We start from the raw sequence: 142,975 nt of genomic DNA on the forward strand, positions 1-142,975 counted from the left end.
TCAGTCTGCGCCTCGCTCAGTATGAGTCTCGCTCAGTCTGCGTCTCCCTCAGTCTGCGCCTCGCTCAGTCTGCGTCTCCCTCAGTCTGCGACTCGCTCAGTCTGCGTCTCGCTCAGTCTGCGTCTCGCTCAGTCTGCGCCTCGCTCAGTCTGCGTCTCGCTCAGTCTGCGTCTCGCTCAGTCTGCGCCTCGCTCAGTCTGCGTCTCGCTCAGTCTGCGACTCGCTCAATCTGCGTCTCGCTCAGTCTTCGCCTCGCTCAGTCTGCGTCTCGCTCAGTCTGCGTCTCGCTCAGTCTTCGCCTCGCTCAGTCTGCGTCTCGCTCAGTCTGCGTCTCCCTCAGTCTGCGTATCGCTCAGTCTGCGACTCGCTCAGTCTGCGTCTCGCTCAGTCTTCGCCTCGCTCAGTCTGCGTCTCGCTCAGTCTGCGTCTCCCTCAGTCTGCGACTCGCTCAGTCTGCGTCTCGCTCAGTCTGCGCCTCGCTCAGTCTGCGTCTCGCTCAGTATGAGTCTCGCTCAGTCTGCGTCTCCCTCAGTCTGCGTCTTGCTCAGTCTGCGTCTCCCTCAGTATGAGTCTCGCTCAGTCTGCGTCTCGCTCAGTCTGCGTCTCGCTCAGTCTGCGTCTCGCTCAGTCTGCGACTCGCTCAGTCTGCGACTCGCTCAGTCTGCGTCTCGCTCAGTCTGCGTCTCGCTCAGTCTGCGTCTCGCTCAGTCTGCGTCTCCCTCAGTCTGCGTCTCGCTCAGTCTGCGACTCGCTCAGTCTGCGTCTCGCTCCGTCTGCGCCTCGCTCAGTCTGCGACTCGCTCAGTCTGCGTCTCCCTCAGTCTGCGCCTCGCTCAGTCTGCGTCTCCCTCAGTCTGCGTCTCGCTCAGTCTGCGACTCGCTCAGTCTGCGTCTCCCTCAGTCTGCGCCTCGCTCAGTCTGCGTCTCGCTCAGTCTGCGTCTCGCTCAGTCTGCGTCTCGCTCAGTCTGCGTCTCGCTTAGTCTGCGACTCGCTCAGTCTGCGACTCGCTCAGTTTGCGACTCGCTCAGTCTGCGTCTCGCTCAGTCTGCGTCTCGCTCAGTCTGCGTCTCGCTCAGTCTGCGTCTCCCTCAGTCTGCGTCTCGCTCAGTCTGCGACTCGCTCAGTCTGCGTCTCGCTCAGTCTGCGCCTCGCTCAGTATGAGTCTCGCTCAGTCTGCGTCTCCCTCAGTCTGCGCCTCGCTCAGTCTGCGTCTCCCTCAGTCTGCGACTCGCTCAGTCTGCGTCTCGCTCAGTCTGCGTCTCGCTCAGTCTGCGCCTCGCTCAGTCTGCGTCTCGCTCAGTCTGCGTCTCGCTCAGTCTGCGCCTCGCTCAGTCTGCGTCTCGCTCAGTCTGCGACTCGCTCAATCTGCGTCTCGCTCAGTCTTCGCCTCGCTCAGTCTGCGTCTCGCTCAGTCTGCGTCTCGCTCAGTCTTCGCCTCGCTCAGTCTGCGTCTCGCTCAGTCTGCGTCTCCCTCAGTCTGCGTCTCGCTCAGTCTGCGACTCGCTCAGTCTGCGTCTCGCTCAGTCTTCGCCTCGCTCAGTCTGCGTCTCGCTCAGTCTGCGTCTCCCTCAGTCTGCGACTCGCTCAGTCTGCGTCTCGCTCAGTCTGCGCCTCGCTCAGTCTGCGTCTCGCTCAGTATGAGTCTCGCTCAGTCTGCGTCTCCCTCAGTCTGCGTCTTGCTCAGTCTGCGTCTCCCTCAGTATGAGTCTCGCTCAGTCTGCGTCTCGCTCAGTCTGCGTCTCGCTCAGTCTGCGTCTCGCTCAGTCTGCGACTCGCTCAGTCTGCGACTTGCTCAGTCTGCGTCTCGCTCAGTCTGCGTCTCGCTCAGTCTGCGTCTCGCTCAGTCTGCGTCTCCCTCAGTCTGCGTCTCGCTCAGTCTGCGTCTCCCTCAGTCTGCGTCTTGCTCAGTCTGCGTCTCCCTCAGTATGAGTCTCGCTCAGTCTGCGTCTCGCTCAGTTTGCGTCTCGCTCAGTCTGCGACTCGCTCAGTCTGCGACTCGCTCAGTCTGCGTCTCGCTCAGTCTGCGTCTCGCTCAGTCTGCGTCTCGCTCAGTCTGCGTCTCCCTCAGTCTGCGTCTCGCTCAGTCTGCGACTCGCTCAGTCTGCGTCTCGCTCAGTCTGCGCCTCGCTCAGTCTGCGACTCGCTCAGTCTGCGTCTCCCTCAGTCTGCGCCTCGCTCAGTCTGCGTCTCCCTCAGTCTGCGACTCGCTCAGTCTGCGTCTCGCTCAGTCTGCGTCTCGCTCAGTCTGCACCTCGCTCAGTCTGCGTCTCGCTCAGTCTGCGTCTCGCTCAGTCTGCGCCTCGCTCAGTCTGCGTCTCGCTCAGTCTGCGACTCGCTCAGTCTGCGTCTCGCTCAGTCTTCGCCTCGCTCAGTCTGCGTCTCGCTCAGTCTGCGTCTCGCTCAGTCTTCGCCTCGCTCAGTCTGCGTCTCGCTCAGTCTGCGTCTCCCTCAGTCTGCGTCTCGCTCAGTCTGCGACTCGCTCAGTCTGCGTCTCGCTCAGTCTTCGCCTCGCTCAGTCTGCGTCTCGCTCAGTCTGCGTCTCCCTCAGTCTGCGACTCGCTCAGTCTGCGTCTCGCTCAGTCTGCGCCTCGCTCAGTCTGCGTCTCGCTCAGTCTGCGTCTCGCTCAGTCTGCGCCTCGCTCAGTCTGCGACTCGCTCAGTCTGCGCCTCGCTCAGTCTGCGTCTCGCTCAGTCTGCGACTCGCTCAGTCTGCGCCTCGCTCAGTCTGCGACTCGCTCAGTCTGCGTCTCGCTCAGTCTGCGCCTCGCTCAGTCTGCGTCTCCCTCAGTCTGCGTCTCGCTCAGTCTGTGACTCGCTCAGTCTGCGCCTCGCTCAGTCTGCGACTCGCTCAGTCTGCGACTCGCTCAGTCTGCGTCTCGCTCAGTCTGCGTCTCCCTCAGTCTGCGTCTCGCTCAGTCTGCGACTCGCTCAGTCTGCGACTCGCTCAGTCTGCGTCTCCCTCAGTCTGCGTCTCCCTCAGTCTGCGTCTCGCTCAGTCTGCGACTCGCTCAGTCTGCGACTCGCTCAGTCTGCGTCTCGCTCAGTCTGCGCCTCGCTCAGTCTGCGTGTCGCTCAGTCTGCATCTCCCTCAGTCTGCGTCTCGCTCAGTCTGCGTCTCGCTCAGTCTGCGCCTCGCTCAGTCTTCGTCTCGCTCAGTCTGCGCCTCGCTCAGTCTGCGTCTCGCTCAGTCTGCGTCTCGCTCAGTCTGCGTCTCGCTCAGTCTGCGTCTCGCTCAGTCTGCGACTCGCTCAGTATGAGTCTCGCTCAGTCTGCGTCTCGCTCAGTCTGCGACTCGCTCAGTCTGCGTCTCCCTCAGTCTGCGTCTCGCTCAGTCTGCGTCTCGCTCAGTCTGCGTCTCGCTCAGTCTGCGCCTCGCTCAGTCTGCGACTCGCTCAGTATGAGTCTCGCTCAGTCTGCGTCTCCCTCAGTCTGCGCCTCGCTCTGTCTGCGTCTCCCTCAGTCTGCGACTCGCTCAGTCTGCGCCTCGCTCAGTCTGCGTCTCGCTCAGTCTGTGCCTCGCTCAGTATGAGTCTCGCTCAGTCTGCGTCTCCCTCAGTCTGCGCCTCGCTCAGTCTGCGTCTCCCTCAGTCTGCGACTCGCTCAGTCTGCGTCTCGCTCAGTCTGCGCCTCGCTCAGTCTGCGTCTCCCTCAGTCTGCGTGTCGCTCAGTCTGCGTGTCGCTCAGTCTGCGTCTCGCTCAGTCTGCGCCTCGCTCAGTCTGCGTCTCGCTCAGTCTGCGACTCGCTCAGTCTGCGCCTCGCTCAGTCTGCGACTCGCTCAGTCTGCGTCTCGCTCAGTCTGCGCCTCGCTCAGTCTGCGTCTCCCTCAGTCTGCGTCTCGCTCAGTCTGCGACTCGCTCAGTCTGCGCCTCGCTCAGTCTGCGACTCGCTCAGTCTGCGACTCGCTCAGTCTGCGTCTCGCTCAGTCTGCGTCTCCCTCAGTCTGCGTCTCGCTCAGTCTGCGACTCGCTCAGTCTGCGACTCGCTCAGTCTGCGTCTCGCTCAGTCTGCGTCTCCCTCAGTCTGCGTCTCGCTCAGTCTGCGACTCGCTCAGTCTGCGACTCGCTCAGTCTGCGTCTCGCTCAGTCTGCGCCTCGCTCAGTCTGCGTGTCGCTCAGTCTGCGTGTCGCTCAGTCTGCATCTCCCTCAGTCTGCGTCTCGCTCAGTCTGCGTCTCGCTCAGTCTGCGCCTCGCTCAGTCTGCGTCTCGCTCAGTCTGCGCCTCGCTCAGTCTGCGTCTCGCTCAGTCTGCGTCTCGCTCAGTCTGCGTCTCGCTCAGTCTGCGTCTCGCTCAGTCTGCGACTCGCTCAGTATGAGTCTCGCTCAGTCTGCGTCTCGCTCAGTCTGCGACTCGCTCAGTCTGCGTCTCCCTCAGTCTGCGTCTCGCTCAGTCTGCGTCTCGCTCAGTCTGCGTCTCGCTCAGTCTGCGCCTCGCTCAGTCTGCGACTCGCTCAGTATGAGTCTCGCTCAGTCTGCGTCTCCCTCAGTCTGCGCCGCGCTCTGTCTGCGTCTCCCTCAGTCTGCGACTCGCTCAGTCTGCGCCTCGCTCAGTCTGCGTCTCGCTCAGTCTGTGCCTCGCTCAGTATGAGTCTCGCTCAGTCTGCGTCTCCCTCAGTCTGCGCCTCGCTCAGTCTGCGTCTCCCTCAGTCTGCGACTCGCTCAGTCTGCGTCTCGCTCAGTCTGCGCCTCGCTCAGTCTGCGTCTCCCTCAGTCTGCGTGTCGCTCAGTCTGCGTGTCGCTCAGTCTGCGTCTCGCTCAATCTGCGCCTCGCTCAGTCTGCGACTCGCTCAGTCTGCGTCTCCCTCAGTCTGCGTCTCCCTCAGTCTGCGCCTCGCTCAGTCTGCGTCTCGCTCAGTCTGCGCCTCGCTCAGTCTGCGCCTCGCTCAGTCTGCGCCTCGCTCAGTCTGCGTCTCGCTCAGTCTGCGTCTCGCTCAGTCTGCGTCTCCCTCAGTCTGCGTCTCGCTCAGTCTGCGCCTCGCTCAGTCTGCGTCTCCCTCAGTCTGCGTCTCGCTCAGTCTGCGTCTCGCTCAGTCTGCGTCTCCCTCAGTCTGCGTCTCCCTCAGTCTGCGCCTCGCTCAGTCTGCGTCTCGCTCAGTCTGCGTCTCGCTCAGTCTGCGTCTCGCTCAGTCTGCGACTCGCTCAGTCTGCGACTCGCTCAGTCTGCGTCTCCCTCAGTCTGCGTCTCGCTCAGTCTGCGTCTCGCTCAGTCTGCGTCTCGCTCAGTCTGCGTCTCGCTCAGTCTGCGACTCGCTCAGTCTGCGTCTCGCTCAGTCTGCGTCTCGCTCAGTCTGCGTCTCGCTCAGTCTGCGTCTCCCTCAGTCTGCGTCTCGCTCAGTCTGCGCCTCGCTCAGTCTGCGTCTCCCTCAGTCTGCGCCTCGCTCAGTCTGCGTCTCGCTCAGTCTGCGACTCGCTCAGTCTGCGACTCGCTCAGTCTGCGTCTCCCTCAGTCTGCGTCTCGCTCAGTCTGCGTCTCGCTCAGTCTGCGTCTCCCTCAGTCTGCGCCTCGCTCAGTCTGCGTCTCGCTCAGTCGGCGCCTCGCTCAGTCTGCGTCTCCCTCAGTCTGCGTCTCGCTCAGTCTGCGTCTCGCTCAGTCTGCGTCTCCCTCAGTCTGCGTCTCCCTCAGTCTGCGCCTCGCTCAGTCTGCGTCTCGCTCAGTCTGCGTCTCGCTCAGTCTGCGTCTCGCTCAGTCTGCGACTCGCTCAGTCTGCGACTCGCTCAGTCTGCGTCTCCCTCAGTCTGCGTCTCGCTCAGTCTGCGTCTCGCTCAGTCTGCGTCTCGCTCAGTCTGCGTCTCGCTCAGTCTGCGTCTCGCTCAGTCTGCGTCTCGCTCAGTCTGCGCCTCGCTCAGTCTGCGACTCCCTCAGTCTGCGTCTCCCTCAGTCTGCGTCTCGCTCAGTCTGCGACTCGCTCAGTCTGCGACTCCCTCAGTCTGCGTCTCGCTCAGTCTGCGCCTCGCTCAGTCTGCAACTCGCTCAGTCTGCGTCTCGCTCAGTCTGCGCCTCGCTCAGTCTGCAACTCGCTCAGTCTGCGTCTCGCTCAGTCTGCGCCTCGCTCAGTCTGCGCCTCGCTCAGTCTGCGTCTCCCTCAGTCTGCGTCTCGCTCAGTCTGCGCCTCGCTCAGTCTGCGACTCGCTCAGTCTGCGTCTCGCTCAGTCTGCGCCTCGCTCAGTCTGCGCCTCGCTCAGTCTGCGTCTCGCTCAGTCTGCGCCTCGCTCAGTCTGCGTCTCGCTCAGTCTGCGTCTCGCTCAGTCTGCGTCTCCCTCAGCCTGCGTCTCCCTCAGTCTGCGTCTCCCTCAGTCTGCGTTTCCCTCAGTCTGCGTCTCCCTCAGCCTGCGTCTCCCTCAGTCTGCGTTTCCCTCAGTCTGCGTTTCCCTCAGTCGGCGTCTCCCTCAGTCTGCGACTCGCTCAGTCTACACCTTGGCCAGCTGTAGACTCAATAATCACCTGCCCCTTTCTTGCACAAGATGTGCAGGTTAGGTGGGTTGCTGTGCTAAATTGCCCCTTCGTGTCCAAAGGTTGGGGGGATGGAGTGGGGGAGTTGGCATGGGTTAGGGAGCTCCTTCGGAGCATTAGTGCAGACTCAATGGGCCAAATGGCCTCCTTCTGCACTGAGGGATTCTCTGATAACAAGATATATTGTTTTTTGAATAAAAGTACAATACCTTACGATACATTTCCATCTGCTGATCTGAGTTAATCAAGTGTAGAGGGAGCTTTACTCTGTATCTAACCCCGTGCTGTACCTGTCCTGGGAGTGTTTGATGGGGACAGTGTAGAGGGAGATTTACTCTGTATCTAACCCCCGTGCTGTACCTGTCCTGGGAGTGTTTGATGGGGACAGTGTAGAGGGAGCTTTACTCTGTATCGAACCCTGTGCTGTACCTGTCCTGGGAGTGTTTGATGGGGAAAGTGTAGAGGGAGCTTTACTCTGTATCTAACCCCCGTGCTGTACCTGTCCTGGGAGTGTTTGATGGGGACAGTGTAGAGGGAGATTTACTCTGTATCTAACTCCGTGCTGTACCTGTCCTGGGAGTGTTTGATGGGGCAGTGTAGAGGGAGCTTCACTCTGTATCTAACCCTGTGCTGTACCTGTCCTGGGAGTGTTTGATGGGGCAGTGTAGAGGGAGCTTCACTCTGTATCTAACCCTGTGCTGTACCTGTCGTGGGAGTATTTGATGGGGACAGTGCAGAGGGAGCTTTACTCTGTATCTAACCCCGTGCTGTACCTGTCTTGGGAGTGTTTGATGGGAACAGTGTAGAGGGAGCTTTACTCTGTATCTAACCCCGTGCTGTACCAGTCCTGGGAGTGTTTGATGGGGACAGTGTAGAGGGAGCTTTACTCTGTATCTAACCCCGTGCTGTACCTGTCCTGGGAGTGTTTGATGGGGACAGTGTAGAGGGAGCTTTACTCTGTATCTAACCCCGTGCTGTACCTGTCCTGGGAGTGTTTGATGGGGACAGTGTAGAGGGAGCTTTACTCTGTATCTAACCCCGTGCTGTACCTGTCCTGGGAGTGTTTGATGGGGACAGTGTAGAGGGAGCTTTACTCTGTATCTAACCCCGTGCTGTACCTGTCCTGGGAGTGTTTGATGGGAACAGTGTAGAGGGAGCTTTACTCTGTATCTAACCCCATGCTGTACCTGTCCTGGGAGTGTTTGATGGGAACAGTGTAGAGGGAGCTTTACTCTATATCTAACCCCGTGCTGTACCTGTCCTGGGAGTGTTTGATGGGGACAGTGTAGAGGGAGCTTTACTCTGTATCTAACCCCGTGCTGTACCTGTCCTGGGAGTGTTTGATGGGAACAGTGTAGATAGAGCTTTACTCTGTATCTAACCCCATGCTGTACCTGTCCTGGGAGTGTTTGATGGGAACAGTGTAGAGGGAGCTTTACTCTGTATCTAACCCCATGCTGTACCTGTCCTGGGAGTGTTTGATGGGAACAGTGTGGAATATGTTATGGGACCGTTGCTGGATTTTTGAAATTCCCAGTTCCTACCCATGCTTTTGAATTTGATCAAAGGATTTTAAAAAAGCACATTTTCAAATTGTTTTTAATAATTCAAGGAATCAGCACAGTTACACGAACAAACCACATCACTGGTTACATTGAAACCTTCTCACAGAGAAGAATGGAACAACACCTTACAAATAATACACAAACACAATATTTACACTGCTGGACTCCTGTAGACTGTGACCCAAAGCACAGTTACTCTGAAGCAATACCCTGGGCAGCACACTCGCCACACTCCCCTGGGTAACACACTCGCCACACTCCCCTGGGTAACACACAGTCCAGACCACACACTCCCCTGGGTAACACACAGTCCAGACCACACACTCCCCTGGGCAACACACAGTCCAATCCCCACACTCCTCTGGGTAACACACAGTCTAATCCCGCACTCCCCCGGGTAACACACAGTCCAATCCCCACACTCCCCTGGGGAACACACAGTCCAATCCCGCACTCCCCCGGGTAACACACAGTCCAATCCCCACACTCCCCTGGGGAACACACAGTCCAATCCCCACACTCCCCTGGGAAACACACAGTCCAATCCCCACACTCCCCCGGGTAATACACAGTCCAATCCCGCACTCCCCCGGGTAACACACAGTCCAATCCCCACACTCCCCTGGGGAACACACAGTCCAATCCCCACACTCCCCTGGGGAACACACAGTCCAATCCCGCACTCCCCCGGGTAACACACAGTCCAATCCCCACACTCCCCTGGGGAACACACAGTCCAATCCCCACACTCCCCTGGGAAACACACAGTCCAATCCCCACACTCCCCTGGGTAACACACAGTCCAATCCCCACACTCCCCTGGGAAACACACAGTCCAATCCCCACACTCCTCTGGGTAACACACAGTCCAATCCCCACACTCCCCTGGGAAACACACAGTCCAATCCCGCACTCCCCCGGGTAACACACAGTCCAATCCCGCACTCCCCTGGGTAACACACAGTCCAATCCCGCACTCCCCTGGGAAACACACAGTCCAATCCCGCACTCCCCCGGGTAACACACAGTCCAATCCCGCACTCCCCTGGGTAACACACAGTCCAATCCCGCACTCCCCCGGGTAACACACAGTCCAATCCCGCACTCCCCTGGGTAACACACAGTCCAATCCCCACACTCCCCTGGGTAAGACACAGTTCCTTCTGTGCTACTGTGACAGGTTTAGATACATTTCTCAGCCACTCCAGTTTGCTCGTTGGTGAAAGTGACTCGTAAGGAGCTGTCAACATTTGTGTTGGCCACTGGCGTCTTTTCCTGTGTGGCGCCCCCTCCCTGCAAGAGCCCACCGTGCTGCTGGAGGCGGTGGCCGGATTGCGGCTGCTTCAGGCCCACGTGCGTTCCCAAAGGCCCCGGCAACACTTCCATCAGTTCTCGGTTACAGAGCAGAGTTTGTGAGGTGTCGCCCTCTGCCATCTCCTTGCAGATGAAGGAGGGAGATTGGCTGGAGGCGGCAGAGGAGCGACGGGGCCGGAGGCCGCTGCTGGTGTGAGGGGCACGTCCCCCCAGCTTACAGAACAGACACTTGATCTTCTCCAACAGTTTAATGAGGACTGCCTTGCGCAGCAAGATGTAGATCCAAGGATCCAGGATTGGATTAACCGCTGCAATGCGAATAGCCATTAGGTCAGGGTTTGAATAGTCCATTGTCACGTTTGGACGGTACAGCTGATTAACAAACACCCTCACCTTAAAGAGAGAGAAACACGTCAGCAAAGTCAAAACTAACCACACGGCCGATCCAGCCTGCTCTGCCTTTCAGTATGATCGTGGCCCACCTCGACTTCATCTCCATTCTTCTCCCCGCTCCCCTGAACCCTTAATTCCCCGAGAGACCACGAATCTATCAAACCCGGCCTTAAACATAATAATAATAATAATCGCTTATTGTCACAAGTAGGCTTCAATGAAGTTACCGTGAAAAGCCCCTGTGAAAAAACATATTGAATCCCCAACACTCTGGGATACAGAATTCTAAAGGTTCGGAACCCCTTGAGTCAAGGACTTTCTCATCATCCCGGTCCTAAACAATCGGCCTTGGTTTCAGGAAGCAATTAGATATCGCACTTGGGGGGGGGTGGGGAAAGGGATCAAGAGAAAACGGGATTGGGCTATTGAGTTGGATGATCAGCCATGGTCATGATGAATGGTGGAGCAGACTCGAAGGGCCGAATGGCCTCCGCCTTCTATGATTCAATGGCCCCTAATCCGGAGACTGCGCCCCGAGTTCTACATTCCCCACCCAGCGAGAACAATCTCACAGCGTCCATCCGGTCAAACCCCCTCACAATTCGGTTAGAATCAATGAGCTCCTCAAACTATGCTTGGGAAAGATCCTTCCAGCCTTGACTCACGCCACCTGGAGAGGTGTGTTGTCACGCCAGCATTATTAACTCAGCTTCCACAGTGTTAACGTTCATGCCTGGCAATGGTCCATACCATTCAGCAGCGAGGCAGGTGTTATTTGCTATCCCGCGCTCCCGTCCCACATTGCTACCTGTGGAGTGACCCAGTGGATCTCTGACAACATGTTCTTTCTACCAGATGTCAGCATCGACACTGTCCCCCGCCCTACTGACCACGACCACAAGACACTGGGTCAGATCATCTCTCCACACCCAGACCCTCGGACCGATGGTTATAGAATGAGAGCCATCGTTTACATCTTGGAGATCTGTAAATTTCCTGTCCTTCTGCCTCTCCACATAATGGCTGGTGGAATGTCATCATTCACTTCTCTCAGTGTTATAGAATCTTCGAATGGTCCAGCACAAAATGTGGCCGCCCTACAAGGGCAACACAGCTGGTCCCACACCCCAGCCTCCTCCCGAGAGCCATGCATTATATTGCTCCAGAAAATAGTCCACTTCCCTTTTGAAAAACTTGACTGAATCTGTCTCCACCACACTCTCAGACAGAACATTCCGGATCCTAACCACTCGCTGTGTGAATCTGTCTCTCTCACTCTCAGACAGAACATTCCGGATCCTAACCACTCGCTGTGTGAATCTGTCTCTCTCACTCTCAGACAGAACATTCCGGATCCTAACCACTCGCTGTGTGAATCTGTCTCTCTCTCAGACATGTCATGATATTCAAACACACACATCATGATGGACACACTAACAGGCAAATCAGAGTACACAACACCACAACCAATCACAGACAAGAACACCAACCACATAAAAAGCACGAGCACGACACCTGGAGGTCAGTAGGTCTGGGGAGAAGGAAGCATGAAAGAGCTGTTGAAACACCACAAGCAGGGAGCCCCCCACGTGCAGAGTGCAAAGACCAAGTTGTAAATAGTGAGTTTAAATAAACAAGTGTTGTACCATATGCAACTGTGTTGGCTCTTCTGTGTGTTAGAACACCCAACACCACATGGTACAGGAGTGGATCGATACCTGCCTACCAACCTGCCATTCTGGACATGGACCACACCGGCAAACCGCAGCCGATGCAAGTCACGGGGAACCTAGGCACCAACTGGAAGCTCTACAGGCAGCGATTTGACCTGTACATCCGTGCCACCGAAAAACAGAATGTCTCGGATGATTCGAAGATTGCAATGCTCCTCTTCTACGCAGGCCCCCACCCAAATGATGTCTTTAATTCACTGGTGTTCGAGGAAGGCGAAAACCAGGCCAAATATGACACGGTCATCCTCAAAATGGACCAGCACTTTCAAACTGAAGTAAACGAAACTTTCGAAAGATACATCTTTCAGCAACGCCTGCAAGGTAAGGAGGAGCTTTTTCAACCCTTTTTGACGCACCTCCGGATTCTAGCGCAGTCCTGCGGTTACGGCACCACCACAGAGTCCATGATCAGGGACCAGATTGTTTTTGGCGTTGCCTCCAGTGGCCTACGCCAGCAGCTTCTTAAAATAAAGAGCCTCACCTTAGCGTCTGCTGTGGAAGCCTGTGTCCTCCATGAAAATGCGACCTGCCGTTTTGCCCGATTTCAGGCGTCCGAGTTGGCACGGAGGGGGTCCCCAGCCGTCGAATCGGCAAGCCAGGCCGCCCACGACGTTGAACGCATCCAGGCCGTCGATTTCTTCCCGCCCCACGGCCCGGACGACAGCGGCCGCTTCCCGCGCTTTTCGCGGTCTCCCGCGCAGGTGCGCGCCAAGAATAACGGCCACAACGAGGGACGCACTGCGCAGGCGCGCCCACCGCAAGATCGCACTGCGCATGCGCAGTGGCGCAACGAACGCCGTGACGTCATGACGTGCAGCAAGTGTGGAGGTCTACACTTAAAAGGGCAATGTCCTGCAAAATACCAACAGTGCAACAGATGTGCCATGATAGGCCACTACGCAGCCCGCTGTCGTGCGGCTCAACCCATGGATCCGGCGCATCCTCGACAACCTCGCACACGAGTCAGGACCGTCCAGCCCACGCATCAAGACTTCCAGTTAAGTGATGCAGATGACCAGGATGACTTCAGAGTTGCCGTCATTGATGTCAACAAGGTCAATGCCATCAATCCAGACGATGAGTGGTGTGCCACCCTGACGGTCAACCGATCGCGCGTCGCCTTCCGTCTGGACACCGGCGCATCCGCCAACCTGATTGCTTACTCTGCAGTCCAGGCCATGAAGGTCAAACCACTCATCACACCATCCCGGCTTAAGATGGTTGACTATAACGGGAACGTTATCCCGTCCGTAGGATCTTGCCAGCTACAGGTGACTCACAAGAGGTACACGGCCACACTCCCCTTCGAAGTTGTGGGCTCATCAAAGGACTCGTTACTGGGCGCACAAGCGTGTAAGGTCCTTCACCTGGTACAGCGCATCATGTCTCTCTCTCCAGATGAGATATCCGACTTCCCGGATGCTGAGTTCCACGCGAATCTCCATTCCCTCCTCGCTCACAACCAGGAGGTTTTTGAAGGCATGGGGACATTGCCACACACGTACAAGATTCGACTCAGACCGGACGCCATCCCTGTCGTTCACGCACCTCGCAGGGTTCCTGCGCCTCTCAAAGACCGCCTCAAGGCACAACTGCAGATTCTTCAGGACCAAGGGGTCCTATCCAAGGTCACGGAGCCCACGCCATGGGTCAGCTCCATGGTCTGTGTAAAGAAGCCCTCTGGCGAGCTCCGTATATGTATAGATCCAAAAGATCTGAACAACAACATCATGCGGGAACACTATCCCATCCCAAAACGAGAAGACCTCACCAGCGAGATGGCGCGAGCCAACATATTCACTAAATTGGATGCGTCCAAAGGATTCTGGCAGATCCAACTGGACCCGGCCAGCCGAAGACTATGCACATTCAACACCCCTTTTGGCAGATTCTGCTACAACCGGATGCCATTCGGCATCATTTCGGCATCTGAAGTATTCCACCGCATTATGGAGCAGATGATGGAAGGCATCGAAGGGGTACGTGTATATGTGGACGATATCATCATTTGGTCCACCACTCCGCAGGAACACATGCATCGTCTTCGACGTGTCTTCACCCGCATACGGCAAAATGGCCTGCGTCTCAACCGTGCGAAGTGTGCTTTCGGCCAGACGGAGCTGAAATTCCTCGGGGACCACATCTCAAGGTCCGGGGTCCGTCCCGATGCAGACAAGGTTAGCGCCATCACAGCCATGCCACGACCGGCTGACAAGAAGGCTGTCTTAAGATTCCTGGGCATGGTCAACTTCCTTGGGAAGTTCATTCCCAACCTGGCTTCTCATACAACAAACATGCGCCATCTCGTAAAAAAATCGACGGAATTCAACTGGCACCAGTTGCATCAGCAGGAATGGGAGGAGCTCAAGCACAAACTGGTCACGGCACCAGTGCTGGCCTTCTTTGACGCGACTCGCCCTACAAAGATCTCAACAGACGCCAGCCAATCTGGTATTGGAGCGGTACTCCTGCAAAAAGACAGCACGTCATCATGGGCCCCGGTTGCGTATGCCTCACGAGCCATGACCCCTACCGAACAGCGCTACGCGCAAATCGAAAAAGAATGCCTGGGCTTGTTAACTGGACTGGACAAGTTCCACGACTATGTGTATGGCCTGCCACGATTCACGGTCGAAACTGACCACCGCCCCCTGGTCAACATCATTAACAAAGACCTGAACGACATGACTCCTCGCCTCCAGCGCATCTTACTCAAACTCAGGAGGTACGATTTTGAACTGATCTACACTCCGGGGAAGGAACTCATAGTGGCGGACACTCTTTCCCGAGCAGTGAGCACACCACCAGATGCGGAGGGGTTCGTGCGTCAAATTGAGGCACACGTGACTCTGACAGCAGCAAATATGCCAGCTGATGATCCTTGTCTGGCCCACATACGCGCAGAGACGGCGACTGACCCTCTGCTGCAGCGAGTGATGCGCCACATGACGGAAGGGTGGCTAAAAGGGCAGTGCCCCCAGTTTTACAATGTGCGAGATGATCTCACCAATATAGACGGGGTCCTTATGAAATCGCATAGGATCGTCATTCCACACAGTGTGCGCCAGATGATTCTTCGTCAACTACACGAAGGCCACTTGGGTGTCGAAAAATGCAGACGAAGGGCCCGGGCGGCGGTATATTGGCCGGGTATTAATGAAGACATAGCCAACATGGTGCTCAACTGCACAACCTGTCAGAGGTTTCAGCCGGCGCAACCTCCGGAAACACTTCTACCACACGAGATGGTGACGTCCCCCTGGGCGAAGGTGGGTGTTGACCTATTTCACGCGCTCGGCAGAGATTACATTGTTATTATAGACTACTTCTCAAACTACCCGGAAGTCATGCCTCTCCATGATCTGACGTCGTCCGCAGTCATTGGGGCCTGCAAGGAAACGTTTGCTCGCCATGGCATTCCAAGGACTGTCATGTCAGACAATGGACCTTGTTTTGCCAGCCGTGAATGGTCGTCCTTTGCCGCAGCATATGGTTTCACTCATGTGACATCCAGCCCTCTGCATCCACAATCGAACGGGAAGGCTGAAAAGGGTGTCCACATCGCAAAGCGGCTCCTGTGCAAGGCGGCTGATGCCGGATCGGACTTTAACCTTGCCTTGCTGGCCTATCGATCGGCCCCGTTATCCACGGGCCTCTCGCCAGCGCAGCTACTAATGGGTCGCTCCCTCAGGACGACGGTACCTTCCGTCCTGGCACCGACAACAGACCATGAGGCGGTTCTTCGGGACATGCAACTGCAGCGTGATCGCCAGAAAGGTCGGTACGACACACGAGCGACGGACCTGCCCCCCCTGTCCTCCGGAGACAAAGTACGCGTCCATCAACCGTATGGTGGCTGGTCAGCACCGGCCGAAGTCCTCCGACAAGTGGCTCCCCGCTCGTTCCTGGTTCGCATGCCGGATGGTTCCGTGCGTCGCCGCAATCGGCGCGCCCTTCGCCGACTTCCACATTCACAGCCACACAACACGCCAGATCCTCAACAGGCTTCCGAGGATGACTTTGTGGAGCTGCCGCACATCACGCCCTTTCCATCGCCACCCATGGCCATGCCTGCACAGCAGCCGGTGGTTCTTGATCCACCCTTAAGGCGGTCAACCCGAATTCGTCGCAAACCCATTAGAATGGACTTATAATACAGTTCATATGTTTAATAAGTTGGACAATTTTACATGATAACCTGTTGTTGTTTATCGTTCCAGATGTCGTCTGACTGGACAACTGTTCAAAATTTTTTTTCTTCTTCTCTCGTTCGCATTTCTGTTATGTTATGGTACAACTGGATTCATGTGACGCACTCGACATCGCCCCATGTACATAGTTCCGTCATAGACACATGCTGCACACGACACACACACACTCTTAGATGCACTCACGTCACGATCATATTTATTACCACGTAGGCACATATCTTTGTAAAAAGGGGGGATGTCATGATATTCAAACACACACATCATGATGGACACACTAACAGGCAAATCAGAGTACACAACACCACAACCAATCACAGACAAGAACACCAACCACATAAAAAGCACGAGCACGACACCTGGAGGTCAGTAGGTCTGGGGAGAAGGAAGCATGAAAGAGCTGTTGAAACACCACAAGCAGGGAGCCCCCCACGTGCAGAGTGCAAAGACCAAGTTGTAAATAGTGAGTTTAAATAAACAAGTGTTGTACCATATGCAACTGTGTTGGCTCTTCTGTGTGTTAGAACACCCAACACCACAAGACAGAACATTCCGGATCCTAACCACTCGCTGTGTGAATCTCTCTCACTCTCAGACAGAACATTCCGGATCCTAACCACTCGCTGTGTGAATCTGTCTCTCTCACTCTCAGACAGAACATTCCGGATCCTAACCACTCGCTGTGTGAATCTGTCTCTCTCACTCTCAGACAGAACATTCCGGATCCTAACCACTCGCTGTGTGAATCTGTCTCCACCACACTCTCAGACAGAACATTCCGGATCCTAACCACTCGCTGTGTGAATCTGTCTCTCTCACTCTCAGACAGAACATTCCGGATCCTAACCACTCGCTGTGTGAATCTGTCTCTCTCACTCTCAGGCGGAACATTCCGGATCCTAACCACTCGCTGTGTGAATCTGTCTCTCTCACTCTCAGACAGAACATTCCGGATCCTAACCACTCGCTGTGTGAATCTGTCTCTCTCACTCTCAGACAGAACATTCTGGATCCTAACCACTCGCTGTCTGAATCTGTCTCTCTCACTCTCAGACAGAACATTCCGGATCCTAACCACTCGCTGTGTGAATCTGTCTCTCTCACTCTCAGACAGAACATTCCGGATCCTAACCACTCGCTGTGTGAATCTGTCTCTCTCACTCTCAGACTGAACATTCCGGATCCTAACCACTCGCTGTGTGAATCTGTCTCACTCTCAGACAGAACATTCCGGATCCTAACCACTCGCTGTGTGAATCTGTCTCTCTCACTCTCAGACAGAACATTCCAGATCCTAACCACTCGCTGTGTGAATCTGTCTCTCTCACTCTCAGACAGAACATTCCGGATCCTAACCACTCGCTGTGTGAATCTGTCTCTCTCTCTCTCAGACAGAACATTCCGGATCCTAACCACTCGCTGTGTGAATCTGTCTCTCACTCTCAGACAGAACATTCCGGATCCTAACCACTCGCTGTGTGAATCTGTCTCTCTCACTCTCAAACAGAACATTCCGGATCCTAACCACTCGCTGTGTGAATCTGTCTCCACCACACTCTCAGACAGAACATTCCGGATCCTAACCACTCGCTGTGTGAATCTGTCTCACTCTCAGACAGAACATTCCGGATCCTAACCACTCGCTGTGTGAATCTGTCTCTCTCACTCTCAGATAGAACATTCCGGATCCTAACCACTCGCTGTGTGAATCTGTCTCTCTCACTCTCAGACAGAACATTCCGGATCCTAACCACTCGCTGTGTGAATCTGTCTCTCTCTCAGACAGAACATTCCGGATCCTAACCACTCGCTGTGTGAATCTGTCTCCACCACACTCTCAGACAGAACATTCCGGATCCTAACCACTCGCTGTGTGAATCTGTCTCTCTCACTCTCAGACAGAACATTCCGGATCCTAACCACTCGCTGTGTGAATCTGTCTCTCTCTCAGACAGAACATTCCGGATCCTAACCACTCGCTGTGTGAATCTGTCTCCACCACACACTCAGACAGAACATTCCGGATCCTAACCACTCGCTGTGTGAATCTGTCTCCACCACACTCTCAGACAGAACATTCCGGATCCTAACCACTCGCTGTGTGAATCTGTCTCCACCACACACTCAGACAGAACATTCCGGATCCTAACCACTCGCTGTGTGAATCTGTCTCCACCACACTCTCAGACAGAACATTCCGGATCCTAACCACTCGCTGTGTGAATCTGTCTCTCTCACTCTCAGACAGAACATTCCGGATCCTAACCACTCGCTGTGTGAATCTGTCTCTCTCTCAGACAGAACATTCCGATCCTAACCACTCGCTGTGTGAATCTGTCTCCACCACACACTCAGACAGAACATTCCGGATCCTAACCACTCGCTGTGTGAATCTGTCTCTCTCTCTCTCAGACAGAACATTCCGGATCCTAACCACTCGCTGTGTGAATCTGTCTCTCTCACTCTCAGACAGAACATTCCGGATCCTAACCCCTCGCTGTGTGAATCTGTCTCTCTCACTCTCGGACAGAACATTCCGGATCCTAACCACTCGCTGTGTGAATCTGTCTCTCTCACTCTCAGACAGAACATTCCGGATCCTAACCACTCGCTGTGTGAATCTGTCTCTCTCACTCTCAGACAGAACATTCCGGATCCTAACCACTCGCTGTGTGAATCTGTCTCTCTCACTCTCAGACAGAACATTCCGGATCCTAACCACTCGCTGTGTGAATCTGTCTCTCTCACTCTCAGACAGAACATTCCGGATCCTAACCACTCGCTGTGTGAATCTGTCTCTCTCACTCTCAGACAGAACATTCCGGATCCTAACCACTCGCTGTGTGAATCTGTCTCTCTCACTCTCAGACAGAACATTCCGGATCCGAACCACTCGCTGTGTGAATCTGTCTCTCTCACTCTCAGACAGAACATTCCGGATCCTAACCACTCGCTGTGTGAATCTGTCTCTCTCACTCTCAGACAGAACATTCCGGATCCTAACCACTCGCTGTGTGAATCTGTCTCTCTCACTCTCAGACAGAACATTCCGGATCCTAACCACTCGCTGTGTGAATCTGTCTCTCTCACTCTCAGACAGAACATTCCGGATCTTAACCACTCGCTGTGTGAATCTGTCTCTCTCACTCTCAGACAGAACATTCCGGATCCTAACCACTCGCTGTGTGAATCTGTCTCTCTCACTCTCAGACAGAACATTCCGGATCCTAACCACTCGCTGTGTGAATCTGTCTCTCTCACTCTCAGACAGAACATTCCGGATCCTAACCACTCGCTGTGTGAATCTGTCTCTCTCACTCTCAGACAGAACATTCCGGATCCTAACCACTCGCTGTGTGAATCTGTCGCTCTCGCTCTCAGACAGAACACTCCGGATCCTAACCACTCGCTGTGTGAATCTGTCTCTCTCAGACAGAACATTCCGGATCCTAACCACTCGCTGTGTGAATCTGTCTCTCTCACTCTCAGACAGAACATTCCGGATCCTAACCACTCGCTGTGTGAATCTGTCTCACTCTCAGACAGAACATTCCGGATCCTAACCACTCGCTGTGTGAATCTGTCTCTCTCTCAGACAGAACATTCCGGATCCTAACCACTCGCTGTGTGAATCTGTCTCTCTCACTCTCAGACAGAACATTCCAGATCCTAACCACTCGCTGTGTGAATCTGTCTCTCTCACTCTCGGACAGAACATTCCGGATCCTAACCACTCGCTGTGTGAATCTGTCTCTCTCACTCTCAGACAGAACATTCCGGATCCTAACCACTCGCTGTGTGAACCTGTCTCTCTCACTCTCAGACAGAACATTCCGGATCCTAACCACTCGCTGTGTGAATTGAGTGAGTTTGGAGTCTGAATCTGGGGCGGAATTCTCCCCCCTCCACCCACGCCGTCCCGACACCCGCGCACGATTCTCCTCCCCGCCCCACCCCCCCAAACCGGCATGGCGAGAATCACGGCCCGTTTGTAACGGGCAAGCGGCGATTCACCGGCCCGGATGGGCCGAGTGGCCTGCCCAATACGACGGGTTCCCGCCGTGCCGTCCATACCTGGTGGCTGCCGGCGGGAACAGCGCAGGAACGCTGAGGGGGGGTTCCTGCACGGAGGGGGCCTCAAAAGGGGTCTGGCCCGCGATCGGTGCCCATCGATCGGCGGGCCGTCTTCTCTGAAGAAGGACCTCCTTTCCTCCGCCGCCCCGCAAGATCCATCCGACATCTTCTTCCGGGGCGGCCTTGGGGAGGACGGCAACCGCGCATGCGCAGGTGACGTCATTTACGTGCTGCACAATTAACGCGGCACCGCTTTTACGCGGCACCAAGGTCTGGCGGGCGTAAATGATGCGACGCCGCCCCTAGCCCCCCGGGGCGGGAGAATAGGGGGCTGGGAGCGGCCTCCGACGCCGGAGTGAAACACTCCGGTTTTCACTGCGCCGTCGGGACTCGGGGAGCGATGAGGGAGAGAGGGGAGGTGGGAGGGGGGTGAGGGAGAGAGGTGAGGTGGGAGGGGGGTGAGGGAGGGAGTGGAGGTGGGAGAGGGAGAGAGGTGAGGTGGGAGGGGGGTGAGGGAGGGAGTGGAGGGGGGTGAGGGAGAGAGGTGAGGTGGGAGGGGGGTGAGGGAGGGAGTGGAGGTGGGAGAGGGGTGAGGGAGAGAGGGGAGGGGGCGAGGGAGGGAGTGGAGGTGGGAGGGGGGTGAGGGAGAGAGGTGAGGTGGGAGGGGGGTGAGGGAGGGAGTGGAGGGGGGTGAGGGAGAGAGGTGAGGTGGGAGGGGGGTGAGGGAGGGAGTGGAGGTGGGAGAGGGGTGAGGGAGAGAGGGGAGGTGGGAGGGGGCGAAGGAGGGAGTGGAGGTGGGAGAGGAGAGAGGGGAGGTGGGAGGGGGCGAGGGAGGGAGTGGAGGTGGGAGAGGGGTGAGGGAGAGAGGGGAGGTGGGAGGGGGTGATGGAGGGAGTGGAGGTGGGAGAGGAGTGAGGGAGAGAGGGAAGGTGGGAGGGGGCGAGGGAGGGAGTGGAGGTGGGAGGGGGGTGAGGGAGGGAGTGGAGGTGGGAGGGGGTGAGGGAGAGAGGGGAGGTGGGAGGGGGTGAGGGAGGGAGTGGAGGTGGGAGGGGGGTGAGGGAGGGAGTGGAGGTGGGAGGGGGGTGAGGGAGGGAGTGGAGGTGGGGGGGGGAGGGAGTGGAGCTGGGAGGGGGTGAGGGAGAGAGGGGAGCTGGGAGGGGGGTGACGGAGGGAGGGGAGGTGGGAGGGGGGTGAGGGAGGGAGTGGAGGTGGGAGGGGGAGTGAGGGAGGGAGTGGAGCTGGGAGGGGGGTGAGGGAGAGAGGGGAGGTGGGAGGGGGTGAGGGAGGGAGTGGTGGTGGGAGGGGGTGGAGGTGGGAGGGGGTGAGGGAGGGAGTGGAGGTGGGAGGGGGTGAGGGAGGGAGTGGAGGTGGGAGGGGGTGAGGGAGGGAGTGGAGGTGGGAGGGGGAGTGAGGGAGGGAGTGGAGCTGGGAGGGGGGTGAGGGAGATAGGGGAGTTGGGAGGGGGGTGAGGGAGGGAGTGGAGGTGGAAGCGGGGGTGAGGGAGGGAGTGGAGGTGGGAGGGGGGTGAGGGAGAGAGTGGAGGTGGGAGGGGGGATGAGGGAGGGAGTGGAGGTGGGAGGGGGTGAGGGAGAGTGGAGGTGGGAGGGGGGTGAGGGAGAGTGTAGATGGGAGGGGGGATGAGGGTAGGAATGGAGATGGAAGGGGGGATGAGGGAGGGAGTTGAGGTGGGAGAGGGTGAGGAGTGAAGGTGGGAGGGGGGCGAGGGAGGGAGTGGAGGGGTAGGGAGAGTGTGGAGGTGGGAGGGGGGCGAGGGAGGGAGTGGAGATGTTGGGGGGTGAGGAAGGGAGTGGAGATGGGAGGGGGGTGAGCGAGGGAGTGGAGTTGGGAGGGGGGTGAGGAAGGGAGTGGAGGTGGGGGGTGAGGGAGGGAGTGGAGGTGGGAGGGGGTGAGGGAGGGAGTGGAGGGGCTGAGGGAGGGAGTGGAGGTGGGAGCGGGTGAGGGAGGGAGTGGAGGTGTTGGGGGGTGAGGGAGGGAGTGGAGGTGGGAGGGGGTGAGGGAGGGAGTGGAGGTGGGAGGGGGTGAGGGAGTGGAGTTGGGAGGGGGGTGAGGGAGGAAGTGGAGGTGTTGGGGGGTGAGGGAGGGAGTGGAGGTGGGAGGGGGGTAAGGGAGGGAGTGGAGGTGGGGGGGTGAGGGAGGGAGTGGAGGTGGGAGGGGGGTGAGGGAGGGAGTGGAGGTGGGGAGGGTGAGGGAGGGAGAGGAGATGGGAGGGGGTGAGGGAGAGTGTGGAGGTGGGGGGATGAGGGAGGGAGTGGAGGTGTTGGGGGGTGAGGGAGTGAGTGGAGGTGGGAGGGGGGGGTGAGGGAAGGAGTGGAGGCGGGAGGGGGGGTGAGGGAAGGAGTGGAGGTGGGGGGCGAGGGAGGGAGTGGAGGTGTGAGGGGGGTGAGGGAGGGAGTGGAGGTGGGAGGGGGGTGAGGGAGGGAGTGGAGGTGGGAGGGAGGTGAGGGAGGGAGTGGAGGTGGGAGGGGGGTGAGGGAGAGAGGTGAGGTGGGAGGGGGCGAGAGAGGGAGTGAAGGTGGGAGCGGGGTGAGGGAGGGAGTGGAGGTGGGAGGGGGTGAGGGAGAGAGGGGAGGTGGGAGGGGGTGAGGGAGGGAGTGGAAGTGGGAGGGGGGTGAGGGAGGGAGTGGAGCTGGGAGGGGGTGAGGGAGAGAGGGGAGGGGGGTGAGCGAGAGAGGGGAGGCGGGAGGGGGGTGAGGGAGATAGGGGAGGTGGGAGGGGGGTGAGAGAGGGAGTGGAGGTGGGAGAGGGGTGAGGGAGAGAGAGGAGGTGGGAGGGGGTGAGGGAGGGAGTGGAGGTGGGAGGGGGGTGACGGAGAGAGGGGAGGTGGGAGGGTGTGAGGGAGGGAGTGGAGGTGGTAGGGGGGTGAGGGAGGGAGTGGAGGTGGGAGGGGGGTGAAGGAGGGAGTGGAGTTGGGAGGGGGGTGAGGGAGGGAGTCGAGCTGGGAGGGGGTGAGGGAGAGAGGGGAGGTGGGAGGGGGGTGACGGAGGGAGGGGAGGTGGGAGGGGAGGTGGGAGGGGGGTGAGGGAGGGAGTGGAGGTGGGAGGGGGTGATGGAGGGAGTGGAGGTGGGAGGGGGAGTGAGGGAGGGAGTGGAGCTGGGAGGGGGGTGAGGGAGAGAGGGGAGTTGGGAGGGGGGTGAGGGAGGGAGTGGAGGTGGAAGCGGGGGTGAGGGAGGGAGTGGAGGTGGGAGGGGGAGTGAGGGAGGGTGTGGAGGTGTTGGGGGGTGAGGGAGAGAGGGGAGGTGGGAGGGGGTGAGGGAGGGAGTGGAGGTGGGAGGGGGTGGAGGTGGGAAGGGGTGAGGGAGAGAGCGGAGGTGGGAGGGGGTGAGGGAGGGAGTGGAGGTGGGAGGCGGTGTAGGTGGGAGGGAGTGAGGGAGGGAGTGGAGGTGGGAGGGGGAGTGAGGGAGGGAGTGGAGCTGGGAGGGGGGTGAGGGAGAGAGGGGAGTTGGGAGGGGGGTGAGGGAGGGAGTGGAGGTGGAAGCGGGGGTGAGGGAGGGAGTGGAGGTGGGTGGGGGGGTGAGGGAGAGGTGGGAGGTGGGTGAGGGAGGGAGTGGAGATGGGAGGGGGGATGAGGGAGGGAGTGGAGGTGGGAGGGGGGTGAGGGAGAGTGGAGGTGGGAGGGGGGTGAGGGAGAGTGGAGATGGGAGGGGGGATCAGGGAGGGAATGGAGATGGGAGGGGGATGAGGGAGGGAGTGGAGGTGGGAGGGGGGATGAGGGAGGGAGTGGAGATGGGAGGGGGTGAGGGAGTGGAGTTGGGAGGGGGGCGAGGGAGGGAGTGGAGGGGGAGGGAGAGTGTGGAGGTGGGAGGGGGGCGAGGGAGGGAGTGGAGGTGTTGGGGGGTGAGGGAGGGAGTGGAGATGGGAGGGAGGTGGAGGTGGGAGGGGGTGAGGGAGAGAGGGGAGGTGGGAGGGGGGTGAGGGAGAGAGTCGAGGTGGGAGGGGGGTGAGGGAGAGAGTGGAGGTGGGAGGGGGGTGAGGGAGGGAGTGGAGATGGGAGGGAGGTGAGGGAGGGAGTCGAGGTGGGAGGAGGTAAGGGAGCGAGTGGAGGTGGGAGGGGGGTGAGGGAGGGAGTGGAGGTGGGAGGGGGTGAGGGAGGGAGTGGAAGTGGGAGGGGGTGAGGGAGGGAGTGGGAGGGGGTGAGGGAGGGAGTGGAGGTGTTGCGGGGTGAGGGAGGGAGTGGAGATGGGAGGGGGGATGAGGGAGGGAGTGGAGGGGGTGAGGGAGGGAGTGGAGGTGGGAGGGGGTGAGGGAGGGAGTGGAGGTGTTGGGGAGTGAGGGAGGGAGTGGAGGTGGGAGGGGGTGAGGGAGGGCGTGGAGGTGGGAGGGGGTGAGGGAGGGAGTGGAGTTGGGAGGGGCGTGAGGGTGGGAGTCGAGGTGGGAGGGGGTGAGGGAAAGAGGGGAGGTGGGAGGGGGGTGAGGGAGAGTGTGGAGGTGGGAGGGGGGTGAGGGAGGGAGTGGAGGTGGGAGGGGGGTTGAGGGAGGGAGTGGAGGTGGGGGGTTGAGGGAGGGAGTGGAGGTGTTGGGGGGTGAGGGAGGGACTGGAGGTGGGGGGGGTGAGGGAAGGAGTGGAGGTAGGAGGGGGGGTGAGGGAAGGAGTGGAGGTGGGAGGGGGGCGAGGGAGGGAGTGGAGGTGGGAGGGGGGTGAGGGAGGGAGTGGAGGTGGGAGGGGGGTGAGGGAGGGAGTGGAGGTGGGAGGGGAGTGAGGGAGGGAGTGGAGGTGGGAGGGGGGTGAGGGAGGGAGTGGAGGTGGGAGGGGGTGAGGGAGAGTGTGGAGGTGGGAGGGGGTGAGGGAGAGTGTGGAGGTGGGAGGGGGGTGAGGGAGGGAGTGGAGGTGGGAGAGGGGTGAGGGAGGGAGTGGAGGTGGGAGGGGGTGAGGGAGGGAGTGGAGGTGGGAGGGGGGTGAGGGAGGGAGTGGAGGTGGGAGGGGGGAGAGGGAGGGAGTGGAGGTGGGAGGGGGTGAGGGAGAGTGTGGAGGTGGGAGGGGGGTGAGGGAGAGTGTGGAGGTGGGAGGGGGGTGAGGGAGGGAGTGGAGGTGGGAGGGGGTGAGGGAGGGAGTGGAGGTGGGAGGGGGGTGAGGGAGGGTGTGGAGGTGGGTGGGGGGGATGAGGGAGAGTGTGGAGGTGGGAGGGGGTGAGGGAGGGAGTGGAGGTGGGAGGGGGGTGAGGGAGGGAGTGGCGGTGGGAGGGGGTGCGGGAGGGAGTGGAGGTGGGAGGGGGGTGAGGGAGGGAGTGGAGGTGGGAGGGTGTGCGGGAGGGAGTGGAGGTGGGAGGGGGGTGAGGGAGGGAGTGGAGGTGGGAGGGGGGTGAGGGAGGGAGTGGAGGTGGGAGGGGGGGTGGGAGAGTGTGGAGGTGGGAGGGGGGTGAGGGAGAGTGTGGAGGTGGGAGGGGAGTGAGGGAGAGTGTGGAGGTGGGAGGGGGTGAGGGAAAGTGTGGAGGTGGGAGGGGGGGTGGGAGAGTGTGGAGGTGGGAGGGGGGTGAGGGAGAGTGTGGAGGTGGGAGGGGGGTGAGGGAGAGTGTGGAGGTGGGAGGGGGGGTGGGAGAGTGTGGAGGTGGGAGGGGAGGTGGGAGAGTGTGGAGGTGGGAGGGGAGTGAGGGAGAGTGTGGAGGGGGTGAGGGAGGGAGTGGAGGTGGGAGGGGGTGAGGGAGGGAGTGGAGGTGTTGGGGAGTGACGGAGGGAGTGGAGGTGGGAGGGGGTGAGGGAGGGCGTGGAGGTGGGAGGGGGTGAGGGAGGGAGTGGAGTTGGGAGGGGCGTGAGGGAGGGAGTAGAGGTGGGAGGGGGTGAGGGAGGGCGTGGAGGTGGGAGGGGGTGAGGGAGGGCGTGGAGGTGGGAGGGGGTGAGGGAGGGAGTCGAGGTGGGAGGGGGTGAGGGAGGGAGTAGAGGTGGGAGGGGGGTGAGGGAAAGAGGGGAGGTGGGAGGGGGGTGAGGGAGAGTGTGGAGGTGGGAGGGGAGGGAGGGAGTGGAGGTGGGAGGGGGGTTGAGGGAGGGAGTGGAGGTGGGGGGTTGAGGGAGGGAGTGGAGGTGTTGGGGGGTGAGGGAGGGACTGGAGGTGGGGGGGTGAGGGAAGGAGTGGAGGTGGGAGGGGGGCGAGGGAGGGAGTGGAGGTGGGAGGGGGGTGAGGGAGGGAGTGGAGGTGGGAGGGGGGTGAGGGAGGGAGTGGAGGTGGGAGGGGGGTGAGGGAGGGAGTGGAGGTGGGAGGGGGGTGAGGGAGGGAGTGGAGGTGGGAGGGGGTGAGGGAGAGTGTGGAGGTGAGAGGGGGGTGAGGGAGGGAGTGGAGGTGGGAGGGGGGAGAGGGAGGGAGTGGAGGTGGGAGTGGGCTGAGGGAGGGAGTGGAGGTGGGAGGGGGGTGAGGGAGAGTGTGGAGGTGGGAGGGGGGTGAGGGAGGGAGTGGAGGTGGGAGGGGGGAGAGGGAGGGAGTGGAGGTGGGAGGGGGTGAGGGAGAGTGTGGAGGTGGGAGGGGGGTGAGGGAGGGAGTGGAGGTGGGAGGGGGGTGAGGGAGGGAGTGGAGGTGGGAGGGGGTGAGGGAGGGAGTGGAGGTGGGAGGGGGGTGAGGGAGGGAGTGGAGGTGGGAGGGGGGAGAGGGAGGGAGTGGAGGTGGGAGGGGGTGAGGGAGAGTGTGGAGGTGGGAGGGGGGTGAGGGAGAGTGTGGAGGTGGGAGGGGGGTGAGGGAGGGAGTGGAGGTGGGAGGGGGGTGAGGGAGGGTGTGGAGGTGGGAGGGGGAGACGGAGGGAGTGGAGGTGGGAGTGGGCTGAGGGAGGGAGTGGAGGTGGGAGGGGGGTGAGGGAGAGTGTGGAGGTGGGAGGGGGGTGAGGGAGGGAGTGGAGGTGGGAGGGGGGAGAGGGAGGGAGTGGAGGTGGGAGGGGGTGAGGGAGGGAGTGGAGGTGGGAGGGGGGTGAGGGAGGGAGTGGAGGTGGGAGGGGGTGAGGGAGGGAGTGGAGGTGGGAGGGGGGTGAGGGAGGGAGTGGAGGTGGGAGGGGGGAGAGGGAGGGAGTGGAGGTGGGAGGGGGTGAGGGAGAGTGTGGAGGTGGGAGGGGGGTGAGGGAGAGTGTGGAGGTGGGAGGGGGGTGAGGGAGGGAGTGGAGGTGGGAGGGGGTGAGGGAGGGAGTTGAGGTGGGAGGGGGGTGAGGGAGGGAGTGGAGCTGGGAGGGGGGGTGGGAGAGTGTGGAGGTGGGAGGGGGGTGAGGGAGAGAGGGGAGGTGGGAGGGGGTGAGGGAGAGTGTGGAGGTGGGAGGGGGGTGAGGGAGGGAGTGGAGGTGGGAGGGGGTGAGGGAGGGAGTTGAGGTGGGAGGGGGGTGAGGGAGGGAGTGGAGCTGGGAGGGGGGGTGGGAGAGTGTGGAGGTGGGAGGGGGTGAGGGAGAGAGGGGAGGTGGGAGGGGGTGAGGGAGGGAGTGGAGGTGGGAGGGGGGTGAGGGAGAGTGTGGAGGAGGGAGGGAGTGGAGGTGGGAGGGGGGTGAGGGAGGGAGTGGAATGGGAGGGGGGTAAGGGAGGGAGTGGAGGAGGGAGGGGGCGAGGGAGGGAGTGGAATGGGAGGGGGGTGAGGGAGAGCGTGGAGTTGGGAGGGGGGTGAGGGAGGGAGTGGAGGTGGGAGGGGGGTGAGGGAGGGAGTGGAGGTGGGAGGGGGGGTGAGGGAGGGAGTGGAGGTGGGAGGGGGGGTGAGGGAGAGAGTGGAGTGGGAGGGGGGGTGAGGGAGAGAGTGGAGGGTGTCGTCCATCCGCGGATGCCACATGTCAGCCGCCCTGATGTGTCAGGACGGTGACGAGGACACGGCCGCAGGGTGCCGTGTGGCTGATGGGCACAGGCGAGGGGCACACTGGTGAGGAGGACGGTGTGAACTGACCGTTGGACGCAGACAGTGACCAGGGGTTAGGCTGGCTGTGTGTCTGCAGCTCGACCAGGCCACCGGGGCACACAGGGATCCCGTGCAACCCGGCTGGCGAGGTGTGGAAGAACCTCCGTGTAACATGTCGTTTCTCTGCCCCCCACCACCCTCCGCAGGTCACCATGTTGCCAGCCAGACAGCGATGGTCACCGCCGTGGTTGGAGCCGCTGCACTGCAGGTGGCCATGCTGCAGCGTAGCCTGCGACGGCCCAGAGTGGCTGCAGATGCAGCGGCTGCTGCAGCAGAGGGGATGGCCGCGGAGTGGCCCGTCGTCGCCGCGCAGGCCGCAGGCACTCAGGACCCGAATGTACAGGGGGATGCCGAGGGGAACATTGACCCCCCGACGGTGAGGAATGCACAGGAAGCGGGCACTCATATCGAAGTGCTTTGGGGGGGGGGAGGAGGACGTGCATCAGGGTGGGGGGAGGGGAGCAGGACACAGACACGGCCCGGGTGCTGGTTACGCCCAGGAGGCTGCACGACGGCACCGGCGAGGACAGCGGGCACGCGACGCGTTGGTGGCCGCACGGTTCACGCACCGTGGGGGAGGGATTCGCTGAACACTGGCACTTGCACCATCAGTCCTGCACACGGCCACCACACAGCACCCACCCCCTCCCCCCCGCACCGCGTTCACGGCAACAATTCCACGTCACCTTACCATCGCGGCACTACGGGATTGCACAGTGATGATTGGGTAAGCGGGTGTGATCAGTGCCGTGTTGAATGATGACGGCCCGCTCTGCGATGAGCTGTTAGCTCAGATTCGCCAGCCAAGGTCTGACTCATGGCTATAGCAGCACCATCCACTCCGGTGGTCACAGCGTTCGTAACGGGCATTTCATCACGTGCCCGTGTGGGGTAGCTGGCGTTGGAGTGCCGAGGACTACGGTGTCCGATTTTGGGAGGCGGGGGGGAAAGGGACAGCACATCCGGCACCGACGTTGAACCGCTCATTAACCCGAGCGCCACTCGGTCACCCTCACGAGCCCCCGACACCGGACATAGCACAGAGTCTTACACGTTAAGTGCAACAGTGAGTTTATTTGTGACAGTCACATACAGATGCCGTACCCCCTACAACTACACTGTGCCCTGCACCCGTGCCAACTTATTATGTTCCTATCTTCTTTGCCTTACGGGCCCTACCACTACGTCTAGGTGTCTCCCCAGATGGTACAGCAGGAGTGGAGGCGGACCGCTGAGAATCACGCCCTGCGACATGGCTCCCCGTCGATACGGGGTTCGTTAGACACGCTGGGCCGGGTGTAAGGTGGTGGTGGGGGCAGTGTGTGAGGTGGGGAGGGTATCGAGGGTGCAGTGGCATGAGTGGGAGGGGGGCGATGATGGGTTGGGGGGGCGGGGTGAGGGCATGCAGGGTTGTCTCACTTGCTTCTGCGGCTCCGACCTGGCATGTCGCGACCTCCCGGGTGGCGGATCCCCCAGTGAGGTCCAGGGCCCTCTATGAACATTTAGGGGGTGCAGCACAGGAGAACCCCCTCCGGTTCTCATACGCTCACGATGGTTGTGAGCTGTCTTGTCCTGGGGGGGGGGGTGGATAAAGCATCACAATTAGGCGGGTATCATCAGGTTGTACAGATATAGGCTATATTAATGCTGGGTTGGGAGACAGTTGGAGCCACGCCATGGCATCTCTCCAGGGGGGTCCCGGTGCTCATGTGGGTCGAGTACAACGTTGTGCACCCTGAACCCCCCGCCCACCCCCCCCCCCCCTTGTGCACGGGGGGGGGGGGGTGTTGGTTGTGACCCGGGGGCACCCTCATGGCACTGACCCTGGCAGCCCGAGTGAGGTCGTTCAGCTTCTTCCGACACTGCTCCTCGGACCGGGGGGTGTGCCCCTCAGCACTCACAGCGGTGCCAACTTCACGCCAACCGCGCCTCACCGTGCTGGACGGCTGGCGATGTCCACGTCTTGGGCAGAGAGTGGCCATTCAGCTTTCAACCTCATCGAGGAGGGTGTCCAGGTCCGTGTCCCGGCACCTCGGTGCGGCTCGTCGGGGCTCAGCCATCTCTCCTCCTCATCCTCCTCCTGGGTCCTTCCGTGCGCGGATCGCGCCATTTATGGCGCAGCGCCGCGTCATTCGGGCGTCGCGCGCTTACGACGCTGCTTTCAGGGCACGCGTCCGAGTTCCTCGCTGCCCTGCGTGATCAGGGCCGTATTGCGCCGTCGTGAAACTCGACGGCGTTCACGATGGCGTGGGCACTTAGTCGCGGGAACGGAGAATCGCGCCCTTAGTCTCCCGATGGAAGAATTGTACCCTTGGAGTGTGAATCGAGTGTGTCTGGAGTGTGAATCGAGTGTGTCTGGAGTGTGAATCGAGTGTGTCTGGAGTGAATCGAGTGTGTCTGGAGTGTGAATCGAGTGTGTCTGGAGTGTGAATCGAGTGAGTCTGGAGTGTGAATCGAGTGAGTCTGGAGTGAATCGAGTGTGTCTGGAGTGTGAATCGAGTGTGTCTGGAGTGAATCGAGTGTGAATCGAGTGTGTCTGGAGTGTGAATCGAGTGAGTCTGGAGTGTGAATCGAGTGAGTCTGGAGTGTGAATCGAGTGAGACTGGAGTGAATCGAGTGTGTCTGGAGTGTGAATCGAGTGAGTCTGGAGTGTAAATCGAGTGAGTCTGGAGTGTGAATCGAGTGTGTCTGGAGTGTGAATCGAGTGTGTCTGGAGTGTGAATCGAGTGTGTCTGGAGTGTGAATCGAGTGAGTCTGGAGTGTGAATCGAGTGAGTCTGGAGTGTTAATCGAGTGAGACTGGAGTGTTAATCGAGTGTGTCTGGAGTGTGAATCGAGTGAGTCTGGAGTGTGAATCGAGTGAGTCTGGAGTGTTAATCGAGTGAGACTGGAGTGTGAATCGAGTGAGACTGGAGTGAATCGAGTGAGTCTGGAGTGTGAATCGAGTGAGACTGGAGTGTGAATTGAGTGAGACTGGAGTGAATCGATTGAGTCTGGAGTGAATCGAGTGAGTCTGGAGTGTGAATCGAGTGAGACTGGAGTGAATCGAGTGAGTCTGGAGTGAATCGAGTGAGACTGGAGTGTTAATCGAGTGAGTCTGGAGTGTGAATCGAGTGAGACTGGAGTGTGAATCGAGTGAGTCTCGAGTGAGAATCGAGTGAGACTGGAGTGTTAATCGAGTGAGACTGGAGTGTTAATCGAGTGAGACTGGAGTGTGAATCGAGTGAGTCTGGAGTGTGAATCGAGTGTGTCTGGAGTGTGAATCGAGTGAGTCTGGAGTGTGAATCGAGTGAGTCTGGAGTGTGAATCGAGTGAGTCTGGAGTGTGAATCGAGTGAGACTGGAGTGTGAATCGAGTGAGACTGGAGTGTGAATCGAGTGAGACTGGAGTGTGAATCGAGTGAGTCTGGAGTGAATCGAGTGAATCTGGAGTGTGAATCGAGTGAGACTCGAGTGTGAATCGAGTGAGTCTGGAGTGAATCGAGTGAGTCTGGAGTGTTAATCGAGTGAGACTGGAGTGTGAATCGAGTTTGTCTGGAGTGTGAATCGAGTGAGACTGGAGTGTGAATCGAGTGAGACTGGAGTGTGAATCGAGTGAGTCTGGAGTGAATCGAGTGAGACTCGAGTGTGAATCGAGTGAGTCTGGAGTGAATCGAGTGAGTCTGGAGTGTTAATCGAGTGAGACTGGAGTGTGAATCGAGTGTGTCTGGAGTGTGAATCGAGTGAGACTGAAGTGTGAATCGAGTGAGACTGGAGCGTGAATCGAGTGAGTCTGGAGTGAATCGAGTGAGTCTGGAGTAGGAATCGAGTGAGACTCGAGTGTGAATCGAGTGAGTCTGGAGTGAATCGAGTGAGTCTGGAGTGTTAATCGAGTGAGACTGGAGTGTGAATCGAGTGAGTCTGGAGTGTGAATCGAGTGAGACTGGAGTGTGAATCGAGTGAGTCTGGAGTGAGAATCGAGTGAGACTGGAGTGTTAATCGAGTGAGACTGGAGTGTTAATCGAGTGAGACTGGAGTGTGAATCGAGTGAGTCTGGAGTGTGAATCGAGTGTGTCTGGAGTGTGAATCGAGTGAGTCTGGAGTGTGAATCGAGTGAGTCTGGAGTGTGAATCGAGTGAGTCTGGAGTGTGAATCGAGTGAGACTGGAGTGTGAATCGAGTGAGACTGGAGTGTGAATCGAGTGAGTCTGGAGTGAATCGAGTGAATCTGGAGTGTGAATCGAGTGAGACTCGAGTGTGAATCGAGTGAGTCTGGAGTGAATCGAGTGAGTCTGGAGTGTTAATCGAGTGAGACTGGAGTGTGAATCGAGTTTGTCTGGAGTGTGAATCGAGTGAGACTGGAGTGTGAATCGAGTGAGACTGGAGTGTGAATCGAGTGAGTCTGGAGTGAATCGAGTGAGTCTGGAGTGTGAATCGAGTGAGACTCGAGTGTGAATCGAGTGAGTCTGGAGTGAATCGAGTGAGTCTGGAGTGTTAATCGAGTGAGACTGGAGTGTGAATCGAGTGTGTCTGGAGTGTGAATCGAGTGAGACTGAAGTGTGAATCGAGTGAGACTGGAGCATGAATCGAGTGAGTCTGGAGTGAATCGAGTGAGTCTGGAGTAGGAATCGAGTGAGACTCGAGTGTGAATCGAGTGAGTCTGGAGTGAATCGAGTGAGTCTGGAGTGTTAATCGAGTGAGACTGGAGTGTGAATCGAGTGAGTCTGGAGTGTGAATCGAGTGAGTCTGGAGTGAATCGAGTGAGTCTGGAGTGTGAATCGAGTGAGTCTGGAGTGTGAATCGAGTGAGTCTGGAGTGTGAATCGAGTGAGACTGGAGTGTGAATCGAGTGAGACTGGAGTGTTAATCGAGTGAGACTGGAGTGTGAATCGAGTGAGTCTGGAGTGTGAATCGAGTGTGTCTGGAGTGTGAATCGAGTGTGTCTGGTATGTGAATCGAGTGAGACTGGAGTGCGAATCGAGTGAGACTGGAGTGTGAATCGAGTGAGTCTGGAGTGAATCGAGTGTGTCTGGAGTGTGAATCGAGTGAGTCTGGAGTGTGAATCGAGTGAGTCTGGAGTGAATCGAGTGTGTCTGGAGTGTGAATCGAGTGAGTCTGGAGTGAATCGAGTGAGTCTGGAGTGTTAATCGAGTGAGACTGGAGTGTGAATCGAGTGAGACTGGAGTGTGAATCGAGTGAGACTGGAGTGTGAATCGAGTGAGTCTGGAGTGAATCGAGTGAGACTGGAGTGTGAATCGAGTGAGACTGGAGTGTGAATCGAGTGAGTCTGGAGTGTTAATCGAGTGAGACTGGAGTGTGAATCGAGTGAGTCTGGAGTGTTAATCGAGTGAGACTGGAGTGTGAATCGAGTGAGACTGGAGTGTGAATCGAGTGAGACTCGAGTGTGAATCGAGTGAGTCTGGAGTAAATCGAGTGTGTCTGGAGTGTGAATCGAGTGTGTCTGGAGTGTGAATCGAGTGTGTCTGGAGTGTGAATCGAGTGAGACTGGAGTGTGAATCGAGTGAGTCTGGAGTGTGAATCGAGTGAGTCTGGAGTGAATCGAGTGAGTCTGGAGTGAATCGAGTGTGTCTGGAGTGTGAATCGAGTGAGACTGGAGTGTGAATCGAGTGAGACTGGAGTGTGAATCGAGAGTGTCTGGAGTGTGAATCGAGTGAGTCTGGAGTGAATCGAGTGAGACGAGTGTGAATCGAGTGTGTCTGGAGTGTGAATCGAGTGAGACTGGAGTGTGAATCGAGTGAGACTGGCGTGTGAATCGAGTGTGTCTGGAGTGAATCGAGTGAGTCTGGAGTGTTAATCGAGTGAGGCTGGAGTGTTAATCGAGTGAGACGAGTGTGAATCGAGTGAGTCTGGAGTGAATCGAGTGTGTCTGGAGTGTGAATCGAGTGAGACTGGAGTGTGAATCGAGTGAGACTGGAGTGTGAATCGAGTGAGTCTGGAGTGAATCGAGTGAGTCTGGAGTGTTAATCGAGTGAGACTGGAGTGAATCGAGTGTGTCTGGAGTGTGAATCGAGTGAGACTGGAGTGTGAATCGAGTGAGACTGGAGTGTGAATCGAGTGTGTCTGGAGTGTGAATCGAGTGAGTCTGGAGTGAATCGAGTGAGACGAGTGTGAATCGAGTGTGTCTGGAGTGTGAATCGAGTGAGACTGGAGTGTGAATCGAGTGTGTCTGGAGTGAATCGAGTGAGTCTGGAGTGAATCGAGTGAGTCTGGAGTGTTAATCGAGTGAGGCTGGAGTGTTAATCGAGTGAGACGAGTGTGAATCGAGTGAGTCTGGAGTGAATTGAGTGTGTCTGGAGTGTGAATCGAGTGAGACTGGAGTGTGAATCGAGTGAGACTGGAGTGTGAATCGAGTGAGTCTGGAGTGAATCGAGTGAGTCTGGAGTGTTAATCGAGTGAGACTGGAGTAAATCGAGTGTGTCTGGAGTGTGAATCGAGTGAGTCTAGAGTGAATCGAGTGAGTCTGGAGTGTGAATCGAGTGAGACTGAAGTGTGAATCGAGTGAGTCTGGAGTGAATCGAGTGAGTCTGGAGTGTGAATCGAGTGTGTCTGGAGTGAATCGAGTGAGTCTGGAGTGTGAATTGAGTGAGACTGGAGTGTGAATCGAGTGTGTCTGGAGTGTGAATCGAGTGAGACTGGAGTGTGAATCGAGTGTGTTCGGAGTGTGAATCGAGTGAGTCTGGAGTGTTAATCGAGTGAGACTGGAGTGTGAATCGAGTGAGACTGGAGTGTGAATCGAGTGTGTCTGGAGTGTGAATCGAGTGAGTCTGGAGTGAATCGAGTGAGTCTGGAGTGAATCGAGTGAGTCTGGAGTGAATCGAGTGAGTCTGGAGTGTGAATTGAGTGAGTCTGGAGTGTGAATCGAGTGAGTCTGGAGTGAATCGAGTGTGTCTGGAGTGTGAATCGAGTGAGTCTGGAGTGTGAATCGAGTGAGACTGGAGTGTGAATCGAGTGAGACTGGAGTGTGAATCGAGTGAGACTGGAGTGTGAATCGAGTGAGTCTGGAGTGTGAATCGAGTGAGTCTGGAGTGAATCGAGTGTGTCGAGTGTGAATTGAGTGAGACTGGAGTGTGAATCGAGTGAGTCTGGAGTGTGAATCGAGTGAGACTGGAGTGTGAATCGAGTGAGTCTGGAGTGTGAATCGAGTGAGTCTGGAGTGAATCGAGTGAGTCTGGAGTGTGAATTGAGTGAGACTGGAGTGTGAATCGAGTGTGTCTGGAGTGTGAATCGAGTGAGACTGGAGTGTGAATCGAGTGTGTCTGGAGTGTGAATCGAGTGAGACTGGAGTGTTAATCGAGTGAGCCTGGAGTGTGAATCGAGTGAGTCTGGAGTGTTAATCGAGTGAGACTGGAGTGTGAATCGACTGAGTCTGGAGTGTGAATCGAGTGAGTCTGGAGTGTGAATCGAGTGAGTCAGGAGTGAGTCTGGAGTGTGAATCGAGTGAGTCTGGAGTGAATCGAGTTAGTCGAGTGTGAATCGAGTGTGTCTGGAGTGTGAATCGAGTGAGTCTGGAGTGTGAATCGAGTGTGTCTGGAGTGTTAATCGAGTGAGTCTGGAGTGTGAATCGAGTGTGTCTGGAGTGTTAATCGAGTGAGACTGGAGTGTGAATCGAGTGAGTCTGGAGTGAATCGAGTGAGTCTGGAGTTAATCGAGTGTGTCTGGAGTGTGAATCGAGTGAGACTGGAGTGTGAATCGAGTGAGACTGGAGTGTGAATCGAGTGAGACTGGAGTGTGAATCGAGTGAGACTGGAGTGTGAATCGAGTGAGTCTGGAGTGAATCGAGTGAGTCTGGAGTGTGAATCGAGTGTGTCTGGAGTGTTAATCGAGTGAGACTGGAGTGTGAATCGAGTGAGTCTGGAGTGTGAATCGAGTGTGTCTGGAGTGTTAATCGAGTGAGACTGGAGTGTGAATCGAGTGTGTCTGGAGTGTGAATCGAGTGTGTCTGGAGTGTTAATCGAGTGAGACTGGAGTGTGAATCGAGTGAGTCTGGAGTGAATCGTGTGAGTCTGGAGTGAATCGAGTGTGTCTGGAGTGTGAATCGAGTGAGACTGGAGTGTGAATCGAGTGAGACTGGAGTGTGAATCGAGTGTGTCTGGAGTGTGAATCGAGTGTGTCTGGAGTGTGAATCGAGTGAGACTGGAGTGTGAATCGAGTGAGACTGGAGTGTGAATCGAGTGAGTCTGGAGTGTGAATCGGGTGAAACTGGAGTGTGAATCGAGTGAGTCTGGAGTGAATCGAGTGAGTCTGGAGTGTGAATCGAGTGAGACTGGAGTGTGAATCGAGTGAGACTGGAGTGAATCGAGTGAGACTGGAGTGTGAATCGAGTGAGTCTGGTGTGTGAATCGAGTGAGTCTGGAGTGTGAATCGAGTGAAACTGGAGTGTGAATCGAGTGAGTCTGGAGTGAATCGAGTGAGACTGGAGTGTGAATCGAGTGAGTCTGGTGTGAATCGAGTGTGTCTGGAGTGTGAATCGAGTGAGACTGGAGTGTGAATCGAGTGAGACTGGAGTGTGAATCGAGTGAGTCTGGAGTGTGAATCGAGTGAGTCTGGAGTGTGAATCGAGTGAGTCTGGAGTGTGAATCGAGTGAGTCTGGAGTGAATCGAGTGAGACTGGAGTGTGAATCGAGTGAAACTGGAGTGTGAATCGAGTGAGTCTGGAGTGTGAATCGAGTGTGTCTGGAGTGTGAATCGAGTGAATCTGGAGTGAATCGAGTGAGACTGGAGTGTGAATCGAGTGAGTCTGGAGTGAATCGAGCGAGACTGGAGTGTGAATCAAGTGAGACTGGAGTGTGAATCGAGTGAGACTGGAGTGTTAATCGAGTGAGTCTGGAGTGTGAATCGAGGGTGTCTGGAGTGTGAATCGAGTGAGACTGGAGTGTGAATCGAGTGTGTCTGGAGTGTGAATCGAGTGAGACTGGAGTGTGAATCGAGTGAGACTGGAGTGTGAATCGAGTGTGTCTGGAGTGTGAATCGAGTGAGACTGGAGTGTGAATCGAGTGAGACTGGAGTGTGAAACGAGTGAGTCTGGAGTGAGTCGAGTGAGACTGGAGTGTTAATCGAGTGAATCGAGTGTGTCTGGAGTGAATCGAGTGAGTCTGGAGTGTGAATCGAGTGAGTCTGGAGTGTGAATCGAGTGAGACTGGAGTGTTAATCGAGTGAGTCTGGAGTGAATCGAGTGAGTCTGGAGTGTGAATCGAGTGAGACTGGAGTTTTAATCGAGTGAGTCTGGAGTGAATCGAGTGAGTCTGGAGTGTGAATCGAGTGAGTCTGGAGTGAATCGAGTGTGTCTGGAGTGTGAATCGAGTGAGTCTGGAGTGTGAATCGAGTGAGACTGGAGTGTGAATCGAGTGAGTCTGGAGTGTGAATCGAGTGAGTCGAGTGAGACTGGAGTGTTAATCGAGTGAATCGAGTGTGTCTGGAGTGTGAATCGAGTGAGTCTGGAGTGTGAATCGAGTGAGACTGGAGTGTTAATCGAGTGAGTCTGGAGTGAATCGAGTGAGTCTGGAGTGTGAATCGAGTGAGTCTGGAGTGAATCGAGTGAGTCTGGAGTGTGAATCGAGTGAGTCTGGAGTGTGAACCGAGTGAGTCTGGAGTGAATCGAGTGAGTCTGGAGTGTGAATCGAGTGAGTCTGGAGTGTTAATCGAGTGAGACTGGAGTGTGAATCAAGTGAGTCTGGAGTGAATCGAGTGAGTCTGGAGTGAATTGAGTGAGTCTGGAGTGAATCAAGTGAGTCTGGAGTGTGAATTGAGTGAGTCTGGAGTTTGAATCGAGTGAGTCTGGAGTGAATCGAGTGAGTCTGGAGTGTGAATCAAGTGAGCCTGGAGTGAATTGAGTGAGTCTGGAGTGTGAATCGAGTGAGTCTGGAGTGTGAATCGAGTGAGTCTGGAGTGAATCGAGTGAGTCTGGAGTGTGAATCGAGTGAGACTGTAGTGTGAATCGAGTGTATCTGGTGTGAATCGAGTGAGTCGAGTGTGAATCGAGTGAGACTGGAGTGTGAATCGAGTGTGTCTGGAGTGTGAATCGAGTGAGTCTGGAGTGTGAATCGTGTGAGACTGGAGTGTGAATCGAGCGTGTCTGGAGTGTGAATCGAGTGAGACTGGAGTGTTAATCGAGTGAGACTGGAGTGCGAATCGAGTGAGACTGGAGTGTTAATCGAGTGAGACTGGAGTGCGAATCGAGTGTGTCTGGAGTGAATCGAGTGAGACTGGAGTGTGAATCGAGTGAGACTGGAGTGTGAATCGAGTGTGTCTGGAGTGTGAATCGAGTGAGTCTGGAGTGTGAATCGTGTGAGACTGGAGTGTGAATCGAGTGAGACTGGAGTGCGAATCGAGTGTGTCTGGAGTGTGAATCGAGTGAGACTGGAGTGCGAATCGAGTGAGACTGGAGTGTGAATCGAGTGTGTCTGGAGTGAATCGAGTGTGTCTGGAGTGTGAATCGAGTGAGACTGGAGTGCGAATCGAGTGAGACTGGAGTGTGAATCGAGTGAGACTGGAGTGTGAATCGAGTGAGTCTGGAGTGTGAATCGAGTGAGACTGGAGTGTGAATCGAGTGTGTCTGGAGTGAATCGAGTGTGTCTGGAGTGTGAATCGAGTGAGACTGGAGTGCGAATCGAGTGAGACTGGAGTGTGAATCGAGTGAGACTGGAGTGTGAATCGAGTGAGTCTGGAGTGTGAATCGTGTGAGTCTGGAGTGTTAATCGAGTGAGACTGGAGTGCGAATCGAGTGAGACTGGAGTGTGAATCGAGTGAGACTGGAGTGTGAATCGAGTGAGACTGGAGTGTTAATCGAGTGAGACTGGAGTGCGAATCGAGTGAGACTGGAGTGTGAATCGTGTGAGACTGGAGTGTGAATCGAGTTGGTCTGGAGTGAATCGAGTGAGACTGGAGTGTTAATCGAGTGAGACTGGAGTGCGAATCGAGTGAGACTGGAGTGTGAATCGAGTGAGACTGGAGTGTTAATCGAGTGAGACTGGAGTGCGAATCGAGTGAGACTGGAGTGTGAATCGAGTGAGACTGGAGTGTGAATCGAGTGAGACTGGAGTGTGAATCGTGTGAGACTGGAGTGTGAATCGAGTTGGTCTGGAGTGAATCGAGTGAGACTGGAGTGTTAATCGAGTGAGACTGGAGTGCGAATCGAGTGAGACTGGAGTGTGAATCGCGTGAGACTGGAGTGTTAATCGAGTGAGACTGGAGTGCGAATCGAGTGAGACTGGAGTGTGAATCGAGTGAGACTGGAGTGTGAATCGAGTGAGTCTGGAGTGTGAATCGTGTGAGTCTGGAGTGTTAATCGAGTGAGACTGGAGTGTGAATCGAGTGAGACTGGAGTGTGAATCGAGTGAGACTGGAGTGTGAATCGAGTGAGACTGGAGTGTTAATCGAGTGAGACTGGAGTGCGAATCGAGTGAGACTGGAGTGTGAATCGAGTGAGACTGGAGTGTGAATCGTGTGAGACTGGAGTGTGAATCGAGTTGGTCTGGAGTGAATCGAGTGAGACTGGAGTGTTAATCGAGTGAGACTGGAGTGCGAATCGAGTGAGACTGAAGTGTGAATCGAGTGAGACTGGAGTGTTAATCGAGTGAGACTGGAGTGCGAATCGAGTGAGACTGGAGTGTGAATCGAGTGAGACTGGAGTGTGAATCGTGTGAGACTGGAGTGCGAATCGAGTGAGACTGGAGTGAATCGAGTGAGACTGGAGTGTTAATCGAGTGAGACTGGAGTGCGAATCGAGTGAGTCTGGAGTGTGAATCGTGTGAGACTGGAGTGCGAATCGAGTGAGACTGGAGTGAATCGAGTGAGACTGGAGTGCGAATCGAGTGAGACTGGAGTGTGAATCGAGTGAGACTGGAGTGTGAATCGTGTGAGACTGGAGTGCGAATCGAGTGAGACTGGAGTGAATCGAGTGAGACTGGAGTGTGAATCGAGTGAGACTCGAGTGTGAATCGAGTGAGTCTGGAGTGTGAAACGAGTGAGTCTGGAGAGAATCGAGTGAGACTGGAGTGTTAATCGAGTGAGACTGGAGTGTTAATCGAGTGAGACTGGAGTGTGAATCGAGTGAGTCTGGAGTGTTAATCGAGTGAGACTGGAGTGTGAATCGAGTGAGACTGGAGTGCGAATCGAGTGAGACTGGAGTGTTAATCGAGTGAGACTGGAGTGAATCGAGTGAGTCTGGAGTGTGAATCGAGTGAGTCTGGAGTGAATCGAGTGAGTCTGGAGTGCGAATCGAGTGAGACTGGAGTGAATCAAGTGAGTCTGGAGTGTTAATCGAGTGAGACTGGCGTGTGAATCGAGTGTGTCTGGAGTGTGAATCGAGTGACTCTGGAGTGAATCGAGTGAGTCTGGAGTGTTAATCGAGTGAGGCTGGAGTGTTAATCGAGTGAGACGAGTGTGAATCGAGTGAGTCTGGAGTGAATCGAGTGTGTCTGGAGTGTGAATCGAGTGAGACTGGAGTGTGAATCGAGTGAGACTGGAGTGTGAATCGAGTGAGTCTGGAGTGAATCGAGTGAGTCTGGAGTGTTAATCGAGTGAGACTGGAGTGAATCGAGTGTGTCTGGAGTGTGAATCGAGTGAGACTGGAGTGTGAATCGAGTGAGACTGGAGTGTGAATCGAGTGAGACTGGAGTGTGAATCGAGTGTGTCTGGAGTGTGAATCGAGTGAGTCTGGAGTGAATCGAGTGTGAATCGAGTGTGTCTGGAGTGTGAATCGAGTGAGACTGGAGTGTGAATCGAGTGTGTCTGGAGTGTGAATCGAGTGAGTCTGGAGTGAATCGAGTGAGTCTGGAGTGTTAATCGAGTGAGGCTGGAGTGTTAATCGAGTGAGACGAGTGTGAATCGAGTGAGTCTGGAGTGAATTGAGTGTGTCTGGAGTGTGAATCGAGTGAGACTGGAGTGTGAATCGAGTGAGACTGGAGTGTGAATCGAGTGAGTCTGGAGTGTTAATCGAGTGAGACTGGAGTAAATCGAGTGTGTCTGGAGTGTGAATCGAGTGAGTCTGGAGTGAATCGAGTGAGTCTGGAGTGTGAATCGAGTGAGACTGAAGTGTGAATCGAGTGAGTCTGGAGTGAATCGAGTGAGTCTGGAGTGTTAATCGAGTGAGACTGGAGTGTGAATCGAGTGTGTCTGGAGTGTGAATCGAGTGAGACTGGAGTGTGAATCGAGTGTGTCTGGAGTGAATCGAGTGAGTCTGGAGTGTGAATCGAGTGAGACTGGAGTGTGAATCGAGTGTGTCTGGAGTGTGAATCGAGTGAGACTGGAGTGTGAATCGAGTGTGTTCGGAGTGTGAATCGAGTGAGTCTGGAGTGTTAATCGAGTGAGACTGGAGTGTGAATCGAGTGAGACTGGAGTGTGAATCGAGTGAGTCTGGAGTGAATCGAGTGTGTCTGGAGTGTGAATCGAGTGAGTCTGGAGTGAATCGAGTGAGTCTGGAGTGAATCGAGTGAGTCTGGAGTGAATCGAGTGAGTCTGGAGTGTGAATCGAGAGAGTCTGGAGTGTGAATCGAGTGAGTCTGGAGTGAATCGAGTGTGTCTGGAGTGTGAATCGAGTGAGTCTGGAGTGTGAATCGAGTGAGACTGGAGTGTGAATCGAGTGAGACTGGAGTGTGAATCGAGTGAGACTGGAGTGTGAATCGAGTGAGTCTGGAGTGTGAATCGAGTGAGTCTGGAGTGTGAATCGAGTGAGTCTGGAGTGTGAATCGAGTGAGTCTGGAGTGAATCGAGTGAGACTGGAGTGTGAATCGAGTGAAACTGGAGTGTGAATCGAGTGAGTCTGGAGTGTGAATCGAGTGTGTCTGGAGTGTGAATCGAGTGAATCTGGAGTGAATCGAGTGAGACTGGAGTGTGAATCGAGTGAGTCTGGAGTGAATCGAGCGAGACTGGAGTGTGAATCAAGTGAGACTGGAGTGTGAATCGAGTGAGACTGGAGTGTTAATCGAGTGAGTCTGGAGTGTGAATCGAGGGTGTCTGGAGTGTGAATCGAGTGAGACTGGAGTGTGAATCGAGTGTGTCTGGAGTGTGAATCGAGTGAGACTGGAGTGTGAATCGAGTGAGACTGGAGTGTGAATCGAGTGTGTCTGGAGTGTGAATCGAGTGAGACTGGAGTGTGAATCGAGTGAGACTGGAGTGTGAAACGAGTGAGTCTGGAGTGAGTCGAGTGAGACTGGAGTGTTAATCGAGTGAATCGAGTGTGTCTGGAGTGAATCGAGTGAGTCTGGAGTGTGAATCGAGTGAGTCTGGAGTGTGAATCGAGTGAGACTGGAGTGTTAATCGAGTGAGTCTGGAGTGAATCGAGTGAGTCTGGAGTGTGAATCGAGTGAGACTGGAGTTTTAATCGAGTGAGTCTGGAGTGAATCGAGTGAGTCTGGAGTGTGAATCGAGTGAGTCTGGAGTGAATCGAGTGTGTCTGGAGTGTGAATCGAGTGAGTCTGGAGTGTGAATCGAGTGAGACTGGAGTGTGAATCGAGTGAGTCTGGAGTGTGAATCGAGTGAGTCGAGTGAGACTGGAGTGTTAATCGAGTGAATCGAGTGTGTCTGGAGTGTGAATCGAGTGAGTCTGGAGTGTGAATCGAGTGAGACTGGAGTGTTAATCGAGTGAGTCTGGAGTGAATCGAGTGAGTCTGGAGTGTGAATCGAGTGAGTCTGGAGTGAATCGAGTGAGTCTGGAGTGTGAATCGAGTGAGTCTGGAGTGTGAACCGAGTGAGTCTGGAGTGAATCGAGTGAGTCTGGAGTGTGAATCGAGTGAGTCTGGAGTGTTAATCGAGTGAGACTGGAGTGTGAATCAAGTGAGTCTGGAGTGAATCGAGTGAGTCTGGAGTGAATTGAGTGAGTCTGGAGTGAATCAAGTGAGTCTGGAGTGTGAATTGAGTGAGTCTGGAGTTTGAATCGAGTGAGTCTGGAGTGAATCGAGTGAGTCTGGAGTGTGAATCAAGTGAGCCTGGAGTGAATTGAGTGAGTCTGGAGTGTGAATCGAGTGAGTCTGGAGTGTGAATCGAGTGAGTCTGGAGTGAATCGAGTGAGTCTGGAGTGTGAATCGAGTGAGACTGTAGTGTGAATCGAGTGTATCTGGTGTGAATCGAGTGAGTCGAGTGTGAATCGAGTGAGACTGGAGTGTGAATCGAGTGTGTCTGGAGTGTGAATCGAGTGAGTCTGGAGTGTGAATCGTGTGAGACTGGAGTGTGAATCGAGCGTGTCTGGAGTGTGAATCGAGTGAGACTGGAGTGTTAATCGAGTGAGACTGGAGTGCGAATCGAGTGAGACTGGAGTGTTAATCGAGTGAGACTGGAGTGCGAATCGAGTGTGTCTGGAGTGAATCGAGTGAGACTGGAGTGTGAATCGAGTGAGACTGGAGTGTGAATCGAGTGTGTCTGGAGTGTGAATCGAGTGAGTCTGGAGTGTGAATCGTGTGAGACTGGAGTGTGAATCGAGTGAGACTGGAGTGCGAATCGAGTGTGTCTGGAGTGTGAATCGAGTGAGACTGGAGTGCGAATCGAGTGAGACTGGAGTGTGAATCGAGTGTGTCTGGAGTGAATCGAGTGTGTCTGGAGTGTGAATCGAGTGAGACTGGAGTGCGAATCGAGTGAGACTGGAGTGTGAATCGAGTGAGACTGGAGTGTGAATCGAGTGAGTCTGGAGTGTGAATCGAGTGAGACTGGAGTGTGAATCGAGTGTGTCTGGAGTGAATCGAGTGTGTCTGGAGTGTGAATCGAGTGAGACTGGAGTGCGAATCGAGTGAGACTGGAGTGTGAATCGAGTGAGACTGGAGTGTGAATCGAGTGAGTCTGGAGTGTGAATCGTGTGAGTCTGGAGTGTTAATCGAGTGAGACTGGAGTGCGAATCGAGTGAGACTGGAGTGTGAATCGAGTGAGACTGGAGTGTGAATCGAGTGAGACTGGAGTGTTAATCGAGTGAGACTGGAGTGCGAATCGAGTGAGACTGGAGTGTGAATCGTGTGAGACTGGAGTGTGAATCGAGTTGGTCTGGAGTGAATCGAGTGAGACTGGAGTGTTAATCGAGTGAGACTGGAGTGCGAATCGAGTGAGACTGGAGTGTGAATCGAGTGAGACTGGAGTGTTAATCGAGTGAGACTGGAGTGCGAATCGAGTGAGACTGGAGTGTGAATCGAGTGAGACTGGAGTGTGAATCGAGTGAGACTGGAGTGTGAATCGTGTGAGACTGGAGTGTGAATCGAGTTGGTCTGGAGTGAATCGAGTGAGACTGGAGTGTTAATCGAGTGAGACTGGAGTGCGAATCGAGTGAGACTGGAGTGTGAATCGCGTGAGACTGGAGTGTTAATCGAGTGAGACTGGAGTGCGAATCGAGTGAGACTGGAGTGTGAATCGAGTGAGACTGGAGTGTGAATCGAGTGAGTCTGGAGTGTGAATCGTGTGAGTCTGGAGTGTTAATCGAGTGAGACTGGAGTGTGAATCGAGTGAGACTGGAGTGTGAATCGAGTGAGACTGGAGTGTGAATCGAGTGAGACTGGAGTGTTAATCGAGTGAGACTGGAGTGCGAATCGAGTGAGACTGGAGTGTGAATCGAGTGAGACTGGAGTGTGAATCGTGTGAGACTGGAGTGTGAATCGAGTTGGTCTGGAGTGAATCGAGTGAGACTGGAGTGTTAATCGAGTGAGACTGGAGTGCGAATCGAGTGAGACTGAAGTGTGAATCGAGTGAGACTGGAGTGTTAATCGAGTGAGACTGGAGTGCGAATCGAGTGAGACTGGAGTGTGAATCGAGTGAGACTGGAGTGTGAATCGTGTGAGACTGGAGTGCGAATCGAGTGAGACTGGAGTGAATCGAGTGAGACTGGAGTGTTAATCGAGTGAGACTGGAGTGCGAATCGAGTGAGTCTGGAGTGTGAATCGTGTGAGACTGGAGTGCGAATCGAGTGAGACTGGAGTGAATCGAGTGAGACTGGAGTGCGAATCGAGTGAGACTGGAGTGTGAATCGAGTGAGACTGGAGTGTGAATCGTGTGAGACTGGAGTGCGAATCGAGTGAGACTGGAGTGAATCGAGTGAGACTGGAGTGTGAATCGAGTGAGACTCGAGTGTGAATCGAGTGAGTCTGGAGTGTGAAACGAGTGAGTCTGGAGAGAATCGAGTGAGACTGGAGTGTTAATCGAGTGAGACTGGAGTGTTAATCGAGTGAGACTGGAGTGTGAATCGAGTGAGTCTGGAGTGTTAATCGAGTGAGACTGGAGTGTGAATCGAGTGAGACTGGAGTGCGAATCGAGTGAGACTGGAGTGTTAATCGAGTGAGACTGGAGTGAATCGAGTGAGTCTGGAGTGTGAATCGAGTGAGTCTGGAGTGAATCGAGTGAGTCTGGAGTGCGAATCGAGTGAGACTGGAGTGAATCAAGTGAGTCTGGAGTGTTAATCGAGTGAGACTGGCGTGTGAATCGAGTGTGTCTGGAGTGTGAATCGAGTGACTCTGGAGTGAATCGAGTGAGTCTGGAGTGTTAATCGAGTGAGGCTGGAGTGTTAATCGAGTGAGACGAGTGTGAATCGAGTGAGTCTGGAGTGAATCGAGTGTGTCTGGAGTGTGAATCGAGTGAGACTGGAGTGTGAATCGAGTGAGACTGGAGTGTGAATCGAGTGAGTCTGGAGTGAATCGAGTGAGTCTGGAGTGTTAATCGAGTGAGACTGGAGTGAATCGAGTGTGTCTGGAGTGTGAATCGAGTGAGACTGGAGTGTGAATCGAGTGAGACTGGAGTGTGAATCGAGTGTGTCTGGAGTGTGAATCGAGTGAGTCTGGAGTGAATCGAGTGTGAATCGAGTGTGTCTGGAGTGTGAATCGAGTGAGACTGGAGTGTGAATCGAGTGTGTCTGGAGTGTGAATCGAGTGAGTCTGGAGTGAATCGAGTGAGTCTGGAGTGTTAATCGAGTGAGGCTGGAGTGTTAATCGAGTGAGACGAGTGTGAATCGAGTGAGTCTGGAGTGAATTGAGTGTGTCTGGAGTGTGAATCGAGTGAGACTGGAGTGTGAATCGAGTGAGACTGGAGTGTGAATCGAGTGAGTCTGGAGTGTTAATCGAGTGAGACTGGAGTAAATCGAGTGTGTCTGGAGTGTGAATCGAGTGAGTCTGGAGTGAATCGAGTGAGTCTGGAGTGTGAATCGAGTGAGACTGAAGTGTGAATCGAGTGAGTCTGGAGTGAATCGAGTGAGTCTGGAGTGTTAATCGAGTGAGACTGGAGTGTGAATCGAGTGTGTCTGGAGTGTGAATCGAGTGAGACTGGAGTGTGAATCGAGTGTGTCTGGAGTGAATCGAGTGAGTCTGGAGTGTGAATCGAGTGAGACTGGAGTGTGAATCGAGTGTGTCTGGAGTGTGAATCGAGTGAGACTGGAGTGTGAATCGAGTGTGTTCGGAGTGTGAATCGAGTGAGTCTGGAGTGTTAATCGAGTGAGACTGGAGTGTGAATCGAGTGAGACTGGAGTGTGAATCGAGTGAGTCTGGAGTGAATCGAGTGTGTCTGGAGTGTGAATCGAGTGAGTCTGGAGTGAATCGAGTGAGTCTGGAGTGAATCGAGTGAGTCTGGAGTGAATCGAGTGAGTCTGGAGTGTGAATCGAGAGAGTCTGGAGTGTGAATCGAGTGAGTCTGGAGTGAATCGAGTGTGTCTGGAGTGTGAATCGAGTGAGTCTGGAGTGTGAATCGAGTGAGACTGGAGTGTGAATCGAGTGAGACTGGAGTGTGAATCGAGTGAGACTGGAGTGTGAATCGAGTGAGTCTGGAGTGTGAATCGAGTGAGTCTGGAGTGAATCGAGTGTGTCTGGAGTGTGAATCGAGTGAGACTGGAGTGTGAATCGAGTGAGATTGGAGTGTGAATCGAGTGAGTCTGGAGTGTGAATCGAGTGTGTCGAGTGTGAATTGAGTGAGACTGGAGTGTGAATCGAGTGAGTTTGGAGTGTGAATCGAGTGAGACTGGAGTGTGAATCGAGTGAGTCTGGAGTGTGAATCGAGTGAGTCTGGAGTGAATCGAGTGAGTCTGGAGTGTGAATTGAGTGAGACTGGAGTGTGAATCGAGTGTGTCTGGAGTGTGAATCGAGTGAGACTGGATTGTTAATCGAGTGAGCCTGGAGTGTGAATCGAGTGAGTCTGGAGTGAATCGAGTGAGTCTGGAGTGTGAATCGAGTGAGTCTGGAGTGTTAATCGAGTGAGACTGGAGTGTGAATCGACTGAGTCTGGAGTGTGAATCGAGTGAGTCTGGAGTGTGAATCGAGTGAGTCAGGAGTGAGTCTGGAGTGTGAATCGAGTGAGTCTGGAGTGAATCGAGTTAGTCTGGAGTGTGAATCGAGTGTGTCTGGAGTGTGAATCGAGTGAGTCTGGAGTGTGAATCGAGTGTGTCTGGAGTGTTAATCGAGTGAGTCTGGAGTGTGAATCGAGTGTGTCTGGAGTGTTAATCGAGTGAGACTGGAGTGTGAATCGAGTGAGTCTGGAGTGAATCGAGTGAGTCTGGAGTGAATCGAGTGTGTCTGGAGTGTGAATCGAGTGAGACTGGAGTGTTAATCGAGTGAGTCTGGAGTGTGAATCGAGGGTGTCTGGAGTGTGAATCGAGTGAGACTGGAGTGTTAATCGAGTGAGTCTGGAGTGTGAATCGAGTGAGTCTGGAGTGAATCGAGTGAGTCTGGAGTGTTAATCGAGTGAGACTGGAGTGTGAATCGAGTGTGTCTGGAGTGTGAATCGAGTGAGACTGGAGTGTGAATCGAGTGAGACTGGAGTGTGAAACGAGTGAGTCTGGAGTGAGTCGAGTGAGACTGGAGTGTTAATCGAGTGAATCGAGTGTGTCTGGAGTGAATCGAGTGAGTCTGGAGTGTGAATCGAGTGAGTCTGGAGTGTGAATCGAGTGAGACTGGAGTGTTAATCGAGTGAGTCTGGAGTGAATCGAGTGAGTCTGGAGTGTGAATCGAGTGAGACTGGAGTGTTAATCGAGTGAGTCTGGAGTGAATCGAGTGAGTCTGGAGTGTGAATCGAGTGAGTCTGGAGTGAATCGAGTGTGTCTGGAGTGTGAATCGAGTGAGTCTGGAGTGTGAATCGAGTGAGACTGGAGTGTGAATCGAGTGAGTCTGGAGTGTGAATCGAGTGAGTCGAGTGAGACTGGAGTGTTAATCGAGTGAATCGAGTGTGTCTGGAGTGTGAATCGAGTGAGTCTGGAGTGTGAATCGAGTGAGACTGGAGTGTTAATCGAGTGAGTCTGGAGTGAATCGAGTGAGTCTGGAGTGTGAATCGAGTGAGTCTGGAGTGAATCGAGTGAGTCTGGAGTGTGAATCGAGTGAGTCTGGAGTGTGAACCGAGTGAGTCTGGAGTGAATCGAGTGAGTCTGGAGTGTGAATCGAGTGAGTCTGGAGTGTTAATCGAGTGAGACTGGAGTGTGAATCAAGTGAGTCTGGAGTGAATCGAGTGAGTCTGGAGTGAATTGAGTGAGTCTGGAGTGAATCAAGTGAGTCTGGAGTGTGAATTGAGTGAGTCTGGAGTTTGAATCGAGTGAGTCTGGAGTGAATCGAGTGAGTCTGGAGTGTGAATCAAGTGAGCCTGGAGTGAATTGAGTGAGTCTGGAGTGTGAATCGAGTGAGTCTGGAGTGTGAATCGAGTGAGTCTGGAGTGAATCGAGTGAGTCTGGAGTGTGAATCGAGTGAGACTGTAGTGTGAATCGAGTGTATCTGGTGTGAATCGAGTGAGTCGAGTGTGAATCGAGTGAGACTGGAGTGTGAATCGAGTGTGTCTGGAGTGTGAATCGAGTGAGTCTGGAGTGTGAATCGTGTGAGACTGGAGTGTGAATCGAGCGTGTCTGGAGTGTGAATCGAGTGAGACTGGAGTGTTAATCGAGTGAGACTGGAGTGCGAATCGAGTGAGACTGGAGTGTTAATCGAGTGAGACTGGAGTGCGAATCGAGTGTGTCTGGAGTGAATCGAGTGAGACTGGAGTGTGAATCGAGTGAGACTGGAGTGTGAATCGAGTGTGTCTGGAGTGTGAATCGAGTGAGTCTGGAGTGTGAATCGTGTGAGACTGGAGTGTGAATCGAGTGAGACTGGAGTGCGAATCGAGTGTGTCTGGAGTGTGAATCGAGTGAGACTGGAGTGCGAATCGAGTGAGACTGGAGTGTGAATCGAGTGTGTCTGGAGTGAATCGAGTGTGTCTGGAGTGTGAATCGAGTGAGACTGGAGTGCGAATCGAGTGAGACTGGAGTGTGAATCGAGTGAGACTGGAGTGTGAATCGAGTGAGTCTGGAGTGTGAATCGAGTGAGACTGGAGTGTGAATCGAGTGTGTCTGGAGTGAATCGAGTGTGTCTGGAGTGTGAATCGAGTGAGACTGGAGTGCGAATCGAGTGAGACTGGAGTGTGAATCGAGTGAGACTGGAGTGTGAATCGAGTGAGTCTGGAGTGTGAATCGTGTGAGTCTGGAGTGTTAATCGAGTGAGACTGGAGTGCGAATCGAGTGAGACTGGAGTGTGAATCGAGTGAGACTGGAGTGTGAATCGAGTGAGACTGGAGTGTTAATCGAGTGAGACTGGAGTGCGAATCGAGTGAGACTGGAGTGTGAATCGAGTGAGACTGGAGTGTGAATCGTGTGAGACTGGAGTGTGAATCGAGTTGGTCTGGAGTGAATCGAGTGAGTCTGGAGTGTGAATCGAGTGAGTCTGGAGTGTGAACCGAGTGAGTCTGGAGTGAATCGAGTGAGTCTGGAGTGTGAATCGAGTGAGTCTGGAGTGTTAATCGAGTGAGACTGGAGTGTGAATCAAGTGAGTCTGGAGTGAATCGAGTGAGTCTGGAGTGAATTGAGTGAGTCTGGAGTGAATCAAGTGAGTCTGGAGTGTGAATTGAGTGAGTCTGGAGTTTGAATCGAGTGAGTCTGGAGTGAATCGAGTGAGTCTGGAGTGTGAATCAAGTGAGCCTGGAGTGAATTGAGTGAGTCTGGAGTGTGAATCGAGTGAGTCTGGAGTGTGAATCGAGTGAGTCTGGAGTGAATCGAGTGAGTCTGGAGTGTGAATCGAGTGAGACTGTAGTGTGAATCGAGTGTATCTGGTGTGAATCGAGTGAGTCGAGTGTGAATCGAGTGAGACTGGAGTGTGAATCGAGTGTGTCTGGAGTGTGAATCGAGTGAGTCTGGAGTGTGAATCGTGTGAGACTGGAGTGTGAATCGAGCGTGTCTGGAGTGTGAATCGAGTGAGACTGGAGTGTTAATCGAGTGAGACTGGAGTGCGAATCGAGTGAGACTGGAGTGTTAATCGAGTGAGACTGGAGTGCGAATCGAGTGTGTCTGGAGTGAATCGAGTGAGACTGGAGTGTGAATCGAGTGAGACTGGAGTGTGAATCGAGTGTGTCTGGAGTGTGAATCGAGTGAGTCTGGAGTGTGAATCGTGTGAGACTGGAGTGTGAATCGAGTGAGACTGGAGTGCGAATCGAGTGTGTCTGGAGTGTGAATCGAGTGAGACTGGAGTGCGAATCGAGTGAGACTGGAGTGTGAATCGAGTGTGTCTGGAGTGAATCGAGTGTGTCTGGAGTGTGAATCGAGTGAGACTGGAGTGCGAATCGAGTGAGACTGGAGTGTGAATCGAGTGAGACTGGAGTGTGAATCGAGTGAGTCTGGAGTGTGAATCGAGTGAGACTGGAGTGTGAATCGAGTGTGTCTGGAGTGAATCGAGTGTGTCTGGAGTGTGAATCGAGTGAGACTGGAGTGCGAATCGAGTGAGACTGGAGTGTGAATCGAGTGAGACTGGAGTGTGAATCGAGTGAGTCTGGAGTGTGAATCGTGTGAGTCTGGAGTGTTAATCGAGTGAGACTGGAGTGCGAATCGAGTGAGACTGGAGTGTGAATCGAGTGAGACTGGAGTGTGAATCGAGTGAGACTGGAGTGTTAATCGAGTGAGACTGGAGTGCGAATCGAGTGAGACTGGAGTGTGAATCGAGTGAGACTGGAGTGTGAATCGTGTGAGACTGGAGTGTGAATCGAGTTGGTCTGGAGTGAATCGAGTGAGACTGGAGTGTTAATCGAGTGAGACTGGAGTGCGAATCGAGTGAGACTGGAGTGTGAATCGAGTGAGACTGGAGTGTTAATCGAGTGAGACTGGAGTGCGAATCGAGTGAGACTGGAGTGTGAATCGAGTGAGACTGGAGTGTGAATCGAGTGAGACTGGAGTGTGAATCGTGTGAGACTGGAGTGTGAATCGAGTTGGTCTGGAGTGAATCGAGTGAGACTGGAGTGTTAATCGAGTGAGACTGGAGTGCGAATCGAGTGAGACTGGAGTGTGAATCGAGTGAGACTGGAGTGTTAATCGAGTGAGACTGGAGTGCGAATCGAGTGAGACTGGAGTGTGAATCGAGTGAGACTGGAGTGTGAATCGAGTGAGTCTGGAGTGTGAATCGTGTGAGTCTGGAGTGTTAATCGAGTGAGACTGGAGTGTGAATCGAGTGAGACTGGAGTGTGAATCGAGTGAGACTGGAGTGTGAATCGAGTGAGACTGGAGTGTTAATCGAGTGAGACTGGAGTGCGAATCGAGTGAGACTGGAGTGTGAATCGAGTGAGACTGGAGTGTGAATCGTGTGAGACTGGAGTGTGAATCGAGTTGGTCTGGAGTGAATCGAGTGAGACTGGAGTGTTAATCGAGTGAGACTGGAGTGCGAATCGAGTGAGACTGAAGTGTGAATCGAGTGAGACTGGAGTGTTAATCGAGTGAGACTGGAGTGCGAATCGAGTGAGACTGGAGTGTGAATCGAGTGAGACTGGAGTGTGAATCGTGTGAGACTGGAGTGCGAATCGAGTGAGACTGGAGTGAATCGAGTGAGACTGGAGTGTTAATCGAGTGAGACTGGAGTGCGAATCGAGTGAGTCAGGAGTGTGAATCGTGTGAGACTGGAGTGCGAATCGAGTGAGACTGGAGTGAATCGAGTGAGACTGGAGTGCGAATCGAGTGAGACTGGAGTGTGAATCGAGTGAGACTGGAGTGTGAATCGTGTGAGACTGGAGTGCGAATCGAGTGAGACTGGAGTGAATCGAGTGAGACTGGAGTGTGAATCGAGTGAGACTCGAGTGTGAATCGAGTGAGTCTGGAGTGTGAAACGAGTGAGTCTGGAGAGAATCGAGTGAGACTGGAGTGTTAATCGAGTGAGACTGGAGTGTTAATCGAGTGAGACTGGAGTGTGAATCGAGTGAGTCTGGAGTGTTAATCGAGTGAGACTGGAGTGCGAATCGAGTGAGACTGGAGTGCGAATCGAGTGAGACTGGAGTGTTAATCGAGTGAGACTGGAGTGAATCGAGTGAGTCTGGAGTGTGAATCGAGTGAGTCTGGAGTGAATCGAGTGAGTCTGGAGTGCGAATCGAGTGAGACTGGAGTGAATCAAGTGAGTCTGGAGTGTTAATCGAGTGAGACTGGCGTGTGAATCGAGTGTGTCTGGAGTGTGAATCGAGTGACTCTGGAGTGAATCGAGTGAGTCTGGAGTGTTAATCGAGTGAGGCTGGAGTGTTAATCGAGTGAGACGAGTGTGAATCGAGTGAGTCTGGAGTGAATCGAGTGTGTCTGGAGTGTGAATCGAGTGAGACTGGAGTGTGAATCGAGTGAGACTGGAGTGTGAATCGAGTGAGTCTGGAGTGAATCGAGTGAGTCTGGAGTGTTAATCGAGTGAGACTGGAGTGAATCGAGTGTGTCTGGAGTGTGAATCGAGTGAGACTGGAGTGTGAATCGAGTGAGACTGGAGTGTGAATCGAGTGAGACTGGAGTGTGAATCGAGTGTGTCTGGAGTGTGAATCGAGTGAGTCTGGAGTGAATCGAGTGTGAATCGAGTGTGTCTGGAGTGTGAATCGAGTGAGACTGGAGTGTGAATCGAGTGTGTCTGGAGTGTGAATCGAGTGAGTCTGGAGTGAATCGAGTGAGTCTGGAGTGTTAATCGAGTGAGGCTGGAGTGTTAATCGAGTGAGACGAGTGTGAATCGAGTGAGTCTGGAGTGAATTGAGTGTGTCTGGAGTGTGAATCGAGTGAGACTGGAGTGTGAATCGAGTGAGACTGGAGTGTGAATCGAGTGAGTCTGGAGTGTTAATCGAGTGAGACTGGAGTAAATCGAGTGTGTCTGGAGTGTGAATCGAGTGAGTCTGGAGTGAATCGAGTGAGTCTGGAGTGTGAATCGAGTGAGACTGAAGTGTGAATCGAGTGAGTCTGGAGTGAATCGAGTGAGTCTGGAGTGTTAATCGAGTGAGACTGGAGTGTGAATCGAGTGTGTCTGGAGTGTGAATCGAGTGAGACTGGAGTGTGAATCGAGTGTGTCTGGAGTGAATCGAGTGAGTCTGGAGTGTGAATCGAGTGAGACTGGAGTGTGAATCGAGTGTGTCTGGAGTGTGAATCGAGTGAGACTGGAGTGTGAATCGAGTGTGTTCGGAGTGTGAATCGAGTGAGTCTGGAGTGTTAATCGAGTGAGACTGGAGTGTGAATCGAGTGAGACTGGAGTGTGAATCGAGTGAGTCTGGAGTGAATCGAGTGTGTCTGGAGTGTGAATCGAGTGAGTCTGGAGTGAATCGAGTGAGTCTGGAGTGAATCGAGTGAGTCTGGAGTGAATCGAGTGAGTCTGGAGTGTGAATCGAGAGAGTCTGGAGTGTGAATCGAGTGAGTCTGGAGTGAATCGAGTGTGTCTGGAGTGTGAATCGAGTGAGTCTGGAGTGTGAATCGAGTGAGACTGGAGTGTGAATCGAGTGAGACTGGAGTGTGAATCGAGTGAGACTGGAGTGTGAATCGAGTGAGTCTGGAGTGTGAATCGAGTGAGTCTGGAGTGAATCGAGTGTGTCTGGAGTGTGAATCGAGTGAGACTGGAGTGTGAATCGAGTGAGATTGGAGTGTGAATCGAGTGAGTCTGGAGTGTGAATCGAGTGTGTCGAGTGTGAATTGAGTGAGACTGGAGTGTGAATCGAGTGAGTTTGGAGTGTGAATCGAGTGAGACTGGAGTGTGAATCGAGTGAGTCTGGAGTGTGAATCGAGTGAGTCTGGAGTGAATCGAGTGAGTCTGGAGTGTGAATTGAGTGAGACTGGAGTGTGAATCGAGTGTGTCTGGAGTGTGAATCGAGTGAGACTGGATTGTTAATCGAGTGAGCCTGGAGTGTGAATCGAGTGAGTCTGGAGTGAATCGAGTGAGTCTGGAGTGTGAATCGAGTGAGTCTGGAGTGTTAATCGAGTGAGACTGGAGTGTGAATCGACTGAGTCTGGAGTGTGAATCGAGTGAGTCTGGAGTGTGAATCGAGTGAGTCAGGAGTGAGTCTGGAGTGTGAATCGAGTGAGTCTGGAGTGAATCGAGTTAGTCTGGAGTGTGAATCGAGTGTGTCTGGAGTGTGAATCGAGTGAGTCTGGAGTGTGAATCGAGTGTGTCTGGAGTGTTAATCGAGTGAGTCTGGAGTGTGAATCGAGTGTGTCTGGAGTGTTAATCGAGTGAGACTGGAGTGTGAATCGAGTGAGTCTGGAGTGAATCGAGTGAGTCTGGAGTGAATCGAGTGTGTCTGGAGTGTGAATCGAATGAGGCTGGAGTGTGAATCGAGTGAGACTGGAGTGTGAATCGAGTGAGTCTGGAGTGTGAATCGAGTGTGTCTGGAGTGTCAATCGAGTGAGACTGGAGTGTGAATCGAGTGAGTCTGGAGTGTGAATCGAGTGTGTCTGGAGTGTTAATCGAGTGAGACTGGAGTGTGAATCGAGTGTGTCTGGAGTGTGAATCGAGTGTGTCTGGAGTGTTAATCGAGTGAGACTGGAGTGTGAATCGAGTGAGTCTGGAGTGAATCGTGTGAGTCTGGAGTGAATCGAGTGTGTCTGGAGTGTGAATCGAGTGAGACTGGAGTGTGAATCGAGTGAGACTGGAGTGTGAATCGAGTGAGTCTGGAGTGTCAATCGAGTGTGTCTGGAGTGTGAATCGAGTGAGACTGGAGTGTGAATCGAGTGAGACTGGAGTGTGAATCGAGTGAGTCTGGAGTGTGAATCGAGTGTGTCTGGAGTGTGAATCGAGTGAGACTGGAGTGTGAATCGAGTGAGACTGGAGTGTGAATCGAGTGAGTCTGGAGTGTGAATCGGGTGAAACTGGAGTGTGAATCGAGTGTGTCTGGAGTGAATCGAGTGAGTCTGGAGTGTGAATCGAGTGAGACTGGAGTGTGAATCGAGTGAGACTGGAGTGAATCGAGTGAGACTGGAGTGTGAATCGTGTGAGACTGGAGTGTGAATCGAGTTGGTCTGGAGTGAATCGAGTGAGACTGGAGTGTTAATCGAGTGAGACTGGAGTGCGAATCGAGTGAGACTGGAGTGTGAATCGAGTGAGACTGGAGTGTTAATCGAGTGAGACTGGAGTGCGAATCGAGTGAGACTGGAGTGTGAATCGAGTGAGACTGGAGTGTGAATCGAGTGAGTCTGGAGTGTGAATCGTGTGAGTCTGGAGTGTTAATCGAGTGAGACTGGAGTGTGAATCGAGTGAGACTGGAGTGTGAATCGAGTGAGACTGGAGTGTGAATCGAGTGAGACTGGAGTGTTAATCGAGTGAGACTGGAGTGCGAATCGAGTGAGACTGGAGTGTGAATCGAGTGAGACTGGAGTGTGAATCGTGTGAGACTGGAGTGTGAATCGAGTTGGTCTGGAGTGAATCGAGTGAGACTGGAGTGTTAATCGAGTGAGACTGGAGTGCGAATTGAGTGAGACTGAAGTGTGAATCGAGTGAGACTGGAGTGTTAATCGAGTGAGACTGGAGTGCGAATCGAGTGAGACTGGAGTGTGAATCGAGTGAGACTGGAGTGTGAATCGTGTGAGACTGGAGTGCGAATCGAGTGAGACTGGAGTGAATCGAGTGAGACTGGAGTGTTAATCGAGTGAGACTGGAGTGCGAATCGAGTGAGTCTGGAGTGTGAATCGTGTGAGACTGGAGTGCGAATCGAGTGAGACTGGAGTGAATCGAGTGAGACTGGAGTGCGAATCGAGTGAGACTGGAGTGTGAATCGAGTGAGACTGGAGTGTGAATCGTGTGAGACTGGAGTGCGAATCGAGTGAGACTGGAGTGAATCGAGTGAGACTGGAGTGTGAATCGAGTGAGACTCGAGTGTGAATCGAGTGAGTCTGGAGTGTGAAACGAGTGAGTCTGGAGTGAATCGAGTGAGACTGGAGTGTTAATCGAGTGAGACTGGAGTGTTAATCGAGTGAGACTGGAGTGTGAATCGAGTGAGTCTGGAGTGTTAATCGAGTGAGACTGGAGTGTGAATCGAGTGAGACTGGAGTGCGAATCGAGTGAGACTGGAGTGTTAATCGAGTGAGACTGGAGTGAATCGAGTGAGTCTGGAGTGTGAATCGAGTGAGTCTGGAGTGAATCGAGTGAGTCTGGAGTGCGAATCGAGTGAGACTGGAGTGAATCAAGTGAGTCTGGAGTGTTAATCGAGTGAGACTGGCGTGTGAATCGAGTGTGTCTGGAGTGTGAATCGAGTGACTCTGGAGTGAATCGAGTGAGTCTGGAGTGTTAATCGAGTGAGGCTGGAGTGTTAATCGAGTGAGACGAGTGTGAATCGAGTGAGTCTGGAGTGAATCGAGTGTGTCTGGAGTGTGAATCGAGTGAGACTGGAGTGTGAATCGAGTGAGACTGGAGTGTGAATCGAGTGAGTCTGGAGTGAATCGAGTGAGTCTGGAGTGTTAATCGAGTGAGACTGGAGTGAATCGAGTGTGTCTGGAGTGTGAATCGAGTGAGACTGGAGTGTGAATCGAGTGAGACTGGAGTGTGAATCGAGTGAGACTGGAGTGTGAATCGAGTGTGTCTGGAGTGTGAATCGAGTGAGTCTGGAGTGAATCGAGTGTGTCTGGAGTGTGAATCGAGTGAGACTGGAGTGTGAATCGAGTGTGTCTGGAGTGTGAATCGAGTGAGTCTGGAGTGAATCGAGTGAGTCTGGAGTGTTAATCGAGTGAGGCTGGAGTGTTAATCGAGTGAGACGAGTGTGAATCGAGTGAGTCTGGAGTGAATTGAGTGTGTCTGGAGTGTGAATCGAGTGAGACTGGAGTGTGAATCGAGTGAGACTGGAGTGTGAATCGAGTGAGTCTGGAGTGTTAATCGAGTGAGACTGGAGTAAATCGAGTGTGTCTGGAGTGTGAATCGAGTGAGTCTGGAGTGAATCGAGTGAGTCTGGAGTGTGAATCGAGTGAGACTGAAGTGTGAATCGAGTGAGTCTGGAGTGAATCGAGTGAGTCTGGAGTGTTAATCGAGTGAGACTGGAGTGTGAATCGAGTGTGTCTGGAGTGTGAATCGAGTGAGACTGGAGTGTGAATCGAGTGTGTCTGGAGTGAATCGAGTGAGTCTGGAGTGTGAATCGAGTGAGACTGGAGTGTGAATCGAGTGTGTCTGGAGTGTGAATCGAGTGAGACTGGAGTGTGAATCGAGTGTGTTCGGAGTGTGAATCGAGTGAGTCTGGAGTGTTAATCGAGTGAGACTGGAGTGTGAATCGAGTGAGACTGGAGTGTGAATCGAGTGAGTCTGGAGTGAATCGAGTGTGTCTGGAGTGTGAATCGAGTGAGTCTGGAGTGAATCGAGTGAGTCTGGAGTGAATCGAGTGAGTCTGGAGTGAATCGAGTGAGTCTGGAGTGTGAATCGAGAGAGTCTGGAGTGTGAATCGAGTGAGTCTGGAGTGAATCGAGTGTGTCTGGAGTGTGAATCGAGTGAGTCTGGAGTGTGAATCGAGTGAGACTGGAGTGTGAATCGAGTGAGACTGGAGTGTGAATCGAGTGAGACTGGAGTGTGAATCGAGTGAGTCTGGAGTGTGAATCGAGTGAGTCTGGAGTGAATCGAGTGTGTCTGGAGTGTGAATCGAGTGAGACTGGAGTGTGAATCGAGTGAGATTGGAGTGTGAATCGAGTGAGTCTGGAGTGTGAATCGAGTGTGTCGAGTGTGAATTGAGTGAGACTGGAGTGTGAATCGAGTGAGTCTGGAGTGTGAATCGAGTGAGACTGGAGTGTGAATCGAGTGAGTCTGGAGTGTGAATCGAGTGAGTCTGGAGTGAATCGAGTGAGTCTGGAGTGTGAATTGAGTGAGACTGGAGTGTGAATCGAGTGTGTCTGGAGTGTGAATCGAGTGAGACTGGATTGTTAATCGAGTGAGCCTGGAGTGTGAATCGAGTGAGTCTGGAGTGAATCGAGTGAGTCTGGAGTGTGAATCGAGTGAGTCTGGAGTGTTAATCGAGTGAGACTGGAGTGTGAATCGACTGAGTCTGGAGTGTGAATCGAGTGAGTCTGGAGTGTGAATCGAGTGAGTCAGGAGTGAGTCTGGAGTGTGAATCGAGTGAGTCTGGAGTGAATCGAGTTAGTCTGGAGTGTGAATCGAGTGTGTCTGGAGTGTGAATCGAGTGAGTCTGGAGTGTGAATCGAGTGTGTCTGGAGTGTTAATCGAGTGAGTCTGGAGTGTGAATCGAGTGTGTCTGGAGTGTTAATCGAGTGAGACTGGAGTGTGAATCGAGTGAGTCTGGAGTGAATCGAGTGAGTCTGGAGTGAATCGAGTGTGTCTGGAGTGTGAATCGAATGAGGCTGGAGTGTGAATCGAGTGAGACTGGAGTGTGAATCGAGTGAGTCTGGAGTGTGAATCGAGTGTGTCTGGAGTGTTAATCGAGTGAGACTGGAGTGTGAATCGAGTGAGTCTGGAGTGTGAATCGAGTGTGTCTGGAGTGTTAATCGAGTGAGACTGGAGTGTGTCTGGAGTGTGAATCGAGTGTGTCTGGAGTGTTAATCGAGTGAGACTGGAGTGTGAATCGAGTGAGTCTGGAGTGAATCGTGTGAGTCTGGAGTGAATCGAGTGTGTCTGGAGTGTGAATCGAGTGAGACTGGAGTGTGAATCGAGTGAGACTGGAGTGTGAATCGAGTGAGTCTGGAGTGTCAATCGAGTGTGTCTGGAGTGTGAATCGAGTGAGACTGGAGTGTGAATCGAGTGAGACTGGAGTGTGAATCGAGTGAGTCTGGAGTGTGAATCGAGTGTGTCTGGAGTGTGAATCGAGTGAGACTGGAGTGTGAATCGAGTGAGACTGGAGTGTGAATCGAGTGAGTCTGGAGTGTGAATCGGGTGAAACTGGAGTGTGAATCGAGTGTGTCTGGAGTGAATCGAGTGAGTCTGGAGTGTGAATCGAGTGAGACTGGAGTGTGAATCGAGTGAGACTGGAGTGAATCGAGTGAGACTGGAGTGTGAATCGAGTGAGTCTGGTGTGTGAATCGAGTGAGTCTGGAGTGTGAATCGAGTGAAACTGGAGTGTGAATCGAGTGAGTCTGGAGTGAATCGAGTGAGACTGGAGTGTGAATCGAGTGAGTCTGGTGTGAATCGAGTGTGTCTGGAGTGTGAATCGAGTGAGACTGGAGTGTGAATCGAGTGAGTCTGGAGTGTGAATTGTGTGAGTCTGGAGTGTGAATCGAGTGTGAATCGAGTGAGTCTGGAGTGAATCGAGTGAGGCTGGAGTGTGAATCGAGTGAAACTGGAGTGTGAATCGAGTGAGTCTGGAGTGTGAATCGAGTGTGTCTGGAGTGTGAATCGAGTGAATCTGGAGTGAATCGAGTGAGACTGGAGTGTGAATCGTGTGAGTCTGGAGTGTGAATCGAGTGAGACTGGAGTGTGAATCGAGTGAGACTGGAGTGTTAATCGAGTGAGTCTGGAGTGTGAATCGAGTGTGTCTGGAGTGTGAATCGAGTGAGACTGGAGTGTTAATCGAGTGAGTCTGGAGTGTGAATCGAGTGTGTCTGGAGTGTGAATCGAGTGAGCCTGGAGTGAATCGAGTGAGTCTGGAGTGTTAATCGAGTGAGACTGGAGTGTGAATCGAGTGTGTCTGGAGTGTGAATCGAGTGAGTCTGGAGTGTGAATCGAGTGAGACTGGAGTGTGAATCGAGTGAGACTGGAGTGTGAATCGAGTGAGACTGGAGTGTGAATCGAGTGAGTCTGGAGTGAGTCGAGTGAGACTGGAGTGTTAATCGAGTGAATCGAGTGTGTCTGGAGTGAATCGAGTGAGTCTGGTGTGTGAATCGAGTGAGTCTGGAGTGTGAATCGAGTGAGACTGGAGTGAATCGAGTGAGTCTGGAGTGTGAATCGAGTGAGACTGGAGTGTGAATCGAGTGAGTCTGGAGTGAATCGAGTGAGTCTCGAGTGTGAATCGAGTGAGTCTGGAGTGAATCGAGTGTGTCTGGAGTGTGAATCGAGTGAGTCTGGAGTGTGAATCGAGTGAGACTGGAGTGTGAATCGAGTGAGTCTGGAGTGTGAATCGAGTGAGACTGGAGTGTGAATCGAGTGAGTCGAGTGAGACTGGAGTGTTAATCGAGTGTGTCTGGAGTGTGAATCGAGTGAGTCTGGAGTGTGAATCGAGTGAGACTGGAGTGTTAATCGAGTGAGTCTGGAGTGAATCGAGTGAGTCTGGAGTGTGAATCGAGTGAGTCTGGAGTGAATCGAGTGAGTCTGGAGTGTGAATCGAGTGAATCGAGTGAGTCTGGAGTGTGAACCGAGTGAGTCTGGAGTGAATCGAGTGAGTCTGGAGTGAGAATCGAGTGAGTCTGGAGTGAATCGAGTGAGACTGGAGTGTGAATCGAGTGAGACTGGAGTGTCAATCGAGTGAGTCTGGAGTGAATCGAGTGAGACTGGAGTGTGAATCGAGTGAGACTGGAGTGCGAATCGAGTGAGTCTGGAGTGTTAATCGAGTGAGGCTGGAGTGTGAATCGAGTGTGTCTGGAGTGTGAATCGAGTGAGTCTGGAGTGAATCGAGTGAGTCTGGAGTGTGAATCGAGTGTGTCTGGAGTGTGAATCGAGTGTGTCTGGAGTGTGAATCGAGTGTGAATCGAGTGAGTCTGGAGTGAATCGAGTGAGTCTGGAGTGTGAATCGAGTGAGACTGGAGTGTGAATCAAGTGAGTCTGGAGAGAATCGAGTGAGTCTGGAGTGAATTGAGTGAGTCTGGAGTGAATCGAGTGAGTCTGGAGTGTGAATCGAGTGAGACTGGAGTGTTAATCGAGTAAGACTGGAGTGTGAATCGAGTGAGTCTGGAGTGAATCGAGTGAGACTGGAGTGTGAATCGAGTGAGACTGGAGTGTGAATCAAGTGAGTCTGGAGTGAATCGAGTGAGTCTGGAGTGAATTGAGTGAGTCTGGAGTGAATCGAGTGAGTCTGGAGTGTGAATCGAGTGAGTCTGGAGTGTGAATCGAGTGAGTCTGGAGTGAATCGAGTGAGTCTGGAGTGTGAATCAAGTGAGCCTGGAGTGAATTGAGTGAGTCTGGAGTGTGAATCGAGTGAGTCTGGAGTGTGAATCGAGTGAGTCTGGAGTGTGAATCGAGTGAGTCTGGAGTGAATCGAGTGAGTCTGGAGTGTGAATCGAGTGAGACTGTAGTGTGAATCGAGCGTATCTGGAGTGAATCGAGTGAGTCTGGAGTGTGAATCGAGTGAGACTGGAGTGTGAATCGAGTGTGTCTGGAGTGTGAATCGAGTGAGTCTGGAGTGTGAATCGTGTGAGACTGGAGTGTGAATCGAGTGTGTCTGGAGTGTGAATCGAGTGAGACTGGAGTGTGAATCGAGTGAGACTGGAGTGTGAATCGAGTGTGTCTGGAGTGTGAATCGAGTGAGACTGGAGTGTTAATCGAGTGAGACTGGAGTGCGAATCGAGTGAGACTGGAGTGTTAATCGAGTGAGACTGGAGTGCGAATCGAGTGTGTCTGGAGTGAATCGAGTGAGACTGGAGTGTGAATCGAGTGAGACTGGAGTGTGAATCGAGTGTGTCTGGAGTGTGAATCGAGTGAGTCTGGAGTGTGAATCGTGTGAGACTGGAGTGTGAATCGAGTGAGACTGGAGTGTGAATCGAGTGAGTCTGGAGTGAATCGAGTGAGTCTGGAGTGCGAATCGAGTGAGACTGGAGTGTTAATCGAGTGAGACTGGAGTGCGAATCGAGTGAGACTGGAGTGAATCGAGTGAGACTGGAGTGTGAATCGAGTGAGTCTGGAGTGTGAAACGAGTGAGTCTGGAGTGAATCGAGTGAGACTGGAGTGTTAATCGAGTGAGACTGGAGTGTTAATCGAGTGAGACTGGAGTGTTAATCGAGTGAGACTGGAGTGTGAATCGAGTGAGTCTGGAGTGTTAATCGAGTGAGACTGGAGTGTGAATCGAGTGAGACTGGAGTGCGAATCGAGTGAGACTGGAGTGTTAATCGAGTGAGACTGGAGTGAATCGAGTGAGTCTGGAGTGTGAATCGAGTGAGTCTGGAGTGAATCGAGTGAGTCTGGAGTGCGAATCGAGTGAGACTGGAGTGAATCAAGTGAGTCTGGAGTGTTAATCGAGTGAGACTGGCGTGTGAATCGAGTGTGTCTGGAGTGTGAATCGAGTGACTCTGGAGTGAATCGAGTGAGTCTGGAGTGTTAATCGAGTGAGGCTGGAGTGTTAATCGAGTGAGACGAGTGTGAATCGAGTGAGTCTGGAGTGAATCGAGTGTGTCTGGAGTGTGAATCGAGTGAGACTGGAGTGTGAATCGAGTGAGACTGGAGTGTGAATCGAGTGAGTCTGGAGTGAATCGAGTGAGTCTGGAGTGTTAATCGAGTGAGACTGGAGTGAATCGAGTGTGTCTGGAGTGTGAATCGAGTGAGACTGGAGTGTGAATCGAGTGAGACTGGAGTGTGAATCGAGTGAGACTGGAGTGTGAATCGAGTGTGTCTGGAGTGTGAATCGAGTGAGTCTGGAGTGAATCGAGTGTGAATCGAGTGTGTCTGGAGTGTGAATCGAGTGAGACTGGAGTGTGAATCGAGTGTGTCTGGAGTGTGAATCGAGTGAGTCTGGAGTGAATCGAGTGAGTCTGGAGTGTTAATCGAGTGAGGCTGGAGTGTTAATCGAGTGAGACGAGTGTGAATCGAGTGAGTCTGGAGTGAATTGAGTGTGTCTGGAGTGTGAATCGAGTGAGACTGGAGTGTGAATCGAGTGAGACTGGAGTGTGAATCGAGTGAGTCTGGAGTGTTAATCGAGTGAGACTGGAGTAAATCGAGTGTGTCTGGAGTGTGAATCGAGTGAGTCTGGAGTGAATCGAGTGAGTCTGGAGTGTGAATCGAGTGAGACTGAAGTGTGAATCGAGTGAGTCTGGAGTGAATCGAGTGAGTCTGGAGTGTTAATCGAGTGAGACTGGAGTGTGAATCGAGTGTGTCTGGAGTGTGAATCGAGTGAGACTGGAGTGTGAATCGAGTGTGTCTGGAGTGAATCGAGTGAGTCTGGAGTGTGAATCGAGTGAGACTGGAGTGTGAATCGAGTGTGTCTGGAGTGTGAATCGAGTGAGACTGGAGTGTGAATCGAGTGTGTTCGGAGTGTGAATCGAGTGAGTCTGGAGTGTTAATCGAGTGAGACTGGAGTGTGAATCGAGTGAGACTGGAGTGTGAATCGAGTGAGTCTGGAGTGAATCGAGTGTGTCTGGAGTGTGAATCGAGTGAGTCTGGAGTGAATCGAGTGAGTCTAGAGTGAATCGAGTGAGTCTGGAGTGAATCGAGTGAGTCTGGAGTGTGAATCGAGAGAGTCTGGAGTGTGAATCGAGTGAGTCTGGAGTGAATCGAGTGTGTCTGGAGTGTGAATCGAGTGAGTCTGGAGTGTGAATCGAGTGAGACTGGAGTGTGAATCGAGTGAGACTGGAGTGTGAATCGAGTGAGACTGGAGTGTGAATCGAGTGAGTCTGGAGTGTGAATCGAGTGAGTCTGGAGTGAATCGAGTGTGTCTGGAGTGTGAATCGAGTGAGACTGGAGTGTGAATCGAGTGAGATTGGAGTGTGAATCGAGTGAGTCTGGAGTGTGAATCGAGTGTGTCGAGTGTGAATTGAGTGAGACTGGAGTGTGAATCGAGTGAGTCTGGAGTGTGAATCGAGTGAGACTGGAGTGTGAATCGAGTGAGTCTGGAGTGTGAATCGAGTGAGTCTGGAGTGAATCGAGTGAGTCTGGAGTGTGAATTGAGTGAGACTGGAGTGTGAATCGAGTGTGTCTGGAGTGTGAATCGAGTGAGACTGGATTGTTAATCGAGTGAGCCTGGAGTGTGAATCGAGTGAGTCTGGAGTGAATCGAGTGAGTCTGGAGTGTGAATCGAGTGAGTCTGGAGTGTTAATCGAGTGAGACTGGAGTGTGAATCGACTGAGTCTGGAGTGTGAATCGAGTGAGTCTGGAGTGTGAATCGAGTGAGTCAGGAGTGAGTCTGGAGTGTGAATCGAGTGAGTCTGGAGTGAATCGAGTTAGTCTGGAGTGTGAATCGAGTGTGTCTGGAGTGTGAATCGAGTGAGTCTGGAGTGTGAATCGAGTGTGTCTGGAGTGTTAATCGAGTGAGTCTGGAGTGTGAATCGAGTGTGTCTGGAGTGTTAATCGAGTGAGACTGGAGTGTGAATCGAGTGAGTCTGGAGTGAATCGAGTGAGTCTGGAGTGAATCGAGTGTGTCTGGAGTGTGAATCGAATGAGGCTGGAGTGTGAATCGAGTGAGACTGGAGTGTGAATCGAGTGAGTCTGGAGTGTGAATCGAGTGTGTCTGGAGTGTTAATCGAGTGAGACTGGAGTGTGAATCGAGTGAGTCTGGAGTGTGAATCGAGTGTGTCTGGAGTGTTAATCGAGTGAGACTGGAGTGTGAATCGAGTGTGTCTGGAGTGTGAATCGAGTGTGTCTGGAGTGTTAATCGAGTGAGACTGGAGTGTGAATCGAGTGAGTCTGGAGTGAATCGTGTGAGTCTGGAGTGAATCGAGTGTGTCTGGAGTGTGAATCGAGTGAGACTGGAGTGTGAATCGAGTGAGACTGGAGTGTGAATCGAGTGAGTCTGGAGTGTCAATCGAGTGTGTCTGGAGTGTGAATCGAGTGAGACTGGAGTGTGAATCGAGTGAGACTGGAGTGTGAATCGAGTGAGTCTGGAGTGTGAATCGAGTGTGTCTGGAGTGTGAATCGAGTGAGACTGGAGTGTGAATCGAGTGAGACTGGAGTGTGAATCGAGTGAGTCTGGAGTGTGAATCGGGTGAAACTGGAGTGTGAATCGAGTGTGTCTGGAGTGAATCGAGTGAGTCTGGAGTGTGAATCGAGTGAGACTGGAGTGTGAATCGAGTGAGACTGGAGTGAATCGAGTGAGACTGGAGTGTGAATCGAGTGAGTCTGGTGTGTGAATCGAGTGAGTCTGGAGTGTGAATCGAGTGAAACTGGAGTGTGAATCGAGTGAGTCTGGAGTGAATCGAGTGAGACTGGAGTGTGAATCGAGTGAGTCTGGTGTGAATCGAGTGTGTCTGGAGTGTGAATCGAGTGAGACTGGAGTGTGAATCGAGTGAGTCTGGAGTGTGAATTGTGTGAGTCTGGAGTGTGAATCGAGTGTGAATCGAGTGAGTCTGGAGTGAATCGAGTGAGGCTGGAGTGTGAATCGAGTGAAACTGGAGTGTGAATCGAGTGAGTCTGGAGTGTGAATCGAGTGTGTCTGGAGTGTGAATCGAGTGAATCTGGAGTGAATCGAGTGAGACTGGAGTGTGAATCGTGTGAGTCTGGAGTGAATCGAGCGAGACTGGAGTGTGAATCGAGTGAGACTGGAGTGTGAATCGAGTGAGACTGGAGTGTTAATCGAGTGAGTCTGGAGTGTGAATCGAGTGTGTCTGGAGTGTGAATCGAGTGAGACTGGAGTGTTAATCGAGTGAGTCTGGAGTGTGAATCGAGTGTGTCTGGAGTGTGAATCGAGTGAGCCTGGAGTGAATCGAGTGAGTCTGGAGTGTTAATCGAGTGAGACTGGAGTGTGAATCGAGTGTGTCTGGAGTGTGAATCGAGTGAGTCTGGAGTGTGAATCGAGTGAGACTGGAGTGTGAATCGAGTGAGACTGGAGTGTGAATCGAGTGAGACTGGAGTGTGAATCGAGTGAGTCTGGAGTGAGTCGAGTGAGACTGGAGTGTTAATCGAGTGAATCGAGTGTGTCTGGAGTGAATCGAGTGAGTCTGGTGTGTGAATCGAGTGAGTCTGGAGTGTGAATCGAGTGAGACTGGAGTGAATCGAGTGAGTCTGGAGTGTGAATCGAGTGAGACTGGAGTGTGAATCGAGTGAGTCTGGAGTGAATCGAGTGAGTCTCGAGTGTGAATCGAGTGAGTCTGGAGTGAATCGAGTGTGTCTGGAGTGTGAATCGAGTGAGTCTGGAGTGTGAATCGAGTGAGACTGGAGTGTGAATCGAGTGAGTCTGGAGTGTGAATCGAGTGAGACTGGAGTGTGAATCGAGTGAGTCGAGTGAGACTGGAGTGTTAATCGAGTGAATCGAGTGTGTCTGGAGTGTGAATCGAGTGAGTCTGGAGTGTGAATCGAGTGAGACTGGAGTGTTAATCGAGTGAGTCTGGAGTGAATCGAGTGAGTCTGGAGTGTGAATCGAGTGAGTCTGGAGTGAATCGAGTGAGTCTGGAGTGTGAATCGAGTGAATCGAGTGAGTCTGGAGTGTGAACCGAGTGAGTCTGGAGTGAATCGAGTGAGTCTGGAGTGAGAATCGAGTGAGTCTGGAGTGAATCGAGTGAGACTGGAGTGTGAATCGAGTGAGACTGGAGTGTCAATCGAGTGAGTCTGGAGTGAATCGAGTGAGACTGGAGTGTGAATCGAGTGAGACTGGAGTGCGAATCGAGTGAGTCTGGAGTGTTAATCGAGTGAGGCTGGAGTGTGAATCGAGTGTGTCTGGAGTGTGAATCGAGTGAGTCTGGAGTGAATCGAGTGAGTCTGGAGTGTGAATCGAGTGTGTCTGGAGTGTGAATCGAGTGTGTCTGGAGTGTGAATCGAGTGTGAATCGAGTGAGTCTGGAGTGAATCGAGTGAGTCTGGAGTGTGAATCGAGTGAGACTGGAGTGTGAATCAAGTGAGTCTGGAGTGAATCGAGTGAGTCTGGAGTGAATTGAGTGAGTCTGGAGTGAATCGAGTGAGTCTGGAGTGTGAATCGAGTGAGACTGGAGTGTTAATCGAGTAAGACTGGAGTGTGAATCGAGTGAGTCTGGAGTGAATCGAGTGAGACTGGAGTGTGAATCGAGTGAGACTGGAGTGTGAATCAAGTGAGTCTGGAGTGAATCGAGTGAGTCTGGAGTGAATTGAGTGAGTCTGGAGTGAATCGAGTGAGTCTGGAGTGTGAATCGAGTGAGTCTGGAGTGTGAATCGAGTGAGTCTGGAGTGAATCGAGTGAGTCTGGAGTGTGAATCAAGTGAGCCTGGAGTGAATTGAGTGAGTCTGGAGTGTGAATCGAGTGAGTCTGGAGTGTGAATCGAGTGAGTCTGGAGTGTGAATCGAGTGAGTCTGGAGTGAATCGAGTGAGTCTGGAGTGTGAATCGAGTGAGACTGTAGTGTGAATCGAGCGTATCTGGAGTGAATCGAGTGAGTCTGGAGTGTGAATCGAGTGAGACTGGAGTGTGAATCGAGTGTGTCTGGAGTGTGAATCGAGTGAGTCTGGAGTGTGAATCGTGTGAGACTGGAGTGTGAATCGAGTGTGTCTGGAGTGTGAATCGAGTGAGACTGGAGTGTGAATCGAGTGAGACTGGAGTGTGAATCGAGTGTGTCTGGAGTGTGAATCGAGTGAGACTGGAGTGTTAATCGAGTGAGACTGGAGTGCGAATCGAGTGAGACTGGAGTGTTAATCGAGTGAGACTGGAGTGCGAATCGAGTGTGTCTGGAGTGAATCGAGTGAGACTGGAGTGTGAATCGAGTGAGACTGGAGTGTGAATCGAGTGTGTCTGGAGTGTGAATCGAGTGAGTCTGGAGTGTGAATCGTGTGAGACTGGAGTGTGAATCGAGTGAGACTGGAGTGTGAATCGAGTGAGTCTGGAGTGAATCGAGTGAGTCTGGAGTGCGAATCGAGTGAGACTGGAGTGTTAATCGAGTGAGACTGGAGTGCGAATCGAGTGAGACTGGAGTGTGAATCGAGTGAGACTGGAGTGTGAATCGAGTGAGTCTGGAGTGAATCGAGTGAGTCTGGAGTGTGAATCGTGTGAGTCTGGAGTGTTAATCGAGTGAGACTGGAGTGCGAATCGAGTGAGACTGGAGTGTGAATCGAGTGAGACTGGAGTGTGAATCGAGTGAGACTGGAGTGTTAATCGAGTGAGACTGGAGTGCGAATCGAGTGAGACTGGAGTGTGAATCGAGTGAGACTGGAGTGTGAATCGTGTGAGACTGGAGTGTGAATCGAGTTGGTCTGGAGTGAATCGAGTGAGACTGGAGTGTTAATCGAGTGAGACTGGAGTGCGAATCGAGTGAGACTGGAGTGTGAATCGAGTGAGACTGGAGTGTTAATCGAGTGAGACTGGACTGCGAATCGAGTGAGACTGGAGTGTGAATCGAGTGAGACTGGAGTGTGAATCGTGTGAGACTGGAGTGCGAATCGAGTGAGACTGGAGTGAATCGAGTGAGACTGGAGTGTTAATCGAGTGAGACTGGAGTGCGAATCGAGTGAGACTGGAGTGTGAATCGAGTGAGTCTGGAGTGTGAATCGTGTGAGACTGGAGTGCGAATCGAGTGAGACTGGAGTGAATCGAGTGAGACTGGAGTGCGAATCGAGTGAGACTGGAGTGTGAATCGAGTGAGACTGGAGTGTGAATCGTGTGAGACTGGAGTGCGAATCGAGTGAGACTGGAGTGAATCGAGTGAGACTGGTGTGTGAATCGAGTGAGACTGGAGTGTGAATCGAGTGAGACTCGAGTGTGAATCGAGTGAGTCTGGAGTGTGAATCGAGTGAGTCTGGAGTGAATCGAGTGAGACTGGAGTGTTAATCGAGTGAGACTGGAGTGTTAATCGAGTGAGACTGGAGTGTGAATCGAGTGAGTCTGGAGTGTTAATCGAGTGAGACTGGAGTGTGAATCGAGTGAGTCTGGAGTGTTAATCGAGTGAGACTGGAGTGAATCGAGTGAGTCTGGAGTGTGAATCGAGTGAGTCTGGAGTGAATCGAGTGAGTCTGGAGTGTGAATCGAGTGAGACTGGAGTGAATCGAGTGAGTCTGGAGTGTGAATCGAGTGAGTCTGGAGTGTGAATCGAGTGAGACTGGAGTGAATCGAGTGAGTCTGGAGTGAATCGAGTGAGTCTGGAGTGAATCGAGTGAGTCTGGAGTGCGAATCGAGTGAGACTGGAGTGAATCGAGTGAGTCTGGAGTGTGAATCGAGTGAGACTGGAGTGAATCGAGTGAGTCTGGAGTGTGAATCGAGTGAGTCTGGAGTGAATCGAGTGAGTCTGGAGTGCGAATCGAGTGAGACTGGAGTGTTAATCGAGTGAGACGGGAGTGAATCGAGTGAGTCTGGAGTGTGAATCGAGTGAGTCTGGAGTGAATCGAGTGAGCCTGGAGTGTGAATCGAGTGAAACTGGAGTGTGAATCGAGTGAGTCTGGAGTGTGAATCGAGTGAGTCTGGAGTGAATCGAGTGAGTCTGGAGTGTGAATCGAGTGAGTCTGGAGTGTTAATCGAGTGAAACTGGAGTGAATCGAGTGAGTCTGGAGTGTGAATCGAGTGAGTCTGGAGTGAATCGAGTGAGTCTGGAGTGTGAATCGAGTGAGTCTGGAGTGTGAATCGAGTGAGACTGGAGTGTGAATCGAGTGAAACTGGAGTGAATCGAGTGAGTCTGGAGTGTGAATCGAGTGAAACTGGAGTGAATCGAGTGAGTCTGGAGTGTGAATCGAGTGAGTCTGGAGTGTGAATCGAGTGAGTCTGGAGTGTGAATCGAGTGAGACTGGAGTGAATCGAGTGAGTCTGGAGTGTGAATCGAGTGAGACTGGAGTGCGAATCGAGTGAGTCTGGAGTGAATCGAGTGAGACTGGAGTGAATCGAGTGAGTCTGGAGTGTGAATCGAGTGAAACTGGAGTGTGAATCGAGTGAGTCTGGAGTGTGAATCGAGTGAGTCTGGTCTGAATCGAGAGAGTCTGGAGTGAATTGAGAGTCTGCTGTGTGAATCTGATCAGTTTGAGGTTAGAGCCACTGGGGGGCAACATTGCTCCACTATTCCTGTCTGTTTATACTGGGAGCTGCAATTCTCTGGACTCTGCTATCTGGCGAGGCCAGTGTGCGGCTCCGAACAGCCGGTCGCAGGAGCTGCCCCGCCTGCAGACAATCAAATCAATGTCAAACCCTGAGTGTTCAAAGCCTGCATTAAAAAGCAGGATAGCCAAGACGATTAATGGCGGTCCAGATCAGGTACGATCAAACTGGCTCAGGGGGTTGAGATATCTCCCAGACAGCGAAACATCAAATCAGCGTCATCCCCGCCAAGCTACCTGTCACTGACGCAGCCGTCTGTTGCAGTATTGGTAGAAGTGACCACTGCACGGATCTTACCGACTACAATACCGCCCTGGTTAACCAGGACTTTCAGCTAATCACACCTGGGGAGACTTTGCTCCTCCAGTTTTGATTCTGTCCATCTCTCTGGCAACTACCTGTGTCTGAACCACTCTGTTTGCAACCTTGGCGTCACACTGGATCCCGAGATCAGTTTCTGAACACAGACCTATGCTGCCACGAAGACAACCAGGGCGCGATTCTCCGGAGACAGAATGTTCGCGCCGTCATGAACGCCGTCGCGAAACGGGCGCGGGCACGACTGATTCTGTCCCCCACGGGGGGGCCAGCACGGCGCTGGAGCGGTTCACACTGCTCCAGCCCCCCTTCCCGGTGCCAGCTGGGCGCGGCGCCAACCCGCGCGTGCGCGGGGGACTTCCTCAGCGCGCCGGCCCCGAGGCAACATGGCGCAGGGGTTCAGGGGCCGACCACGTAATAAAATAGGGCCCGGGCTGGAGAGGCCGGCCCGTCCATCGGTGGGCCCCGATCGCGGGCCGGACCCCATCAGAGGCCCCCGCCGGGGAAGGAGCGCTTTTCCCCGCCCCCCCGACCCTACGCACAGAGTCACTGCCGGCTGCGAGCAGGTGTGGACGGTGCTGGAGGGACTCTGCCCTTTCCGCACGGCTGCTCGGCCGATCAAGGCCGCAGAATCGGCGCCCCGGCCGCGGACAATCCCGCGTCGGGCCGGCGCCGCGGGAAAAAATGACGCGAACGGCGATTCTCCCATACGGCGCGGCATGGAAGAATCCCGCCCCCTATTTCCACTCTGTAACCGCGTGATTCACTCCTGCCTCAACACATCAGCTGCTGAAACCCTCATTCACGCCTTTTATTACCTCGGGCCTCAGCGATTAGAACACACTCCTGCCTTCACCGAGGCCATTTCGGATTTGCAATGACGCCCGCCTAGCCAGCCTTACCCACATCTCGTAAAAGAATAATTCAGCCTCCGTTAACCAAAAATATTCTTTCCAAGTCTTAACCCACAGCATGTCCCAGTCCCCCATCACCCCTGTGCTCGCTGACACACACTCACTCCTGTTGAAGCAACACCTTGGTTTTAATATTCTCATCTTTCTTTTCAAATCCCGACATGGTCTCTCTCGGATCAAAGCGAGGAATCCAGAGAACTGGGATAACTTTTCAGGAAGGCAAATTGTAACGAATGGAGCGTGACCGGGATTGGTGCTGGGAGCTCAGCCATTTACTATCTGTATTGTCACAATTATTGTATTGTCACAACGACTGTATTGTCACATTTACGGACAATACAAAGACAGGTGGGAGAGTAAGTTGTAGGTATATAGATGGGTTAAGTGAGTTGCTAAGAAATTGGCAGATGGGATATAATGTGGGAAAATGTGAGATTGGGACCGAGGGTGCAGAATGCTGAGGGACCGAGGGTGCAGAATCCTGAGGGACCGAGGGTGCAGAATGCTGAGGGACAGAGGGTGCAGAATGCTGAGGGACCGAGGGTGCAGAATGCTGAGGGACAGAAGGTGCAGAATGCTGAGGGAGCGAGGGTGCAGAAAGCTGAGGGACCGAGGGTGCAGAAAGCTGAGGGACAGAGGGTGCGGAATGCTGAGGGACCGAGGGTGCAGAAAGCTGAGGGACAGAGGGACTGCAGAAAGCTGAGGGACCGAGGGTGCAGAATGCTGAGGGACAGAGGGTGCAGAATGCAGAGGGACCGAGGGTGCAGAATGCTGAGGGACCGAGGGTGCAGAAAGCTGAGGGACCGAGGGTGCAGAATGCTGAGGGACCGAGGGTGCAGAATGCTGAGGGACCGAGGGTGCAGAATGCTGAGGGACCGAGGGTGCAGAATGCTGAGGGACCGAGGGTGCAGAAAGCTGAGGGACAGAGGGTGCAAAATGCTGAGGGACCGAGGGTGCAGAATGCTGAGGGACAGAGGGTGCAGAATGCTGAGGGACCGAGGGTGCAGAATGCTGAGGGACCGAGGGTGCAGAATGCTGAGGGACCGAGGGTGCAGAATGCTGAGGGACCGAGGGTGCAGAATGCTGAGGGACAGAGGGTGCAGAATGCTGAGGCACAGAGGGTGCAGAATGCTGAGGGACCGAGGGACTGCAGAATGCTGAGGGACCGAGGGTGCAGAAAGCTGAGGGACAGAGGATGCAGAATGCTGAGGGACGAGTGACTGCAGAATGCTGAGGGACCGAGGGTGCAGAATGCTGAGGGACCGAGGGACTGCAGAATACTGAGGGACCGAGGGTGCAGAATGCTGAGGGACAGAGGGTGCAGAATGCTGAGGGACCGAGGGTGCAGAATGCTGAGGGACAGAGGATGCAGAAAGCTGAGGGACCGAGGGTGCAGAATGCTGAGGGACAGAGGGTGTAGAATGCTGAGGGACCGAGGGTGCAGAATGCTGAGGGACCGAGGGTGCAGAATGCTGAGGGACCGAGGGTGCAGAATGCTGAGGGACAGAGGGTGCAGAATGCTGAGGGACCGAGGGTGCAGAATGCTGAGGGACCGAGGGTGCAGAATGCTGAGGGACAGAAGGTGCAGAATGCTGAGGGACGAGCGACTGCAGAATGCTGAGGGACAGAGGGTGCAGAATGCTGAGGGACCGAGGGTGCAGAATGCTGAGGGACCGAGGGTGCAGAATGCTGAGGGACGAGCGACTGCAGAATGCTGAGGGACCGAGGGTGCAGAATGCTGAGGGACCGAGGGTGCAGAATGCTGAAGGACCGAGGGTGCAGAATGCTGAGGGACCGAGGGTGCAGAATGCTGAGGGACCGAGGGACTGCAGAATGCTGAGGGACAGAGGATACAGAATGCTGAGGGACCGAGGGTGCAGAAAGCTGAGGGACCGAGGGACTGCAGAATGCTGAGGGACAGAGGATGCCGAATGCTGAGGGACCGAGGGTGCAGAATGCTGAGGGACCGAGGGTGCAGAATGCTGAGGGACAGAGGGTGCAGAATGCTGAAGGACAGAGGGTGCAGAATGCTGAGGGACAGAGGGTGCAGAATGCTGAGGGACCGAGGGACTGCAGAATGCTGAGGGACCGAGGGTGCAGAATGCTGAGGGACCGAGGGACTGCAGAATGCTGAGGGACCGAGGGTGCAGAATGCTGAGGGACCGAGGGTGCAGAATGCTGAAGGACCGAGGGTGCAGAATGCTGAGGGACCGAGGGACTGCAGAAAGCTGAGGGACCGAGGGTGCAGAATGCTGAGGGACAGAGGGTGCAGAATGCAGAGGGACCGAGGGTGCAGAATGCTGAGGGACCGAGGGTGCAGAAAGCTGAGGGACCGAGGGTGCAGAATGCTGAGGGACCGAGGGTGCAGAATGCTGAGGGACCGAGGGTGCAGAAAGCTGAGGGACAGAGGGTGCAGAATGCTGAGGGACAGAGGGTGCAGAATGCTGAGGGACGAGCGACTGCAGAATGCTGAGGGGCCGAGGGTGCAGAATGCTGAGGGATCGAGGGTGCAGAATGCTGAGGGACCGAGGGTGCAGAATGCTGAGGGACAGAGGGTGCAGAATGCTGAGGGACAGAGGGTGCAGAAAGCTGAGGGACCGAGGGTGCAGAATGCTGAGGGACAGAGGGTGCAGAATGCTGAGGGACAGAGGGTGCAGAATGCTGAGGGACAGAGGGTGCAGAATGCTGAGGGACCGAGGGACTGCAGAATGCTGAGGGACCGAGGGTGCAGAATGCTGAGGGACCGAGGGTGCAGAATGCTGAGGGAAAGAGGGTGCAGAATGCTGAGGGACCGAGGGTGCAGAAAACTGAGGGACCAAGGGTGCAGAATGCTGAGGGACCGAGGGTGCAGAATGGTGAGGGACCGAGGGACTGCAGAATGCTGAGGGACCGAGGGTGCAGAATGCTGAGGACCGAGGGACTGCAGAAAGCTGAGGGACCGAGGGTGCAGAAAGCTGAGGGACAGAGGGTGCAGAATGCTGAGGGACCGAGGGTGCAGAATGCTGAGGGACAGAGGGTGCAGAATGCTGAGTGACCGAGGGTGCAGAAAGCTGAGGGACCGAGGGTGCAGAATGCTGAGGGACAGAGGGTGCAGAATGCTGAGGGACCGAGGGTGCAGAATGCTGAAGGACAGAGGGTGCAGAATGCTGAGGGACCGAGGGTGCAGAAAGCTGAGGGACCGAGGGTGCAGAATGCTGAGGGACAGAGGGTGCAGAATGCTGAGGGACCGAGGGACTGCAGAAAGCTGAGGGACCGAGGGTGCAGAATGCTGAGGGACCGAGGGTGCAGAATGCTGAGGGACCGAGGGTGCAGAATGCTGAGGGACCGAGGGTGCAGAAAGCTGAGGGACAGAGGCTGCAGAATGCTGGAGGACCGAGGGACTGCAGAATGCTGAGGGACAGAGGGTGCAGAATGCTGAGGGACCGAGGGTGCAGAATGCTGAGGGACAGAGGGTGCAGAATGCTGAGGGACCGAGGGTGCAGAATGCTGAGGGACCAAGGGTGCAGAATGCTGAGGGACCGAGGGACTGCAGAATGCTGAGGGACAGAGGGTGCAGAATGCTGAGGGACCGAGGGTGCAGAATGCTGAGGGACCGAGGGTGCAGAATGCTGAGGGACAGAGGGTGCAGAATGCTGAGGGGCCGAGGGTGCAGAATGCTGAGGGACAGAGGGTGCAGAATGCTGAGGGACAGAGGGTGCAGAATGCTGAGGGACAGAGGGTGCAGAAAGCTGAGGGACAGAGGGTGCAGAATGCTGAGGGACCGAGGGACTGCAGAATGCTGAGGGACAGAGGGTGCAGAATGCTGAGGGACAGAGGGTGCAGAATGCTGAGGGACCGAGGGACTGCAGAATGCTGAGGGACAGAGGGTGCAGAATGCTGAGGGACAGAGGGTGCAGAATGCTGAGGGACCGAGGGTGCAGAATGCTGAGGGACCGAGGTTGCAGAATGCTGAGGGACAGAGGGTGCAGAATGCTGAGGGACCGAGGGCACATAATTAAGAAGCGAGTTGGGGAAAGGAAGGTTCTGCTGCCAGATTCCATCGTAACTTTCCAAAGAGAAATGAGTAAATACGTGAATGTGGAAATATCTCCAGGGCCATCGGGAAAGGGAGGGTGGGAGGGGTCGAATGGTCTGTCCCTGTGCTGTGGCTCGGCGACACTTGGGGGTTGAGTTCACACCGATTTCACCACGTTGCGACGGCAAGAGATTGTGGAAAACTCCTCTCCCACTGCTTCAATAAAGGAGCAATTGTACCGAAGGAATCAAACACGTTAAGGCTGTGCGCAGGGGAAATACTTCATATTCGGGCGTGTCATGGGTACACATCTCCAACCACCACCGTTAACGACTGATGGGTCTTTAAGATTAGGAAAGCATTTCAATTGGGTAGATAGCGAGATGTTTCCACTAGCAGAGGCTGCGGAAATAGATAATCCCATAAATCCAATCGGAATTTCCGACAGAGTACGTGGAGTCTGTGAGCCAGGGAGCGGTTGAGATGGATAACCGAGAGTTCTGAAGGAAAAGCTACATGAAGGCATTTACTGAGAGGGCGAACTGGGAGCAGGCTGGGAGGAATGCCCGCAGTGACCAGCATAGCAACATAAGAACTAGGAGTCGGCCATCTGGCCCCTCGAGCCTGCTCCGCCATTCAATGAGATCATGGCTGATCTTTTGTGGACTCAGCTCCACTTTCCGGCCCGAACACCATAACCCTTAATCCCTTTATTCTTCAAAAAACTATCTATCTTTATCTTAAAAACATCCAACAAGATCGCCTCAACTGCTTCACTGGGCAAGGAATTCCACAGATTCACAACCCTTTGGGTGAAGAAGTTCCTCCTAAACTCGGTCCTAAATCTACTTCCCCTTATTTTGAGACTATGCCCCCTAGTTATGCTTTCACCAGCCAGTGGAAACAACCTGCCCGCATCTATCCTATCGATTTCTTTCCAACGCCAGGTCACTGTCTGTGTGGAGTCTATTACGTGAATTGGACATTCTGAATTCTCACTCCGTGTACACGAACAGGCGCAGGAATCTGGCGACTAGGAGCTTTTCACAGTAACTTCATTGCAGTGTTAATGTAAGCCTACTTGTGACAATAATAAAGATTATTATTATTCCTATCTGACCAGTTGGGCTGAATGGCCTATTTGTGTGTGTGTCTCTCTCTCACTCTGTGTCTCTCTCTCTCTCTGACTGCTCTCTCTGTGTCTGTGTGTGTCTCACTCTCTCTCTCTCTCTCTCTCTGTCTGTGTGTGTGTGTCTCTCTCTGTCTGTGTGTGTGTCTCTCTCTCTGTGTGTGTGTGTCTCTCTCTGTGTCTGTGTGTGTGTCTCACTCTCTGTGTCTGTGTGTGTGTCTCTCTCTGTGTCTGTGTGTGTGTCTCACTCTCTCTCTGTGTCTGTGTCTCTCTCTGTGTCTGTGTGTGTCTCACTCTCTGTGTCTGTGTGTGTGTCTCTCTCTGTGTCTGTGTGTGTCTCTCTCTCTGTGTCTGTGTGTGTGTCTCACTCTCTGTGTCTGTGTGTGTGTCTCTCTCTCTCTCTGTCTGGGTGGGTCTCTCTGTGTCTGTGTGTGTCTCTCTCTCTGTGTCTGTGTGTGTGTCTCACTCTCTGTGTCTGTGTGTGTGTCTCTCTCTCTCTCTGTCTGGGTGGGTCTCTCTGTGTCTGTGTGTGTGTCTCACTCTCTCTCTGTGTCTGTGTGTGTATGTGTCTCTCTCGCGGTGTCTGTCTTTCTCCCTGTGTGTGTGTGTGTGTGTCTCTCTCTCTCTCTGTCTGGGTGGGTCTCTCTGTGTCTGTGTGTGTGTCTCACTCTCTCTCTGTGTCTGTGTGTGTGTGTGTCTCTCTCTCTCCCTCTCTGCCTGGGTGGGTCTCTCTGTGTCTGTGTGTGTGTCTCTCTCTCTGTGTCTGGGTAGGTGTCTCTCTCTGGGTGGGTGTGAAGCTGAGTGTCAGGGACTCACCACTAGTGGGATGGAGCAGGTCAGGACCACAGCCGAGGTGGCAATCAGCAGGATGACCATCTGGATCTCGGCGCCGGCCAAGCGGCGGAAGCTCCGGCGGCGACGCAGTTCCCGCTGGCGGGGGTCGGTGCCCAGCGAGGTGCGGCGGATGAACTGGCGGTGCATGCGGAGCAAGGCGGCGATCACCAGCACGTTGCAGATGACGGTGAGCAGGATGAGGAAGGAGCTGAAGCCGGCGTACATGTAGGAGAAGGCGGCGTGGCGAGGCTCCAGGGTCTGCCAGTCGATGAAGCACCAGGTTTGGGGGAACTGCTTGATGGTCTTACCCAGGCCCAGACTGGGCAGGGCACAGAAGAGGGTGTTGGCCAGGTAGATGGTGAAGAGGGTGATGCCAGCCAGCCTCTTGTCCACATAGTGGCTGTAGAAATAGGCGTGATTGATGGCCAGGTACCTCTCGATGGACATGGCACAGATGATGCTGAGGCCCGACGTGCCGAAGAAGAGGAGGACGAAGGAGACGTACTCGCAGAGAGCCCCGTCCCCGGGCCAGTTACCCCTCACATAGGTGATGATGGTGATCGGGCTGACCAGGCAGGTGCCCAGCAGGTCAGTGACTGCCAGCCCACACACCAGTGTGTAGAAAGTGGTCTCCTTCTGCTCCTTGCGTGACTTGCACAGCACCACGATCGCAATCAGGTTCCCCACCACCCCAAAGACAAACATCACTGTGGGGATAGCAGGGAATTCCTTCACACTGCTGCCGCTGCTGGTCAGATTGACAGCTCCAGTGCCATTCAGCCCATCCATCCTGCCAACCTCCCTCCAGATCTCACACCGGGCTATTTCAGAACCGCCCCCCCTGGTCCTGTCCACACTCTGGGAGAGGCTGCCTCCTGTTGTCACTCTGACAATCTCAACCTCGCCTTTCATCAACTCCTCTGGGACAATCCTCTCCCGGGATGGGGGACCTCTCCCCCCCCCCCCCCCCCCTTCCCAACTTTCAGCACAGTAAAGGAGAGAGCAGAATAGGGTTCAGGCAATTCAGGGGGGTGGGGGGGGTTGAGGTTAATGGGGGTGGGTGGGGGGTAGGGGAGAGGTGGGGGGGGGGTGATGTTAATGAGGGGGGTGAGGTTGCTGAGACAGTCAAGGGGGGTGGGGGGGGCTTTGCAAGGGTGAGCAAGAGATGTCCGTCACACTACAGACTTGGGTGGGGTGCTCTTTCCAGGGGCGGGTGCAGAGTCGATGGGCCGAATGGCCTTCCTGTGCAATGTAAATTGGATGATTCTATGCTGCGCGGCTCGCAGGGCGATGCACCCCCAGGTTGATGAAGACATAGCCCATGGGATCTTCCTGTTCCTTCACAGCCAGGACTGACTCTGCTGTTTCTTCATTGCTGCTCTCTCCTCTCTCTGTCTCCTCTCTCCCAATATGTCCACACTGCAGCCTCTCAGTATTTCCAAGCTGCCTGTCTGCTGTCCGTATTGAGAGATGTTGTTGGCAGAGTGCTCAGTGTCTCCCACTCTACAGCCTCCCTCTCTAAGGTGCTGCCAATAGGTGCGGAGTCCGTGGTATTTCCCCACTCTGCAGCCTCCCTCTCTCTCTCCAGTAGCTGCGGAGTCCGTGGTCTTTACCAATCTGCAACCTCTCTCTCTCTGAGATTCTGACAGCTTCGCGCTTGTAGTCCCACTAGCTCCAAACTCTGCCCCCCTGTCTCTATTGGCTCAGCTTGCTGGCTACATTCACGCTGGGTCCTAGAACCCGCTCTGTCTAGAAAATAAAATGAAATGAAAATCGCTTATTGTCACAAGTAGGCTTCAAATGAAGTTACTGTGAAAAGCCCCTAGTCGCCACATTCCAGCACCTGTTTGGGGAGGCTGGTACAGGAATTGAACCGTGCTGCTGGCCTGCCTTGGTCTGCTTTCAAAGAGCGATTTAGCCCTGTGCTAAACCAGCCCCTTTGTCTCAGGCTGCACATTATTCTTTTGCTCCTTCCAATTACTCCTAATTTTACACTGGGCTTATTTCCCTCCCGCCCTGCAGCCACATTACCGGGTCTTCCCGATACTCGAGCACAGATCCAGGCTGCCACTGCAATGCAGCACTGCCTGGGGACGCTGGCTCCAGGATAGACACTGAGCCCTGGCCCCGAGCTGCCTGTCCCTCATTTAACATCGCAAAAAAAAACCAAGATTCTCTGCTCAGTGTCATAGTGCTGCTTATGGGATGTTGCTGTGCAGAAATTAGCTGCCGTGTTCCGTAAATTACGACAGTGAATATAATAATAATTTTTATTAGTGTCACAAGTAGGCTTACATTAACGCTGCACTGAAGTTACTGTGAAATGCCCCTAGTCGCCACATTCCGGCACCTGTTCGGGTACACTGAGGGAGAATTCAGAATGTCCAATTCACCCAACAAGCACGTCTTTCGGGACAATTCACCCAACAAGCACGTCTTGTGGGAGGAAACCGGAGCACCCGGAGGAAACCCACGCAGACACGGGGAGAACGTGCAGACTCCGTACAGACAGGGCTGGATTCTCCAAAAATGGGGCTATGTCCCCACACTGGCGTAAACATGCTGGCGTTTCACTCCGGACTTTCCTGAAAAAAATAAAGAGTGATTGACGTCCCTGCAGGGGGCTGGCAGGGACCCGGGGAGCTTCAAACAGCTTTGGCTGCGGATACGGGCCCCCGCACGTCCGGATCCGAGTCCACGCATGCGCACGGCGGCGTCCCCCAGCGGCCCGCAGACCAGGACCAAGAAAGAAGGTCCCACCGATCTGCCCCGTGCCGCTTACACTGACCGGCCCCTTCCCCAGGTTCTGGATCCCCCACCCCCCACCAGGGGGGCGCGCGGACTGAGTCCCGACCGGCCAGACCTGGTTAGAGCCATGCCGTCGGGAACCCAGCTGGTTGGGACCGGAGTATCGCTGGGAGGGTCTCTGGCAATGGCCCCCCAGTGGCGCGTCGTGATTCGGATGAGTGATTCTCCGGGGAGCAGAGAATCGCGGGAGCGTTGCCGGGCCCGATTCTCACGTAAAAGTCGATTATCCTCCCCGCGCCAAACGCAGGGATTCTCTCAGCCCGGGGCCGGGACGCGATTCTCCGCTCTGCCATTGGCGCCAGCGTGGCCGGCCCGGGCTGGGCCGAGCGGCCATAACAGAAAACCCGAGTCCCACCGGCGGCGTCCATGCGGGACCTCGGCGTGGAAGGGTCCGGAGGCGGCCTGTGGTGGGGGGGGGGTCCAACCCCGGGGGGAGGGGCCTCCGTTGTGGCCTGGCCCCCGATCGGGGCCCACCGATCGGCGGGCCGGCCTGGCGGGCTGGGGGCCTCCTTCCTTTCGCGCCGGCCCCTCTAGCCCTACGCCTTGTTGTGTCGGGGCCGGCGCGGAGAGGGGAGACGGCGCGGATCGCGCCGCACCCAGCTGACGCCGGGATCGGCAGCTGGAGCGGCGAGGCTCGCTCCAGCGCCGTGCTGGCCCCCTGTAGGGGTCAGAATTGCTGATCCTGAGGCCACGTTGACGCCGTTGGGAAACGCGAGGGCGTTTACGGCGGAGTCAACACTCAGCCTCAGAATCAGAGAATCCGCCCGCGGTTTCGGCACAGGCCTTTGGAGAATCCAGCCCAGTGACCCAAGCCGGGAATCGACCTCGGGTCCCTGGCACTGAGAAGCAGCAGTGCTAACCACTTCAGGCTGGATTCTTCCGCTCTGCCCGCCGCACGATTGGCACGGGCGGGACACGGGCCACGTACAGGTTCTTTCACCTCGGGCGGGAATTTCTGAGTGCTTGCGGGCGTGGCCGGAAAACCCTGCTCTTCAAGATTCCTCCAACAAGTTTGAACAGATGCAGGAAATCTGAAATCAAAACAAGAAACGCGGGAAATACTCGGCAGGTCGGACAGCGGCGAGAGAGAGAGTTAACGTGTCAGATCTGCGACCCTTCGTCAGAATTCAGTCTCAATGACCAGATGGAGGAATGTGGGAGGGACAGAGGGATGAGTGGAGGAGACGCACGGGTGAGTGGGAGAGATGGAGAAATAAGCAGTTAGGGATGGTGGAACGAGTATGGGAGATGGGGGGGATGAGTGAGGGGGATGGGAGGGATGAGTGAGGGAGATGGAGGGATGAGTGAGGGAGATGGAGGGATGAGTGAGGGAGATGGGAGGGATGAGTGGAGAAGATGGAGGGATGAGTGGGGAAGATGGAGGGATGAGTGGGGAAGATGGAGGGATGAGTGAGGGAGATGGGAGGGATGAGTGAGGGAGATGGAGGGATGAGTGAGGGAGATGGGAGGGATGAGTGGAGAAGATGGAGGGATGAGTGGAGAAGATGGTGGGATGAGTGAGGGAGATGGGAAGGATGAGTGGGGAAGATGGAGGGATGAGTGGAGAAGATGGTGGGATGAGTGAGGGAGATGGAGGGATGAGTGAGGGAGATGGGAGGGATGAGTGGGGAAGATGGAGGGATGAGTGGGGAAGATGGAGAGATGAGTGGAGAAGATGGAGGGATGAGTGGGGAAGATGGAGGGATGAGTGGAGAAGATGGAGGGATAAGTGAGGGAGATGGAGGGATGACTGAGGGAGATGGGAGGGATGAGTGGGGAAGATGGAGGGATGGGCGAGGGAGATGGAGGGATGAGAGAAAGATGGAGGGATGAGTGGGGAAGATGGAGGGATGAGTGGGGAAGATGGAGGGATGAGTGAGGAAGATGGAGGGATGAGTGAGGGAGATGGAGGGATGAGAGAAAGATGGGATGAGTGTGGGAGATGGGGGGGGGATGAGCCGGGAAGATGGAGGGATGAGTGAGGGAGATGGAGGGATGAGTGAGGGAGATGGGGGATGAATGGGGAAGATGGAGGGATGAGTGAGGGAGATGAGAGGGAGATGGGGGGATGAGTGAGGGAGATGGGATGAGTGAGGGAGATGGGGGATAAATGGGGAAGATGGAGGGATGTGTGAGGGAGATGGGGGGATGAGTGAGGGAGATGGGATGAGTGAGGGAGATGGGGGAATGAGTGAGGGAGATGGGGGGATGAGTGTGGGAGATGAGAGGGCGATGGGATGAGTGAGGGAGATGGGATGAGTGAGGGAGATGGAGGGATGAGTGAGGGAGATGGGGGGATGAATGGGGAAGATGGAGGGATGAGTGAGGGAGATGGGATGAGTGAGGGAGACGGGGGATGAGTGAGGGAGATGGGGGATGAGTGAGGGAGATGGGGGGATGAATGGGGAAGATGGAGGGATGAGTGAGGGAGATGGGGGGATGAGTGAGGGTGATGGGGGGATGAGTGAGGGAGATGGGGGATGAATGGGGAAGATGGAGGGATGTGTGAGGGAGATGGGGGGATGAGTGAGGGAGATGGCGGGTTGAATGGGGAAGATGGAGGGATGAGTGAGGGGGATGGGGGATGTGCGAGGTAGATGGGGGGATGAGTGGGGGGGATGTGTGTGGGAGATGGGGGTGAATGGGGAAGATGGAGGGATGTGTGAGGGAGATGGGGGGATGAGTGAGGGAGAGGGGATGAGTGAGGGAGATGGGGGATGAGTGAGGGAGATGGGGGGATGAGTGAGGGAGATGGGGGATGAGTGAGGGAGATGGGGGGATGAGTGAGGGAGATGGGGGGATGAGTGAGGGAGATGGGGGGATGAGTGAGGGAGATGGAGGGATGAGTGAGGGAGATGGGTAATGAGTGAGGGAGATGGGATGAGTGAGGGAGAGGGGGGGATGAGTGAGGGAGAGGGGGGGATGAGTGAGGGAGACGGGGGATGAGTGAGGGAGACGGGGGGATGAGTGAGGGAGATGGGGAGATGAGTGAGGGAGATGGGGGGCTGAATGGGGAAGATGGAGGATGTGTGAGGGAGATGGGGGAGGAGTGAGGGAGATGGGGGATGTGAGGGTGATGGGGGGATGAGTGAGGGAGATGGGGAGATGAGTGAGGGAGATGGGGGGGATGTGAGGGAGATGGAGGGATGAGTGAGGGAGATGGGGGGATGAGTGAGGGATGTGAGGGAGATGGGGGGATGAGTGAGGGAGATGGGGGGATGGGTGAGGGAGATGGGGGGATGTGAGGGAGATGGGATGAGTGAGGGAGAGGGGGGGATGAGTGAGTGAGATGGGGGGATGTGTGAGGGAGATGTGGGGATGAGTGAGGGAGATGGGGGGATGTGTGAGGGAGATGGGGGGATGTGTGAGGGAGATGGGGGGATATGAGGGAGATGGGGGGATGAGAGGGAGATGGGGGATGTGAGGGAGATTGGGGGAATGAGTGTGGGAGATGGGGGGATGAGTGGTTTCTCGTTGATTTTGCTCTGGGGCTGGTCGCTGGGTCGGCGATCTGGTGATGGAGACCCCAAGGTCTGGAACCCCAGGAGTTGCCGCTCAAATGGGGTGGAACTGGAGTCCAAACAGCTGTGAATCATGACCGGAATGCTCGGGGACATGTCACACTGGAGTACACGTTTAAATAGGAAGAGAGCTTCACTCTGAGCATTCTGCTCTTCAATATTGAAGATTGAAATAGTTTGCCCTGGATGGGTTCCCGTGCAGCCCGACTGGATCCTGTACTTGCTGCTGCTTTCCTGGGGGTTTCAGGCGAGCTCGGGATGGAGCTATAGAGAATAGATCCTGTTGTGTTCCATTGGGGAACATTCACAGAATCTTTACACTACACAAGGTAGCCATTCAGCCCATTGTGTGTGTACTAGCTCGCTGAACGGACTTAGTGCCATCTCCATCAAACCCTGCAGAAATTTCCTTTTCAAATAATAATCTAATGCCCTCTTGGAAGCTGCCTCCGCCTCACTTCCAGGCAGTCCATTCCAGGACTGAACCACCCATACAATCCCTACAGCGCAGAATAAGGCAATTCAGCCAATGGAGTCTGCACTGACCCTCTGAGAGAGCTCTCTATCCAGTCCAACGTCCCACCCTAGCCCCGTAACCTGTACATCTTTGAACACTCAGGGGCAAATTACCACGGCCAATCCACCTAACTGGCACATCTTTGGACTGTGGGAGGAAACGGGAGCCCCCGGAGGAAACCCACGCACACACGGGGAGAAATTGTAAAGTCCACACAGACAGCCACCTGGGGGCAGAATTGAACCCAGGTCCCTGGAGCCGTGAGGCAGCAGTGCTAACCACGGTGTCACCGTGCCGCCCTGGGTCCCTGGTGCTGTGAGGCAGCAGTGCTAACCACTGTGCCGCCCTGGTGCTGTGAGGCAGCAGTGCTAACCACTGTGCCGCCCTGGTGCCGTGAGGCAGCAGTGCTAACCACGGTGTCACCGTGCCGCCCTGGGTCCCTGGTGCTGTGAGGCAGCAGTGCTAACCACTGTGCCGCCCTGGTGCTGTGAGGCAGCAGTGCTAACCATTCTGCCGCTCTGTGAAATTTTTTTTTCTCACATCACATTTGCTTCTCTTGCCAATTATCATACATCTGTGCACTCTCGCTCTGTTTCGAATCACCAATGCAGCAGTTTCTCCAGATCTACTCTGGCCACATCCCTCGTGACGTTGAACACCGCAATCAAATCCCCTCTCAGCCTTCATTTCCACCACTCCCTCGCTAATTATTTGCTGTAACTCCGAGGCTGATTTTATCAGATACGTCCACAAAAGCAGCCAAGTCCCTTTGTGCCTCAGCATTCTGCACCCTCTGTCCCTCAGCTTTCTGCACCCTCTGTCCCTCAGCATTCTGCACCCTCGGCCCCTCAGCATTCTGCACCCTCGGCCCCTCAGCTTTCTGCACCCTCGGCCCCTCAGCTTTCTGCACCCTCTGTCCCTCAGCATTCTGCACCCTCTGTCCCTCAGCATTCTGCACCCTCGGCCCCTCAGCTTTCTGCACCCTCTGTCCCTCAGCATTCTGCACCCTCGGTCCCTCAGCATTCTGCACCCTCGGTCCCTCAGCTTTCTGCACCCTCGGTCCCTCAGCATTCTGCACCCTCGGTCCCTCAGCATTCTGCACCCTCGGTCCCTCAGCATTCTGCACTCTCTGTCCCTCAGCATTCTGCACCCTCATTCCCTCAGCATTCTGCACCCTCGGTCCCTCTGCATTCTGCACCCTCGGCCCCTCAGCTTTCTGCACCTCGGTCCCTCAGCATTCTGCACCCTCGGTCCCTTAGCTTTCTGCACCCTCGGTCCCTCAGCATTCTGCACCCTCTGTCCCTCAGCTTTCTGCACCCTCTGTCCCTCAGCATTCTGCACCCTCGGCCCCTCAGCATTCTGCACCCTCGGCCCCTCAGCTTTCTGCACCCTCGGCCCCTCAGCTTTCTGCACCCTCTGTCCCTCAGCATTCTGCACCCTCTGTCCCTCAGCATTCTGCACCCTCGGCCCCTCAGCTTTCTGCACCCTCTGTCCCTCAGCATTCTGCACCCTCGGTCCCTCAGCATTCTGCACCCTCGGTCCCTCAGCTTTCTGCACCCTCGGTCCCTCAGCATTCTGCACCCTCGGTCCCTCAGCATTCTGCACCCTCGGTCCCTCAGCATTCTGCACTCTCTGTCCCTCAGCATTCTGCACCCTCATTCCCTCAGCATTCTGCACCCTCGGTCCCTCTGCATTCTGCACCCTCGGCCCCTCAGCTTTCTGCACCTCGGTCCCTCAGCATTCTGCACCCTCTGTCCCTCAGCTTTCTGCACCCTCGGTCCCTCAGCATTCTGCAGCCTCTGTCCCTCAGCATTCTGCACCCTCGGCCCCTCAGCTTTCTGCACCCTCGGCCCCTCAGCTTTCTGCACCCTCGGCCCCTCAGCATTCTGCACCCTCTGTCCCTCAGCATTCTGCACCCTCGGTCCCTCAGCATTCTGCACCCTCGGTCCCTCAGCATTCTGCACCCTCGGTCCCTCAGCATTCTGCACCCTCTGTCCCTCAGCATTCTGCACCCTCGGTCCCTCAGCATTCTGCACCCTCGGTCCCTCAGCTTTCTGCACCCTCGGTCCCTCAGCATTCTGCACCCTCGGTCCCTCAGCATTCTGCACCCTCGGTCCCTCAGCATTCTGCACTCTCTGTCCCTCAGCATTCCGCACCCTCATTCCCTCAGCATTCTGCACCCTCGGTCCCTCTGCATTCTGCACCCTCGGCCCCTCAGCTTTCTGCACCTCGGTCCCTCAGCATTCTGCACCCTCTGTCCCTCAGCTTTCTGCACCCTCGGTCCCTCAGCATTCTGCACCCTCGGTCCCTCAGCATTCTGCACCCTCGGTCCCTCAGCATTCTGCACCCTCGGTCCCTCAGCATTCTGCACCCTCGGTCCCTCAGCTTTCTGCACCCTCGGTCCCTTTGCATTCTGCACCCTCTATCCCTCAGCATTCTGCACCCTCGGTCCCTCAGCATTCTGCACCCTCGGTCCCTCAGCATTCTGCACCCTCGGTCCCTCAGCATTCTGCTCCCTCGGTCCCTTAGCATTTTGCACCCTCGGTCCCTCAGCATTCTGCACCCTCGGTCCCTCAGCATTTTGCACCCTCGGTCCCTCAGCTTTCTGCTCCCTCGGTCCCTTAGCATTTTGCACCCTCTGTCCCTCAGCATTCTGCACCCTCGGTCCCTCAGCATTCTGCACCCTCGGTCCCTCAGCTTTCTGCACCCTCGGTCCCACAGCTTTCTGCACCCTCGGTCCATCAGCTTTCTGCACCCTCTGTCCCTCAGCATTCTGCACCCTCGGTCCCTCAGCATTCTGCACCCTCGGTCCCTCAGCATTCTGCACCCTCTGTCCCTCAGCTTTCTGCACCCTCGGTCCCTCAGCATTCTGCACCCTCTGTCCCTCAGCATTCTGCACCCTCGGTCCCTCAGCTTTCTGCACCCTCTGTCCCTCAGCATTCTGCACCCTCGGCCCCTCAGCTTTCTGCACCCTCGGCCCCTCAGCTTTCTGCACCCTCGGTCCCTCAGCATTCTGCACCCTCGGTCCCTCAGCATTCTGCACCCTCTGTCGCTCAGCATTCTGCACCCTCGGTCCCTCAGCATTCTGCACCCTCTGTCCCTCAGCATTCTGCACCCTCGGTCGCTCAGCATTCTGCACCCTCGGTCCCTCAGCATTCTGCACCCTCTGTCCCTCAGCATTCTGCACCCTCGGTCGCTCAGCATTCTGCACCCTCGGCCCCTCAGCTTTCTGCACCCTCTGCCCCTCAGCATTCTGCACCCTCTGTCCCTCAGCATTCTGCACCCTCTGTCCCTCAGCATTCTGCACCCTCGGTCTCTCAGCATTCTGCACCCTCGGTCCCTCAGCATTCTGCACCCTCTGTCCCTCAGCATTCTGCACCCTCTGTCCCTCAGCATTCTGCACACTCGGTCCCTCAGCATTCTGCACCCTCGGTCCCTCAGCATTCTGCACCCTCTGTCCCTCAGCTTTCTGCACCCTCGGTCCCTCAGCATTCTGCACCCTCGGCCCCTCAGCATTCTACACCCTCGGTCCCTCAGCATTCTGCACCCTCGGTCCCTCAGCATTCTGCACCCTCGGTCCCTCAGCATTCTGCACCCTCTGTCCCTCAGCATTCTGCAGTCGCTCGTCCCTCAGCATTCTGCACCCTCTGTCCCTCAGCATTCTGCACCCTCTGTCCCTCAGCATTCTGCACCCTCGGTCCCTCAGCATTCTGCACCCTCGGTCCCTCAGCTTTCTGCACCCTTGGTCCCTCAGCATTCTGCACCCTTGGTCCCTCAGCATTCTACACCCTCGGTCCCTCAGCATTCTGCACCCTCGGTCCCTCAGCTTTCTGCACCCTTGGTCCCTCAGCATTCTGCACCCTCGGCCCCTCAGCATTTTGCACCCTCGGTCCCTCAGCATTCTGCTCCCTCGGTCCCTCAGCTTTCTGCTCCCTCGGTCCCTCAGCTTTCTGCTCCCTCGGTCCCTGAGCTTTCTGCACCCTCGGTCCCTCAGCATTCTGCACCCTCGGTCCCTCAGCATTCTGCACCCTCGGTCCCTCAGCTTTCTGCTCCCTCGGTCCCTCAGCTTTCTGCTCCCTCGGTCCCTTAGCTTTCTGCACCCTCGGTCCCTCAGCTTTCTGCACCCTTGGTCCCTCAGCATTCTGCACCCTCGGTCCCTTAGTTTTCTGCACCCTCGGTCCCTCAGCATTCTGCACCCTCGGTCCCTCAGCATTCTGCACCCTCTGTCCCTCAGCATTCTGCACCCTCTGTCCCTCAGCATTCTGCACCCTCGGTCCCTCAGCATTTTGCACCATCGGTCCCTCAGCATTCTGCACCCTCGGTCCCTCAGCATTCTGCACCCTCGGTCCCTCAGCCTTCATTTCCACCACTCCCTCGCTAATTATTTGCTGTAACTCCGAGGCTGATTTTATCAGATACGTGCACAAAAGCAGCCAAGTCCCTTTATGCCTCAGCATTCTGCACCCTCGGTCCCTCAGCATTCTGCACCCTCGGTCCCTTAGCTTTCTGCACCCTCGGTCCCTCAGCATTCTGCACCCTCGGTCCCTCAGCATTCTGCACCCTCTGTCCCTCAGCATTCTGCACCCTCTGTCCCTCAGCATTCTGCACCCTCGGTCCCTCAGCATTTTGCACCATCGGTCCCTCAGCATTCTGCACCCTCTGTCCCTCAGCTTTCTGCACCCTCGGTCCCTCAGCATTCTGCACCCTCGGTCCCTCAGCCTTCATTTCCACCACTCCCTCGCTAATTATTTGCTGTAACTCCGAGGCTGATTTTATCAGATACGTGCACAAAAGCAGCCAAGTCCCTTTATGCCTCAGCATTCTGCACCCTCGGCCCCTCAGCTTTCTGCACCCTCGGCCCCTCAGCATTCTGCACCCTCTGTCCCTCAGCATTCTGCAGCCTCTGTCCCTCAGCATTCTGCACCCTCGGTCCCTCAGCATTCTGCACCCTCGGTCCCTCAGCATTCTGCACCCTCGGTCCCTCAGCATTCTGCACCCCCTGTCCCTCAGCATTCTGCACCCTCGGTCCCTCAGCATTCTGCACCCTCGGTCCCTCAGCTTTCTGCACCCTCGGTCCCTCAGCATTCTGCACACTCGGTCCCTCAGCATTCTGCACCCTCGGTCCCTCAGCATTCTGCACCCTCGGTCCCTCAGCATTCTGCACCCTCGGTCCCTCAGCATTCTGCACTCTCTGTCCCTCAGCATTCTGCACCCTCATTCCCTCAGCATTCTGCACCCTCGGTCCCTCTGCATTCTGCACCCTCGGCCCCTCAGCTTTCTGCACCTCGGTCCCTCAGCATTCTGCACCCTCTGTCCCTCAGCTTTCTGCACCCTCGGTCCCTCAGCATTCTGCACCCTCGGTCCCTCAGCATTCTGCACCCTTGGTCCCTCAGCATTTTGCACCCTCGGTCCCTCAGCATTCTGCACCCTCGGCCCCTCAGCTTTCTGCACCTCTGTCCCTCAGCATTCTGCACCCTCTGTCCCTCAGCATTCTGCACCCTCGGTCCCTCAGCATTCTGCAGTCCCTCTGTCCCTCAGCATTCTGCTGTCCCTCGGTCCCTCAGCATTCTGCACCTCTGTCCCTCAGCATTCTGCACCCTCGGTCCCTCAGCATTCTGCACCCTCGGTCCCTCAGCTTTCTGCACCCTCGGTCCCTTTGCATTCTGCACCCTCTATCCCTCAGCATTCTGCACCCTCGGTCCCTCAGCATTCTGCACCCTCGGTCCCTCAGCATTCTGCACCCTCGGTCCCTCAGCATTCTGCTCCCTCGGTCCCTTAGCATTTTGCACCCTCGGTCCCTCAGCATTCTGCACCCTCGGTCCCTCAGCATTTTGCACCCTAGGTCCCTCAGCTTTCTGCTCCCTCGGTCCCTTAGCATTTTGCACCCTCTGTCCCTCAGCATTCTGCACCCTCGGTCCCTCAGCATTCTGCACCCTCGGTCCCACAGCTTTCTGCACCCTCGGTCCATCAGCTTTCTGCACCCTCGGTCCCTCAGCATTCTGCACCCTCGGTCCCTCAGCATTCTGCACCCTCGGTCCCTCAGCATTCTGCACCCTCTGTCCCTCAGCTTTCTGCACCCTCGGTCCCTCAGCATTCTGCACCCTCTGTCCCTCAGCATTCTGCACCCTCGGTCCCTCAGCATTCTGCACCCTCGGCCCCTCAGCTTTCTGCACCCTCGGCCCCTCAGCTTTCTGCACCCTCGGCCCCTCAGCTTTCTGCACCCTCTGTCCCTCAGCATTCTGCACCCTCTGCCCCTCAGCATTCTGCACCCTCGGTCCCTCAGCATTCTGCACCCTCTGTCCCTCAGCTTTCTGCACCCTCGGTCCCTCAGCATTCTGCACCCTCGGCCCCTCAGCATTCTACACCCTCGGTCCCTCAGCATTCTGCACCCTCGGTCCCTCAGCATTCTGCACCCTCGGTCCCTCAGCATTCTGCACCCTCTGTCCCTCAGCATTCTGCAGTCGCTCGTCCCTCAGCATTCTGCACCCTCTGTCCCTCAGCATTCTGCACCCTCTGTCCCTCAGCATTCTGCACCCTCGGTCCCTCAGCATTCTGCACCCTCGGTCCCTCAGCTTTCTGCACCCTCTGTCCCTCAGCTTTCTGCACCCTCGGTCCCACAGCTTTCTGCACCCTCGGTCCATCAGCTTTCTGCACCCTCGGTCCCTCAGCATTCTGCACCCTCGGTCCCTCAGCATTCTGCACCCTCGGTCCCTCAGCATTCTGCACCCTCTGTCCCTCAGCTTTCTGCACCCTCGGTCCCTCAGCATTCTGCACCCTCTGTCCCTCAGCATTCTGCACCCTCGGTCCCTCAGCTTTCTGCACCCTCTGTCCCTCAGCATTCTGCACCCTCGGCCCCTCAGCTTTCTGCACCCTCGGCCCCTCAGCTTTCTGCACCCTCGGTCCCTCAGCATTCTGCACCCTCGGTCCCTCAGCATTCTGCACCCTCTGTCGCTCAGCATTCTGCACCCTCGGTCCCTCAGCATTCTGCACCCTCTGTCCCTCAGCATTCTGCACCCTCGGTCGCTCAGCATTCTGCACCCTCGGTCCCTCAGCATTCTGCACCCTCTGTCCCTCAGCATTCTGCACCCTCGGTCGCTCAGCATTCTGCACCCTCGGCCCCTCAGCTTTCTGCACCCTCTGCCCCTCAGCATTCTGCACCCTCTGTCCCTCAGCATTCTGCACCCTCTGTCCCTCAGCATTCTGCACCCTCGGTCTCTCAGCATTCTGCACCCTCGGTCCCTCAGCATTCTGCACCCTCTGTCCCTCAGCATTCTGCACCCTCTGTCCCTCAGCATTCTGCACACTCGGTCCCTCAGCATTCTGCACCCTCGGTCCCTCAGCATTCTGCACCCTCTGTCCCTCAGCTTTCTGCACCCTCGGTCCCTCAGCATTCTGCACCCTCGGCCCCTCAGCATTCTACACCCTCGGTCCCTCAGCATTCTGCACCCTCGGTCCCTCAGCATTCTGCACCCTCGGTCCCTCAGCATTCTGCACCCTCTGTCCCTCAGCATTCTGCAGTCGCTCGTCCCTCAGCATTCTGCACCCTCTGTCCCTCAGCATTCTGCACCCTCTGTCCCTCAGCATTCTGCACCCTCGGTCCCTCAGCATTCTGCACCCTCGGTCCCTCAGCTTTCTGCACCCTTGGTCCCTCAGCATTCTGCACCCTTGGTCCCTCAGCATTCTACACCCTCGGTCCCTCAGCATTCTGCACCCTCGGTCCCTCAGCTTTCTGCACCCTTGGTCCCTCAGCATTCTGCACCCTCGGTCCCTCAGCATTTTGCACCCTCGGTCCCTCAGCATTCTGCTCCCTCGGTCCCTCAGCTTTCTGCTCCCTCGGTCCCTCAGCTTTCTGCTCCCTCGGTCCCTGAGCTTTCTGCACCCTCGGTCCCTCAGCATTCTGCACCCTCGGTCCCTCAGCATTCTGCACCCTCGGTCCCTCAGCATTCTGCACCCTCGGTCCCTCAGCTTTCTGCTCCCTCGGTCCCTCAGCTTTCTGCTCCCTCGGTCCCTTAGCTTTCTGCACCCTCGGTCCCTCAGCTTTCTGCACCCTTGGTCCCTCAGCATTCTGCACCCTCGGTCCCTTAGTTTTCTGCACCCTCGGTCCCTCAGCATTCTGCACCCTCGGTCCCTCAGCATTCTGCACCCTCTGTCCCTCAGCATTCTGCACCCTCTGTCCCTCAGCATTCTGCACCCTCGGTCCCTCAGCATTTTGCACCATCGGTCCCTCAGCATTCTGCACCCTCGGTCCCTCAGCATTCTGCACCCTCGGTCCCTCAGCCTTCATTTCCACCACTCCCTCGCTAATTATTTGCTGTAACTCCGAGGCTGATTTTATCAGATACGTGCACAAAAGCAGCCAAGTCCCTTTATGCCTCAGCATTCTGCACCCTCGGTCCCTCAGCATTCTGCACCCTCGGTCCCTTAGCTTTCTGCACCCTCGGTCCCTCAGCATTCTGCACCCTCGGTCCCTCAGCATTCTGCACCCTCTGTCCCTCAGCATTCTGCACCCTCTGTCCCTCAGCATTCTGCACCCTCGGTCCCTCAGCATTTTGCACCATCGGTCCCTCAGCATTCTGCACCCTCTGTCCCTCAGCTTTCTGCACCCTCGGTCCCTCAGCATTCTGCACCCTCGGTCCCTCAGCCTTCATTTCCACCACTCCCTCGCTAATTATTTGCTGTAACTCCGAGGCTGATTTTATCAGATACGTGCACAAAAGCAGCCAAGTCCCTTTATGCCTCAGCATTCTGCACCCTCGGCCCCTCAGCTTTCTGCACCCTCGGCCCCTCAGCATTCTGCACCCTCTGTCCATCAGCATTCTGCAGCCTCTGTCCCTCAGCATTCTGCACCCTCGGTCCCTCAGCATTCTGCACCCTCGGTCCCTCAGCATTCTGCACCCTCGGTCCCTCAGCATTCTGCACCCCCTGTCCCTCAGCATTCTGCACCCTCGGTCCCTCAGCATTCTGCACCCTCGGTCCCTCAGCTTTCTGCACCCTCGGTCCCTCAGCATTCTGCACACTCGGTCCCTCAGCATTCTGCACCCTCGGTCCCTCAGCATTCTGCACCCTCGGTCCCTCAGCATTCTGCACCCTCGGTCCCTCAGCATTCTGCACTCTCTGTCCCTCAGCATTCTGCACCCTCATTCCCTCAGCATTCTGCACCCTCGGTCCTTCTGCATTCTGCACCCTCGGCCCCTCAGCTTTCTGCACCTCGGTCCCTCAGCATTCTGCACCCTCTGTCCCTCAGCTTTCTGCACCCTCGGTCCCTCAGCATTCTGCACCCTCGGTCCCTCAGCATTCTGCACCCTTGGTCCCTCAGCATTTTGCACCCTCGGTCCCTCAGCATTCTGCACCCTCGGCCCCTCAGCTTTCTGCACCTCTGTCCCTCAGCATTCTGCACCCTCTGTCCCTCAGCATTCTGCACCCTCGGTCCCTCAGCATTCTGCAGTCCCTCTGTCCCTCAGCATTCTGCTGTCCCTCGGTCCCTCAGCATTCTGCACCTCTGTCCCTCAGCATTCTGCACCCTCGGTCCCTCAGCATTCTGCACCCTCGGTCCCTCAGCTTTCTGCACCCTCGGTCCCTTTGCATTCTGCACCCTCTATCCCTCAGCATTCTGCACCCTCGGTCCCTCAGCATTCTGCACCCTCGGTCCCTCAGCATTCTGCACCCTCGGTCCCTCAGCATTCTGCTCCCTCGGTCCCTTAGCATTTTGCACCCTCGGTCCCTCAGCATTCTGCACCCTCGGTCCCTCAGCATTTTGCACCCTAGGTCCCTCAGCTTTCTGCTCCCTCGGTCCCTTAGCATTTTGCACCCTCTGTCCCTCAGCATTCTGCACCCTCGGTCCCTCAGCATTCTGCACCCTCGGTCCCTCAGCATTTTGCACCCTAGGTCCCTCAGCTTTCTGCTCCCTCGGTCCCTTAGCATTCTGCACCCTCGGTCCCACAGCTTTCTGCACCCTCGGTCCATCAGCTTTCTGCACCCTCGGTCCCTCAGCATTCTGCACCCTCGGTCCCTCAGCATTCTGCACCCTCGGTCCCTCAGCATTCTGCACCCTCTGTCCCTCAGCTTTCTGCACCCTCGGTCCCTCAGCATTCTGCACCCTCTGTCCCTCAGCATTCTGCACCCTCGGTCCCTCAGCATTCTGCACCCTCGGCCCCTCAGCTTTCTGCACCCTCGGCCCCTCAGCTTTCTGCACCCTCGGCCCCTCAGCTTTCTGCACCCTCTGTCCCTCAGCATTCTGCACCCTCTGCCCCTCAGCATTCTGCACCCTCGGTCCCTCAGCATTCTGCACCCTCTGTCCCTCAGCTTTCTGCACCCTCGGTCCCTCAGCATTCTGCACCCTCGGCCCCTCAGCATTCTACACCCTCGGTCCCTCAGCATTCTGCACCCTCGGTCCCTCAGCATTCTGCACCCTCGGTCCCTCAGCATTCTGCACCCTCTGTCCCTCAGCATTCTGCAGTCGCTCGTCCCTCAGCATTCTGCACCCTCTGTCCCTCAGCATTCTGCACCCTCTGTCCCTCAGCATTCTGCACCCTCGGTCCCTCAGCATTCTGCACCCTCGGTCCCTCAGCTTTCTGCACCCTCTGTCCCTCAGCATTCTGCACCCTCTGTCCCTCAGCATTCTGCACCCTCGGTCCCTCAGCATTCTGCACCCTCGGTCCCTCAGCATTCTGCACCCTCTGTCCCTCAGCATTCTGCACCCTCGATCCCTCAGCATTCTGCACCCTTGGTCCCTCAGCATTCTACACCCTCAGTCCCTCAGCATTCTGCACCCTCGGTCCCTCAGCTTTCTGCACCCTCGGTCCCTCAGCATTCTGCACCCTCGGTCCCTCAGCATTCTGCACCCTTGGTCCCTCAGCATTTTGCACCCTCGCTCCCTCAGCATTCTGCACCCTCGGTCCCTCAGCTTTCTGCTCCCTCGGTCCCTCAGCTTTCTGCTCCCTCGGTCCCTTAGCTTTCTGCACCCTCGGTCCCTCAGCATTCTGCACCCTCGGTCCCTCAGCATTCTGCACCCTCGGTCCCTCAGCTTTCTGCTCCCTCGGTCCCTCAGCTTTCTGCTCCCTCGGTCCCTTAGCTTTCTGCACCCTCGGTCCCTCAGCTTTCTGCACCCTCTGTCCCTCAGCATTCTGCACCCTCGGTCCCTTAGCTTTCTGCACCCTCGGTCCCTCAGCATTCTGCACCCTCGGTCCCTCAGCATTCTGCACCCTCTGTCCCTCAGCATTCTGCACCCTCTGTCCCTCAGCATTCTGCATCCTCGGTCCCTCAGCATTTTGCACCATCGGTCCCTCAGCATTCTGCACCCTCTGTCCCTCAGCTTTCTGCACCCTCGGTCCGACAGCATTCTTCACCCTCTGTCCCTCAGCATTCTGCACCCTCGGTCCCTCAGCATTCTGCACCCTCGGTCCCTCAGCATTCTGCACCCTCGTTCCCTCAGCATTCTGCACCCTCTGTCCCTCAGCATTCTGCACCCTCGGTCCCTCAGCATTCTGCACCCTCGGTCCCTCAGCATTCTGCACCCTCGGTCCCTCAGCATTCTGCACCCTCGTTCCCTCAGCATTTTGCACTCTCGGTCCCTCAGCATTCTGCACCCTCAGTCCCTCAGCATTCTGCACCCTCTGTCCCTCAGCATTCTGCAGTCGCTCGTCCCTCAGCATTCTGCACCCTCTGTCCCTCAGCATTCTGCACCCTCTGTCCCTCAGCATTCTGCACCCTCGGTCCCTCAGCATTCTGCACCCTCGGTCCTTCAGCTTTCTGCACCCTCTGTCCCTCAGCTTTCTGCACCCTCGGTCCCACAGCTTTCTGCACCCTCGGTCCATCAGCTTTCTGCACCCTCGGTCCCTCAGCATTCTGCACCCTCGGTCCCTCAGCATTCTGCACCCTCGGTCCCTCAGCATTCTGCACCCTCTGTCCCTCAGCTTTCTGCACCCTCGGTCCCTCAGCATTCTGCACCCTCTGTCCCTCAGCATTCTGCACCCTCGGTCCCTCAGCTTTCTGCACCCTCTGTCCCTCAGCATTCTGCACCCTCGGCCCCTCAGCTTTCTGCACCCTCGGCCCCTCAGCTTTCTGCACCCTCGGTCCCTCAGCATTCTGCACCCTCGGTCCCTCAGCATTCTGCACCCTCTGTCGCTCAGCATTCTGCACCCTCGGTCCCTCAGCATTCTGCACCCTCTGTCCCTCAGCATTCTGCACCCTCGGTCGCTCAGCATTCTGCACCCTCGGTCCCTCAGCATTCTGCACCCTCTGTCCCTCAGCATTCTGCACCCTCGGTCGCTCAGCATTCTGCACCCTCGGCCCCTCAGCTTTCTGCACCCTCTGCCCCTCAGCATTCTGCACCCTCTGTCCCTCAGCATTCTGCACCCTCTGTCCCTCAGCATTCTGCACCCTCGGTCTCTCAGCATTCTGCACCCTCGGTCCCTCAGCATTCTGCACCCTCTGTCCCTCAGCATTCTGCACCCTCTGTCCCTCAGCATTCTGCACACTCGGTCCCTCAGCATTCTGCACCCTCGGTCCCTCAGCATTCTGCACCCTCTGTCCCTCAGCTTTCTGCACCCTCGGTCCCTCAGCATTCTGCACCCTCGGCCCCTCAGCATTCTACACCCTCGGTCCCTCAGCATTCTGCACCCTCGGTCCCTCAGCATTCTGCACCCTCGGTCCCTCAGCATTCTGCACCCTCTGTCCCTCAGCATTCTGCAGTCGCTCGTCCCTCAGCATTCTGCACCCTCTGTCCCTCAGCATTCTGCACCCTCTGTCCCTCAGCATTCTGCACCCTCGGTCCCTCAGCATTCTGCACCCTCGGTCCCTCAGCTTTCTGCACCCTTGGTCCCTCAGCATTCTGCACCCTTGGTCCCTCAGCATTCTACACCCTCGGTCCCTCAGCATTCTGCACCCTCGGTCCCTCAGCTTTCTGCACCCTTGGTCCCTCAGCATTCTGCACCCTCGGTCCCTCAGCATTTTGCACCCTCGGTCCCTCAGCATTCTGCTCCCTCGGTCCCTCAGCTTTCTGCTCCCTCGGTCCCTCAGCTTTCTGCTCCCTCGGTCCCTGAGCTTTCTGCACCCTCGGTCCCTCAGCATTCTGCACCCTCGGTCCCTCAGCATTCTGCACCCTCGGTCCCTCAGCTTTCTGCTCCCTCGGTCCCTCAGCTTTCTGCTCCCTCGGTCCCTTAGCTTTCTGCACCCTCGGTCCCTCAGCTTTCTGCACCCTTGGTCCCTCAGCATTCTGCACCCTCGGTCCCTTAGTTTTCTGCACCCTCGGTCCCTCAGCATTCTGCACCCTCGGTCCCTCAGCATTCTGCACCCTCTGTCCCTCAGCATTCTGCACCCTCTGTCCCTCAGCATTCTGCACCCTCGGTCCCTCAGCATTTTGCACCATCGGTCCCTCAGCATTCTGCACCCTCGGTCCCTCAGCATTCTGCACCCTCGGTCCCTCAGCCTTCATTTCCACCACTCCCTCGCTAATTATTTGCTGTAACTCCGAGGCTGATTTTATCAGATACGTGCACAAAAGCAGCCAAGTCCCTTTATGCCTCAGCATTCTGCACCCTCGGTCCCTCAGCATTCTGCACCCTCGGTCCCTTAGCTTTCTGCACCCTCGGTCCCTCAGCATTCTGCACCCTCGGTCCCTCAGCATTCTGCACCCTCTGTCCCTCAGCATTCTGCACCCTCTGTCCCTCAGCATTCTGCACCCTCGGTCCCTCAGCATTTTGCACCATCGGTCCCTCAGCATTCTGCACCCTCTGTCCCTCAGCTTTCTGCACCCTCGGTCCCTCAGCATTCTGCACCCTCGGTCCCTCAGCCTTCATTTCCACCACTCCCTCGCTAATTATTTGCTGTAACTCCGAGGCTGATTTTATCAGATACGTGCACAAAAGCAGCCAAGTCCCTTTATGCCTCAGCATTCTGCACCCTCGGCCCCTCAGCTTTCTGCACCCTCGGCCCCTCAGCATTCTGCACCCTCTGTCCCTCAGCATTCTGCAGCCTCTGTCCCTCAGCATTCTGCACCCTCGGTCCCTCAGCATTCTGCACCCTCGGTCCCTCAGCATTCTGCACCCTCGGTCCCTCAGCATTCTGCACCCCCTGTCCCTCAGCATTCTGCACCCTCGGTCCCTCAGCATTCTGCACCCTCGGTCCCTCAGCTTTCTGCACCCTCGGTCCCTCAGCATTCTGCACACTCGGTCCCTCAGCATTCTGCACCCTCGGTCCCTCAGCATTCTGCACCCTCGGTCCCTCAGCATTCTGCACCCTCGGTCCCTCAGCATTCTGCACTCTCTGTCCCTCAGCATTCTGCACCCTCATTCCCTCAGCATTCTGCACCCTCGGTCCCTCTGCATTCTGCACCCTCGGCCCCTCAGCTTTCTGCACCTCGGTCCCTCAGCATTCTGCACCCTCTGTCCCTCAGCTTTCTGCACCCTCGGTCCCTCAGCATTCTGCACCCTCGGTCCCTCAGCATTCTGCACCCTTGGTCCCTCAGCATTTTGCACCCTCGGTCCCTCAGCATTCTGCACCCTCGGCCCCTCAGCTTTCTGCACCTCTGTCCCTCAGCATTCTGCACCCTCTGTCCCTCAGCATTCTGCACCCTCGGTCCCTCAGCATTCTGCAGTCCCTCTGTCCCTCAGCATTCTGCTGTCCCTCGGTCCCTCAGCATTCTGCACCTCTGTCCCTCAGCATTCTGCACCCTCGGTCCCTCAGCATTCTGCACCCTCGGTCCCTCAGCTTTCTGCACCCTCGGTCCCTTTGCATTCTGCACCCTCTATCCCTCAGCATTCTGCACCCTCGGTCCCTCAGCATTCTGCACCCTCGGTCCCTCAGCATTCTGCACCCTCGGTCCCTCAGCATTCTGCTCCCTCGGTCCCTTAGCATTTTGCACCCTCGGTCCCTCAGCATTCTGCACCCTCGGTCCCTCAGCATTTTGCACCCTAGGTCCCTCAGCTTTCTGCTCCCTCGGTCCCTTAGCATTTTGCACCCTCTGTCCCTCAGCATTCTGCACCCTCGGTCCCTCAGCATTCTGCACCCTCGGTCCCACAGCTTTCTGCACCCTCGGTCCATCAGCTTTCTGCACCCTCGGTCCCTCAGCATTCTGCACCCTCGGTCCCTCAGCATTCTGCACCCTCGGTCCCTCAGCATTCTGCACCCTCTGTCCCTCAGCTTTCTGCACCCTCGGTCCCTCAGCATTCTGCACCCTCTGTCCCTCAGCATTCTGCACCCTCGGTCCCTCAGCATTCTGCACCCTCGGCCCCTCAGCTTTCTGCACCCTCGGCCCCTCAGCTTTCTGCACCCTCGGCCCCTCAGCTTTCTGCACCCTCTGTCCCTCAGCATTCTGCACCCTCGGTCCCTCAGCATTCTGCACCCTCTGTCCCTCAGCTTTCTGCACCCTCGGTCCCTCAGCATTCTGCACCCTCGGCCCCTCAGCATTCTACACCCTCGGTCCCTCAGCATTCTGCACCCTCGGTCCCTCAGCATTCTGCACCCTCGGTCCCTCAGCATTCTGCACCCTCTGTCCCTCAGCATTCTGCAGTCGCTCGTCCCTCAGCATTCTGCACCCTCTGTCCCTCAGCATTCTGCACCCTCTGTCCCTCAGCATTCTGCACCCTCGGTCCCTCAGCATTCTGCACCCTCGGTCCCTCAGCTTTCTGCACCCTCTGTCCCTCAGCATTCTGCACCCTCTGTCCCTCAGCATTCTGCACCCTCGGTCCCTCAGCATTCTGCACCCTCGGTCCCTCAGCATTCTGCACCCTCTGTCCCTCAGCATTCTGCACCCTCGATCCCTCAGCATTCTGCACCCTTGGTCCCTCAGCATTCTACACCCTCGGTCCCTCAGCATTCTGCACCCTCGGTCCCTCAGCTTTCTGCACCCTCGGTCCCTCAGCATTCTGCACCCTCGGTCCCTCAGCATTCTGCACCCTTGGTCCCTCAGCATTTTGCACCCTCGCTCCCTCAGCATTCTGCACCCTCGGTCCCTCAGCTTTCTGCTCCCTCGGTCCCTCAGCTTTCTGCTCCCTCGGTCCCTTAGCTTTCTGCACCCTCGGTCCCTCAGCATTCTGCACCCTCGGTCCCTCAGCATTCTGCACCCTCGGTCCCTCAGCTTTCTGCTCCCTCGGTCCCTCAGCTTTCTGCTCCCTCGGTCCCTTAGCTTTCTGCACCCTCGGTCCCTCAGCTTTCTGCACCCTCTGTCCCTCAGCATTCTGCACCCTCGGTCCCTTAGCTTTCTGCACCCTCGGTCCCTCAGCATTCTGCACCCTCGGTCCCTCAGCATTCTGCACCCTCTGTCCCTCAGCATTCTGCACCCTCTGTCCCTCAGCATTCTGCATCCTCGGTCCCTCAGCATTTTGCACCATCGGTCCCTCAGCATTCTGCACCCTCTGTCCCTCAGCTTTCTGCACCCTCGGTCCGACAGCATTCTTCACCCTCTGTCCCTCAGCATTCTGCACCCTCGGTCCCTCAGCATTCTGCACCCTCGGTCCCTCAGCATTCTGCACCCTCGTTCCCTCAGCATTCTGCACCCTCTGTCCCTCAGCATTCTGCACCCTCGGTCCCTCAGCATTCTGCACCCTCGGTCCCTCAGCATTCTGCACCCTCGGTCCCTCAGCATTCTGCACCCTCGTTCCCTCAGCATTTTGCACTCTCGGTCCCTCAGCATTCTGCACCCTCAGTCCCTCAGCATTCGGCACCCTCGGTCCCTCAGCATTCTGCACCCTCTGTCACTCAGCATTCTGCGCCTCTGCCCCTCAGCATTCTGCACCCTCGGTCCCTCAGCATTCTGCACCCTCGATCCCTCAGTATTCTGCACCCTCTGTCCCTCAGCTTTCAGCACCATCGATCCCTCAGCATTCTGCACCCTCGATCCCTCAGCTTTCTGCACCCTCTGTCCCTCAGCATTCTGCACCCTCGGTCCCTCAGCATTCTGCACCCTCTGTCCCTCAGCATTCTGCACCCTCGGTCCCTCAGCATTCTGCACCCTCGGTCCCTCAGCTTTCTGCACCCTCGGTCCCTCAGCATTCTGCACCCTCGGTCCCTCAGCATTCTGCACCCTCTGTGCCTCAGCATTCTGCACCCTCGGTCCTTCAGCATTCTGCACCCTCGGTCCCTCAGCTTTCTGCACCCTCTGTCCCTCAGCATTCTGCAGTCCCTCTGTGCCTCAGCATTCTGCAGTCCCTCTGTTCCTCAGCATTCTGCACCCTCTGTCCCTCAGCATTCTGCACCCTCTGTCCCTCAGCATTCTGCACCCTCGGTCCCTCACCATTCTGCACCCTCGGTCCTTCAGCATTCTGCACCCTCGGTCCCTCAGCATTCTGCACCCTCGGTCCCAATCTCACATTTTCCCACATTATATCCCATCTGCCAATTTCTTCGCAACTCACTTAACCCATCTATACACCTACAACTTACTCTCCCACCTGTCTTTGTATTGTCCGTAAATGTGACAATACAGTCGTTGTGACAATACAATAATTGTGACAATACAGATAGTAAATGGCTGAGCTCCCAGCACCAATCCCGGGATCGCTCCATTCGTTACAATTTGCCTTCCTGAAAAGTTATCCCAGTTCTCTGGATTCCTCGCTTTGATCCGAGAGAGACCATGTCGGGATTTGAAAAGAAAGATGAGAATATTAAAACCAAGGTGTTGCTTCAACAGGAGTGAGTGTGTGCCAGCGAGCACAGGGGTGATGGGGGACTGGGACATGCTGTGGGTTAAGACTCGGAAAGAATATTTTTGGATGACCTCAGGTTTATGGAGATACAGCCTGACGGAGGAGCCTGGTGTGTGGGGGTCGGAGCGGCTCCCGAGCTGGCCCTGACTCCCAGTGATAACATCATTCTTCTATCTGGAAAATCGAAAGGCATGTAAATTTGTGCCTCTGTTTTTATTGTGATAACTCGCGACATTCCCCATTACAATTGAACTAAAAGAACTCTGTAACTTTTGGGTGCACACTAGGGAAGAGGTGGCATCTCTCTCACCCCTCCCTCTCTGCACACTGACATTAGGAATGCTGTCGTACAGGTTCAGTGTCTCTCCATCGCTGAAGTCTGCAGCTCCCAAGCATGAGCAAGCTGTCCTCTCTCTGTCTCGGTGCTTTGCAGGCAACTCTCCTTCAGCCCCCCTCCCCCTTTCTCTCTCCCTGTCTCTCTCTCTCTCTCTCGTCTCTGTCTTTCTCTCTCTTTCTGTCTCCCAGAATCCGCTGGAAAGACTAATTACCGGTGGGCGGAAGGATGGAGTCAGAAACTCGGGAACGGAGTTTGGAGTGGGGACTGAAACCAATGGCTTCGGTCTTCCCGATATTTAATTGGAGGACATTTCTGCTCATCCAGCACTGGATGTGGGATAAGCCAGCCTGAGAATTTGGGGATGGCGGAGGGGTGGAGAGAGGTGTTGGTGAGCTACGACCAGACATAGAAACATGGGAGCAGGGGTAGTTTGCTTCACCCTCGAGCCTGCACCCTCATTCAGTAAGCTCATGGCTGATCTCAGTATGGTGGCCTCAACTGCCCCTTCCTGTCTCCTCCCTGTTAAATCCTGACTCCTTTATCAGTCAGGAATCTGCCCAACCCAACCTTACACAAATTCAATGACCCAATGTCCACTGCTCCCTGGGAACGGGATCTCCGCCATCCGATGACCTGGGAGAAAGGAACGTTCTCCTCACCTCCATCTGAAATGGGAGACCCCTTGCGGAGGATTCTGCGCCGCCCGACACTGATATCATCATCGGGCGGAGAATCGGCTCCGACGCCGGCCTGACGGCAGTCAGCCGTGCCCCGCCCCCTCGGAAATGGTGCCATCGCGCCGCTGCCCATGGGCCGAGTTCCTGAGGGCTCCCGCGAGGGCTGGGGGGGACTGGCGGGGGCAGCCAGGGGGTCGGCTGATGGTGGGTCGGGCCCGCACTGCCGGCGTCATGTTGGACGGCGTGACCGCTGCAGGTCGACAGCCGGCTGCATTCGGCGTGGGAGCCGGGAGTTTCGTCTGGTGCTAGCCCCTCATCGGCCCCGGAATCGGTGGCAGGTGCGAGGGGCTCGGAATCGGTCCGCGCTGGATCACTGGCAGGTGTGACTGGCACTGATTCCGCACTGTATCACTGGCAGGTGTGACAGGCACTGATTCCGCACTGTATCACTCGCAGGTGTGACAGGCACTGATTCCGCGCTGTGTCACCGGCAGGTGTGACTGGCACTGATTCCGCACTGTATCACTGGCAGGTGTGACAGGCACTGATTCCGCGCTGTATCACTGGCAGGTGTGACAGGCACTGATTCCGCGCTGTATCACTGGCAGGTGTGACTGGCATTGATTCTGCACTGTATCACTGGCAGGTGTGACAGGCACTGATTCCGCGCTGTGTCACTGGCAGGTGTGACTGGCACTGATTCCGCACTGTATCACTGGCAGGTGTGACAGGCACTGATTCCGCACTGTATCACTGGCAGGTGTGACAGGCACTGATTCCGCGCTGTGTCACTGGCAGGTGTGACTGGCACTGATTCCGCACTGTATCACTGGCAGGTGTGACAGGCACTGATTCCGCGCTGTATCACTGGCAGGTGTGACAGGCACTGATTCCGCGCTGTATCACTGGCAGGTGTGACTGGCACTGATTCCGCACTGTATCACTGGCAGGTGTGACAGGCACTGATTCCGCGCTGTGTCACTGGCAGGTGTGACTGGCACTGATTCCGCACTGTATCACTCGCAGGTGTGACAGGCACTGATTCCGCACTGTATCACTGGCAGGTGTGACAGGCACGGATTCCGCGCTGTATCACTGGCAGGTGTGACTGGCACTGATTCCGCACTGTATCACTGGCAGGTGTGACAGGCACTGATTCCGCGCTGTATCACTGGCAGGTGTGACAGGCACTGATTCCGCGCTGTATCACTGGCAGGTGTGACAGGCACTGATTCCGCGCTGTATCACTGCAGGTGTGACAGGCACTGATTCCGCACTGTATCACTGGCAGGTGTGACAGGCACGGATTCCGCGCTGTATCACTGGCAGGTGTGACTGGCACTGATTCCGCACTGTATCACTGGCAGGTGTGACAGGCACTGATTCCGCGCTGTATCACTGGCAGGTGTGACAGGCACTGATTCCGCACTGTATCACTGGCAGGTGTGACAGGCACGGATTCCGTGCTGTATCACTGGCAGGTGTGACAGGCAGGAATTCCGCGCTGTATCACTGGCAGGTGTGTCAGGCAGGGATTCCTCGCTGTATCACTAGCAAGTGTGACAGGCACTGATTCCGCGCTGTATCACTGGCAGGTGTGTCAGGCAGGGATTCCGCGCTGTATCACTGGCAGGTGTGACAGGCACGGATTCCGCGCTGTATCACTGGCAGGTGTGACTGGCACTGATTCCGCATTTTATCACTGGCAGGTGTGACTGGCACTGATTCCGCACTGTATCACTGGCAGGTGTGTCAGGCACTGATTCCGCATTTTATCACTGGCAGGTGCGACAGGCACTGATTCCGTGCTGTATCACTGGCAGGTGTGTCAGGCACTGATTCCGCACTGTATCACTGGCAGGTGTGACAGGCACTGATTCCGCGCTGTATCACTGGCAGGTGTGACAGGCACTGATTCCGCACTGTATCACTGGCAGGTGTGACAGGCACTGATTCCGCGCTGTATCACTGGCAGGTGTGACAGGCACGGATTCCGCGCTGTATCACTGGCAGGTGTGACAGGCACTGATTCCGCGCTGTATCACAGGCAGGTGTGACAGGCACTGATTCCGTGCTGTATCACTGGCAGGTGTGTCAGGCAGGGATTCCGCACTGTATCACTGGCAGGTGTGTCAGGCAGGGATTCCGCACTGTATCACTGGCAGGTGTGACAGGCACTGATTCCACACTGTATCACTGGCAGGTGTGACAGGCACTGATTCCGCACTGTATCACTGGCAGGTGTGACAGGCACGGGTTCCGTGCTGTCTCACTGGCAGGTGTGACAGGTACTGATCCTGCGCTGTATCACTGGCAGGTGTGACAGGCATGGATTCCGCACTGTATCACTGGCAAGTGTGACATGCATGGATTCCGCGCTGTATCAATGGCAGGTGTGACAGGCACGGATTCCGTGCTGTATCACTGGCAGGTGTGACAGGCACTGATTCCGCACTGTATCACTGGCAGGTGTGACAGGCACGGATTCCGTGCTGTATCACTGGCAGGTGTGACAGGAACGGATTCCGCACTGTATCACTGGCAGGTGTGACAGGCACTGATTCCGCGCTGTATCACTGGCAGGTGTGACAGGCACTGATTCTGCACTGTATCACTGGCAGGTGTGACAGGCACGGGTTCCACACTGTATCACTGGCAGGTGTGACAGGCACTGTTTCCGCGCTGTATCACTGGCAGGTGTGACAGGCACTGATTCCGCACTGTATCACTGGCAGGTGTGACAGGCACGGGTTCCGTGCTGTCTCACTGGCAGGTGTGACAGGCACTGATTCTGCGCTGTATCACTGGCAGGTGTGACAGGCAGGGATTCCGCGCTGTATCACTTGCAGGTGTGACAGGCACTGATTCCGCGCTGTATCACTGGCAGGTGTGACAGGCACTGATTCCGCACTGTATCACTGGCAGGTGTGACAGGCACTGATTCCACGCTGTATCACTTGCAGGTGTGACAGGCACTGATTCCGTGCTGTATCACTGGCAGGTGTGACAGGCACTGATTCCGCGCTGTATCACTGGCAGGTGTGACAGGCACGGATTCCCCACTGTATCACTGGCATGTGTGACAGGCAGGGATTCCGCGCTGTATCACTGGCAGTTGTGACAGGCACTGATTCCGCGCTGTATCACTGGCAGGTGTGACAGGCACTGATTCCGCGCTGAATCACTGGCAGGTGTGACAGGCACTGATTCCGCGCTGTATCACTGGCAGGTGTGACAGGCATGGATTCCGCACTGTATCACTCGCAGGTGTGACAGGCACTGATTCCGTGCTGTATCACTGGCAGGTGTGACAGGCACTGATTCCGCGCTGTATCACTGGCAGGTGTGACAGGCACGGATTCCCCACTGTATCACTGGCTGGTGCGACAGGCACTGATTCCGCGCTGTATCACTGGCAGGTGTGACAGGCACTGATTCCGCACTGTATCACTGGCAGGTGTGACAGGCACGGATTCCGTGCTGTATCACTGGCAGGTGTGACAGGCACTGATTCCGTGCTGTATCACTGGCAGGTGTGACAAGCACGGATTCCGCACTGTATCACTGGCAGGTGTGACAGGCAGGCATTCCGCACTGAATCACTGGCAGGTGTGACAGGCATGGATTCCGCACTGAATCACTCGCAGGTGTGACAGGCACAGATTCCGCGCTGTATCACTGGCAGGTGTGACAGGCACGGATTCCGCGCTGTATCACTGGCAGGTGTGACAGGCACTGATTGCGCGCTGTATCACTGGCAGGTGTGACAGGCACTGATTCTGCGCTGTATCACTGGCAGGTGTGACAGGCACTGATTCTGCGCTGTATCACTGGCAGGTGTGACAGGCAGGAATTCCGCACTGTATCACTGGCAGGTGTGACAGGCAGGGATTCCGCACTGTATCACTGGCAGGTGTGACAGGCACGGATTCCGCGCTGTATCACTGGCAGGTGTGACAGGCTCTGATTCCGCGCTGTATCACTGGCAGGTGTGACAGGCAGGAATTCCGCGCTGTATCACTGGCAGGTGTGACAGGCAGGGATTCCGCACTGTATCACTGGCAGGTGTGACAGGCACTGATTCCGCGCTGTATCACTGGCAGGTGTGACAGGCTCTGATTCCGCGCTGTATCACTGGCAGGTGTGACAGGCACTGATTCCGCATTGTATCGCTGGCAGGTGTGACAGGCACTGATTCCGCACTGTATCACTGGCAGGTGTGACAGGCACTGATTCCGCGCTGTATCACTGGCAGGTGTGACTGGCACTGATTCCGCGCTGTATCACTGGCAGGTGTGACAGGCACTGATTCCGCACTGTATCACTGGCAGGTGTGGCAGGCACTGATTCCACACTGTATCACTGGCAGGTGTGTCAGGCACGGATTCCGCATTGTATCACTGGCAGGTGGGACAGGCACTGATTCCGCGCTGTATCACTGGCAGGTGTGACAGGCACGGATTCCGCGCTGTATCACTGGCAGGTGTGACAGGCACTGATTCCGCACTGTATCACTGGCAGGTGTGACAGGCAGGGATTCCGCGCTGTATCACTGGCAGGTGTGACAGGCACTGATTCCGCGCTGTATCACGAGCAGGTGTGACAGGCACTGATTCCGCGCTGTATCACTGGCAGGTGCGACAGGCACTGATTCCGCGCTGTATCACTGGCAGGTGTGACAGGCACTGATTCCGCACTGTATCACGAGCAGGTGTGACAGGCACTGATTCCACACTGTATCACTGGCAGGTGTGACAGGCACTGATTCCACACTGTATCACTGGCAGGTGTGACAGGCACTGATTCCGCGCTGTATCACTGGCAGGTGTGACAGGCACTGATTCCGCGCTGTATCACTGGCAGGTGTGACTGGCACGGATTCCGCGCTGTATCACTGGCAGGTGTGACAGGCACGGATTCCGCGCTGTATCACTGGCAGGTGCGACAGGCACTGATTCCGCACTGTATCACTGGCAGGTGCGACAGGCACTGATTCCGCGCTGTATCACTGGCAGGTGTGACAGGCACGGATTCCGCACTGTATCACTGGCAGGTGTGACAGGCACTGATTCCGCGCTGTATCACTGGCAGGTGTGACAGGCACTGATTCCGCACTGTATCACTGGCAGGTGTGACAGGCACGGATTCCGCACTGTATCACTGGCAGGTGCGACAGGCACTGATTCCGCGCTGTATCACTGGCAGGTGCGACAGGCACGGATTCCCCACTGTATCACTGGCAGGTGTGACAGGCACTGATTTCGCGCTGTATCACTGGCAGGTGTGACAGGCACGGATTCCGCACTGTATCACTGGCAGTTGCGACAGGCACTGATTCCGCGCTGTATCACTGGCAGGTGTGACAGGCACTGATTCCGCACTGTATCACGAGCAGGTGTGACTGGCAGGAATTCCGCGCTGTATCACTGGCAGGTGTGACAGGCACGGATTCTGCGCTGTATCACTGGCACGTGTGACAGGCACTGATTTCGCGCTGTATCACTGGCAGGTGTGACAGGCACGGATTCCGCACTGTATCACTGGCAGGTGCGACAGGCACTGATTCTGCGCTGTATCACTGGCAGGTGTGACAGGCACTGATTCCGCACTGTATCACTGGCAGGTGTGACAGGCACGGATTCCGCACTGTATCACTGGCAGGTGCGACAGGCACTGATTCTGCGCTGTATCACTGGCAGGTGTGACAGGCACTGATTCCGCACTGTATCACTGGCAGGTGTGACAGGCACGGATTCCGCACTGTATCACTGGCAGGTGCGACAGGCACTGATTCCGCGCTGTATCACTGGCAGGTGCGACAGGCACTGATTCCGCACTGTATCACTGGCAGGTGTGACAGGCACTGATTCTGCGCTGTATCACTGGCACGTGTGACAGGCACTGATTTCGCGCTGTATCACTGGCAGGTGTGACAGGCACGGATTCCGCACTGTATCACTGGCAGGTGCGACAGGCACTGATTCTGCGCTGTATCACTGGCAGGTGTGACAGGCACTGATTCCGCACTGTATCACTGGCAGGTGTGACAGGCACGGATTCCGCACTGTATCACTGGCAGGTGCGACAGGCACTGATTCTGCGCTGTATCACTGGCAGGTGTGATAGGCACTGATTCCGCACTGTATCACTGGCAGGTGTGACAGGCACGGATTCCGCACTGTATCACTGGCAGGTGCGACAGGCACTGATTCCGCGCTGTATCACTGGCAGGTGCGACAGGCACTGATTCCGCACTGTATCACTGGCAGGTGTGACAGGCACTGATTCCGCACTGTATCACTGGCAGGTGTGACAGGCACGGATTCCCCACTCTATCACTGGCAGGTGCGACAGGCACTGATTCCGTGCTGTATCACTGGCAGGTGTGACAGGCACTGATTCCGCGCTGTATCACGAGCAGGTGTGACTGGCAGGAATTCCGCGCTGTATCACTGGCAGGTGTGACTGGCAGGAATAATGTTCTGTATTGCTGGCACCTGGCCTCTCATTCGCTCTTCCCCGCCTCAGTGATTTAATGGTCACGGTGCCACATTTAAACGGCGCACACAGAAGGTGCATTTTCCGCAGAGACGGCGTGACTGCGATCGCTAAGAAGCAGACATTCCCAAAACTAAGCGACGCTTCCCTCGAGCGACTGTTGGACGTGGTGGAGGTCCGCAGCGATGTGATGAGCTGTCGTTTCTGGGTGAATACCTGCCAGCAATATCACCAATCCACAGAGGGAGGCAGAAGCAGTGGTGGTCGGGGCAAAAGCCCTTCAGAAGAGGACAGCTATCCCGTGCTGCAAGCGGGTGAATGATCTCTGTTCCGCCACGGTAAGTGACACGTCTCAAACCCCTCAACTCCTCCATGAATTGGGAGGTAATGAGCCAGTCCCCCTGTGGATTGTACTGGAGGGCTCCACCAGACCGGTCCAGTCACCGGAATCTGAGTGGTGTGAATGTAACTTGCCACGTGTCAGCCGAGCCTGGATATTGTCCAGGTCTTGCTGCATTTGGACAGGGACTGCTTCAGTATCTGAGGAGTCGCGAACCTTCTGACCTTCTGATAGAAGGATGGTCAGGGCTAAATAGCTGGCTTTGAAAGCAGACCAAGGCAGGCCAGCAGCACGGTTCAATTCCCGTAACAGCCTCCCCGAACAGGCGCCAGAATGTGGCGACTAGGGGCTTTTACTTGTGACAATAAGTGATTTTCATTTCATTTCATTGATGAAACAGCTGAAGATGGTTGGGTCTGGGACAATACCTTGAGGAACTCCTGCAGTGATGTCCTGGGACTGAAGTCACACGGGATCAGGGGTGAGCTGGCAAGGTGGATACAGAACTGGCTAGGTCATAGAAGGCAGAGAGTAGCAATGGAAGAGTGCTTTTCTGATTGGAGGGCTGTGACCAGTGGTGTTCCGCAGGGATCAGTGCTGGGACCTTTGCTCTTTGTAGTATATATAAATGATTTGGAGGAAAATGTAACTGGTCAGATTAGTAAGTTTGCAGATGACACAAAGGTTGGTGGAATTGCGGCTAGCGAAGAGGACTGTCTGAGGATACAGCAGGATTTAGATTGTCTGGAGACTTGTGCGGAGAGATGGCAGATGGAGTTTAATCCGGACAAATGTGAGGTAATGCATTTTGGAAGGTCTAATGCAGGTAGGGAATATACAGTGAATGGTAGAACCCTCAAGAGTATTGAAAGTCAAAGAGATCTAGGAGTACAGGTCCACAGGTCACTGAAAGGGGCAACACAGGTGGAGAAGGTAGTCAAGAAGGCATACGGCATGCTTGCCTTCATTGGCCGGGGCATTGAGTATCAGAATTAGCAAGTCATGTTACAATCAAACAAAAGAACAAAGAAAAGTACAGCACAGGAACAGGCCCTTCGGCCCTCCAAGCCCGTGCCGACCATACTGCCCGACTAAACTACAATCTTCTACACTTCCTGGGTCCGTATCCCCCTATTCCCATCCTATTCATGTATTTGTCAAGATGCCCCTTAAATGTCACTATCGTCCCTGCTTCCACCACCTCCTCCGGTAGCGAGTTCCAGGCACCCACTACCCTCTGCGTAAAAAACTTGCCTCGTACATCTACTCTAAACCTTGCCCCTCTCACCTTAAACCTATGCCCCCTAGTAATTGACCCCTCTACCCTGGGGAAAAGCCTCTGACTATCCACTCTGTCTATGCCCCTCATAATTTTGTAGACCTCTATCAGGTCGCCCCTCAACCTCCGTCGTTCCAGTGAGAACAAACCGGGTTTATTCAACCGCTCCTCATAGCTAATGCCCTCCATACCAGGCAACATCCTGGTAAATCTCTTCTGCACCCTCTCTAAAGCCTCCACATCCTTCTGGTAGTGTGGCGACCAGAATTGAACACTATACTCCAAGTGTGCTAGTATTGTGTGACGGGTTAGACTCCAGGCATGTCAACTGAGTTACAGCTGAACGGTCCCAGCTGCAACATGGTGCTGACCACTGACTAGTCCATTTGCCTGGCACTTGTCAACACTCCTCCTCCAGGCCCCCCCTCCCCAATCGTGTGGAACGGTCAGCCTGTGGTGACCCCCAAACCGCACTGAAGCCTGACTTCTGTTGTCTGTAAATTATCAGACATTTCGACCAGTTTATTACGGAAACGTTTTACCCAGGTGCTCTTACTTGTTAGATGAACAAAAGACAAACACAGGTTCAGGATTCCACCCAAATGTATTCACAAGCGCAATAACACAGTTACTCTCCAAAATTATCCCGAATAGTCTCTGCCCATGATCGAGCTTCCGTCCGGATCTGGTTCGCCGCCAAGTCTCGTCTGTTGTCTTTGTGTCGAGTCTTCACTGAGGTGGATCGATCGGTGTCTCCTCTTATCCCCTCTTCGAGCCCGTCCAGAAGTTTCTCTGGCCCTCAGCCAATGAGGTCACTGGGCGGGGATCGCAACACCCAATGGAGTTGCCGATTGCAGTTCTGCAGGATTCCAGGAACTTTCCTCCCCCGGGGTTATTCCTCAGGCGCATTGTCCGCACGTAACCATATCCCATATAAGGGCAGGGCAGGGCGGGATAGCTAAGTGCCAGAAAGTCTGGCTTCATCTGAGCAATTCACAACGATCGATCCATTTGAACGCAGTCTTGTTTACAGGACAGGGCAAGACTTGCCCCGGCGGTCCGGTGTATTCAGGTTTGGCTGTTTGACTTCCCATCAGGCCTGCCTGTGGTTCTGACTGTGGCTTTAATTTACAGTGTCCAATTCTGTATCGGGGCCTAAAATTCAGGCCGTTGGCCATTTTATCACAGTCCCTCCTCTTCATCCTGTCAGCGAACCGGATCACACAACTGTGACCCAGTCCTCGGAGGGCAAGTAACAGAATCTCAGGCAAACAATCCTGATCCCTAACCCAACATATGTACATTCCGTAGACATGAATATGATACCAAATTAGACTGTTCATATATCAAAATATATTGTAGGAAATACAGATAAACACAGAAAAAATATTTGGAGGTGAGAGTCCATAATAGATCCCTTTGTGGAAGTGCCGGATCCTGGTTTTTACCCCCAGGCACCACATTAGTTCCCTTTTCCAGTGGGCGAGCGTGATCATGAGTGTGGTTAGGTAGACGGCCATGAACAGGATACCTGCTACAGTCAGGTGCGACCGGGGGGGGGGTGTATTTGGATGTTGGAGTCCCGATCCCAGAAATCCCCCCACCAGGAAGTGACACTGACCGGACTGATTTCCCCCGGATGTTGCACCACTTTGACCAGGGTCTTGTGTACTGTGGTCAATAACGTCCGGATTTGTTGGAATGTCCCTGTCAGGGGCGTCACCCCGGTTGTCAGAGTAGTCTTCCGGAGTCTGCCTGAGTTCCTCATCGCCGATCATTGCCGCTTTCTCTCTCCTGTGTACATCCACTAAGCGAAACAAACCTAACCCAGCGGGAATGTGAGGCCTGATGCAGAAAGTGGCGTCGGTGACTTTGCACGTTGACGCCCCATATGGTATTGTTTTAACAGGCCTGCCACACAATATTCTCCCCCTCCCCAGTAGGCGACTCGGGTGATACCAACTTCCAGGTTCTGAATTTCTACGGTGCAATTTAACTCAGTACCTGTCCTGAATCCGCACAGGACTTGCTCACTGAAATTCACCAGGTGTGGACACACCACGGTGCTGTCCGTGCGAGCAACATTTGTCCAGTCTGATGCCCATGAACCTCCCTTCTTTTGCAACCACATATCCCAACGTATCCCATCCACATTTCCTCGCGTACGATTCCGATATTTTTGGCTTCAAAAACACTCTAGCCGACTTCACTATCCAAAATTACAGGGATTCCTAACTCCACCCCCAATGCTGTCCCCGGGGTTCCTCTACCACTATCGTTAATCCAGACCCCGGTCAGTTGCCGCAATTGGCAGTTAGTAATATTGGGGTGTCTTCCCCCCCCCCCCCCCCCCCCCCCCCAGGACGGGTGTACTATTTGTTCGTCGCTGATCCAGGACGGAACCTTCCCCTGCTGACCTGGTTGAGGTTTTTCCTCAGATGCTCGACCATCCACTGCTCCGAGATTCTGCACAGGACTCCGTTCTGTAACCTGGCACCACCCTTCACCCTCCCCATGACAACCTGATCAATGGTTTGGGCGCGCTCTTCCAGCACAGCAACCATCAGACCGCAGGCCTCGTTCCCAGCCAAATCTCATTTCGACTTCCCCAGGTCTGTTTAACTGGTCGGGTTAAAACTCTGAGCTTGTTGTCCAGATCGGCCAAATCGAGGGTGTGAATTGTGGGCACCCCTGCACCGTATGCAGTCATTAGGCCGTTAAGGATTTCCCTCCTCTTGCACCCCTTCAGCTTGGGTCTATCCTCTCTCTCGCCTATTCCCATATTTCTGCCCAGTAGCCTACGGGTCAAGTGGTGGTATAGTCTCCAAAGTGGTGAGGGACACCAGTATGGTAGCTGTGTCCCGGCTATTTCCACCACTACTGCCACCAATTCACAGTGTTGTCTTATCCGACCTTCCCGTATGTTTTACTCCCAACACGTTTTATGGGCCCTGGGGTGGTTTCAGGTAGGGGTGAACTGCTAGTTGGCCTCAGCCCATTCCTGATTTCATAAAAGATATATATTCCTTCTCAACTGTCTTCCCGGGGCCCCCCTCTGGGCCGGAGGTGAAACGTGTTAGCTCCACACGCCCATGGTCAGTGAATGCCCACCAATCCGTTGTGAGGGTCGCCCTCAGGGAGCAGTAATGGGAGCTCCCATTAACCTTCCTGTACACCACCCTTTGGTTGTTGCACCCATATGTGACGATTTTATTAGGCTGCACCCATGGGAGACCATCCTCACGATCGCCCGCAGCTGGTGGGTTGGACCAGGATGTATTAGTTCAAACTTCCGGATCTTGGTCCTTCCTCCTCTGTCCATTCCAGGGCGGGGGGATCTGAGGCTGCACATCGCGAGCGTGTTGCACAATCTATAAAGAGATCAGCGCATCATCCGTTACCTTCTTCCCCTCATCCCTCCCACCAGATGCTGCCTTACTCTCTTACCGCTTTTTAATATCCCCGAATCTGAGGTGACCAGGCACCCTGGGGCCGATGGGCCATGTGGCCAATACCACGATGCAGAGTTGCCCAAGGGGGAGCCGCGCGTCTGTGAGACGAGAAGACGAGAAATGAAACGCAAAGAGCTGGCGAGGAATGATGGCAAAGGTTGGCAGACTTGGGAAGAGCGTAGTGCAGGAGACTACGTTCTCACGTCGTTAGAGTGGATGTTTGAGGTAGATGTCTGCGTGTCCTCTCCGAATGGGAGTGGCCGGGACCTCTGTGTTTGACTGGCTGCTGTCCTGGGCTGATGGGTTGTGGCTTTTCCCAGGCGGCGGAGCTGCACAAACAGAGGCCGCGAGACGGAGAGGAGACGGCAGCGGTACGCAGACCTCGGCAGAGTGAGTGCAGGGTGATAATGGTTATCTGAGGGGATGTTGGTTGCTGGGAAGTCGAAGTGTCAGAAAGCCTGGCTTCATCTGGACCCTCCGACTCGACCCCTGATCCATTGGTCCTATCCCCGTCCCCCGTCCCCCCGACTCACACACCTGGGGCGAGATTCTCCGATCCCCCGCCGGGTCGGAGAATCGCTGGGGGCTGGCATGAATCCTGCCCCCGCCAGTTGCCGAATTCTCCGGCACCGGATATTCGGCGGGGGCGGGAATCGCGCCCCCTGGCGATTCTCCGGCCCGGATGGGCCGAAGTCCCGCTGCTAGAATGCCTGTCCCGCCGGCGTGGATTGAACCACCTCTCTTACCGGCGGGACAAGGCGGCGCGGGCGGGGTCCTGGGGGGGGCGCGGGGTGATCTGGCCCTGGGGGGTACCCCCACGGTGGCCTGGCCCGCGATCGGGGCCCACTGATCCGCGGGCGGGCCTGTGCCGTGGGGGCACTCTTTTCCTTCCGCTTTCGCCACGGTCTCCACCATGGCGGAGGCGGAAGAGACTCCCTCCACAGCGCATGCGCGGGGATGACATGAGCGGCCGCTGATGCTCCCGCGCATGCGCCGCCCGGCAATGTCATTTCTGCGCCAGCTGGCGGGGCACCAAAGGCCTTTCTCGCGCGCCGAAGTGCCCACGCCGTCGTGAACGCCGTCGAGGGTCACGACAGCGCGTAATGGCCCCCATCCCGACCGATTCAGGCCCCGACAATGGGCTAGGATCGGGGCCGCGTCATCTACACACGCCAGGCCTTGTCGCCCGCGTAAAGGCGGCGCCGCATAGATGACGCGGCCGGCGCCGCATAACGGGCGTCATCCGCGCATGCGCGGTTTCCGTCCTCTCTGAGTCCGCCCCGCAAGAAGATGGCGGACGGATCTTGCGGGGCCGCGGAAGGAAGGAGGTCCTCCTTCAGAGAGGACGGCCCGACGATCGGTGGGCACCGATCGCGGGCCACCCCACATTTGAGGTACCCCCCGGTGCAGGATCCCCCCTCGCCCCCCTGCAGGCCGCCCCCCCCCAGCGTTCCCGCGCTGTTCCCGACGGCAGCGACCAGGTGTGGACGGCGCCGGGGGAACCCGCCGTTTTGTCCTGGCCGCTCGGCCCATCCGGGCCTGAGAATAGCGGGGGTGCCGGAGAATCGCTATTTTGGGGGTCTCCGGAGATTCTCCGGCCTGCGGCCCGCGGAACTCGACCGGGCCGTTCCCGCCGCTTGGGAGAATCGCGGGAGGGCGTCGGACCGGCGTCCCGGGAAATTCTGGCGGCCCCGGCGATTCTCCCAACCGGCGCGGGAGTGGAGAATCTCGCCCGTGATGTTTGGTGAATTGGACATTCTGAATTCTCCCTCTGTGTACCCGAACAGGCGCCGGAATGTGGCGACTAGGAGCTTTTCACAGTAACTTCATTGCAGTGTTAATGTAAGCCTACTTGTGACAATAAAGATTATTATTATTATGATAATGGGCAGAGAGAGTAGGTGGATATGGAATAGAGGGATGTGGGTGGGGTAGAGGGATAGGGGGGTGGGGTAGAGGGGTAGGGGGTGGGGTAGAGGGGTAGGGGGTGTGGTGGGGGGTAGAGGTTGGGTTGAGGGGTCGGGTAGGGGGTGGGGTAGGGGTTGTGGTGGGGGGTAGGGGGTGGGGTAGAGGGATACGGGCTGGGGTAGGGGGTGGGGTAGAGGGGTAGGGGGTGGGGTAGGGGGATAGGGGGTGGGGTAGAGGGAGAGGGGGTGGGGTAGGGGGGGAGGGGGTGGGGTAGAGGGATACGGGGGTGGGGTAGAGGGATACGGGGGTGGGGTAGGGGATGGGGGTGGGGTAGAGGGAGAGGGGGTGAGGTAGGGGTAGGGGGTGGGGTAGAGGGATACGGTAGGGGGGTAGGGGGTGGGGGAGAGGGGGTAGGGTAGGGGGGTAGGGGGTGGGGTAGACGCGTAGGGGGTGGGGTAGAGGGGTAGGGGGTGGGATAGAAGCGTAGGGGGTGGGCTAGAGGCGTAGGGGGTGGGGTGGAGGGGTAGGGGATGGGGTAGAGGGATACGGGGGTGGGGTAGAGGGATACGGTAGGGGTGGGGGAGAGGGGGTGGGGGAGAGGGGTAGGGGTGGGGTAGAGGCGTAGGGGGTGGGCTAGAGGCGTAGGGGGTGGGGTGGAGGGGTAGGGGGTGGGGTAGAGGGATACGGGGTTGTGGTAGGGGGGAGGGAGTGTGGTAGGGGGTGGGTTAGAGGGATACGGGGGTGTGGTAGGGGGAGGGAGTGTGGTAGGGGGTGGGGTAGAGGGATACGGTAGGGGGTGGGGGAGAGGGGGTGGGGGAGAGGGGGTAGGGTAGGGGGGTAGGGGGTGGGGTAGAGGGGTAGGGGGTGGGCTAGAGGGGTAGGGGGTGGGGTGGAGGGGTAGGGGGTGGGGTAGAGGGATACGGGGTTGTGGTAGGGGGGAGGGAGTGTGGTAGGGGGTGGGGTAGAGGGATACGGGGGTGTGGTAGGGGGGAGGGAGTGTGGTAGGGGGTGGGGTAGAGGGATACGGGGGTGTGGTAGGGGGGTAGGGGGTGTGGTAGGGGGTGTGGGTTGTGTGGGGGTTAGTGGAGGGCGAGTTGCTCCCACTGCCTCATTGATGCTCTGAGTTTTGCTGTCAGGATCGTTGCTGTGGTTTGCAGGGAGCTGAATAAACAGCAGTTGCCATCCTGGTTCAAGCCACAACCCCGGGTGCAAACACCTTCCTGTTTTCAGATCCGAGATGTCCAGAAGCAAAGAAGATGATTGTTGTGCAAAGCAGGAAGACACTGAGCTACACAAGGTGTTCGGAAATTTCACAAATCCTCGGAAGTTGGTGTTTGCTCGGAAGAAGGAATCACTCTCAGGCAGGGGCGGGATGGTGATGGGGGTGGGGCTGGGGTTGAGGGTGAGGCTGGGGTCGAGGGTGAGGCTGGGGTCGAGGGTGAGGCTGGGGTCGAGGGTGAGGCTGGGGTTGAGGGTGAGGCTGGGGTCGAGGGTGAGGCTGGGGTCGAGGGTGAGGCTGGAGTCGAGGGTGAGGCTGGGGTCGAGGATGAGGCTGGGGTCGAGGGTGAGGCTGGGGTCAAGGGTGAGGCTGGGGTTGGGGATCATGTTATGAGACTCAAAACTGAACCATCTTCTGGGCCATTGGAGATGTTCACAGGGAGACTGCGGCCACACTCGTGCTGTGTGAGAAACAGCCCTGGTGGGTTTAAGGTTTATTGTTGGACAGAGTGAATGGATGTTGGCTGGAGAGCAGCAAGGATAGGAGTCAGGAGGGATGAATAGGGGTGGTTAGGTGTTAGTAGTGGTTGTTGGGGATTTGGTGGTCGGTAAGGGTTGGGCGGGGATATTGGGGGTTGGTAGGATCAGTGGGGTCAGTAGAGTTTCCTAAGGGTCAGTTGAGGTGGGGGTTGGGGGGGTCAATAAGAATCAGTGAGAGCCAGTAGCGGTTGATGGAGATTAATTGGGGTCAGTAGGCGCCAATATGAGTTAGTGGGGGTTCATGGGGTGACTGGAGGTCAGTAGGAGTCAGTGAGGGTCAGTAGCGGTTGATGGAGATTAATTAGGGTCACTGGGTATTAATACGGGTTAGTGGGGGTTCATGGGGGTCACTGGGAACCAGAAGGAGTCAGAAGGATTTGGTGGATGTCAGTAAGGGTTGTTGGAGGCCGGGGGAAGTTGGTGGAGGTTAGTAGGGGTCACTGGAGGTTAGTAGGAGTCAGTGAGGGTCAGTAGGGGTTGGTGGGAATCAGGGGTTGATGAGGGTCAGTCAGAGTCAGTGAGGGTCAATAGAGGCTGTTGGGTTTGGTGCATGTCAGTTCTGGTGAGTGGTTGCCAAGTAAGGTTGGTGGGTGATAGTAGGGTCGGTGGAGGTAGGTCAGGATCAGTAGTGGTCAGTGGGTGTCAGGAGGGAGGGATTCAGATTTTTGGGACATTGGAACCGGTTCTGGGGGTGGTGGGTCCATTACAAATCAGACACCTGGGCAGGACTGGAACCAATGTCCTGGGGGGTTGTTTGCTCATGCTGTTGGGGAAGGTTTAAACTAATGTGGCAGGGGGATGGGTACCAATGCAGGATGTCAGAGGGTAGTAAAGAGGGGACAGAAACAAAAGCTGGTAAGGAGAACAGTGGAAGGCAGAAAAACAGATTTAACGGCATTTATTTCAATGCAAGAGGTCTAACGGGCAAGGTAGATGAACTCAGGGCTTGGGTAGGTCCATGGGACTGGGATATTATAGCTATTGCTGAAACGTGGCTAAAGGAGGGGCAGGACTGTCAGCTCAATGTCCGGGAGGGAACCGATGCTGTAGGAGATAGAATAGAATGTAAGAGAGGAGGGGGAGTTGCGTTTTTGATTAGGGACAGTATCACGGCAGTACAGAGAGAGGATAGATCCATGGGTTCACTCTCTGTGTCTATATGGATAGAACTGAAAAATAAGAAGGGTGAGATCACTTTGATAGGACTGGACTACAGGCCCCCAAATAGTCAGCAGGAAATTGAGGAGCAAATATATAAGGAGATTACAGATAGCTGTCGGGAAAATAGGGTGGTAATAGTTGGGGACGTTAACTTTCCCAACATTAACTGGGACAGCCAAAGCACTGGGGAAGCGAGATTCTCCGACCCCCTGCCGGGTCGGAGAATCGCCGGGGGCTGGCGTGAATCCCGCCCCCGCCGGTTGCCAAATTCTCCGGCACCGGATATTCAGCGGGGGCGGGAATCGCGCCGTGCCGGTTGGCGGGCCCCCCCCCCGGCGATTCTCCGGCCCGGGTGGGCCGAAGTCCCGCTGCTGGAATACCTGTCCCGCCGGCGTGGATTAAACCACTTCTCTTACCGGCGGGACAAGGCGGCGCAGGCGGGCTCCGGGGTCCTGGGGGGGGGCGCGGGGCGATCTGGCCCCGGGGGGTGCCCCCACGGTGGCCTGGCCCACGATCGGGTCTCCACCATGACGGAGGCGGAAGAGACCCACTCCACTGCGCATGCGCGGGGATGCCGTGAGTGACCGCTGACGCTCCCGCGCATGCGCCGCCCAGCAAAGTCAGTTTCGCGCCAGCTGGCGGGGCGGAAATCAGTCCGGCGCGTGCCTAGCCCCTCAAAGTTAGGGCTCGGCCGCTCAAGATGCGGAGACTTCCGCACCTTTAGGGCAGTGCGATGCCGGACTGATTCACGCCGTTTTTGGCGCCGGTCGGCGGACATCGCGCCGATTGCGGAGAATTCCGCCCGGGGTTTGGATGCAGAGAAATTTGTCAAGTGTATTCAGGAAGAATTCCTCATTCAATATGTGGATGGCTCGACCAGGGAAGGGGCAAATCTTAACCTCCTCTTGGGGAATAAGAAAGGTCAGGTGATGGAAGTGATAGTGAGGGATCACTTTGGGACCAGTGACCATAATTCCACTAGTTTTAAGATAGCTATGGAGAATGATAGTTCTGGCCCTAAAGTTAAAATTCTAAATTGGGGCAAGGCCAATTTCGATGGGATTAGGCGGGAACTTTTGAAAGTTGATTGGGGGAGTCTGTGAACAGGCAAGGGGACAACTGGTAAGTGGGAGTCTTTCAAAAGGGTGTCAACTCGGGTTCAGGCTGAACACATTCCTCTTAGAGCGAAGGGTAAGGCTGGTAGAAGGAGGGAATCCTGGATGACTCGGGATATTGAGGCCATGGTCAAAAGGAAGAAAGAGGCATATGACATGCTGAGGCAGCTGGGATCAAGTGGATCCCTTGAAGAGTGTAGGGCTTATCGGAGTAGAGTTAAGAGAGAAATCAGGAGGGCAAAAGGGGACATGAGATTGTCTTGGCAGATACGGCAAAGGAAAATCCAAAGAGCTTTTACAGATACATAAAGGGCAAAAGAGTGACTCGGGAGAAGGTAGGACCTCTTAAGGATGAACAAGGTCACCTGTATGCGAATCCACAAAGGATGGGCGAGGTCCTAAATGAATATTCCTCATCAGTATTTACTGTTGAGAAAGACACGACTGTTAGGGAAATTGGGGAAATAAAAAGTGATGTCTTGAGGAGTGTACATATTACAGAGAAGGAGGTGCTGGAGATATTAAAGCGCATCAAGGTAGACAATCACCCGGACCTGATGAAATGTCTCCCAGGACGTTGTGGCAGGCTAGGGAGGAAATTGCCGGCCCCCTAGCTGAGATGTTTGAATCAGCGACAGCCACAAGAAAGGTGCCTGGCGATTGGAGGGAAGCAAATGTTGTGCCCTTGTTTAAGAAGGGCTGTAGGGATAACCCGGGAACTACAGACCGGTGAGCCTAACGCCTGTGGTGGGTAAATTGTTGGAAGGTATTCTGAGGGACAGGATCTACAGTCAAGGGCTAATTAGGGACAGTCAGCATGGCTTTGTCAGGGGAAAGTCAAGTCTCACCAATTTGATTGAGTTTTTTGAAGGGTGAGAACCTACCTGAGAAGGTAGGTGAGGGCAGTGCAGTCCACATTGTCTACATGGACTTTAGCAAGGCCTTTGACAAGGTTCCGCATGGTAGGTTGTTGCAAACGGTTACATTTCACAGAATCCAGGGCGAGGTAACCAATTGGATACAAAATTGGCTGGCGACCAAAGCCAAAGGGTGGTTGTAGAGGGTTGTTTTTCAAACTGGAGGCCTGTGACCAGTGGTGTGCCTCAGGGATCGGTGCTGGGTCCACTGTTATTTGTGATTTATATTAATGATTTGGATGAGAATGTAGGAGGCATGGTTAGTAAGTTTGCAGATGACACCAAGATTGGTGCCATAGTGGATAGTAAAGAAGGTTATCTAGGATTGCAACAGGATCTTTAACTATTGGGCCAGTGAGCCGATGAATGGCAGATGGAGTTTAATTTGATCAAATCAGGGCAGGACCTACTCAGTTAATGGTATGGCGTTGGGGAGAGTTACAGAACAAAGAGATCTAGGGGTGGAAGTTCCTAGCTCCTTGAAGGTGGAGTCGCAGGTGGACAGGGTGGTGAAGAAGGCATTCAGCATGCTAATTTTTATTGGTCAGAATATTGAATACAGGAGTTGGGACGTCTTGTTGAAATTGTACAAGACATTGGTACGGCCACACTTGTAAGTCGGTGAGGGTCAGTAGGGGTTGTGGGGGGTCAGTAGGGTCGGTGGATGTCAGTAGAGGTCAGAGCGGGGTCAGTCGGGGTCGCTGGGGGTCAGTAGGGATCAGTGGATGTCACTAGGAATTCGGGGGGGGGGGCAGTAAGAGTTGTTGAGGATCAGTCGGAGTTGTAGGGGACAGTAGGGATCGGAGAAGGTCAGTAGGGGTTTCAGAGGTTGGTAAGAAGAGGGGCAGCACGGTAGCATAGTGGATAGCACAATTGCTTCACAGCTCCAGGGTCCCAGGTTCTATTCCGGCTTGGGTCACTGTCTGTGCGGAGTCTGCACGTTCTCCCCGTGTCTGCGTGCGGGTGCTCCGGTTTCCTCCCACAGTCCAAAGATGTGCAGGTTAGGTGGATTGGCCATGTTAAATTGTCCTTAGTGTCCAAAATTGCCCTTAGTGTTGGGTGTGGTTACTGGGTTAAGGGGTTATGGGGATAGGGTGGAGGTGTGGGCTTCGGTAGGGTGCTTTTTCCAAGAGCCGGTGCAGACTCGATGGGCCGAATGGCCTCCTTCTGCACTGTAAATTCTATGAAATTCTATGAAAGAATGTGTGGAGGTCAGTAGGGATTGATGGAGGTCTGTCGGGGTCATGGGGGTCAGTTGGGATTGGTGGGGATCAGTAGGGGTTGGAAGGGGTGCCACAGTTACTGGGTAAGTTTGATTAATTCTCATGTGTGTGTATCGAATGAGGACAGAATGAGTCTGGGCACTGCTGTAGGCGTCCTGACCAAATCAGGATGAACGTGAATACTGCAGTGACGGAGACTTGACCTGAACGGTGGGAGGGGGAATTTGGAATTTTGTGTCAAATCTGCGTCAGAATTCACTTATCAATCCAGAAATCGGGAACCCGTCAATTCTGTTTAAAATATAATTTAACACAATGCATTTCTCCCTTGTGGTTAGTGCACAAGGAGGAAGTAGAATTGATGCTGTAAATGTTTCACAATTATTTCCAGTCCTTGCCAACAGGTGTTTCCCCTGGCAGTTGTCCTGACCCCTTAAACAACCCGTTTCAATAAAATATCTGCATTACACCACAGACTAGAAACACATCTAATCAAATACTGTACCATCAACACCCCATCAAATACTGTCCCCCAGCAACACCCCATCAAATACTGTCCCCATCAACACCCCATCAAATACTGTCCCCATCAACACCCCATCAAATACTGTCCCCCAGCAACACCCCATCAAATACTGTCCCCATCAACACCCCAACAAATACTGTCCCCATCAACACCCCATCAAATACTGTCCCCATCAACACCCCATCAAATACTGTCCCCCGTCAACACCCCATCAAATACTGTCCCCATCAAATACTGTCCCCATCAACACCCCATCAAATACTGTCCCCATCAAATACTGTTCCCCGTCAACACCCCATCAAATACTGTCCCCATCAACACCCCATCAAATACTGTCCCCATCAAATACTGTCCCCATCAACACCGCAACAAATACTGTCCCCATCAACACCCCATCAAATACTGTCCCCATCAACACCCCATCAAATACTGTCCCCCAGCAACACCCCATCAAATACTGTCCCCATCAAATACTGTCCCCATCAACACCCCAACAAATACTGTCCCCATCAACACCCCATCAAATACTGTCCCCATCAACATCCCATCAAATACCGTCCCCATCAACACCCCATCAAATACTGTCCCCATCAACACCCCATCAAATACTGTCCCCATCAACATCCCATCAAATACCGTCCCCATCAACACCCCATCAAATACTGTCCCCATCAACACCCCATCAAATACTGTCCCCATCAACACCCCATCAAATACTGTCCCCATCAACATCCCATCAAATACCGTCCCCATCAACACCCCATCAAATACTGTCCCCATCAACACCCCATCAAATACTGTCACCATCAACACCCCATCAAATACTGTCCCCATCAACAGCCCATCAAATACTGTCCCCATCAACACCCGATCAAATACTGTCCCCATCAACACCCCATCAAATACTGTCCCCATCAACACCCCATCAAATACTGTCCCCATCAACACCCCATCAAATACTGTCCCCCAGCAACACCCCATCAAATACTGTCCCCATCAACATCCCATCAAATACTGTCCCCATCAACACCCCATCAAATACTGTCCCCATCAACATCCCATCAAATACCGTCCCCATCAACACCCCATTAAATACTGTCCCCATCAACATCCCATCAAATACCGTCCCCATCAACACCCCATCAAATACTGTCCCCATCAACACCTCATCAAATACTGTCCCCATCAACACCCCATCAAATACTGTCCCCATCAACATCCCATCAAATACCGTCCCCATCAACACCCCATCAAATACTGTCCCCATCAACATCCCATCAAATACCGTCCCCATCAACACCCCATCAAATACTGTCCCCATCAACACCCCACTCAAATACTGTCCCCATCAACACCCCATCAAATACTGTCCCCATCAACACCCCATCAAATACTGTCCCCCAGCAACACCCCATCAAATACTGTCCCCATCAACACCCCATCAAATACTGTCCCCATCAACACCCCATCAAATACTGTCCCCATCAACACCCCATCAAATACTGTCCCCCAGCAACACCCCATCAAATACTGTCCCCATGAACACCCCATCAAATACTGTCCCCCAGCAACACCCCATCAAATACTGTCCCCATCAACACCCCATCAAATACTGTCCCCATCAACACCCCATCAAATACTGTCCCCCATCAAATACTGTCCCCATCAACATCCCATCAAATACCGTCCCCATCAACACCCCATCAAATACTGTCCCCATCAACACCCCATCAAATACTGTCACCATCAACACCCCATCAAATACTGTCCCTATCAACACCCCATCAAATACTGTCCCCATCAACACCCCATCAAATACTGTCACCATCAACACCCCATCAAATACTGTCCCCATCAACACCCCATCAAATACTGTCCCCATCAACACCCCATCAAATACTGTCCCCATCAACACCCCATCAAATACTGTCCCCCATCAAATACTGTCCCCATCAACACCCCATCAAATACTGTCACCATCAACACCCCATCAAATACTGTCCCCATCAAATACTGTCCCCATCAACACCCGTTCAAATACTGTCCCCATCAACACCCCATCAAATACTGTCTCCATCAACACCCCTTCAAATACTGTCCCCATCAACACCCCACTCAAATACTGTCCCCCATCAACACCCCATCAAATACTGTCCCCATCAAATACTGTCCCCATCAAATACTGTCCCCCATCAACACCCCATCAAATACTGTCCCCATCAACACCCCTTCAAATACTGTCCCCATCAACACCAACTCAAATACTGTCCCCATCAACACACCATCAAATACTGTCCTCATCAACACCCCATCAAATACTGTCCCCATCAACACCCCATCAACTACTGTCCCCATCAACACCCCATCAAATACTGTCCCCAGCAACACCCCATCAAATACTGTCCCCATCAACACCCCTTCAAATACTGTCTCCATCAACACCCCATCAAATACTGTCCCCATCAACACCTCATCAAAGACTGTCCCCATCAACACCCCATCAAATACTGTCCCCATCAACACCCCATCAAATACTGTCCCCATCAACACCCCATCAAATACTGTCCCCCATCAAATACTGTCCCCCATCAACACCCCATCAAATATTGTCCCCCGTCAAATACTGTCCCCCATCAACACCCCATCAAATACTGTCCCCCATCAAATACTGTCCCCATCAACACTCCAAGAAATACTGTCGCCATCAACACCCCATCAAATACTGTCCCCATCAACACCCCATCAAATACTGTCCCCCATCAACACCCCATCAAATACTGTCCCCCACTCAAATACTGTCCCCATCAAATACTGTCCCCATCAACACCCCATCAAATACTGTCCCCATCAACACCCCACCAAATTCTGTCCCCCCATCAACACCCCATCAAATACTGTCCACATCAACACCCCATCAAATACTGACCCCATCAACACCGCATCAAATACTGTCCCCATCAACACCCCATCAAATACTGTCCCCATCAACACCCCATCAAATACTGTCCCCATCAATACCCCATCAAATACTGTCCCCATCAACATCCCATCAAATACTGTCCCCATCAACACCCCACTCAAATACTGTCCCCCATCAACACCCCATCAAATACTGTCCCCATCAACACCCCATCAAATACTGTCCCCATCAACACCCCATCAAAGACTGTCCCCATCAACACCCCATCAAATACTGTCCCCATCAACACCCCAACAAATACAGTCCCCATCAACACCCCATCAAATACTGTCCCCATCAACACCCCATCAAATACTGTCCACATCAACACCCCATCAAATACTGACCCCATCAACACCGCATCAAATACTGTCCCCATCAACACCCCATCAAATACTGTCCCCATCAACACCCCATCAAATACTGTCCCCATCAACACCCCATCAAATACTGTCCCCATCAACATCCCATCAAATACTGTCCCCATCAACACCCCACTCAAATACTGTCCCCCATCAACAGCCCATCAAATACTGTCCCCATCAACACCCCATCAAATACTGTCCCCATCAACACCCCAACAAATACTGTCCCGATCACCACCCCATCAAATACTGTCCCCATCAACACCCCATCAAATACTGTCCCCCAGCAACACCCCATCAAATACTGTCCCCATCAAATACTGTCCCCATCAACACCCTAACAAATACTGTCCCCATCAACACCCCATCAATTACTGTCCCCATCAACATCCCATCAAAGACTGTCCCCATCAACACCCCATCAAATACTGTCCCCATCAACACCCCAACAAATACAGTCCCCATCAACACCCCATCAAATACTGTCCCCATCAACACCCCATCAAATACTGTCCACATCAACACCCCATCAAATACTGACCCCATCAACACCGCATCAAATACTGTCCCCATCAACACCCCATCAAATACTGTCCCCATCAACACCCCATCAAATACTGTCCCCATCAACACCCCATCAAATACTGTCCCCATCAACATCCCATCAAATACTGTCCCCATCAACACCCCACTCAAATACTGTCCCCCATCAACAGCCCATCAAATACTGTCCCCATCAACACCCCATCAAATACTGTCCCCATCAACACCCCAACAAATACTGTCCCGATCACCACCCCATCAAATACTGTCCCCATCAACACCCCATCAAATACTGTCCCCCAGCAACACCCCATCAAATACTGTCCCCATCAAATACTGTCCCCATCAACACCCTAACAAATACTGTCCCCATCAACACCCCATCAATTACTGTCCCCATCAACATCCCATCAAATACCGTCCCCATCAACACCCCATCAAATACTGTCCCCATCAACACCCCATCAAATACTGTCCCCATCAACATCCCATCAAATACCGTCCCCATCAACACCCCATCAAATACTGTCCCCATCAACACCCCATCAAATACTGTCCCCATCAACACCCCATCAAATACTATCCCCATCAACATCCCATCAAATACCGTCCCCATCAACACCCCATCAAATACTGTCCCCATCAACACCCCATCAAATACTGTCACCATCAACACCCCATCAAATACTGTCCCAATCAACACCCCATCAAATACTGTCCCCATCAACACCCTATCAAATACTGTCCCCATCAACACCCCATCAAATACTGTCCCCATCAACACCCCATCAAATACTGTCCCCATCAACACCCCATCAAATACTGTCCCCAGCAACACCCCATCAAATACTGTCCCCATCAACATCCCATCAAATACTGTCCCCATCAACACCCCATCAAATACTGTCCCCATCAAGATCCCATCAAATACCGTCCCCATCTACACCTCATCAAATACTGTCCCCATCAACATCCCATCAAATACCTTCCCCATCAACACCCCATCAAATACTGTCCCCATCAACACCTCATCAAATACTGTCCCCATCAACACCCCATCAAATACTGTCCCCATCAACATCCCATCAAATACCGTCCCCATCAACACCCCATCAATTACTGTCCCCATCAACATCCCATCAAATACCGTCCCCATCAACACCCCATCAAATACTGTCCCCATCAACACCCCACTCAAATACTGTCCCCATCAACACCCCATCAAATACTGTCCCCATCAACACCCCATCAAATACTGTCCCCCAGCAACACCCCATCAAATACTGTCCCCCAGCAACACCCCATCAAATACTGTCCCCATCAACATCCCATCAAATACTGTCCCCATCAACACCCCATCAAATACTGTCCCCCAGCAACACCCCATCAAATACTGTCCCCATCAACACCCCATCAAATACTGTCCCCCAGCAACACCCCATCAAATACTGTCCCCATCAACACCCCATCAAATACTGTCCCCATCAACACCCCATCAAATACTGTCCCCCAGCAACACCCCATCAAATACTGTCCCCATCAACACCCCATCAAATACTGTCCCCATCAACACCCCATCAAATACTGTCCCCATCAACACCCCATCAAATACTGTCCCCCAGCAACACCCCATCAAATACTGTCCCCATGAACACCCCATCAAATACTGTCCCCCAGCAACACCCCATCAAATACTGTCCCCATCAACACCCCATCAAATACTGTCCCCATCAACACCCCATCAAATACTGTCCCCCATCAAATACTGTCCCCATCAACATCCCATCAAATACCGTCCCCATCAACACCCCATCAAATACTGTCCCCATCAACACCCCATCAAATACTGTCACCATCAACACCCCATCAAATACTGTCCCTATCAACACCCCATCAAATACTGTCCCCATCAACACCCCATCAAATACTGTCACCATCAACACCCCATCAAATACTGTCCCCATCAACACCCCATCAAATACTGTCCCCATCAACACCCCATCAAATACTGTCCCCATCAACACCCCATCAAATACTGTCCCCCATCAAATACTGTCCCCATCAACACCCCATCAAATACTGTCACCATCAACACCCCATCAAATACTGTCCCCATCAAATACTGTCCCCATCAACACCCGTTCAAATACTGTCCCCATCAACACCCCATCAAATACTGTCTCCATCAACACCCCTTCAAATACTGTCCCCATCAACACCCCACTCAAATACTGTCCCCCATCAACACCCCATCAAATACTGTCCCCATCAAATACTGTCCCCATCAAATACTGTCCCCCATCAACACCCCATCAAATACTGTCCCCATCAACACCCCTTCAAATACTGTCCCCATCAACACCAACTCAAATACTGTCCCCATCAACACACCATCAAATACTGTCCTCATCAACACCCCATCAAATACTGTCCCCATCAACACCCCATCAACTACTGTCCCCATCAACACCCCATCAAATACTGTCCCCAGCAACACCCCATCAAATACTGTCCCCATCAACACCCCTTCAAATACTGTCTCCATCAACACCCCATCAAATACTGTCCCCATCAACACCTCATCAAATACTGTCCCCATCAACACCCCATCAAATACTGTCCCCATCAACACCCCATCAAATACTGTCCCCCATCAAATACTGTCCCCCATCAACACCCCATCAAATATTGTCCCCCGTCAAATACTGTCCCCCATCAACACCCCATCAAATACTGTCCCCCATCAAATACTGTCCCCATCAACACTCCAAGAAATACTGTCGCCATCAACACCCCATCAAATACTGTCCCCATCAACACCCCATCAAATACTGTCCCCCATCAACACCCCATCAAATACTGTCCCCCACTCAAATACTGTCCCCATCAAATACTGTCCCCATCAACACCCCATCAAATACTGTCCCCATCAACACCCCACCAAATTCTGTCCCCCCATCAACACCCCATCAAATACTGTCCACATCAACACCCCATCAAATACTGACCCCATCAACACCGCATCAAATACTGTCCCCATCAACACCCCATCAAATACTGTCCCCATCAACACCCCATCAAATACTGTCCCCATCAATACCCCATCAAATACTGTCCCCATCAACATCCCATCAAATACTGTCCCCATCAACACCCCACTCAAATACTGTCCCCCATCAACACCCCATCAAATACTGTCCCCATCAACACCCCATCAAATACTGCCCCCATCAACACCCCATCAAAGACTGTCCCCATCAACACCCCATCAAATACTGTCCCCATCAACACCCCAACAAATACAGTCCCCATCAACACCCCATCAAATACTGTCCCCATCAACACCCCATCAAATACTGTCCACATCAACACCCCATCAAATACTGACCCCATCAACACCGCATCAAATACTGTCCCCATCAACACCCCATCAAATACTGTCCCCATCAACACCCCATCAAATACTGTCCCCATCAACACCCCATCAAATACTGTCCCCATCAACATCCCATCAAATACTGTCCCCATCAACACCCCACTCAAATACTGTCCCCCATCAACAGCCCATCAAATACTGTCCCCATCAACACCCCATCAAATACTGTCCCCATCAACACCCCAACAAATACTGTCCCCATCACCACCCCATCAAATACTGTCCCCATCAACACCCCATCAAATACTGTCCCCCAGCAACACCCCATCAAATACTGTCCCCATCAAATACTGTCCCCATCAACACCCTAACAAATACTGTCCCCATCAACACCCCATCAAATACTGTCCCCATCAACATCCCATCAAATACCGTCCCCATCAACACCCCATCAAATACTGTCCCCATCAACACCCCATCAAATACTGTCCCCATCAACATCCCATCAAATACCGTCCCCATCAACACCCCATCAAATACTGTCCCCATCAACACCCCATCAAATACTGTCCCCATCAACACCCCATCAAATACTATCCCCATCAACATCCCATCAAATACCGTCCCCATCAACACCCCATCAAATACTGTCCCCATCAACACCCCATCAAATACTGTCACCATCAACACCCCATCAAATACTGTCCCAATCAACACCCCATCAAATACTGTCCCCATCAACACCCTATCAAATACTGTCCCCATCAACACCCCATCAAATACTGTCCCCATCAACACCCCATCAAATACTGTCCCCATCAACACCCCATCAAATACTGTCCCCAGCAACACCCCATCAAATACTGTCCCCATCAACATCCCATCAAATACTGTCCCCATCAACACCCCATCAAATACTGTCCCCATCAAGATCCCATCAAATACCGTCCCCATCTACACCCCATCAAATACTGTCCCCATCAACATCCCATCAAATACCTTCCCCATCAACACCCCATCAAATACTGTCCCCATCAACACCTCATCAAATACTGTCCCCATCAACACCCCATCAAATACTGTCCCCATCAACATCCCATCAAATACCGTCCCCATCAACACCCCATCAATTACTGTCCCCATCAACATCCCATCAAATACCGTCCCCATCAACACCCCATCAAATACTGTCCCCATCAACACCCCACTCAAATACTGTCCCCATCAACACCCCATCAAATACTGTCCCCATCAACACCCCATCAAATACTGTCCCCCAGCAACACCCCATCAAATACTGTCCCCCAGCAACACCCCATCAAATACTGTCCCCATCAACATCCCATCAAATACTGTCCCCATCAACACCCCATCAAATACTGTCCCCCAGCAACACCCCATCAAATACTGTCCCCATCAACACCCCATCAAATACTGTCCCCCAGCAACACCCCATCAAATACTGTCCCCATCAACACCCCATCAAATACTGTCCCCATCAACACCCCATCAAATACTGTCCCCCATCAAATACTGTCCCCATCAACATCCCATCAAATACCGTCCCCATCAAATACTGTCCCCATCAACACCCCATCAAATACTGACCCCATCAACACCGCATCAAATACTGTCCCCATCAACACCCCATCAAATACTGTCCCCATCAACACCCTATCAAATACTGTCCCCATCACCACCCCATCAAATACTGTCCCCATCAACATCCCATCAAATACTGTCCCCATCAACACCCCACTCAAATACTGTCCCCCATCAACACCCCATCAAATACTGTCCCCATCAACACCCCATCAAATACTGTCCCCATCAACACCCCATCAAATACTGTCCCCATCAACACCCCATCAAATACTGTCCCCATCAACACCCCAACAAATACTATCCCCATCAACACCCCATCAAATACTGTCCCCATCAACATCCCATCAAATACTGTCCCCATCAACACCCCATCAAATAGTGTCCCCATCAACACCCCAACAAATACTATCCCCATCACCACCCCATCAAATACTGTCCCCATCAACACCCCATCAAATACTGTCCCCCAGCAACACCCCATCAAATACTGTCCCCATCAAATACTGTCCCCATCAACACCCCAACAAATACTGTCCCCATCAACACCCCATCAAATACTGTCCCCATCAACATCCCATCAAATACCGTCCCCATCAACACCCCATCAAATACTGTCCCCATCAACACCCCATCAAATACTGTCCCCATCAACATCCCATCAAATACCGTCCCCATCAACACCCCATCAAATACTGTCCCCATCAACACCCCATCAAATACTGTCCCCATCAACACCCCATCAAATACTGTCCCCATCAACATCCCATCAAATACCATCCCCATCAACACCCCATCAAATACTGTCCCCATCAACACCCCATCAAATACTGTCACCATCAACACCCCATCAAATACTGTCCCCATCAACACCCCATCAAATACTGTCCCCATCAACACCCTATCAAATACTGTCCCCATCAACACCCCATCAAATACTGTCCCCATCAATACCCCATCAAATACTGTCCCCATCAACACCCCATCAAATACTGTCCCCCAGCAACACCCCATCAAATACTGTCCCCATCAACATCCCATCAAATACTGTCCCCATCAACACCCCATCAAATACTGTCCCCATCAACATCCCATCAAATACCGTCCCCATCAACACCCCATCAAATACTGTCCCCATCAACATCCCATCAAATACCGTCCCCATCAACACCCCATCAAATACTGTCCCCATCAACACCTCATCAAATACTGTCCCCATCAACACCCCATCAAATACTGTCCCCATCAACATTCCATCAAATACCGTCCCCATCAACACCCCATCAAATACTGTCCCCATCAACATCCCATCAAATACCGTCCCCATCAACACCCCATCAAATACTGTCCCCATCAACACCCCACTCAAATACTGTCCCCATCAACACCCCATCAAATACTGTCCCCATCAACACCCCATCAAATACTGTCCCCCAGCAACACCCCATCAAATACTGTCCCCCAGCAACACCCCATCAAATACTGTCCCCATCAACACCCCATCAAATACTGTCCCCATCAACACCCCATCAAATACTGTCCCCCAGCAACACCCCATCAAATACTGTCCCCATCAACACCCCATCAAATACTGTCCCCCAGCAACACCCCATCAAATACTATCCCCATCAACACCCCATCAAATACTGTCCCCATCAACACCCCATCAAATACTGTCCCCCATCAAATACTGTCCCCATCAACATCCCATCAAATACCGTCCCCATCAACACCCCATCAAATACTGTCCCCATCAACACCCCATCAAATACTGCCACCATCAACACCCCATCAAATACTGTCCCTATCAACACCCCATCAAATACTGTCCCCATCAACACCCCATCAAATACTGTCACCATCAACACCCCATCAAATACTGTCCCCATCAATACCCCATCAAATACTGTCCCCATCAACACCCCATCAAATACTGTCCCCATCAACACCCCATCAAATACTGTCCCCCATCAAATACTGTCCCCATCAACACCCCATCAAATACTGTCACCATCAACACCCCATCAAATACTGTCCCCATCAAATACTGTCCCCATCAACACCCCTTCAAATACTGTCCCCTTCAACACCCCATCAAATACTGTCCCCATCAACACCCCTTCAAATACTGTCCCCATCAACACCCCACTCAAATACTGTCCCCCATCAACACTCCATCAAATACTGTCCCCATCAAATACTGTCCCCATCAAATACTGTCCCCCATCAACACCCCATCAAATACTGTCCCCATCAACACCCCTTCAAATACTGTCCCCATCAACACCAACTCAAATACTGTCGCCATCAACACACCATCAAATACTGTCCTCATCAACACCCCATCAAATACTGTCCCCATCAACACCCCATCAACTACTGTCCCCATCAACACCCCATCAAATACTGTCCCCAGCAACACCCCATCAAATACTGTCCCCATCAACACCCCTTCAAATACTGTCTCCATCAACACCCCATCAAATACTGTCCCCATCAACACCTCATCAAAGACTGTCCCCATCAACACCCCATCAAATACTGTCCCCATCAACACCCCATCAAATACTGTCCCCCATCAAATACTGTCCCCCATCAACACCCCATCAAATATTGTCCCCCGTCAAATACTGTCCCCCATCAACACCCCATCAAATACTGTCCCCCATCAAATACTGTCCCCATCAACACCCCAAGAAATACTGTCGCCATCAACACCCCATCAAATACTGTCCCCATCAACACCCCATCAAATACTGTCCCCCATCAACACCCCATCAAATACTGTCCCCCACTCAAATACTGTCCCCATCAAATACTGTCCCCATCAACACCCCATCAAATACTGTCCCCATCAACACCACATCAAATTCTGTCCCCCCATCAACACCCCAGCAAATACTGTCCACATCAACACCCCATCAAATACTGACCCCATCAACACCGCATCAAATACTGTCCCCATCAACACCCCATCAAATACTGTCGCCATCAACACCCCATCAAATACTGTCCCCATCAACACCCCATCAAATACTGTCCCCATCAACATCCCATCAAATACTGTCCCCATCAACACCCCACTCAAATACTGTCCCCCATCAACACCCCATCAAATACTGTCCCCATCAACACCCCATCAAATACTGTCCCCATCAACACCCCATCAAAGACTGTCCCCATCAACACCCCATCAAATACTGTCCCCATCAACACCCCAACAAATACAGTCCCCATCAACACCCCATCAAATACTGTCCCCATCAACACCCCATCAAATACTGTCCCCATCAACACCCCATCAAATACTGTCTCTATCAAATACTGTCCCCATCAACACCCCACTCAAATACTGTCCCCCATCAACACCCCATCAAATACTGTCCCCATCAACACCCCGTCAAATACTGTCCCCATCAACACCCCATCAAAGACTGTCCCCATCAACACCCCATCAAATACTGTCCCCATCAACACCCCAACAAATACAGTCCCCATCAACACCCCATCAAATACTGTCCCCATCAACACCCCATCAAATACTGTCCCCATCAACACCCCATCAAATACTGTCTCTATCAAATACTGTCCCCCATCAACACCCCATTAAATACTGTCCCCATCAACACCCCATCAAATACTGTCCCCATCAACACCGCATCAAATACTGACCCATCAACACCCCATCAAATACTGTCTCTATCAGCGCCCCATCAAATACTGTCCCCCATCACACCCCATCAAATACTGTCCCCATCAACACCCCATCAAATACTGTCCCCCGTCAAATACTGTCCCCATCAACACCCCATCAAATACTGTCCCCATCAACACCCCATCAAATACTGTCCCCCGTCAAATACTGTCCCCCATCAACACCCCATCAAATACTGTCCCCCGTCAAATACTGTCCCCCATCAACACCCCATCAAATACTGTCCCCCATCAAATACTATCCCCATCAACACCCCAAGAAATACTGTCCCCATCAACACCCCATCAAATACTGTCCCCATCAACACCCCAACAAATACAGTCCCCATCAACACCCCATCAAATACTGTCCCCATCAACACCCCATCAAATACTGTCCCCATCAACACCCCATCAAATACTGTCTCTATCAAATACTGTCCCCATCAACACCCCACTCAAATACTGTCCCCCATCAACACCCCATCAAATACTGTCCCCATCAACACCCCGTCAAATACTGTCCCCATCAACACCCCATCAAAGACTGTCCCCATCAACACCCCATCAAATACTGTCCCCATCAACACCCCAACAAATACAGTCCCCATCAACACCCCATCAAATACTGTCCCCATCAACACCCCATCAAATACTGTCCCCATCAACACCCCATCAAATACTGTCTCTATCAAATACTGTCCCCCATCAACACCCCATTAAATACTGTCCCCATCAACACCCCATCAAATACTGTCCCCATCAACACCGCATCAAATACTGACCCATCAACACCCCATCAAATACTGTCTCTATCAGCGCCCCATCAAATACTGTCCCCCATCACACCCCATCAAATACTGTCCCCATCAACACCCCATCAAATACTGTCCCCCGTCAAATACTGTCCCCATCAACACCCCATCAAATACTGTCCCCATCAACACCCCATCAAATACTGTCCCCCGTCAAATACTGTCCCCCATCAACACCCCATCAAATACTGTCCCCCGTCAAATACTGTCCCCCATCAACACCCCATCAAATACTGTCCCCCATCAAATACTATCCCCATCAACACCCCAAGAAATACTGTCCCCATCAACACCCCATCAAATACTGTCCCCATCAACACCCCATCAAATACTGTGCCCCATCAACACCCCATCAAATACTGTCCCCCACTCAAATACTGTCCCCATCAAATACTGTCCCCATCAACGCCCCATCAAATACTGTCCCCATCAACACCCCAACAAATACTGTCCCCATCAACACCCCATCAAATTCTGTCCCCCCATCAACACCCCATCAAATACTGTCCCCATCAACACCCCATCAAATACTGACCCCATCAACACCGCATCAAATACTGTCCCCATCAACACCCCATCAAATACTGTCCCCATCAACATCCCATCAAATACTGTCCCCATCAACACCCCACTCAAATACTGTCCCCCATCAACACCCCATCAAATACTGTCCCCCATCAATACCCCATCAAATACTGTCCCCATCAACACCCCATCAAATACTGTCCCCATCAATACCCCATCAAATACTGTCCCCCATCAACACCCCATCAAATACTGTCCCCCACTCAAATACTATCCCCCATCAAATACTGTCCCCATCAACACCCCAACAAATACTGTCCCCATCAACACCCCATCAAATTCTGTCCCCCCATCAACACCCCATCAAATACTGTCCCCATCAACACCCCATCAAATACTGACCCCATCAACACCGCATCAAATACTGTCCCCATCAACACCCCATCAAATACTGTCCCCATCAACATCCCATCAAATACTGTCCCCATCAACACCCCACTCAAATACTGTCCCCCATCAACACCCCATCAAATACTGTCCCCCATCAACACCCCATCAAATACTGTCCCCATCAACACCCCATCAAATACTGTCCCCATCAATACCCCATCAAATACTGTCCCCCATCAACACCCCATCAAATACTGTCCCCCACTCAAATACTATCCCCCATCAAATACTGTCCCCATCAACACCCCATCAAATACTGTCCCCATCAACACCCCATCAAAGACTGTCCCCATCAACACCCCATCAAATACTGTCCCCATCAACACCCCATCAAAGACTGTCCCCATCAACACCCCATTAAATACTGTCCCCATCAACACCCCATCAAATACTGTCCCCATCAACACCCCATCAAAGACTGTCCCCATCAACACCCCATCAAATACTGTCCCCATCAACACCCCATCAAATACTGTCCCCATCAACACCCCACTCAAATACTGTCCCCATCAAATACTGTCCCCATCAACACCCCATCAAATATTGTCCCCATCAACACCCCATCAAATACTGTCCCCATCAACACCCCATCAAATACTGTCCCCATCAACACCCCATCAAATACTGTCCACATCAACACCCCATCAAATACTGACCCCATCAACACCGCATCAAATACTGTCCCCATCAACACCCCATCAAATACTGTCCCCATCAACACCCCATCAAATACTGTCCCCCAGCAACACCCCATCAAATACTATCCCCATCAACACCCCATCAAATACTGTCCCCATCAACACCCCATCAAATACTGTCCCCCATCAAATACTGTCCCCATCAACATCCCATCAAATACCGTCCCCATCAACACCCCATCAAATACTGTCCCCATCAACACCCCATCAAATACTGCCACCATCAACACCCCATCAAATACTGTCCCTATCAACACCCCATCAAATACTGTCCCCATCAACACCCCATCAAATACTGTCACCATCAACACCCCATCAAATACTGTCCCCATCAATACCCCATCAAATACTGTCCCCATCAACACCCCATCAAATACTGTCCCCATCAACACCCCATCAAATACTGTCCCCCATCAAATACTGTCCCCATCAACACCCCATCAAATACTGTCACCATCAACACCCCATCAAATACTGTCCCCATCAAATACTGTCCCCATCAACACCCCTTCAAATACTGTCCCCTTCAACACCCCATCAAATACTGTCCCCATCAACACCCCTTCAAATACTGTCCCCATCAACACCCCACTCAAATACTGTCCCCCATCAACACTCCATCAAATACTGTCCCCATCAAATACTGTCCCCATCAAATACTGTCCCCCATCAACACCCCATCAAATACTGTCCCCATCAACACCCCTTCAAATACTGTCCCCATCAACACCAACTCAAATACTGTCGCCATCAACACACCATCAAATACTGTCCTCATCAACACCCCATCAAATACTGTCCCCATCAACACCCCATCAACTACTGTCCCCATCAACACCCCATCAAATACTGTCCCCAGCAACACCCCATCAAATACTGTCCCCATCAACACCCCTTCAAATACTGTCTCCATCAACACCCCATCAAATACTGTCCCCATCAACACCTCATCAAAGACTGTCCCCATCAACACCCCATCAAATACTGTCCCCATCAACACCCCATCAAATACTGTCCCCCATCAAATACTGTCCCCCATCAACACCCCATCAAATATTGTCCCCCGTCAAATACTGTCCCCCATCAACACCCCATCAAATACTGTCCCCCATCAAATACTGTTCCCATCAACACCCCAAGAAATACTGTCGCCATCAACACCCCATCAAATACTGTCCCCATCAACACCCCATCAAATACTGTCCCCCATCAACACCCCATCAAATACTGTCCCCCACTCAAATACTGTCCCCATCAAATACTGTCCCCATCAACACCCCATCAAATACTGTCCCCATCAACACCCCATCAAATTCTGTCCCCCCATCAACACCCCAGCAAATACTGTCCACATCAACACCCCATCAAATACTGACCCCATCAACACCGCATCAAATACTGTCCCCATCAACACCCCATCAAATACTGTCGCCATCAACACCCCATCAAATACTGTCCCCATCAACACCCCATCAAATACTGTCCCCATCAACATCCCATCAAATACTGTCCCCATCAACACCCCACTCAAATACTGTCCCCCATCAACACCCCATCAAATACTGTCCCCATCAACACCCCATCAAATACTGTCCCCATCAACACCCCATCAAAGACTGTCCCCATCAACACCCCATCAAATACTGTCCCCATCAACACCCCAACAAATACAGTCCCCATCAACACCCCATCAAATACTGTCCCCATCAACACCCCATCAAATACTGTCCCCATCAACACCCCATCAAATACTGTCTCTATCAAATACTGTCCCCATCAACACCCCACTCAAATACTGTCCCCCATCAACACCCCATCAAATACTGTCCCCATCAACACCCCGTCAAATACTGTCCCCATCAACACCCCATCAAAGACTGTCCCCATCAACACCCCATCAAATACTGTCCCCATCAACACCCCAACAAATACAGTCCCCATCAACACCCCATCAAATACTGTCCCCATCAACACCCCATCAAATACTGTCCCCATCAACACCCCATCAAATACTGTCTCTATCAAATACTGTCCCCCATCAACACCCCATTAAATACTGTCCCCATCAACACCCCATCAAATACTGTCCCCATCAACACCGCATCAAATACTGACCCATCAACACCCCATCAAATACTGTCTCTATCAGCGCCCCATCAAATACTGTCCCCCATCACACCCCATCAAATACTGTCCCCATCAACACCCCATCAAATACTGTCCCCCGTCAAATACTGTCCCCATCAACACCCCATCAAATACTGTCCCCATCAACACCCCATCAAATACTGTCCCCCGTCAAATACTGTCCCCCATCAACACCCCATCAAATACTGTCCCCCGTCAAATACTGTCCCCCATCAACACCCCATCAAATACTGTCCCCCATCAAATACTATCCCCATCAACACCCCAAGAAATACTGTCCCCATCAACACCCCATCAAATACTGTCCCCATCAACACCCCATCAAATACTGTGCCCCATCAACACCCCATCAAATACTGTCCCCCACTCAAATACTGTCCCCATCAAATACTGTCCCCATCAACGCCCCATCAAATACTGTCCCCATCAACACCCCAACAAATACTGTCCCCATCAACACCCCATCAAATTCTGTCCCCCCATCAACACCCCATCAAATACTGTCCCCATCAACACCCCATCAAATACTGACCCCATCAACACCGCATCAAATACTGTCCCCATCAACACCCCATCAAATACTGTCCCCATCAACATCCCATCAAATACTGTCCCCATCAACACCCCACTCAAATACTGTCCCCCATCAACACCCCATCAAATACTGTCCCCCATCAACACCCCATCAAATACTGTCCCCATCAACACCCCATCAAATACTGTCCCCATCAATACCCCATCAAATACTGTCCCCCATCAACACCCCATCAAATACTGTCCCCCACTCAAATACTATCCCCCATCAAATACTGTCCCCATCAACACCCCATCAAATACTGTCCCCATCAACACCCCATCAAAGACTGTCCCCATCAACACCCCATCAAATACTGTCCCCATCAACACCCCATCAAAGACTGTCCCCATCAACACCCCATTAAATACTGTCCCCATCAACACCCCATCAAATACTGTCCCCATCAACACCCCATCAAAGACTGTCCCCATCAACACCCCATCAAATACTGTCCCCATCAACACCCCATCAAATACTGTCCCCATCAACACCCCACTCAAATACTGTCCCCATCAAATACTGTCCCCATCAACACCCCATCAAATATTGTCCCCATCAACACCCCATCAAATACTGTCCCCATCAACACCCCATCAAATACTGTCCCCATCAACACCCCATCAAATACTGTCCACATCAACACCCCATCAAATACTGACCCCATCAACACCGCATCAAATACTGTCCCCATCAACACCCCATCAAATACTGTCCCCATCAACACCCCATCAAATACTGTCCCCATCAACACCCCATCAAATACTGTCCCCATCAACATCCCATCAAATACTGTCCCCATCAACACCCCACTCAAATACTGTCCCCCATCAACACCCCATCAAATACTGTCCCCATCAACACCCCATCAAATACTGTCCCCATCAACACCCCAACAAATACTGTCCCCATCACCACCCCATCAAATACTGTCCCCATCAACACCCCATCAAATACTGTCCCCCAGCAACGCCCCATCAAATACTGTCCCCATCAAATACTGTCCCCATCAACACCCCATCAAATACTGTCCCCATCAACATCCCATCAAATACCGTCCCCATCAACACCCCATCAAATACTGTCCCCATCAACACCCCATCAAATACTGTCCCCATCAACATCCCATCAAATACCGTCCCCATCAACACCCCATCAAATACTGTCCCCATCAACACCCCATCAAATACTGTCCCCATCAACACCCCATCAAATACTGTCCCCATCAACATCCCATCAAATACCGTCCCCATCAACACCCCATCAAATACTGTCCCCATCAACACCCCATCAAATACTGTCACCATCAAAACCCCATCAAATACTGTCCCCATCAACACCCCATCAAATACTGTCCCCATCAACACCCTATCAAATACTGTCCCCATCAAAACCCCATCAAATACTGTCCCCATCAACACCCCATCAAATACTGTCCCCATCAACACCCCATCAAATACTGTCCCCCAGCAACACCCCATCAAATACTGTCCCCATCAACATCCCATCAAATACTGTCCCCATCAACACCCCATCAAATACTGTCCCCATCAACATCCCATCAAATACCGTCCCCATCAACACCCCATCAAATACTGTCCCCATCAACATCCCATCAAATACCGTCCCCATCAACACCCCATCAAATACTGTCCCCATCAACACCTCATCATATACTGTCCCCATCAACACCCCATCAAATACTGTCCCCATCAACATCCCATCAAATACCGTCCCCATCAACACCCCATCAAATACTGTCCCCATCAACATCCCATCAAATACCGTCCCCATCAACACCCCATCAAATACTGTCCCCATCAACACCCCACTCAAATACTGTCCCCATCAACACCCCATCAAATACTGTCCCCATCAACACCCCATCAAATACTGTCCCCCAGCAACACCCCATCAAATACTGTCCCCCAGCAACACCCCATCAAACACTGTCCCCATCAACACCCCATCAAATACTGTCCCCATCAACACCCCATCAAATACTGTCCCCCAGCAACACCCCATCAAATACTGTCCCCATCAACACCCCATCAAATACTGTCCCCATCAACACCCCATCAAATACTGTCCCCCATCAAATACTGTCCCCATCAACATCCCATCAAATACCGTCCCCATCAACACCCCATCAAATACTGTCCCCATCAACACCCCATCAAATACTGTCCCCATCAACACCCCATCAAATACTGTCACCATCAACACCCCATCAAATACTGTCCCTATCAACACCCCATCAAATACTGTCCCCATCAACACCCCATCAAATACTGTCACCATCAACACCCCATCAAATACTGTCCCCATCAACACCCCATCAAATACTGTCCCCATCAACACCCCATCAAATACTGTCCACATCAACACCCCATCAAATACTGTCCCCCATCAAATACTGTCCCCATCAACACCCCATCAAATACTGTCACCATCAACACCCCATCAAATACTGTCCCCATCAACACCCCATCAAATACTGTCCACATCAACACCCCATCAAATACTGTCCCCCATCAAATACTGTCCCCATCAACACCCCATCAAATACTGTCACCATCAACACCCCATCAAATACTGTCCCCATCAAATACTGTCCCCATCAACACCCCTTCAAATACTGTCCCCATCAACACCCCATCAAATACTGTCCCCATCAACACCCCTTCAAATACTGTCCCCATCAACACCCCACTCAAATACTGTCCCCCATCAACACCCCATCAAATACTGTCCCCATCAAATACTGTCCCCATCAAATACTGTCCCCCATCAACACCCCATCAAATACTGTCCCCATCAACACCCCTTCAAATA

The 142,975-nt window shown here is 54.4% G+C and overlaps 1 protein-coding gene across 1 annotated transcript; it reads right to left on the reverse strand.

The window, feature by feature from the left end:
- Positions 1–8,031: 8,031 nt before the first annotated feature.
- Positions 8,032–77,694, reverse strand: LOC140429066 (prostaglandin E2 receptor EP4 subtype-like). The gene is made up of 2 exons (XM_072515608.1): positions 76,693–77,694; positions 8,032–9,720 (listed from the first exon to the last, which is right to left on the reverse strand). Exons 1-2 carry the CDS (start codon positions 77,620–77,622, stop codon positions 9,196–9,198), a joined length of 1,455 nt encoding a protein of 484 aa, XP_072371709.1. The 5' UTR covers positions 77,623–77,694; the 3' UTR covers positions 8,032–9,195.
- Between the last annotated feature and the right edge of the window lie 65,281 nt (positions 77,695–142,975).

This window comes from Scyliorhinus torazame, chromosome 9 (genome assembly GCF_047496885.1).
Source record: "Scyliorhinus torazame isolate Kashiwa2021f chromosome 9, sScyTor2.1, whole genome shotgun sequence".
NCBI classification, from domain to species: domain Eukaryota; kingdom Metazoa; phylum Chordata; class Chondrichthyes; order Carcharhiniformes; family Scyliorhinidae; genus Scyliorhinus; species Scyliorhinus torazame.

What these genes read in the sequence shown, in the direction of transcription:
- LOC140429066 (XM_072515608.1), bottom strand. Translation starts at nt 77,622, where the DNA reads ATGAAAGGCGAGGTTGAGATTGTCAGAGTGACAACAGGAGGCAGCCTC. An exon ending in CCTGCTCCATCCCACTAGTG is followed by an intron (nt 9,721 to 76,692) that starts GTGAGTCCCTGA and finishes TCTCTCTTTAAG; the next exon opens with GTGAGGGTGTTTGTTAATCA.